Consider the following 105,659-nt stretch of genomic DNA (forward strand, 5'->3'; position numbering starts at 1 on the left):
TTGAATTACAAAGGGCTAGAATTCTAGAACAAAAAAGGGCAGAAAACTCTCTCTCAATTCTCTCTTGGCTTCTCTGTTGGAAGACAAGTGAAGAATACAAAGTATGGGTAGCAAATGGGGTGGACGTGGGTATAGGTGAAGGGCTAACATGGGGGGTGCTTGGATGGCCAAGTGATATGAAGGTAAGTTGTGAAAAAGGGAGGAGGAATGAGATGCAGAGTGCAGCTAATTTCCAACTGCAGTCTAGTCGAGTGGGTGAGGGCTAACGTGGGGTGGTTTGACTAGACATCAAGCCACTATTTGGGCTGATCTTGAGAAGTCATGATAGCCAAATCATAGCATTGAAAGTGGGAGAAATCTTGCTCAAGAAGCTTGGCCGAAAGAGATGGTTTCAATGGGACTAAGTGGGGTTAATTGAGTACTGGTGTCTAGTTTGAGACTTAGTTTAGGTTTTCAGTCATTGCTTGGTTCAAATCATTTTTTTTTATCAAATGAAATTACCATGATTTAAGGGAGTGGTTAAGGGTGTAAAAGTTTGTAATTGGACGCATCATCCAATTCCACACTCCTACACATAGCACTTCCAATAGTTTATGTATTTTATCTTTTAAAATATATCACTAAAATTTATTTTTTTTATTTTACATACTGATTTTTACAATATATCATACATCAATTTATCTATTTTTTTATATTATATTATTTAATGGTTTGTTGGAAAAAAAAGTACAAAGAGAGAAATTATTGTGAGAGATAAAGTACATAAAAAGAAAATAAATAAATAAAATATTTTTACATTTGTGAATAGTTCATGCTAAATGTAGCTGAATACTGTAGCAAAATGTAAAATAGATTTGAAAATAAATGATCCATTGGAGGCACTTTTGAGCTACTTTTTTAAAAATTTTACATAAAAATAGGTTTTACAAAAACCATTGGGGGTGGTCTAGTTTTTTATTTCTATCAACGTCTTCGAGCACATAAAGGTGTAGCTGAGTAGAAATGATATTTGCATTGTGGAGTGGACAAATATTGCATAATTTTTTTAAAAAAAATGAGTAAATATAAGATCCACATAAAAAAAATTAATTTTTTAATAATATATTCTACTCTTTTCCAAAATAATTGTGTAGTATTTATGCACTCCACGATTATATCTAACATTACTCGAAAGAATAGAAATCAATCTTATTTAAGTACTTAATCAAATTAAATATTGGTGAAGTTTTAAAAAGAAATAAATACATTATATGGATCACTTTACAATATTTAGTACTTCTTAGTGTGTATGGACTGCAATAGAAGATGAAAAACATGAATAGGAGGGTGCGAAAGAAAGAGAATTTTTTTTTTTTTTTTTATACTTTTCTCTTCGTTGAATAGGTTTTGGATCGAAGATGCAAAAAATAAAAAAAATAAAAAAATAAATCACGATATTATTATATCGTAAATAGGTTTTGAATAAGCCACGATTATATATATTTTTTTTTATATATGTTTTTTTACACTTTTAAATATATTTAAAAAAATAAAAAAAATCACGATATTATTAAAAAATAATTTAATAATAATTAAGTAAAAAAAAAAAAAAAAGAAAAAATTTTAACAGTAACACCGAGCTGTAAGAACTAATGATAAGAGTATCATTTTCTTTAAATTTAGGGTGGCATTACAGCTACGATTGATTTTCGTTAATTATTTTGATATTTTTTTTTCTTAATTTATATATATATTTTTTTAAAAAATTGATAACATTATTAAAAAATACTTCCATAATCTTAAAGTAAAAAAAAAAATGCAAACGGTAGCGAGAAGATTAGTATTATCTTTTTTCTAATATAAATTTCACATTTTTAACATACGATTGAGCATGTTTATTGGTATAAATTTTATATTTTTTTTTTCTTTTTTATTCATATTTTTAAAAAATAAAAAAATATATCATTATTCTAAATTTTATTTCCTTAATTATTAAATTAAAAAATTAAAAAATTAAAAATTAAAATTAAATAGATGAAAGGTGAAAATGAGAGAGTAAACTCGTGGGCTACCATTTTGCTTTGAATATTGATATAAACGAATTTTATATTTTTTTTGTCAGTAGTAGACCGGTAGTATAGCGTGGTAAGCGTATCACTACCCATATTATTTATCTCTCCCTCCAATTTAACCGTCAATTATGTCAAACAATCAGAAAGGGTTTAAACTTTATATGAAGTCTAGAGCATTAAATGCTATTAAGTATGTAAAATTGTTCTCTAACGACCAAATCTTACACTTTTTTTTTTTTTTTTTTTTTTAAGGAATGCTTGATAAAGTCCGGAATATATAAGCTAAGCGAATTTAAAAAAAATAAAATTTATTATTAAAAAATTATTTTTTATATTGATCTTAAATTTATCTATTTTTTAAAAAATAATATGTAAATATTATTTCTATTTAAAAAAAACGATAGTATGTAATTTTATTAAAACGTATTTCACTTATAAATATAACAAACTCGATAATTAATATCAGAATATTCCCACACGTCATCACTCGACAGTGATATGATATCACTAGGAAAAAAGGCACCATACAAGATAAGGTTTTAGTTAATGACTCGAGCCATCGGGAGACCCACTTGGCTCAAAAGATTTTTATTTTTATTTTTATTTTTTTTATTTTTTTTATTTTTTGGTTTAAGCAAGTTACATAATATTTATAAGAATAGAGTACATAACATTTTAGTAGCAGGAAATTAATAAGTTACATCATTGGGTGGGTCTTTTTCTATAGAATTACAGTAATGAAGGGGGAATTTGGATTAGAGGGATGTTATCAAAGGCTTACGTTGTCGCTGCCCATTAAGCTAAGTTATGCGCGCATCAATTTTTGGATCAATAAATTTTCCTCACCTTCCATTCCTTGAATGAGTTTAGATAATGTCTGATGTCATTGATGATCGGACTCATGATCCATTCTTGAACTGAAGAGATATTTAAAATTGCTTGGATAGTGACTTGTGAATATCCTTCGAAGATTATTCTTTCCAATTTTAACTTTTCAACTTCTTTAATAACCATTAATGTAGCTGATGCTTCTCCTACATTTGAACTTGGCTCAAAAGATTTGTTTGATGAAACACTAATACCTTGATCATCTACATCAAGAAATATACTTTCACCACCAAAGTGTCATGATTTAATTGGTTAATTTAGTTTTATTGGATTTTAGAAAAGAAAAAATATATTTGTAATCGTGAATTGTACTACCGTCGCATAATCGCTTTGAAAAAAATGAATAAAATATTAGAATTACATGAAAAAATTAATTTAATAGTAGACATTCACTATTTTTCAAAACAATTACGCGACATTTACGTACTCTTCACAATTATATGTAGAATTACTCAAAAAGAGAATAGGAGAGATAAAGTAGAATAAAAATATTATAAAATTAGAATATAATTTTTTAATATAATTTATGTTTCGAAATTTAAAAAATTAGTATTTTTTTTGTATTATAAAGTTAAAAAATTATAAAAAGTTTAAAATTAAAAAGTATTTATATTTAAATAATATTTTAAAAAAATTAAACAAATATTTAATATGGACGAGATTATCCTACTTTCCCAGCAAGCCCAAAAGAAACTTCGTAAGCATTATTAATGTATGGCTTTTCAACATCTTTATCGATTGGGAAAGGTCGTAGAAAGTGTGCGCGAAAACGTCTAAAGCCAAGACTACTTTAGACTAGCTATTCAGATTGGAGTTTTTCTACACAATTTTCATCATATTTTATATTTTTTTAAAATTTTTAAAATTTTTTTAGTTTATTTTTTTAAAATTATTTCAAAATTTCTATTTATTATTCATATAATAAATATTTGATAAAAAAATAATAATAAAAATTAAAAATAATATAAAGTGTACAATATTAAGAGATTGTTAAGATTTATTCTTCAGATTAAGTGTGAAATTTCATTCTTCTAGATAATTATACGGTTTCTTGAATTATTTTGTAAAGAGTACTACTAGGGTGCCATCAGTAATGATTGCTGGGCATGTCATAGATAAAATTTATATTTTAATTTTATTAATTTATATATTTTTAATATTTTAAAAAAATATAAAATAATATTAATATACTGATCACTTCAATAAGTAAAAAAAAAAATTAAAAAAGTAAATACATGAACAGGAGGAAGCAAAATAGAGGTACATAGTCACATAAATAGCCTTATTCTTCTCCAAAACGCGTAAATTTTACGTAACGAAAAGGCCATGACCTTTGAAATTAAAAGGGATCATTCAATAATTGACCTAACTTTTGTAGACAAGGACCGACCGACTTGAAAAAAGAAAATGAAATTATCTTGTAAATAAGGCATCAAAATTGAATTCCACTCATTACACATAAATTGTTTTATTATTTCACGACCATAGAGACGTGCATTGCATGATAAAAGTCTTCAATAATTGCAACGATGGAATTAAATGATTAATTCGGAAAAGAGAGACGTATCATGTGTATCTTACAATATTTAATATTATGTGTATATAAATTTTTGAACAAAATGAAACCCATATGAGCATTTGATGTTGTGTTTGTATATCTGTGTATTAGACCATTCAAGTTGGTCAAGAAGTTAGAGAAAAAGGTACTAACAATTGTTAGTTGTTAGTGAGAGTTGATAACAGTTTGGACAATTAAATGTTGAATTTATTAGCCTCAATATATACATATACATGGCATGTAATTTATACCATGTATGATGTCGAGTTGTTCTAAAGTTTCTAGGATCCTTCCTAAGGAGGTTAAAATAAAAAACAAATTAGAAAATCGATTAAACTAGACTGGACTAAATCGAATCAATGAGTTCGGTACGATTTTTAAGTGGTTTAATGCGGTACTAATTTTTAAAAAATGAAATGAATGATAAGCTGGTGCAGTACAGGTTTTTCTATTTTAAAAGTTTTTATATTTTTAAAATCGGTTCAAACCGAATCATACCAATATATATATATATATATTTATAATTTTTTATATTATATAAAAATTGTTATATTATATTATATAATATATATGCTAAATTATTAATTAATATAATATGAGATTTTAATCGTATTATTCAATTCTATTAATCTTATAACATCAAAATAATCTTATAACCTTTAATATAATATTTGATATAAACATATAAATTTTAATCTTATAATATAAAATTCATATAATAAAATTTTAATTTTAAACATAAACAGTAATATTAAGTTATTAATATAAATTTACGTTTGATAAATATATATATATCAAGGATACATTTTCAGTATAATAAATTATAATATATATTCTTTTTGTAAATATATTTTTACACATTTGATTATATATAATCATATAAAAATTATAAAACTTATATAGAATATAGTTAAATTCAATATTATACTAATATGTGCTAATTATTATAAAATAAAATATAAATAGACTAATAGATTTGTAAATAACATATTATTACTAATATAGATAATTTATAAAATCGAAAAAATTAGATTGAATCAAACCGAAATCGAAAAAATTAAAAATTTTAATTTTAATAATAAATCGGTTTGATATCAATTTTTTAAAATTTTAAAATCGATATATATCGATTTAATTTTAAAAAAATTGTATAAAACCGGATTGAACTGAATTACACCCTTCAGCTGAAGAAAAACCGCACATATTAAAGAAATCAATTATGCCTAAAAATAATTCGGCTGAAAGCGATGAACGTAGCACCGTATCACTCATAAATAGGGTGTCGGCCATCCATGATGAGAGTGATTCGAGTGGATCCCTCTTCCCTGAAAGGCTATTCGGCTACCGTTTGATTTTTTTTTTTTTTTGACATTTTAAGATTATTTTATGTAAATTATTAATAATTTATTTTTTAAAGATTGATGTGGAAACCAATGTTTTGAATACCGTACCGGATGGCGTACCGGTCAAGACACTGGAACGAAATATTTCGGTACCGGTACCGTTTCGTGTACCGTTTCGGGATAGTCGATATATGAATAAATTATATATATAAATATATATAACAATTATATTCTAAAATAATAGTTTATATATGAATAAATTATATATAAATACATACATACATATAAATTATAAATAGTCTAATCTAAAATTGGGGATCAAAAAATAAACTTGTAGTTTGAAAAAACGAAAAAAAAAAAAAAAAAACACAGGCCGAAATATCGGCCGGTACCGGCCGAAATATAGGCCGGTACAGGCCGGTACAGGCCGAAATTTAGGCCGAAACGGCCGGTACCGGCCGAAACGGCCGGTATTTTGGCTGGTACGGTATATATCTAGTACCTGTACCGGCCGGACGGCCGAAACGAAAAATTTCGGCCGTACCGGCCGGTACGATACGAAATTAAAAACAATGGTGGAAACACTACTTTTAATGTGGGACTATCACGTTTGATATTAAAAATGTTCCACTGAGGCTTTTTTTACCTGTCAAGATCTCAATTCCTATCTATGCTTGTCAACTTTTTTTTTCTTCTTTTTTTCTTTCTTTCTGAGCCTATGCATATTTGATTTGTATAAATAACTAAAGAATAATGTTAAATATAATTTTATAGTATTTAAATATTGCATATTTATTTTATTTTTTTTAAGTAGAATTTATTATCAAAAAAATAATTTTTTCATAAAAATTTTAAATTTATCCGATTTTTTTTAAAAAAAAGTACGGGAAACTTATATTTCTAGTAACTAAAAAAACATCTAAGGTTGGTAGGAATGTGAGGGCCATTTAAGGTAATTTGGAATTTAGTGGTTGTGTTTCGTTCCTCTCGTAATGGTAGGTGCAATTATTTTCGTGTAAAAGAGCGCAAAGATCTGTTCTGCAAAAAGAAATCGTACCGATAAGACCTCGTTTTGGATTAAAAGATAAAATGAGATGTTTTGGATAAGTTAAATAAAATATTATTTTTTAATATTATTATTATTTTAAAATTTAAAAAAATTAAATTATTTATTATATTTTGTATAAAAATTTAATAAAATTATAATGATGAGATTAGATTAGTTGAGATTACTTCTCAATCCAATCTAAACGGGCTTAAAGCCTTGTTTGTTTTTTAATATAAGATAAGATAGATTGAGATGAAAGTTGAAAATTAAAAATTAAATAAAATATTGTTAGAATATATTTTTCTAATATTATTTTTATTTTAAGATTTGAAAAAATAAAATTTTTTATTTTATTTTGTATAGAAATTTGAAAAAATTATAATAATTAGATAAAATGATATAAGTTGAAAATAATTATGAAAACAAAAGATATGCTACACCTATTGAAATCTATGGAATCATGGACATTGAAGAAAATTCATCGATCTCAAAATTGATGCTTGCATGATATAGTGCAATGGACAGCCTTCATCAACCTTTATGAAAGCATAATCTCAAAATTGATGCTTGCATGATATAGTGCAATGGACAGCCTTCATCAACCTTTATGAAAGCATACTGCTCTCCTCAATTCTCTTAGTTTACTTAATTTTCATATTGATAAGGACCCTCTTTAATTTGGTTTGTTGTAATTAATATTATATGAACCTTTATCTTTATTAATGCAGTAAATTTGTCGAAAAAAAAAAGTTGTGAAAATAAAAGAGGGCTAAATATAACAAAGATGGGAGTTGAATGTATTGATTTGAGTCAAGTTGACAGACACCTGTATGGGTAAATGATCTGAGATGGGCCTTTCTCGGTTTTGTAATAAAGTTCATTGTCTCCTGAACTTTGGGTCGATTCTTGATTTTTGGCCTTGTCGGCTTGTGTGCCACTAGGCTGTTCAGGTTGTTGAATTTCGGTTTTGACCCAACCTTATTAAGTATTTTTCTATTAATAAAATTGCATTTGTTTAGGGGGGAGAGAGAGAGAGAGTCATTAGATGATTTGGATTTTCATATATTAGTAAAAAATGAAAAATATCATATTATATTGCATACACAAGTACCATCTGTCTCTCTCTCTCTCTCTGCATACTGTCTTTGGTGCACAACCAAAGATTCCACAAACTCCAATGTATAGATCATGAGAATGAGGAAAAATAATCCCCAAATAAAACATCATTATTAGAACTACTACTGCTTCTGCAAAGTTCTATTGAAGATTTATATTGATTGCATATTGGTAAGAGAAGAAATGTCGGTTCATGATCAGCACTTTGAAAATTTGCCTGCACTATTTTGTGGATGCAGATTCAACTTATAAGGCAGTCCGAGCAACTTCTAGAGCCTCCTCAACTGAAGATGCATTCTGAAGCCTGGATTTGTCAACAAAAGGCTGCCTCCTTGCAAGTTCAGGAAGGAGTTGAAATTCCTTAAACAGCATAACAAGGCGTCAGTTTTATAGTCTACTAAGCCAAAGGCAGTATAATAGTTCAATAATCCAGAGTCTGCTTAATATAATAAAGTGGGAGGCAATTTACAGAACCAAAAAAAATCTATATTTAAATGTTAGATATCAGTTTCTTGTCCTCTCTCCAGGCTCCAATTGATTGCCCAGAATCTATGCAGGAATACGAGAGTTAAAAATCTTACCCCAACAATCGAGCTGTAAAATGACTTTGGTTTCAAATTCCGTTCCTACTTACGACTTTTGGTTTACTTGATTAATTAAATGGGTATGTCTAAAACATGTTATCAATTTTGGGTTGCACAGAGGTTGACTTACCCGATTTTGCTATACATCAGCCACTATTCACTCTCACACCCTACACCTAACATCTTTTTTTTTTTTTTTTTTTTCATAGGATGTAGGGTGTGGGGTGTGGGATAGTACATAGTGGCTGATGAGAAAAAAAATTTCATTTTCTCAATTGCTTATGCAATACTCTGGCATCAGAAATAATGTGCAGATATGTTCTAGTAGACACGTATATGCGTGAACCTAAGACTTGTGAGACCTATTAAAACAGACTCGTTGATCATGAATTTTCTCCCGTGATAAATACATCATATTGTTGTGTTATTCAGCTATCACAAATAACATCCCAAGTTTCACGAAAATCTTCCAAAAAAATTGCCACAAACTTTTCTCTTTTGTTGTATTGATGATAGAAAAAAATACCTCAGTACTTCCACTTTCAAGAAGAACTCCTTTCAGTTTACCTGTAAGACAAGAATAAACTATTCATCCTTTTTCAATAACAGAAAATTAAACATGCATACACGCATGAAGAGAGAGAGAGAGAGAGAGAGAGAGAGAGAATTTCAAATGAATTACAGTACCAGAATCTATCCAGAAAGTAGCTAACTTAGGATCGAAATTTCCGATTTCAATCGTCTCTCCAACTGTTCAGAAGGGAAAAAAAACTATGACAGAGTGCCCAGTATAAGGAAAAATATCTAGCATTCAATGCTACAGTACATGCATTACAGATTCTTACCATTATCCCCAAAAAATTGCCACCATATTTTTCTTGGGCTACCTTCATACTCAAATACCCTCGAATAAAAATATGGAAGATAATCATACCTGTAAATCAAAAAGTAAAGCAATTAGCGACGCAAATCAATGAATAGAATGATTCAGAAGGGAGAAAAAGACACTGACAACAATGTTATGTCCTGGACATTAAGTACGAGAAAAGAAACTGACATACGTGTGTGTTTGGGCACTCAGTAACGCTTTAATGCAATGTTGAGCTGACCGACGAGCATGATCCACATGTTCAACTCGAGCTATACGGTCATAAATCTATAAGGTGCAAACCACACGCATTTTTAGATTAAGGTTGTTACAGCAAAATTTGAGACAAACGTACCTTTAATGGGAAAGCTGCGACGTCTCCAACTGCAAAAATTCCAGGAATACTTGTCCTGAATTGACCATCAACCTGAGATTTGATATTATATATATCATGTCTACACAAACGTTGATTTATCTATTTTTTTCTCTGGCCCCTAATGTAAGCAAAGTTACAGTTGGAAACAAACTTATTATCATGATTATTGAATGAAAAGACACTTTATTTTAGTGGTGTTAGCTTGCAACAATTTATTATCAGCTTTATGATTGCACAAAGTATTTCAAGTCAAATTTGCATTAATTTTCGCTACCTAAGAATAATTTAAAATTAGACTTACCTGTATTCCACCAACAGTGGTGTTTAAGTGCACACTTTCAAAGGGACTGACGACAGGTTTTGCTCCAATACCAATAATTACCTGCAAAAAAAAAAAAAAAGCATTTTCCATTTCATCTACTTCTAAATCTTAACCTCGCATGTTCAAACAAGACAGATCAAATTTCATTCTCATGAAATTATAAAGCATGCAGTGAACGACGAGGATACTTGTCCCTAGATAAGAATAAATGTGTAAAATATAATTCACAAACATGGGCAGAAGATTACTGTGTCCGCCTCTATGGTAGATCCATCCCCCAGTTTGACAGCAGCTACACGTCCATCAGGACCAGCTTCTAAGTTTTTAATGGAGACACCCTGGTTGACAAGGAAACAAGCTAACATAGTCTCTTTGTAGGGAAATAATCAAATGGCAGCTGCTCACAACTTAAACACAACTATTTTACACAAATGATGCATGTGCATGTATGTGTGAGAGAGAGAGAGAGTACCTTCAAGAATTTGACACCATACTCTTGATAGAGTTCTTCATATCTTCGCGCTAGAGAAGGAGTAAATAGTCTTTGCAAAAGATGACTCTCTGGAAATATGATCTTTTTTTAAGGAAAAAAAAAAAGTGAGGTTATCACCATGTAAGAGTACACATTCTGTGCTTTATTCAACAAAAGGATGGAAGAAATTCAAATAACACTGAGATGGATTAAATTGCGGTTCTGCTGAAGTTTCATGCCATCAAGTTTTCCCATCATATAGAAGGAAAACTTTCACAAGCTGCCCATCATGTAAAAACTGCTTCATGACATATCTACTGAGCAATCCAAACCGATATTGGAACAAGAATAGCTTTAATTAAGGTATTGAGGATTTTCTGGGCAATAAGATAAAACTTTTAAAAGTGAACTTGAGAAACCAGTCAAATAAGATAAGAGTTGGCAGGGGTTATCAGAGCAGAGGCCCAGGTACATCAAACAACAATTATTAGCACTGTTCATAGTCTTGAGAAACCAGTCAAATAAGATAAGAGTTGGCAGGGGTTATCAGAGCAGAGGCCCAGGTACATCAAACAACAATTATTAGCACTGTTCATACGGGCCGGGTTTTTTCCCGGCCCGGTCCGAAACCCGGGAAACCGGATTCCGGTTCCGGGTTTCGGCCCGGATCATAACGGATCCGAAACCCGGATTATAAAACCCGGACCAACACGGTCCGGGTACGGGTTAACCCGGTACCGGTGGTCCTTTAAAAAAAAAACCAAAAAACCCCCCCCTCCGCTCTACTCACTTACTGTCTCCTCTCTCTCTCTCTCTCTCTCCTCTCGTTTGTTTCCTAGTCTCTTGCTGCTGCCATCGCGACGCCGTCGCCACATCTCTGTCGTCGTCGACCTTAGATCGTTATTCCGGTAAACCCCCCGACTCATATATATATATATATATATATATCTATCTCTCTCGTTGCGCTGCCGCAGAAGTAGAAACCCTAGGTCCCTAGCCGCCGCCATCGTAACCCCGTCGGGCGCATCTCCTTCGCCGTCGCTGCATCTATTTGCCGTTGAGATGGGTCGTGCAGTGGTGGATGGCTGCTTTGATTTGCTGGTGACCGTGTATTTTTGGAATGTTTGGAAACTTGTTTTTTGTTTTAATCTGTATTGGGTATCGACTTTCTGTATTTTATCTGTTTGGTTGTTGAGAAACTTGAAGGAAAAAAGCCCAAATTTATTTCCTTCGTCATTTTCACTCTCTGTTTGTATAAATAATGTACTCATCCATGCTTGTTTCAGTCCAAGAAAATTTCCATAAACACCACAGTTGAGTCCAGTGTATCTGGAAATTTTTTTTTTTGAAAGTGTATCTGGAATTTGAAGTCGATGAAAGGCTTCTTTCATCTTTGTCTAAAATCCGGATACGATCCGGAACCCGGATTTCCGGGTTTTAAAAACCCGGATTCACCCGGGTTTCGGCCCGGATCTAACCTGGATCAATCCGGTCCGGGTTTCGGTCTGGATTTGAGATCCGGGTTCCGGTCCGGGTATACCCGGGTTCCCGGGTTGGAACCCGGATGAACACGCCTAACAATTATGTTCCAAAAATGTGAATAGAAATGATTATGAGTTCTGTAAGTTCCAATATTCGCCACTTTCATTAACTAAATCCATCCCTACCTAAGCAGCTGATTGGACAGAAAACATACCGTCGTATCAAGATTCCAGCCAACAGCTGCAGCAGCAACCTCCATGCCAATATAACCACCTCCAACAATGACCACCTTCTGTGCCCTCTCCTAAAAATAAAATGGGAAGTCAATATAAAACCAGGAATAAGCAGCTTCCAGCTATGAAGCAATCATTGATGAACATGCAGATCACAAAATAGCCTCTGAAATCAATTTTAACAAAATTTTAGCGCGTCACAAATCTCAATGGGTACACATCTATCCATACAGAGAGTTGACATCTGAGAATTTCACCAGTTCCACATTATAGGATCCTCTCCATTTCACTTAACATGAACACTATCTATTTGGTGTAAAATATGAGATATTTTAGAAATACAATGTCCAAAAGTGATTATGTTCATAAGTGAAATAATTAGGCATCCTATATTTTTAACGAAATCAAGTTAAATGAAAAGGATCATTGTCCCTATCTCTACAGCTGGCTAATTCTCTCCACTACATCTAAGTGATTGTCATAGGAGGCTTTTGATATGATAAAACTAAAAAACAAATAAGTATATTTCATTCTGTATTAATAAAAGGATGACATTCTGTGGTAACATTTATAGAAGTTTCTGAATTTTCAATTTTCAAACTTCCACTTCAAGAATACTGAAGGAAAATGTAAATGAAAAGCTAGCTAAATTTGCTTAACACTTGATGTAGCATAGCTTCAAATGTTCTGGTTGAATATGATGACGTCTTTTAACAGCAAGCAGTTTTGTTTGACAAATAAACTTACTTATTAACAAGAAGGTAAATACCTATATAGATTATATGGATTTTGATAAGAATCTCATACGACACTTATACACTTGGTGCAACTGTTTAAAAATTATATGCGTATTCAGTAGCATAGCATACCAAAACAAGTCAAAAGAAGTCGATAAAAAGATGATAAAGAAACTACCAATGATGATATTAGTGAATCAGCATCTGCAACATCTCGGATATAGTGAACCCCAGGTAGGCTTCCTCCAATTTTCTCTGGAAACCTGAAAAATTAGTGAAAAAAAATTGAACCATTTAGATGCATAATCTGAAAGCACTCAAATTACTTAGTAATTCAAAATTTCAAGAGTACCTTGAGGTCGTGGATCCTGTAGCTATTATAAGTGATCCATATTTAAGCAGCTTGCCTGAATTTGTCATCAATGTTTGCTTTTTGATATCGACACTTGTTACAGGATCTTCATAAAACATCTAGGGAGGAGAAAAACAAAGATTTCAAACTTATGGATAGCAATTCACATAATAATTAAGACTGTTCCCTTCAGAATAAATTGGAAAAGTTCCATGAATTTGTACATTGCTCAGTGTAAGAATTCTGAAGAATACCTCTATCCCTTTCTCTTTATACCAGTCAGGGGATTGTCTTTCCCCACCAGATCCAACACAGGTATGGAACCCCTACATTAACATTCAAAATCAGAATACTTCCTGATCATTGCCAACAATAATTAAGAAAATGGCATTTTTATACAATATCGTATGTCTTTTCTTTTTGGTTTGCTTAACATATCCTATTTCAAATTCAAGGAATCAAAACTGCCACAAGGTAGGACATTGATGTGTCAAACTTTCATTAGAGGATACAAACTAAGTTTTACGACACGATCTAACAGCAGGTGCTCTCTTAACAAAAACTTCAGATCACAATTTCGAAGCATTGCGTACATAAACTAATGCAATGCGTAAAGAATGATAGTCCTTACAGGTAAGCGTGCTGGCTTCTTATCTAAAGGAAACAAGTAAGCTTTCGTTAAAGCCGGCCTTTCATAAGGCGCGTATGCCTGCGAAAAAAAAGAGCCAAGAGCTTTCAAATAATAAAAGAATTTGTGAGTTAAAATTTCAAATTATCATTCGAACTCAGTGGCTAATCAAATGAATCTAGAAATGAAGACAGGCTCACCTCTTTAGACACAATACAGAGTCGTCCATCAGCCATGCCATGTTCGACTAAAGTCCGAGCCGCGTAACCAGCCGCATTGCCACCTCCAACAATCACAAACCTAGCGAAATCGCATTTGAAAGATCCCTTCTCGTCAATAATATAATCACAGTAATTGAATCTAACTCCTTCCCTTGACTTAAATTTTTGGGAGAATAGTTGAATTTTACATAGTATCGTAACAAAGTTTTGAATTTAAATTCTGGTAAACTTAATCTATTTAATTAAATATTTCGTATGTCGGATTATTCCCTTGAAGGAAGATGAGTGTTAAGAATAAATTTTAGGAGAAACTGTAAGTTTCAGACTCAAAACCTTAACTTCAAACGGGAACCCAAAAAAGCAAAAACTGAAACGAAACAAAAAAACTCATAAACTGAACTCTCTGTTGTCGTTAGCGAATGCCGAAGAGGCGGCCACGTAGCTTCTCCGGAAGCCACTGAATCCGACCGAAGAAGGCTGGTGAGTTGGATGAAGAGAATCAGCACGAGGGCACCAGAGCGACAGCCCATGCTTGGTTGGCAACGAGTTTAAGATGGAGGCCATTAATCTACGAACTGTAGCTTGAAAAAAAGAAAAGCAATTAGAGCAATCGTTACGGAAGGAAGGAAGGAATTGAGCATTGAAGTTGAACCTGCAGACATAGAAATAGTAGGAGCTTTTCTGCACTGTGATCTAAGATGGGAACTCGTGAATAAACAAACCAAACGTCGGTGGCTCTACAGCGGGTCCAAGAGCCAGGACACCGTTATAGCTTTAGACCGACGGTCGTTGCCAGCGTTTTGGGAAATCATACCACGTGTCCCCGAAAATATCTCGACGGCGCGGATTACACGCTCGCAGACTATTGGTTTATTCCGTTGATTACATTTTTTTTTAATACCCGTTGATTACATTTTTAATTATCAATCTTTTATTAAATTTTAATATAGTGTTGACTAATTTAATGAGATATTCAGAAGTGATAATTAAAAAGTTATGAAGGATTTTTTTAATATTTTATTATTTTAACAAATTAATCCAATTACAACTAAACACCGTAATGTCGGCATAATTCAATGCAGCAACTCAGGCGTCTCCGATGTTTGGGTTCTTTTTTTTTCTAAGCAGTCTGATGTTTGGGTTCGATCATTGAAAGAGCATAAATGATAGCTCTTTAATGTAATGTAATTTGTGTACTTTCTTGAAAACTCCACTCTCATGACTACATCGACATAGAAGATAAGATCAAATGGGTTCTTCGTAACAATGGTAACTTTTCGGTCAATTCAGCCTATGCCAACCTAACAAACATACAAAACTCCATACTAGAAAATCAAAACTCTCAAATTTAGAAAAAGCTTTAAAAACTTAAAATGCCGGACAGGTTTAGGTTGCGTTTGGATATTGAAGTGAGTTGAGTTGAGTTGAGTTGATATGATAAAATATTGTTAGAATATTATTTTTTAATATTATTATTATTTTGAGATTTGAAAAAATTGAATTGTTTATTATATTTTATGTTGGGATTTAAAAAAGTTGTAATGATAAGTTGAGAGATGTTTAGTAACCAAACGAAGCCTTAAACTCTTTTTTTTAGAAAATAATGTACAGTATTCTATCCATCAAATCTCTCATCAAAAGAGTAATTTTCACCGTTCAAAGAGATCAAACCATTTGCCTTCTGCAAGACTGAAGAAGAAAATCTCACTCGCCTCTTCCTTAATTGTCCCTTCTCTATAATCTTACAAAGACAATTTCAATGGCCAATCAACATTTCCACCTTTGCCAATCAGCCAATCTCAAACTGGATCAAAATAATCATCAATCCTGCACCTCTCATAAAAATTCTTGAAGAGGAAATTCATCCATTCCAACTCTTTGCAACTCTTGCCATGGACAATCTTTGGTTTCTCATAAACCAAGTTCTTCATAATACCCAATGCCCAACAACTGAGTAGTTTGTTTCCAGAGTCACAAAGCTCCACAAAGAACATAGTAAAGCCTGGACCATAAAAAAACATCAATAGGAACTAAAGTGGCAAACTCCTCCAGAAGGCTACTATTCATTAACATTTGATGTAGTAGTAAGAGATCACGGCAGCATCATAGCATCAGTATACAAATCAGAAAGTAGAAACTCAATCTTTGTTCAGACAAATTACATCTACAACACCAACCCAAATTTGGGAGAAGCATCGGCAGCACTTATGGCCATCCAGGAAACAACAAACAAGGGCATTAAAAAGATTGTAATAGAAGGGGACTCAAAACAGGTAGTGCAAACTATTTCAAATCCAAAGGCAGCCTCAGACTGACAATGCAAGTCATAACAAGGTATATCCACTACAGTTTACACAAATTTGAAGATTGGAAGGTACAAAAAATCATCAATCTCAATCGATGCGCACATACCTTGACGCAATTGGCAACATCCAAACTGAAATTTAGAAGCATCCCCTCATTTTAATCCTATAATATCTCCTAGACTTTTATAGTGAAAAACATCCTCCTGTATAATTATTTGTATAATTATTTTCAGACTCAAGCTTCTACTTTATCGATGAAACTTGCCTAAAAAAAACTAATAAATTTGTGTACTTTCTTTGATTTGATTGATAGTAGATGTCAACGATAAAATCTCAACTAATTGCGAGTGCACATATTTTTTACACAACGGATAATTCAAAAAGAAATCCTTCACTTTCACTTCCCCTACATGTTATATGAAGTAGCCTGCTTAGGCACCCATGTTTACCCATGACTCTGCTTAACTCATCAAACCTAAAGGCTAAAATACCGTGTCTTTCTTTTGGGATAAACTCCTGGGAGAATCTTTTCAGAAACCATCACACTCGACACCTCCAAATGGCATTCCCATTGTCTTTTTACTACAATGGGATAAGCTCCCTTTGCTTTGCAACAAAATCAAAGTGTTAAGTTCCTTATCAGTTATCACTATTGTCACCAATTAACGCGCAAATAAGACAACCCTCCTAAGAGAAAGAACCTCAAAAATAACATTTAAGAACAAAATAACCTTAATTGGGTATGTACATTTCTCTTCAACCAAAGAAGTTTCAGTAAGATTTCGAACTAAGCAATGCATACTTCAGCGCAATCTCAGTGGCTGAAGCTACAATTCCAAAAAAGACTCCTGTACAGATCCAAATCAATGATCACAGGTTCAAACTTTCCTCTGTTCATAGGCCAAGAACACCATAGATGATAATCTGCCGTGACCAAGTTGAACCTGGGATCAACAAAATTACCTAAAAAGTTTCTAACTTCAGGAGCCTGGATCGATCAGTACCCCTCTCTATTGTGTGCCATATTTACATTGGGGATGCAGACACTTTCCCAACTTGGTCTAGCACATGGAGAATCTCTGTCCTGCTCCTCACAAGCGTATGAAACACCTCTCTGATTTGTTGCTGCAAAGGCACCAACCCCTCCTCCATCTTCTTGCAAGTTTCGGCTAATTCAGCCACCTGCGCCACCACCTCCTCCAAGCCCTCAGCCTCCGTCGGGAACTGAAATGACTCGGCGAATTCGATCAGAGACTGCCCCAACCTCTCCAATCTCTGCGTCTCTTCCAGTAGCCCGGCCAAGCGGGGTTTCTCCCTCTTCTTCTTCCACTCCTCCGAAATCTTCTCTTGCAGCGCCACCATAGATTGGGCCCAGCCCTGTTGCCGCGGCCAGGGGAAATAGGTTGGCAAGCCGTTCCTCTCCTGGCACGGTATCGCCGCTATCAAAGCCCACATCACAAACACCATGACCGTGCTCATTATGTAGACAGGCGAGGCCAGACCGGACGATTCCGCGCCACGCGGCATCACCAGATTCGCCGACATGGCCTGGATTTGCTTCGCGGCCGACCATCCATTCGCCATGTTCCACGACAAGGACTGAATTTGTCCGGGCAGGGCTCGGTCCTTGATGGTGGCACTTCTACGCCCGAAAGACCAGGTTCGCTCCGCAGACTTGTGGTTGCTACCCTCTTGCTCCTCGAGAGTCAGCATCAGAGAATTCAGGGCCTTCTTCGCACGGCGGACCTGTCCATCGAAGATGGGTCTCTGTTCGAACGCCGAAACCGCGATCTCCCCCAGCTTCTGGTAGTGTCTGACCGCTTCTACCCCGTGCGAGACTGCATTGCAAACATCAAGCGCCTTCACGACGCGGTCGAGGTACTCCGGGACGAGCCGGTCGAGTGGGGGCTTGGAAATCTGTGAAGGGTCTCGGCCCACTACCAGAACGGCCTTGAAATCAGCTTCGCAGCAAAGGAACACGTCGACGAGCTTGCGGAGCCAGGAGACGGAGAGGAGGGCATCGGCGCCGTCCTCGGAGCTGGATGAAAGGAGATCGGAGAAGCGGTCCGCCACCTGTTTCTGGAAGAGCTCGAGGTCCTGGAGCTCCTGCTCGTGATTTCCATCCATGGAAACCACCTGGTTCCGGCGGATACTGATTCGGTTCAGAAAAGAACCCTGGTTGTCCGTTGCACGCATTGTTGACTCTAAAGATTTCGATGTAGAACGATCCCGAGTACAAACTACAAAGATTTTATTTTACTGGGGGAAAAATCAGAGAGAAATAAAGAAGCAGAAGAGTAGGAAAATTGATGAAGAAGAAGAAGAAGTCAGAAAAATTGAGATGCAAGGATAAAGGTCTCGGTTTGGAATGTTATATATGAGCGAGATACCTGGTCATGGCTTCTGAGGACCAGACCGTTTCTCCTTCGTTTTTGTGGACGCTGACGGCTGACTTGGCTCGCTCTTCCAACGAAAATAAAATCAAACAAAACCATAAACACAACGTTGCATGTTGTGTTGAGTGCAAAGGCACAACTCTCCCCTAATTTAGATTTTTTTTTTTTTTTTAATTATTGTTGGAACTTTTCCCTTATATCAAGGTTTGAGCTTTTGATGTAGTTTTTCACGTAGTTGTTTCTACATTTTTTTTTTTTTTGAGAAAAGGATAAAAATTAGATCTTAGCTAACACACATTTTCTTTAGGAATTGAATTATTTATCATCCCAAACCTTAATTCAACAAATAATAATTCTATTTAATATATTTATATCATACACCATTCACGTGATATAATTTAATTTAAATAATAAATTTTAAAATTTCGATCATATCATATGCATAGTGTATAGAATAAATTTTTTTAAATAATACTACTCATAAATAAATGAATTTGATCTTGAAGACTGGTTATATTTAGATAGTGAGGTATTTTGAAGTATTTTGTAAATAGTAATAAAAAATATTAAAAAATAATAAATATAAAAATAAAATAATAAATAATAATGAGTAGTGATACACCTACAATACATTTTACAACACATTGTACAACAATGTGTTAAATGAGGGGCATTATTGTAAAATCATCTTATTTTTATAAGATGATTTTACAATAATGTCCCTCATTTAACACATTGTTGTACAATGTGTTGTAAAATGTATTGTAGATAAATCATTTTCCTTCTCCAAAATCCCATTAGGAAAGAAATGGGAAGAATATGGTGATAAAGAATGGAATTTTGGTGATTTATAAAGAATAGGAGCTTTTTCAGCAAGCCAGAAGAGCGAGTTGATCCCGTTGTTGTTCTAAGCCACACAAACACTCCCGGTGTCCATTCACCATTGTCCGAGTAGGAAAAATTCTTTAAATTAGTCATTATTTATCATTATACATTTTATGTTTTATAAAAAATACTTTTTTTTTATAATAACGGATCACATTCTATTTATAATAGAAGATATATAAATTTGACTTAAAAATAAGTCAATTATAAACGTTAATAATTTATTAACACACTTTTATGACTGACATAATCTAATCCAGACGACAGATCTCTAAAGACCTAAGTCTAAGAGATTTGTCGTGCACAACTCTGTCCACGATAGATTTAACAGTAATCGGGAAGTCACAAAACTCCATGCCACGACTAAGCAGAATAGGGTGCACCAACTCCACCATAAGTACCGCCTAAGTAAAGGGGGACCACTCTATTCGTACTAAGGTTCGAAAGCACAATTTTTTAGATTTTTATTTTTCTAAAAAGTAAAGACATGACACGAAATAAAATACAATGGGAAACCAATGCGAAAATCGAAAAAGTAGTGTTCCAAGAGGCTGTTGTGGTGTGTGTAGAACATGCGCCACTCTGGGAGGAAAACTGATAGTTGATTTTGGAAGTCTCGGACTCACAAACCCCAGAAGCGTCATGTGTGGCGTTGGCAAAGGGCTTCCCGGTAGCGCGTGAGAGCCACTCATCGAACATCTCCTAGAACTTTAAACCACGCGTGCGAGCTACTCGCGGCTCTGTTTGGTGCCGCATTCAGTGCTTGAAGATCTGCGGCTGGGCAACACCATAGAGGGGCTCGTGCTGGTCTATGGTAGCCGAAAAATTCCAGATTTGCAATTCTCCCTCATTTGGTTTGAAAAAAATACAAAAGCACAAAACTAAGCACTACACAAAGAAGGGGGGAGGGGGGAGAGAGGGTGGGAAGGGGAAGGGAGCCGAAGCTCCCAACCCCTCTAGCCGGATCTGTGGTGAAAGTTTAGAGAGAAGGGAGAGTGTTTTGGTCTAAAGAGAGGGGCACTACACAAAGGGGTTTTTTTTCTACCTTATAAAAAATACATCTATATTTTATAAAAAATACCATCATACCCTGTAAAAAAAATAACAAATTTTCACGTTATGTATAAAAGTATTATGTGAACAGTTATTGATTGGTAGCAAAACTTTAAAAACAGCGAAGTGATAGAAAAAGGATCCCTTTGACCAGTTCAACGGCGGGTCGACCCTCTTCTCAGTACATATGAAGCTGGAAAGTCAAACGAAGAGAATTTTATTTTCCGTTTTTTGTCACTCTTTAGTTAAAGCAGCAGGAAGGGGACCCATAATCTGAAGATATAGATTTCAGTCAATATTCTTATGGAAGCACCCAAAGCATATGAAAATCAGATTGAAAATTTGCCAAAAAGTCAGCACTAATATTTATTGCAGATCACAAGTACCCATCCCCAGCATGGACTTTTGAGTTCCTTTTTTCTTTTGTCAAAAACTAGACCCATTTTGGCAACTACGTATGGATCAAAGAGATTTTGCCGGCCTAGATTCGTATGGATAATTAAAAATTAAAGATATTTCTTAGAAAATTAGGTTAAAATAATGTTAAATGCACAAAATTGAGGTAAGAGTTAAAGAAGAAACAAGAGGGAGGTGGTTAGAACTTAAGACACAAGTCGTTCCTAATACAAGTTTAAGGTTTTTAATGAAATGATGCATGTGCTGACAAGTGGGTTCGATCCATTTTTACTTGACTATTATGTTTTTTTTTTTTTTTTAAAAAAAGCGATTGGGTTGACCCATCTTACATTATTAGTGCTGATCTGATCCTACCTTAATTGGGCTGTTTCAAGCTTAATGTAATGTAACTAGGGTTGATCCTAACTTTAATTGGGCTAAGTTAAGACTTAGAGGGGATATGGATGGGCAATTGCTTAACTAAAGTTGAATTGAAATCTTATTCGAAATGGTTTATGGTCTTCAATTCTCAATCTCGCTACAGATCGATCAAAATATTCAAGAAGAAAACGGGAATATTAGTTAAAGAAATTAAAATAAGAAAAAGGGAAAGATCACTTTCTTGGTTCGGTATTTTAACACATTTGTTGTCATGTCTAGAGTAGTTTACTTATTAAACTAGTTGCTTGAGTAGGGAAAGAGGGATATTCTATTAACCCTCTAGCTAATTATTTCCTAATGAGTAATGTTATATATAGTCGTGAAATACGCAAACGTCGTGCAATCGCTTTGAAAAAGAGTGAAGTCTACTATTAAAAAATTAATTTCTTTTCATGTGGGTCATGTATTTATTCATTTTTTTCAAAATGATTGCACAATACTTGCACAGTCACGACTACAACTATCATTTCTCTTATCTAATAGGGAACTATGTCTTTTTGAAGTCCAGCTATAGTTTTGATCTTTAAGTACAAATCTTTGTCAGTTCTCTATGATTCTAGATGATCGTATAATGTCAATAAACATGAAAAATTATTACTTATTCCAAAAGTTTAAATTAATAGAAAAATATAGATTTAATTATTTGTATTATTGTAGACCAGACTCCCCCTCAATAAATAGATCTATGTGAAATCACTACTTGTCTAAAAAATTTAAACTGATGAGGAGATGTAGATTTAATTATTTGTATTATATTATTAACAAAGCATACACCTAGGTGCCACTTTCACATGATCATCAACCATCAAAATAGAGATTGCTTAACAAAATTGGGTGCCTAAGTAAGTGCATATGCATCACGAACCTAGCTAGAGTAAGTGCAATTATTTTTCGAAACTATACATAAATATATATATATTTATATATTATCATAGAACTTGTATTTTCAACCTTATATACGAATGATCGAGTTACTTTCATCTCGAAGCCTAGTTTATAGTTAGTTGAATTGTGCTAGGTCGAGTTTAATCAAAGTTTGGAAAGGGACTTAGTTCATCATGTCTTCTTGAAAAGGGAGTTTGCAAGTAAAACCTTAAGTCTCGTTATCCATAATCAATTAAACCTTAAAAGTCTCTTGTACCACGTCAAACATTGCATTAGTACTAACACTTCAAATCAAAACCCGACAAGGATGATCAATTGATGACATGTTTGAATTTAGAAACTCCATTTTGAGGAGGAACAAGAAAATAAGAATAAAGTAAAAAATCATTGCATTAGGAACATTACTATTATATGTCATTAGTCTATTTATGTCATCATTGATTCATTAGGGTGAAACAACTATATGGAGTTTTTTCCCCATCTGTCTTAACGGGTCTGAGAATGGCAACTGAGGTTACGAAACATGACGTTATTAAAGAGATCATAAGTAGGAAGAACAGGTGATATAGGACCAAACCAAAAAATATAATAAAATTTAAAGATAGGCCTAATTGTGAAAATAAGCTTAATTTAGAGGCTAATTATTTGGTGCAAAACATGTACTTGATTTTTTAATTTTTTTTAAAAAGTATAAATCTTTTAAGAAGAAGGTGTCCCAAATTTTATTAATATAAAAAAGCTTCTAAACTAAGGAAGAAAATTATACACATACAACAATTTTCATAGCCCTTTACACAACCGGCCTGTTTTATATGAGAGGTATTTTTATAAAAGAACTTTTAAAAGTACAAATGTTTTACAAAAAAAAATATTCAAATTAAAATATAATTGTATAAAAAATTGTACGTATATCGTTTGCTCATTAAACCAACTCATGGCCTGACTGAACAAATTATATGAAAAATATTATCAACTAAGATTAATAAAACTATAATTAAGTCATAGTAGAATTGTAGTACTTGATCCATTACCTGCATCAGCAGGTCTATAAAACAAACTATTGAATCAAATTCATGGATTGCACTCTGACTGATCAGAATAATTTAAGTACCTATGAACAATCATCCCATCAGCCCTTAGTACCCTTAATTTCTTCTATTGATCTGATTATTAATTATTTAATTTGCTACCATGTCATATACCGCGATTTGGGCTTGGGCTTTCTTGGATAACTGTGATTTGGGCCTTAATGGAGCATGGCGCTTGGAAAATACCAACTAACACGTCATGTGTAATCAATCGAGTCCAAGATAATAATTATTATTAAATGGTTTATGTAAATGGTTTAAGACATTTATGATATATTATCTCACACGTGGGTTTATTAAATCAAGCGGCCCCCCGGCCTCCATCAGCCTGGCATTATCAACTTTACAGCTTTTATATTGAGTATTGACCAACCCTTGCTCCCCCCGACTCCTCCTCCTGATCTTCACCTTTTTTCTTTTTCTTTTTTTTTTTTTTAATTTTTTTTTAATTTTTTCCCAAAAATTGATTAGTCGTTCTAACTCACGACAATCTGATATAGGCATCAATTAAAGCATTATTTTTTGTTGAGATTTAAAGCAAATCTTAATTCCAAGATCAAATCATTATTTTATGCCTTCCATAGATTTGCAAATTTACCTATGATTTGTATCAAATCAAACCTACTTTCCTTTACTAATTATACCAAGTGAAGAGGACGATCGATAGACTTCCATTGACGGAAAAGAGGGTCCATGAAAATTGAAAGGTTTCATTATGGTGGTAATTAGAGTGGCCGCCAAAGAAGGAAAATGGTTCATAAGATCAAGATTCAAGGTAGGCCAAGTAAGAGAGAGAGAGAGAGAGAGAGAGAGATAGAGAGGTCGATGGCATTAGTCACTATTTATTTTCATATCCTACACTTATAATTTTTTTTTTCTATAAGATGTGGAGATATTTCATAAGGCGTGCAGTGTGGAGGTATTTTTTATAGGATGTGAGATATAAGATAGTGAATAGTGACTGATAAGAATAATTTTTTCATATATATGGTAGGGACATTTTATCAATGACTTAATAAGTTAACCAACCATGCTTTTAAAGGGAAAGTCCCATTATAATACTAATTATTATAATAATTTAATTTATTAATCTCAAATCAATACTAATTAAAACACCCATGGTAGGCCCGAAAGCCATTCCATTGCTCCTCCTTAAAGCTAAGTATAATCATGATTTCTCCTTTTCGTTTCATGATCCGAAAAGGTCTTTTTTAAAAATGATTTGTATATTAGTTTCAAAGTTTTAGCTTGCGATCCATCCAAGCAAAAATCACTTCCTATCTTCACATCCAATGTGGTATATGATTCCCATCAATCAACAGAGATCCCGTTCCTTTCACTTAATCACCACATTTCTCTTTCTACTTTTTTTTTTTTAAATAAAAAATTAATTAATTAATTCTATCTATATGTATTCAACTAATAAACGTGTTCGGCCGGATGCCATATAAATATATATATATATATATATTAAGATCTATTATATATCGTCATTTTTTTATTATTTTTTATGCATTTCACTGATTTAATTAGTCAAATGAGTTATTTTATATTAAAAAAAAGTGACATAGCCCATCACATTAGTGAAGTACACAAAAGTAACTGTAGATAGAGTTTTTATATATATATAAAAATCATTTATCAATAACTACATATACAAATTAATTAGTAATTAATAGCTGGTTAGTTCTGTGTTTTAATTGACTAACCCCTTGATTAGACGGGGACCTTGCTTGTGTCTTTAACTTGCTAATTAACTCCATATATTGATTAACTATTTATGAGAAACTAATTAATTAATTGCTTAATTTTTAAATTAACCAAACATGGTCATGCTAATTGATCAGACAACAGTTATATGTACTAATCATGGCACGAATAGTAATTAGAGGGATACTTAGGAAAACAATTATAGAATGACCAAGTAAATAAGAAATGAATTCTCAATTATAAATTATTAACTCATACATGAGGTACGTTAGTTATACGTATAGTCATATGATCATTTGTTTGTCGCCGGCCGGCTAATCTATGCATGCTCGCAGTGATGCAGCCAATGATCAAAACAAAATCCTAAAGATAATAGTTTATATTAGGACTGTTCATTTTTTTTCCGGTCCGGTCTAGTCTAAAATTAGGATAGGTTTGGGGGGTGAGATGAGAATTTTGTATTTTGTTTTGAAGTTTAAAATATTAAATTTTAATATTATTATTATTTTAAAATTTGAAAAAAGTGTATTGAAATTTAAAAAAGTTGAATTATTTATTATATTTTGTATGGAGATTTGAAAAAAATGTAATGATGAGATGAGATGAGATGAGAATTTTATATTTTATTTCATGCCCCAAACCTATCCTTAAAAAATCAAAATAAATTTCAGCCGGAATCCGGATTGCCAAATTCGGGTACATCCGGTCCCTAATTTTTTTTATTTTTTCAATTTGAATGTTTTGATATATTTTTTCTTGTCTCCAAATAGACTCCGGGTGAAGCCTTCCGTCCACTGACTAAAAACAGATTGGTAAGACGGTGCAAAATTGTTGTTTGGTAAGCAAAGTTGGGATTGTGTATTGTGACATCGTTGTTGTGTCATGTACAGAGAAATGATTATCTGCACACGTACAACATCTTAAACTCGTACATTGTCGTGAGAGGAGTGCTATGTTTAACCATGGTTGCGTGTTGTCAGTAAATATCAAATACTTTACTAATTACAAAAAAAAACAAAATTAGACCGTCCTACCTCAAATTCATCCAGAGAGAGAGAGAGAGAGAGAGAGAGAGAGAGAGGAGTGTGGTGTACGTGTGCAGTATTTGGTATTTACTGCACAAGCCCATTACTTTAACCGTGGTTGCATGTTGTCAGTGCATTCCATCTTGAGTGCTAGCCGCTAGGTCCAATTTCAATCGACGTTCTTTTTTGTGATGTTATTTATAAGTCTCACGTCATATATATTTATTTAAAAATAAATAAATATTTTATTTTTTTATCTTATTTTAATTATAAATATAGATAGAATCATTTTTATTACATAGTTAAAAATATAAAATAATATATTTTTAAATAGATGTATAGAATTGAGTCTTATATCTAAAATTTTTCTTTTATCTTGCATAGCGTAAAAGCAGACAAGTTCTCTGCTTCAAAAACTAATATTGCATGTCAATCAAAACATTAAAAAACAAAAAAAATCGAATTCAACCCGGTTCGATCAAGATATACTTAGATTTCGGATCAGAATTTGGAAGAACAATTCTAATTCACACTTGAATTAGTACATATGCAACACAAATGCCCAATTTGAATAGTGAGTTAAGATGAAATAAAAATTGAATAAAATATTATTTTTATTTTTAAATTAAAAAAAATTAAATTATTTATTATATTTTATTTAAAAGATTAAAAAAATCTAACGATTAAATAAAATGACTTCAATAATTTCACTATCAATACTAGGCCTAGCCCTTCCGGCCCTGATCAACTGAGTACTCAATACGACACTAATTCCCGGCCATTCTCCGATGAACCAAAATATAAGTGATAAATTTAGATCAGGCCGAGAGGTCAAGAGCTAAAATTATTACCGACGTGGGAAAAGGAGATATAATTATGATCTATATATAATTACTTTTTTATAAGGTAGACATGTACCCTAATATTCTAGCTATGTATATATATGGTCTATATATTATTGATCAGGAGTTCTCTTAGATTAAAAAACATGCAAAAAATTTGTTGGGTGACATGATTCACGTGCCATGCTAGCTAGTACGTATAATAGACGTTATTCCTACACAAAGAACATTTTTTCCTTGTAAATTAAGCGATAATACAATTAAGTCAAACTCATTAATCAGAGTATAATTTAAATCATATATATATATAGCAGCAAAGTAGTAGTAGTAGAACTATATTTCTTAGTCCTTGTCACGTCTTGAGGATTCTTTTGGAAGCCATGAGAAACTGAAATGACATGAACATAATCCGAATATGATTTGGGTTCGTGATTTACGTCATGAAATCGTCACCATTTCTACCAAATGATCATACATAAGTAAGATAGTGAATGAAGACATGTAATTATAAGTATTAAGATAAAATCAAAATGAAGTAATTTCATTTTCGTGTCTTCAAATATCTCCTAACTAAATCATGATAATATCTTGCATGATTAAATTAATAGATCGCTCTTGCGTTAGCTAAAGAACAATATCATGATCTAGTAGCTGGCTGGTACTACTGATGTATGCATGCGTCCTTGAAAGAAAGTTATGGCTTTTCTAGGCAGCCTAGCTAAGCTTGATTAATTTATGAGTAATGATGCATACAGTCGTAGAGTGCAGAAGTGATGTGCAGTCGTTTTGAAAAAGAGTGGAATCTACTATTAAAAAATTAATTTTTTTTATCATGTGAATCCTGTATTTTTTTTTTAAATGATTGTGCGACACTTGTACACTCACGAACGTAACTATTATTTCTCTTTATTTATATAGGTCGTACATACTACATACAAATTAAGAATTGTGGTGGTGGATATATATGGCCGGCGGGGTTAGGGTACGTTTTTCCTTTTATAGGAACTGACAAAAGTTTAATATAATAAGAGAAGAATTACAGTAACAAATAAATTACATAAAAATAAATCTATAAATTGATATGACTTTATATGATACATTAAATCTATTTTATAATAAAAATAGCTTTACAATCTAACGTATCATATCAAACTATATCAGTTTATAAGTTTACTTTTGTAAAATCTATTTGTGACTAAAATATTTATCTTATAATATTATATTATATGTAATTGAGTCTGAAAGGAATTTAACAAATTACGGCGATACATACAATAATATTCTTATTGGTACTTCAAATCAAGAAAGCACATATACATATTTCATGAGAAGTACTGATCTGAAAGGAATTGAGAAATTAACATGTTTTATATATAATATGGATCCTTAATTTCTTGCCTGGCTCATACGTACGGACGATGTGAATGGATCGATAAGCTGATATTCACTCGCCATAATCCAATCCCAGATCATGAAAATCGAAGAAAAAGTACACATGCACGATGACAAAAGATGCTGGTTCCTAAGTTTTACTATGGTGGCCATTAGTGTTGCAGCATAGATCAGGATCTAATTAGCTAGCCAAGCATGATCATGTCCAACCAAATCCAATGGATCGATCATATATATATATATATATAGGGCTTGTTTGGTGGCCTTCTAAATCTTTTATTTTTTGAATTAATAAGCATGTTTTGATTGAAGAAAATGCGGTGTGCCCTTGATCTGTTTCGAAGATGTTTGAATGTTTTACCGCATCATATTAGGAAATTTCATTACTTGCTAGTTTTGCTATCAACGAGACATGTCTCTGATAATTATAATGGCTATTGAAATGGTTGAAAACGCCATTTGATGTTTCCAGAGTACCATATATAAATATATATATATATATATTTGTGCTCCTAATTTTCAGAAAAATAGAGGATTTAGTTTATATAATTGAAACTTTATCAATCTTTCTGTAGTGTTCATAAGCAGAAAACTATTCCTAGCTAGTGATCTGCCACCTTATGTTTTCCAGGTTTTGGGGGCCATAGGCCAGCCCCCCGGCGCCGGCAGTTCTGCCATTAGGCCTTGGATTTAGGACTTAAAATAAACTTTCATATTTTTTTGGTGACCATGATCCCCAATCCCCTTGTATATAAACGCCAGATCCCCAATCCCCCAAGCACAGACTAAATTAATGTTAATTCATAGCCTACTATATAGTCTACATTTTCAATATTCATGAGAGGAACTACTCACCAAATCAATATCATGATCAGTAGTCGATCACAACATAACTCTAGCCAATCATGATCCCGAGGATCTACAGCAGGTTAATTTACAGAAATTTCAGCCATATATATATGTACAGTACTAGCTAGCTATATATATAAATATATATATATATATACGAGTTTGCCCAAAAATATATATATATATATATAATATAGAGAATTAAAGTACTACATGCATAAAGTTAGAATTTTATAAAAACTAACACACAAACTGACATGACTTCATGTATATGATATCTATTTTATAATAAAAGTAGATTTACAATCTAACGTACCACATCAAATCGCGTCAATTTGTGAATTTACTTTTATGAAATCTTTTTATAGTTAAAATACTTCTCTTAATACATGTACACTGAAAAGTGGAATGATGTAGCAACTATAACGCTAATTAGCAAAGATAAATCGGCAAACCACATGGTTGCAAAGAATTTCTAGTTTCTTGGAGTCTTGGACAAATTTAAAGATGATTATTTATTCCTTTTGCGTTTATAATTAATTAAACTGCATGCAGTCACTATATATAATGCACATCATGACTCTTTTTTTTTTTTTTTTAAATATAATTGAATACCTAGTATTCATGCGGGCAACCGTATAGGATTGGATTCATGATCAATATCATAACTCTGAAAACTCTTAATCATTTAAATGCCATTTAATTCACAGTCGTTGCCCGGCCTAACAAAAGTTTCCTCAGTTTTGGTGAAAAAAAAAGAGATGAGAAAAATGCACTGCATTGATCTCAAACAAATATGTACACCCCTTATAAAAAAAAAAAAAAAAACACATATGTACACTACTATAACGTGTCAAAAGTTCAGTACTGGAGGTGTTATATATTATATGATTGTAACTGGTTGCAGAAAGAGAGACAGAAAAGGAAGCAAGCGATCGATCGATCGAGAGAGAGAGAGATGAGGGGTGTGAGAAAACCACGGGCACAGTGAGAACTACGTGAGTTGGTTACGTAATACTACAAATGTACGTAGAAAACGGTGACGTTGGAATAAAGTTGATGGAATATCGCTTTAGGGTTAGATGGTGCTCGGGTCCCTGATACGGACCCCATCCGGTTGTAAATGTCGGCTGGGTTGTACTTCCTCCTACTTTTAAAGTGGGAGAGAGAGAGAGAGAGCCCCAACTCCTCTTGCGCACAGCCATTTCAACTGTGTCGATCGGCCAGCTTGCACGCAAACAGCACAGAAAATTTCAAAATTACTAGGAATTCTCAACAAGAAGCAGCAATCTATATTTGCAGCAGTCTCTGATAATGGGTCACCATTCTTGCTGTAACCAACAGAAGGTTAAGAGAGGACTTTGGTCCCCTGAGGAAGACGAAAAGCTCATCAGATACATAACCTCCCATGGCTATGGCTGTTGGAGTGAAGTCCCCGAGAAAGCAGGTCATCATCATCATCTCTATTCTCTCTTCTCTCTCTCTCATGTCTCACGCTTAAACACAGTCTCACAGCAGAGAGACACGCAAAGCCAACTGCTACCTTATAATAATTGAAGTTCTTATATATGTAATATAACATTAATTTTCAGGGCTCCAAAGGTGCGGTAAGAGCTGCCGATTGAGATGGATTAATTATTTGAGGCCCGATATCAGAAGAGGGCGATTCACTCCAGAGGAGGAGAAGTTAATCATCAGCCTTCATGGAGTTGTAGGAAACAGGTTTAACTGGCTCTATATCATACATTTCTCAAATTTCTTTTTACTTTATAATTATTTTCTCCATTTCATAGTTTTGCATTGAAACTGGTTATCATGCGTTCGTGAGTGCGAGAAACCTAAATGTTTTCCTCGTGGGCTTTGGCTTTGGCTTTGTTTTGTTGTGTTAATTTTTCAATGGCGTGGAGGAGGTATTATGGATATATACAACTTAACTGAAAGTGGAACTCGAATATAATTTTATATTAAAAACAGACTTGAACATGAAGTCTTAGCATAAGTTTTCAGAGTAAGTATTTAAATAATATCCTGAAGCAATCTCACTGTTTAAAAGTAGTTCCTATAGCAGCTATCACCTACATTTTGGGGAGTCGTTAAGACGGCAATTTCAGCGGTTGAAATAGTAGTTTTCAGTCAAAATTACGTGTTTATGCACAGTATTATTCTAATTTCTCACACGTCTCCACCTTCAAATTATTAATTAAATAGCTATAGGTTTCTTTTATTATCTTTCTCTCAACATGTTTCTTATCTTCAAAAAACAGTACATCTTGTTCTTGTCATTATTCCCTCAATTGTTTATCTCCTGTTTCGGCTCGAGAGTTATTGTTTTAACTAATGTTCTTATTTTTAGAATTTTGTTATTAATTCTCGTATTCTGAGATTTGCGTGCGGTGGAATTGCATATGCAGATGGGCTCATATAGCAAGCCACTTGCCTGGAAGAACAGACAATGAGATAAAGAACTACTGGAATTCATGGATAAAGAAAAAGATACGAAAGCCTTCAAGTACATCTCCAACCAGTACCACGAGTAGTGGTACTACAACAACCAATACCTCCGAGCATTCCCAAATGGGTTACAATTCGAACCAATTACTAGATTTTGTAAATCCAGATTTGGGGCCAAGGCCGCCCGTTCATGAAACCTTATTTTCTTCTTCTTCATCATGTCCCTTATTCATGCAGTTCGACAATATGACTACTAATTCACTTGATATTGGAACACCAGAAAATAGCGTACGTTCGGATCAGTATTTTCATGATGCGAATTATATGGGTTTCAACCCTGAAATATGGAGTGTGAATAGCCATCATCATCATCATCAAGTTCAATTAGCTCATCAAGCTAATTTTGATCCCCCTCCTCCTCCGACGGCTTTTACAACGTCCGGCATGGATACAAATATTTACTTGCCGGCGGCGCCGCGTCCTTTGATGGAGAACATGGAAAACATTGTGCCGCCAGGCCTGGAAGTACAATCCTGTAGCATAGATGAGGAAGGAGATTTAGGGTTGGAGTGCTTGCAGAGGCAGGAGTTAAACGAATGGGTGGAAGCCCAGCAACAATGTTCAAACTTTATTTTTTGGGATACTGTTGAAGGTCCACTCGGTGGGGAAGAAATTGCACCAGCTTCTTCAAATGTCGGAGCTGCTGATGCAATGCCTGCTTTTCCTTCGTCTCTATGAGATAGTGATCGTGATTGTGAACATTTCCCCAACCCCACCATTTTCTCTTATGTCCCTCTTTAGGAAGAGCTTTCAAGTTTCAAATGATTCAGGCTTTTGCTTCTGTTGGTGAGATTGTGAAAAGTAATATTGTGAGTAAAGGCAGCATAAGAATGCATGGCATGGCTGCCATTAATGTTTATTTGGTGTTCGGAAATGGAAAAGGAAAATAAGAAAGGCAATGCATGCAACAAGCTCCAATGTTTGATAATGATGACGAGATTCCCTTTGTTCCTTGGCTTTGTCATGGTGCCTGCCCGGCGCCCGCCCAATCAATCATTGACATTGTTTTGCCTCTTCCTTAATTTGCCCTTCTAACATTGTGTTAAATGTTGATTGATTCACCTTGTTTCCTTCACTGATCTCCAACATAAAATCAGTGGCAAGAAAAAAAATAAAAAGGCATGCAGCTAAATATATTTTCTAGATATATATGCATTTTAATTTGTTTGGGCGCAACAAAAAATTCCAAATTTAACGGCGTTTTTGGATTAAAGGCTACTGTTTGATCAGTTATCCCATGGCCATGAGGATCGGGTACTGTCGTGCGTATGTATACTTGGTACAAACTTATATATATATATATATATATATATATATATATATATACTAGTAAGATGTTACGTGCCTGAGGCACGTATGCGCAGTTCAAAGCACTAATATATTTTATTAAAATAAAAATAAAGTACATATATCTTATTATTTTATTACTAATATATATCTTAAAAGTTATTGAAAGATAGGCTATTTGTAAATTATTATAATGCTTTCCTATTATAATGAATACAAAAAGACAAATCTACATAAATCTGTTTTCCTATTATAACGTATTTTTAAATTGAAAATTGAATCCATGATTATTATTATAATAAATATGCTTTATTAGTATATTTAAATATATTAATAGTGGAATAGAAACCAACAGAAATCATAAAAGTAGCCATAAATAGAATGTAAATAAAAATACAATTGTATCCCTGTGTTCTGTAATTATTACAAACGGATGGAAAGTTAATGAAAACCAGCATATTCCGTTAAAATAAGAAATTTCTGTTAAAACAAGAAAATTCCGTTTTATAAGCTCTTTATATATATAGAGAGATATAGGTCTAAGGTTTCTACGTTAAAATCGTATCCTAGTATATAATTCCAATTCAAATATATATATATATATATATATGTTTTTGGAATTTCGAGATACTTTAGTAGTCTCTAACATATTTAATTTCATAGATGCTTCCGAAGGGAAAAAAAACAAACACCAAAACCAAAAACTACGCAGGGAAAAGGTATAAGAAGCTATTGTGTGGGATCAAGGAATATTTCTGTGTTTTCTTGGAGCTTTCTTATAAACTTTCTTGAAGAATAACCAATAATAATTAAGCAGCATGTCGTCTCATTGCTCACGGCTACCACTTTCTGTAACAGTAGTACTAGTACTACATGAACAGCGATGGCAATTTTAATATTATAAAAAGATTGATTGTTAAAATTATATGGTGCTTTAATTGAAAGAAATATTTTAAATACGGGGGAGGCAAGGAAAATATTAACAAGGCATTTAAGTCTGGTTTGGATAGTGAGATAAAATGAAATTAATAATCTGTGAATAGTAATGAAATAGTTTATAAATAGTAGTCAAATGGTTTGAGTCAATATATTTTATGAGATTTTGGAAAATGAAAGATAAAATGTTGAATGAAAATATTATAAAATTAAATATTATTAGAATATAACTTTTTAATATTATTTTTGGTTTGAGATTTGAAAAAATTGAATTATTTTTTGTATTTTGTTTGAAAGTTTAGGAAATTTATAATAATTAAGTAATAATTAGATGAAAATGCTGAAAATTTTAAATTAAAAAGTGCTTGTATTTGTGACTTTTAGATATTGAGATAAGATGAGAGAAATGACTTTGCTATCTAAACCAGGGCTTAATGTACGTATATATAAAAATTGACAATATAATATTATATATAGCTTCAAAATTATCATTATTAATGCTTGCGAATTAGTTCTTAAAAGAAAAACAGTACTACCTTTCCGACCATGTACGTTTGGATGTTCATGAGATAATCTCAGATGAACTAGGAATATAAGTGAAAACTTAATGAATAGTAATAAAATAATAATAAATAATTTATAAATAGTAATGAGGTAGTCTAATGTGATCTCAAATCACCTCACTAACCAAACATAGCCTAATATATCTACCTACCTAAGACCGTGGCTCCAGCATTATTTAGGAATGTACGTTGCATAAATGTAAAACAAAAACCAGCTTGCTTATACGTACGTACGTAGTTGTTCGTCAATTACGATGTTTTTGGATTCGATGGCCAGCATGTAGTTGGTAATTGGATGACCCATAGGCGGCACTAATGATGAGGAATGATATGGTAAGCGCGCATGCAATATATATGCATGATTTAATAAACTGAAGAACTTGCACAAAATATATACGACTAAAAGATTTAACGCAGTTACATAATGTTTTATCATGTCCACGGGATTTGAGAGAGAGATTTCACTGTAAATTATAGGTAATTAAGCTCTGATCAACTCCCATAATATTGGTCTTTTTACAATGAGAAAATTAGGAAGAAGGTGAGGCGTTTGGAAAAGAATAAGATGAAGCAGCTAGCCCTTTATTTTTTGAGTTTGTAACGGTCGAGTGCTCTAATTCTAATTTGCTCTGATCAGGTAGCTTTTCTTCATGCATTTATATATTCTTTTTCTTCGATCTCTAGTTTGTACTTAATTACCATACCTATATGTTTTGTCCCATCAATACTTCAACAAATCTTTTATTTAAAGAAATATTTTAGGCACAAAAAGTTTGTATTTAATTAATGTATCTTTGATGTGATACGTCGTATTATAAATTTATTTTTATTATAAAATAGTTCTAACGAATCTCAAGAAATCACGTCAATTTATAAATTTATTTTTATATAATCTCTTTGTTAACGTCATGTTTCGTACGTCTTTGGGTTATGTTCCAGCAACTCGGATCTTTAAAGTTGGGCCTGTGAAAACAAAGAATAAAGAAGTTGGGAGAGGTTGGCTTTTGGGCTTGGGAGTCTGATCCGATGCTAAAGTCAATAGAGTATTTTTGAAAGTTTGTAAATAATGAGTGAGTCTAGAGAGCTTTTTCGTACCTGAAAATTATTATTTATACCGGGAGTCTAGGGGATAGATCGTGTCTACTCCCGTGGAGCTCATGTCCTTTTTACTGTTCCTTTTGTCAGAGTCTTTTAATGCGGCGTGATTTCATAATATATCTTATTCTGCTGGTGTTTTTGGTGGTCTGTTAATGTCAACTTGTCAGAGGATCGAGGTCCCCCTTACTTCCCGCTCGTTCATATGGGTAGGTAGTAAAGGGCTGGATGACATTCGATGGATCTCCAGGACGGCGAGTCTCTTCCCCCTACAATCTGCTCCCATATAGGGGTTGCGTTCAGGGGAATCTACTAGCTGATGGGCCTATTTATTCTGGGTTGAGCTTTCTTTTCTTATTCTCTTAGTTATTCCTTACATGCCCACTAAAAAGGAAAAAAAAAACCTCTTACACTCTTTATATATGTAGTAGGTCTCTTTATTGATCATGTACCCATGGTATGTATAAAATCCAGCAGCTAGGCGAGTGACTGATTTAGATATTGAACAAGTTAGGTATCAATATATATATCTGAACCAGCTAGCCACTAGTACTGCCATATATAATCACATCTTAATCAATGAGTGGAGATGTTCCCACCTAATTGATCAACAGGATTAATTCGTAATAATCATTTAATTAATCTTTCAATGAAGGCTATCATCCTTGCATGTCAACGTTAATAAATCATGTTTCCAAACGAAGAAGTAGTATATATTAATTAACTCGCCTAGTTTGCTAGCTACTAACATATATATATTAATTTAAGCTTTTGGGCTAGCTAGCTATAATTAGTTATTTAAAATTGCATCAAAGCAGCTTGAATTCTAACTAAACTCTACTTCTTCTTCTTCTTGATCTTCTTCTTCTTCTTCTTCTTCTTTTTTTTTTTTTTATAGTTAATTGGTTATTATTAATTTATTTTTTTGTGAATTCTAACTTGAGTAATATAAATAGAAATTATATTTATAATATTAGGGTGTGCAAATATTACCGCACACTCATTTTAAAAAACGTGGGTAAATCTAGGACCAATATATATGAAAAATTATTTTTTTTAATGATAAACCATATATTTTTTTCAAAATGAATACATTGAGCTTACACACTCTAACACAATATAGAGCATTACTACTCTAATATAAATTCTCAAAACTGTCTATTGGAAAGAGAGGGAAAGTCTCTGTTATGCACTAAATTAATTAACTTTTCCCATGGTTTAAGCAATATGGTACAAAATTATCTGAATGCAATTAAAAAAGCGTGTTGGTCATGATATACCCAAAAACTTGCACTACAAAACTGACGTGAGTCACCCTGGCCAAGTAAATTAACTTTAAACATTGCAAGCTTCACTGAGGTAATAAATATTTTTTCATGCCCCAAAAATATGTAAAAAGAAAATAAAACTGTTAATAATGTTCATGATCTTTTTGGGCCCCATCTCTGTATTCTTCATGTGCACGTGTTGTGATAACTTTCCTTGCTATAGGTACAATAGCCAAATCAAATATGAGTAAGGAGGTTTTCTGCAATAATGGTTCATGACATAAAATGGCCTGGCTAGTCATTTGGATACAACTGAAAGTGACATGGACAAAAGTGTATATATATATATATATATTAGTGGAGGCTAGTGAAAATGGAAATATATAATAGAATTTGTTATGACAAAATAATGGGAAAAAAAAGGGATAGATTGTGTATTACTTAACCCACCCCCTCATTCATTTGGTTACGCAATTCAGATAAGATAAGATGAGATATTTTGTTGAAAGTTGAATAAAATATTGTTATAATTTAATTTTTTCATATTATTTTTGTTATGAGATTTGAAAAAATTAAATTGTTTATTATATTTTGTGTGAGAGTTTAGAAAAATTGTAATGATTATATGAGATTAGACAAGATGAAATAGTTTGATTTTTTATAATCAAATCAGCCTAATTACCTGTTAATTTTTATTAAAATTTATTACAGTGAATAAAAGTTTCTTAAAAAAAATCTAAGATAAAAATAGTAGAAAGTCGTGTGTAAATAAATTTTAATATTTGGGCCTATATAACTGCGGTTTTGGTCCATTGTAGGCCTATTATACTATGATTAAATTATCTTTGCATTTTGGGTCACAAGAGTGGCCTGCGATGACTATGATGTCCATAATGAAGCCCAAGCTCTGTTGCAATGGGCGCTATAAAACCAACGCCTACACAAATTTAGGGTTTATTCTTGCAAGCGATTGAAGAGTGCGTGAGACCTCTCGTAGGGTTCATTTGTTGCCGCCTCCTCCTCCTCCTCCTCCTCCACTAGCAGTCGCTTCCTCGGCCTCTTCGCAAACATGGTACGTCTCACTCTCACTCTCACTCTCACTCTCACTCCGAAAGAGCTAATTTTCTATGTGTTCTGCTATGTGTGTTTGCTGAGAAATGATAGGAAAAGAAGAGAAAATCATAGTGATACTCCTTTATTGGTTGGATAAGTTCAATTTAACTTAGGGCTTTACATATCTCGGGATCTATTCAGTGGATAATTTATATTTGTATCGAGAGGGCGGGAGGGAGGGAGAGAGAGAACCTTGGAGTTTTTTTCCTTTAATTTCCTTTAATTTTTTTCCTTGCAATCATTGCCTATCCAGATCATTCCAGAGAAGAACCGACGTGAAATCTCCAAGTACCTCTTCCAAGGTATCTCTCTCCGTTCCACCTATAAATACTTACCGACACACTCTTGCATGCATTTTTTTATTTAATTTACAAATTTTCTGGTAATATTTTTCGACAGAGGGAGTTTGCTTTGCTAAGAAGGACTATAATCTCGCAAAGCACCCGGAGATCGATGTGCCGAACCTTCAGGTGATAAAGCTGATGCAGAGCTTCAAATCCAAGGAGTACGTGCGTGAGACCTTCGCTTGGATGCACTACTACTGGTACCTCACCAACGATGGCATTGAGTTCCTCAGGACTTACCTTAATCTTCCTTCCGAAATTGTCCCTGCAACTTTGAAGAAACAGGCCAGGCCCGCTGGTAGGCCCTTTGGCGGCCCACCTGGCGACCGTCCCCGGTAAGTTCCTCTTCTCGTGGTTGAATAGTTACTGGCATTTTCTTATTCATTGTAGTTTGATATGGGCTTGTTATTAATCTTTTGTATGGGATTGTGTAATTAACCAAAATACTGTTTGTGTTTTCCTGTTGCTGATTCTGAATTAGTGGTCCTCCTCGTTTTGAGGGAGAAAGGAGATTTGGTGGTGACCGAGATGGGTACCGTGGAGGTCCCCGTGGTCCTGGTGGTGACTTTGGTGAAAAGAGTGGAGCACCAGCTGACTATAGGCCCAGTTTTGGGGTAATTTTACTGTTCCTTTCTTCAATGTATTCTTATTATCTGTTAGAATATCGTGTATGTCACCATTTATGTTTGAGTTTTGCTTATACCTTGGGTGGAAACATGAAAGAATAATGATAGTTACAGTCATGAGTGTGCAAGCGCCGCGTAATCACTTTGGAAAAAGTTAATAAATACGGGATCCACGTGAAAAAAATTAATTTTTTAATAGTAGACTCCACTCTTTTTTAAAGCAACTGCACGACGCTTGCATACTCCACGATTGTATATAGTATTACTCTTTCTTTTAAGGTGCCTTGGAATAGCATAGTTTGGATGAGGTTGATGAGTCTGCTGAGTGAGGGATTCTATATGTTTTTTTAGGTCAATGGAGTTGGTTTTGGCATCTGTGGTGGTTCAGAGTTTAGACAAGTTTTTGCTGCTGTTTCTCTCCACTAGGAGAAGGGGGAAGGGGGGGGGGGGGGGGCAGATTTGGTCCATTAGATGGGCAAGTCAATTTGAGGTTTAAAGAACCATGAAAGCCTAGAAACGTAGGCCTTGTTTGGTTATAAAGATGAGATGAGATAAAATTTGAACAAAGTATTTTAAGAATATAATTTTTTAATATATGTTTATTTTGGGATTTGAAAAAATTGATTGATTTATTGTATTTTGTGTAGGAGTTTGAGAAAGTTGTAATGATTAAATGAGATGAGAGAAGATGAAATGAGTTGAGATGATTTGTGTAGCTAAACGAGGCCTTATTCTCGGAACTTGATTCTTTGTAAATTTACAAAGCTTGAGTTAAAAGATAAGTATGCTGTATGTCACTTTGAGATCCCACATCCCCAACACATCCCTTCTTGCCCCTTAATGTGTCATTTGACCTCTTTATCTATAGCATGGATTGTGTCGGGGATCTAGTTGTTTGAACAAGTTGCCTGGATTAGCTGGTTGTTATGACCTTATTGTCTAATGTATATATGGAAGTACCGAGATTATTAGGGCAGTAATTTTAATTTGTAAACTGTAGTATATGTGATGTGAACTTTTTTTTCCATATAAGCTTGGTATTTATGGAAATACCAAGATTACTAGGGCAATGATTTTAATTTATAAGCTGTAGTGTGTGTGAATCAACTGTGGTATCTGTGACGTGAACCTTTTTTTTCCATATGTGCTATTGACCAACTTTGTTGCTCCAAACTTGCAGGGTCCTGGTGGAAGGCCTGGCTTTGGTCGTGGATCTGGTGGTTTTGGTGGGGGCGCAGCTAGCTCAAATGCTGTTTGAGAGTGATAATTCCTGCAATGCATGGTTTGGACAGTTCAGGTTTTAAGCTTGACGGTTATGAATTGCTGCGTATGGGAAGTTCCATAGAAGCTCTTGCTTTTGTTGCTCTGTTTGAGAATTCGAGTTTTGTTGGATCCGAAATAGTAATGATTTAGTTTTGCAGCTTGATTTAATTGTCTTTTAATAACTATTTTTTTCTCAAGCATTATCTATATATACTTCAAATGTGTACTTTTCTTAATGCCTTGGGCTTGCCTCAAGATTTGTCAAATAAGTCTTGATGTTAGCCATTGGAAAAAAAAAAAAAAATCTTGATGTTAGCCACTCAAAATACATTTCTAATGATTTAGTGAGGGGAGGATGATAGAAGGATTGATTTGGAGGAAAAGGGCCAAAAGGTTTTAAAATAAATCGTGAACCAATTTCTAGATGGAGCTAGCTACATAAATGTTACTTATTATTTCAATTCTCATTATTTTCTCATCATTTCATGATATGTTATTAGATGATAAATTCACAAGAAATATATTAACTTATCTAATTTCATATCATAGAATGATGAAAAAATAGATGATGAATAGATTTATTCTTTTAATATTTAACCTGTTGAGAAGTTTTGTCTCAAATAAATCCACATTCAAAACATGAGATTTTTCATAATTATTCGTTACATAATTATTAAGAAAAATTCTATTTCGAGATTGTGCTTGCTTCAAAGTCGAAGAACATCTACAATATATATACGTATGTATGTTTATATTATGAGTTTTGTTACATAATCTCTACCACACTTTACATTTTATATTTTTTTAAAATTTTTAAAATTTTTAATATGTTTTGTTAAATTTTTAGTTTATTTTTTTAAAATTATTTTGAAATTTTCTATTCATTATTTATATAATAAATATCTGATAAAAGAAAAAAAATAATAAAAAGTAAAAAAAATGTAGATTGAAGAGTGTGAGGAGGTTGTGAAGATTTATTGATATTATATATATATATGATTAATGCTAGAGAGAAGCCATTATAGCAATGTACACTTTGCACTCATTGCGTGGCTGCTTCTAGTTGATTGTTTCCAACACTCACTTGGAGTGATGTGTGGTCTAGATGATATCACATCATGTGTGTAAAATAGATATTCTTAATAGTGATTTCTATCTATATTTATTCTATATATATACACGTTGTTTTCGCGAAAAACATCTATCGTCTTACCAAATACGTCGTCGCCTTAGGTAATATATTGCCCTTCTCAACTTATTGTCTCTGAATCTGATTCTGATGGCAGGCCTTGAGAAAATCTCATGCACCTCTTAAAATTTCGGGTGTAGACACTTATATCATAAAAAAGGTTATGAAGTCTGGTGGCGGGTACCGAAAGGCTTCTCTCTCTAAGAACACGTGAGAGAAAGTTACCCAAAAGTCCCGTGACTGCAACCGCCATCTCCAGAAAAAGGGTCGGCCATGGATTGGATAAATCTCGTTTCCTTCTAGAGCACTGTATAGTGATGTGATGTTCTGAAAACTCTCTTTGTATCTGTGAATCTGTGATTATAAACGGTCTAGAAATTACAAAATTGTATTAGCTTGAGAGCCTACCCTAATGAAAAAAAAAAAAAAAAAGAGTTGCTCTTGCTCTCTCCTACTTCAGGACACAGCCCCAAAGTTCCAATAAAAACTAGAAGATATCAAAGAATGAAAGAGAATAAAAATATGGAAATAGTGTCCTTGAAGTGGAGAATATGTCATACTTGGTTGGGGGTTAAAAATTTAAAATATCATTGATCAAGTTATGGCCAACGTTTATATGACAAAGTCTGAGAGACACTGCTTATAATAATATTCCAAATTAAGGTTCATGAGGACTATGTAAAAGTTATATATATTTATATTTATATATATATATATAACCCATATGATATGGTCAAAAGGAAATGTGAACTTGAAGAACATAGACAGCATGATTCTTATTCTTCTTCTCCTAATTGAGATGGTTTTATTTATTTAGAAATGTCTATTTTTAAAAGCAAACCATGTTAGACCTAGTACATGCTCAACAAATGGTTTTATCTTGCTGGGTTTATGATGACTTGAACTTAAAATATATTAAGTATTGTACTTCTATTACTTACAAATTGAGTGAAGCCTATCACTTATTTTGAGATCCATTACAATTATTAAAATATATATATATATATATTAAAATACAAACATTTTTCTATGCTAATTGATGAGACTACTTTTGGCATTAGTAGTATGCGTGTGTTGTTAATAAGCGATTTAAAAATAAAATTTATTTGCATGAAAACTTGACTATAAAAATCTGATCAATATGGATTGATCCTTTGTTATAAAAAAATAATTAAAAAAAAAAAACTGCAGTTGATGAACTCAAGCCCTTGCCATAGGTGACAAGAAAAAGAGTTTGCAGAAAACCAGAGAAAATTGAGCAGATTAATATACATTACTTAAATTCATTGATCCCAAAACGTAGTATGCTTTGTCAAAGGAAACGCGGATAAGAATAGCCGTAGCGTCTCTATACTGCCAGTGGATGCATCATGCATGCATCTGCATTCTGTACATTATTTTATATCTATGAGAACGACATGTTTATTTAAAAATGTCTTTTTCAATTCACGGAATCACGGATTTTCAAACCATTTTCAGATGAAAAGCTTCGGTAAAGATGAGCTTTGCATTTATGCATTGCCTTCACGCTTAGCCAAATTTTGGCCACCAAGTCCCCACTTTTGGGATCTGTTTTTGCAGAATTAATTAAATAAAGGAAATATAGAGAAGCTAATTCATTTGTGGGTGCTGAGCTTTGAACATCGGCATGGCTAACAAGGAGTCGAGCTCTGGAGCTTCCTCTTCAACGGGCGGTACAATCAAAAGAGTGCTCACGCATAATGGTCGTTATGTGCAATACAACGTGTGCGGGAACTTGTTCGAGGTCTCCGCAAAGTACGTACCTCCCATTCGCCCAATCGGTAGAGGTGCTTGTGGTATTGTCTGGTAAGATTTTGTATTGAACTTTGATTCAAGTTTTTATCTTCTGGGCTGATGTTTTAATTTTCTATTTGTGGTCGATGCGGGTCAAGGTTGATTGATGTAATGTAATTTGATGTCCGTTAGAAGCTTCAAAAGAACATTTCTTTTTTCATTTACTTGGAAAGTTTAGTGTTTGATCAAAGGAGTGGCTGATAACACGATTTCTTTCTGTCCAGTGCTGCTGTGAATTCAGATACACATGAGGAGGTCGCCATAAAGAAGATTGGCAATGCATTTGACAATATAATAGATGCGAAGAGGACATTGAGAGAAATCAAGCTTCTTTCCCACATGGACCATGAAAATGTTAGTATGGTTTCCTAACTCCTAAAATTTTAACCTTTTAGGCTTCTTGTTTCATTTGTAAGTGATATTTATTCTTTCAATTCCCTTGGAATTTTGTACTTAGATGTAATACCTTAATACATAATATCTTTATTTTGATTTGACTTTTATTTGGGTGGATTTGGGGAGTGCTGGGGTTGAAGCTTAAAATGGGAAAGATGCCCATGTATGGAAATGACTTAAATAAATGCATCTATGCCAAATTTTTTTCTAGGCGAGGGGAAGGGGGATTTGAAGCCCTGGATCTCAAAGGCCACTGGCTCTTGGTATTTTACTCTTTAAATGATACAAACTTACAAACCGGTACTGCTCCTGCTCTTGGAAAAACCTGGGTTCTATTCGACTAGCAATCCGATACGATGTCTAGTGAAGGTCTATGCCATTAGTATTTGACCTATATTTAGCCTCTACAAAATCTTGCAGGGTTGAGAATGTCCTGATAGTAAATAATGCTAGATTGCTATGTTTCTGGACAACCGGATTTTCAATGCTCTTGTATCAGTTTACCTTGATATGCTTGGTTGGAAATGGCTCTGCATAATCACTATTTTACTTCAGTGTACGGGGAATTATTCTTCATTTTTTTCCTTTACCAGGTTATTTCCATCAAGGACATCATACGACCACCAAAAAAGGATGCATTCAATGATGTGTACATTGTATATGAACTAATGGATACTGATCTTCAACACGTAATTCAATCTGACCAACCACTTACAGATAATCATTGTCAGGTTTGGCATCAACAATATAGTTGGGAATTTATACCTTGCCATTTTAATTGTACAGTTCAACTTCTTGATTTCGGTACCTTGCTTTGCTTTGAAAAAATGTTCATCAAATTGATACATCATGAAAATTATGCAGTACTTCTTGTATCAACTGTTACGAGGACTGAAATATGTACACTCAGCAAATGTTCTGCATCGTGATCTTAAGCCCAGTAATCTGCTTCTCAATGGTAATGGTGACCTTAAAATTGGAGACTTTGGATTGGCAAGGACAACTTCTGAGACAGACTTTATGACTGAGTATGTTGTCACTCGTTGGTACCGAGCACCAGAATTGCTTCTTAATTGTTCAGAGTACACTGCTGCCATTGATGTATGGTCAGTTGGTTGCATACTCGGTGAAATTGTGACTAGAGAACCTTTGTTCCCAGGGAAAGACTATGTTCATCAGTTGAGGCTTATTACAGAGGTATAGTTTTTCGGTCTTCCAAGTGAGTTAATATCAGCTAAAAAAGTACTCCACCAGAGGGGGAGAGAAAGAGAAGTCCAATATCGTCCAGAAGTTGTCTAAACCCTTTACTTCTCTTCGAGTTATTCCTCTCTCTCTCTCTCTCTCTCTCTCTCGCTGTGTATGTGTGTGCGGGTGAGAGAGAGAGAGATTTTCACTGTAGTCATAGCTTAATCAAGGTTTCATCACCGCCCATATCTTTCTTCCTCCCTAAATAAACACCAGTGCACTTGATTTTGCTGGCTGGGATAACCACCCTAGTGAAGGGGCGGTGCCTAGTCATATCTGATTTACAAATTTCTTTATAATGATCTCGATGATACCATTATTCTTCCATACCAGAACCCGAGGACATCGGTCTCTGCTCATTCTTTGGTTCTTTTATTCTTATCACAGCTAGTATGATTATTACAAGGTGATTACCAGCAGAGGCAGTGCATCTTGGTGGTTGATGTGTCAACATGTTTATATGTTGACATATTGAACCTCACTACTTTAAGTTTGGGCTGTGTGGTCCAACTGTTAGCACCACTTCTATGACATTTTTGGCATCTTATTAGACCTTGCTCTGGTTTTGAAGGGTGTATGCATATCATCTTGCATACTGCCTGGAATAGGTTTAACCCTCGCCCTCATTCTTTGATAAGAGATTATAATATATTCTTGGATTATGCTTTTTCGGGTAAATAAATCTTATAATGACAATGGAGGAGAATACATCCTATTTAGATGCTTGTAAGATCGATGTAACATCATACATGTGCTGAATTCTTTTTCTTTTTCTCCTATAGTTAACAGGTTCACCTGATGATGCTAGCCTTGGATTTCTCCGTAGTGATAATGCTCGAAGATATGTTAGACAGCTTCCGCAATGCCGGAAGCAACAATTTTCAGCTAGATTCCCCAGTATGTGTCCTGGGGCTTTGGATCTGCTAGAGAAAATGCTCGTCTTTGATCCTAACAAACGCATTACTGGTATATTAAACAGAGTTCAAATTTTACCGCAGAACAACTCTACTTTGGCTATTGTTTTGCATCTTTTTCTTTTTTCTGAGTTTTTCTTACTATACTTTTGAATCTTTTTGCAGTTGAAGAGGCACTTTGTCACCCATACATGTCATCTCTTCACGACAACAATGATGAGCCTGTCTGCCCTAGGCCATTCAGTTTTGATTTTGAGCAACCATCTTGTACTGAAGAAGAGATCAAAGAGCTCATCTGGAGGGAATCAGTGAAATTCAACCCAGATCCTACCCATTAGGCGAAATGCTTGCTTTGCATATGCAGGAGATATGTAGTGTAATAGGCAAAACTTCGTCCCCCTCAAAATATTGTATAATTCGTCTCATTTACTAGAATTCATATAATTGCATTAGACTTCATACTTGAAGTCAACTAACAAGCAAGGTGCTGAAACATCTCTTCTCTTACCGATTTGGGGTTCTGCAGATATCAGCAAAAATCCCAAAGCGAAGTTGAAGCCAGCTTGGTACAAAAAATGGTGGTGATTTTTCTCATCAGTGTTAGGGTTAAAGATTTGAACAAACAATATGGATGTTATATTGCTTGAATCTAAATAAATGTTTACATATTGAATAAAACCCAAACATCAGAACGAAGATCTGTTTCTCGTGTCTGATCTGTTGCTTAAATCTTGCAATTGATAATTCATAGTTACATTGCTCAATAGTTGCAAGTGCTATCGTTGCTTCAAACTTCAGATTCTCTACTATTCTTGAAAAATTTTATAAAATTTGGTGCTTGATTCGTTTGTCATTGTTATCATCCTCATGGTTAAATCACGTCACGAGTTCAAGTTACGGAGGGGGCGACCTATAGGCTGGATTAAAAATGTTTTAGTATTATGTATGAGCATATATTAAGTTATTGAATACTGACTATCACCGGAACAGTCACGCATCTCATTGTTATCTGCATGCAGCATATAATAATCCCCTGACGTCCAAACGGTCCGTTTCATGGTTTTCGTGATGTCGTTTCCCCAGTTTAACGTTTAAGGATTACGTCAGAGTCAGTTTTGGTGCAAACTATCATTACCTAAGAAGCTTAGCCCACTTCATATACAGTAAGGAACTTGTTGCCCGTTGTCTCAAGTCCTTTGCTGCCCAACCCAGTGTTAGTCCGTGATCTTCTTCCTAGGGAAGGGTGGAGGCGGCTTCGGCTTCGGCTTCGGCTTCAGCTGTTGCGTTTGCGCAAAAAACATGATATATAAAAGCAGTATTCCTGATACTATGATCTCATCTTGGTGTTGCCGATTTCATTTTTTCTTAATTTATAATATATACCATTTGATCATCAACTACTTATCATCATGATCACTTGTTCTGGAATTGGTAGGCTTTTCGGTGGCCGATCGACTAAGGCTCCACAAAACCGATCAATCAACTGCGAAACTTGTACTTAATAACCACCTAGCTGCAACACCAATGGCGTCCTTAACCTAATTTCTCCCATGTTTAGCATCACCAGTAAATTAATAATGAAAACACGTACAGCTAGCTTCCCATGAACACATTCATCATGCATGTAGTCTTTAACAGAAGTAAGTTTCGCCAAGATCTAATCTGAGATAGATATTCATTATATCCACCAATAATGATACAAATTATTAGATCAGGTGTTTTTGGGTTCATGCTGAAGATTGTTGTGCATATATAATATTACATGATACTTGAATAGGCATCGAACCATGCATGCATGTAATATATTAGTACGCATATATTTCCCCTCCAAAATATCGGTAAAAATTAGAGTAATTTCTTAAAGATTGGGCTTACTTTTGCTATCAATTGAGTGTTCCTAACCTTCTTGTAGAAACAAATTTCTTCCTTGTGACGAATTGGTTTAACAACAATTCTCATCCTCTTGGAAATATGTTGATCTTTGAGATGATATTTTACATTTTAATAACTTTTTTTTCTTTTAGCATTACTCGCGTTTACAGAGAAGGGAACACTCTAGCGGATAGTACCCTTGCAAATCATAGAGCTATGGGCAGCATTGTAAGTTTTTCTTCCATTTTTGAACCTCTCAAGCATATGGTTGGTATTTTTGCTTTAGATTGTGCAAGTATTCCCAACTTCCGACATTAGTATTTCTTCACGGTTTTCCTTATATTTTCAGTATTGTATTTTTTCTATCAATGGTTTTTTTTTTTTTTTTTATAAGAGCCTGATTAATTTTGAGATTTTTATATGTTACCCCTTGCTCTTTTGTATATATAAGGTATTCCTCCGCTACAAGAGAGTCTAGAAATAAAATTGGAGTAGCACCGTCCTCTTGATCTATTTAAAAAAATGATTAATTTCTTAAAAATCTTAGAGATTGTAAAGTCTAAAGTACAAGTAATTTCTCTTCCATAATTGCTCTCTCTTTAACGTGGGAGTCCTCCAATGTTTTCAACATAAGTCGAAATCTCTCATGTTTTAACTACTAGCTAAAAAAGTACTGCCGGCTACTTAATTAATTTGGGACTATATACGTAATAAACACATCCACGCGCGTACTAATGGTAGTAGAATATATATATATATATATATATATATATATATAGATCAACAAGTTTGCATTTTTCTCGAACACAATAGAATATATTTACACACACACACGGGTACTGATTGTGAACTCAATGACAAGATATAGAGAACAGAAACTTAATTATAATTGAGCAAGCTTTGATTTTTATTTTTTATTTTTATTTGTTTGAAGACTGAAGAAGTTTTCTCCCTTTCCTTTTGATGTCTTCATCTGGAGTATATATTTTGCTAGCTAGCTAGCTAGCTAGCTTATATCTAGGAATAGGTCCTTTGAGTTAAGTACATTTCAAGCATTGGTTTTGTAATTGAGTTGCTACATAATTAATTACTTCCTTATAAATTTATGAGTTATTCTACTCAGCAACCCTACACCATATATACATGTAGAGAAAAAAAATAAAAGCATGGTGTGATGTAAGACTGCTGAATAGAATTTTTCAAACTTTACTCGAAAATATAGAATGTATCAAAGGCCATTGACATATATCATTGCCGGCCAATCCTCAGGCAGCCCGTGCCACCTTCAGGCATTAAAATTATGACTAGTATTTCATGTCAAAGTGATGAGTTTGATCTTTAGTAAGCAACAAAAAAACGATAAAAGAAAAAAATGATACGAAACACCCAAATTCAGTTTAACACAATTAGTTCTTATTGTTTGCCAAAGAAAAAGGTTAGGGTATGGTACCTTAAGACTCAAATAGAAGCTGTCCGAATCATGAATTGTTTATGCAGGTCATCATGTAACATATATTTTAATTTTTAGGGTTCATATATGTATGTGTGTGCATCATGTGTGTGTGTAAGTTCATGCTGAAGCAGGAACGACTTTTCCTTTCTTAATATCGAAAGTGATGTACGTGGGAGTCGAGACAGTAAATTACTCTGCATATATGGTACTCTCAACTACCTGGTTGGCATCATGAGACATATCTATAGTGATAGAAAATAAAATATAATAGAAAAGAAGATGGAGAATAGAGAAAAGGGAAAGAGACTTTGAGGGTTTCATTTTTGCCTTCTGAATTATTACTGAATACAAGATATGCATTTCTACTTATAGAGAAATTACATTGAGATAATAAATCATAGTGATTTGATAATTATGAAAATCAAATGAAGATAATATCAAATCAAGTTCAAAGTGATTATTGATTTGATATTATCTTTCACATTTGGATCATAGACCTTTGGGGAGATTACTTGAATCTCCAATCTTTGTACGTAATTGTGTCTCTCAGATAAACAATTATAATGTAAAGAAAAGAATAGAAAAATAATTAATATAAATCTGTATCTGGAAAGAGCTATATATATATTATATATATATATATATGAACCTAAAACTAAAATATTGGAAAGTTCGCTTTTTTCCAAAAATGGCTACGAAAATAATCAACACACATATATCATCATAGATTCATATATATATATATATATATGTATATATTGTTGTTCAAATATCTGAAAATGCACACCCTAATTATTAGGAATAACAACTTTCTTACAAACTATATATAGATCACAGCTGCTAGCAGGCGTAGTGGCGTACAACTTCCATGAACTATCTGCAGATATCATTACACACGTACAATCTATATATAAGAAAATCAAACACCATACACAAATTAGCTAGGACCTTTGTAAATCCAAACACTTCTGGGGACTGTCCCTTATTTTATAACATATATACTAATCGAAACCCAGATAAAAGCTACATCAAATCCCATATTAGAGCTGAAGTTTGGAGAAAGGGGTTAATATTACTTATCTCCAAACAAGTAACCAAGAGAGGAATCTCCACCTGGAACGGATTTGACTTTTGTTGAGGGACGATCCTGAAGTCATGTTAATATATGCAACATGTGAAAAATTTCATGTCAGATCAGACTTTAAAGGTCATGCATATGTATATATATATATACACATAAGCAACAAGAAATGAAAAGAACTTACAGTTATGAAGTTTCCTGAGTTTTGGCCTTGAGCTCGGTGATAATTGTTGTTTGACACTTTTTCTTTCTCTGTAGGAGAATGACCAGCGGGAGGCTTCTGATCGACAGCACTGGTATCGATACCATATGGAGGTGGGTTAACAGTTTGTGTACTGGGAGGACGGACAGTACTGGGTTTCTGATCAGAGCCAAAGAGGTAGCCCAAGGAACTTTGGCCGCCACCATAGCTCTCACCTCTACTCATGATGGCTGCGGCCTCTAAGATCTGTTAATCAAGTAATTAGAAATTAGCTAGGGTAACAAAGTGCAAAGAACCCTAATATATACAGTACTACTGCGTGCTCATCATGATCATTCAATTCGATCGTTTGTATGTATGTATCATGCTCAAGTATGTGTGTGTATATATATATATATATATATATATATATATATATATGCTGTCATGGTGATCGATGTCATTGCGCTTTTCATCTTTAAGTTGTCTTTGTATATGCATGCCCATCTGGCCATCCATCCTCGTGAAATAGTTGCCAGTTTTAAGCATGATGATGATGATGCACGTGCAAATTAATCATGCATGTATCTATGCCATAAATTACCTCGGACTAATTACTTGGGATTCATCATGTAGGCATTGATGCCAGGAAAATGATAAATCTACCATTAGTCTATAACTATTTTACAATAATTTTATTTAAAAGTAATTATGTAAAATTGGAATTAGTTTTTAATAAAGTGCCACAATTACATTAATTAATTTAAAATAAATTGTAAAATAAGTATAAAACAATTGTAGGTGTATTGTAATCCTATTATAGCATTAGCATTGGTCTATACATGAATATCCACTAAATCACCTCTTTTGAATATCTACTTTGTCATTCAAGCAAAATTCTCACATTGGCTTATGCATATTTGAGACAAAATAATAATAAAATATTATTATTAATTTTTTGCTAAAATCAATTTTTTATATATATTTTACAATTAGCATCCACTATATACATTTGACATTAATAATACAAATGCAATAATAAAAAATATATATATAATATGTTATAATAATAAAATGAATGTGCAAGTAAAGGTTTGTTGTGTTGTTAAAAGAAAGAGAAAATGAAAGGATTGTGAGAGAGAGAGTGGGAGGAGAGATAAATAATGATTAAAATATGATTTGTAGGGTGAATAGTGATTATCCAAATTTGGATAAGCACTGTTCCTAAGTAGCTAAATATTTGGATATGTATAAGCTAATGTGGAAGATTTTATAGTCATATTATACAAATATGACTTTACATATGTATATATATAGACCAATACTAATGTCCTTAAACCATGAAATTAATTAAATCAGTTGTCATCTTCTCATTTCACTGCAAGAAAATTATTTATATATTTGAGACCAATTATAAGTTTTAATGAAAATGATTATTTTCTATCAAAATAAATTTATTTTTATCACAAATAGTAGTTATCGTAGTAAATAATCTATCACAAAGGCTTGATGGATATAAAAGTTACTTATTTATGATAGTTTAGCTCTTTCAATAAAGCCAACTTTAGTATGCCCCTACCCCACAAACTGTAATTTCTAGTTTTGAATTCTTTGACAGCTATGTATAGTACTTCATGCATGGGTTCATTTTCTAAGATTTATAATAAGATTGTCATGAGTCCACAACAATCTTAATAAATAAAATAGACAGAACATCAGTTGGTTGAATGTCAAAATCAGGTGAGTGAACTCGATGATCAGCCTTAACACTCATGAGAAATTAACCATAATTTAGGATTAGTGATTTTTTATTCCGTACGTTATGTCCTAAGTATGCAGTCAACGCTAGCTAGCTATTAATTAACCCTTGTTTAGTAAAATTTTTTATCCATTAGAGTAATACTACATACAGTCGTAGAATGTATAAAAATCATATAGTCATTTTAAAAAAAAATAGTCTACTATTAAAAAATAAATTTCTTTTCATATGATCAGTTTCATATTTATTTACTTTTTTTTAAAATGAATGCATGATATTTACACACTTATAACTGTAAGTATCATTTATACCTAATAATTATACCTCACCATAAAATTAGGCGTACGATCAGAAACGGTATCATGATATCAAGTCATTTCGGTGTACCATAAAACACATAATTAATACACGCGACTGTCGTCAAATGACGACAGGGTCATGTGGATTGGGCCTGATCAGTCACATTATTCTAAGACCCAAATTAAAGCAATGTTTAAATGGGGTTAAATCAAAATAGTGGGTGGCAAATACAAAAAAAAAAAAAAAAAAAGCGCTAATAATAGCTAATAATTGGTTGGCTTGATGTTGCCATTGGACCCAATATTATTCCTGACTTGTATATATTTCCTCACAAAAAGTGGATAGAGGAGAGGAAATTACTGGAAGTTCCCTCCATCTACTTCATTTTCGATAGAAATTGTTTGGTTGTGAGAGCATTTTCAATGGGTTAAGTACTATTTTATTATTATTTATAAATGATCTAAAATAATATATACTCTTAATATGCAAACGGAACTTGAGAATATCTCATATTATTTATAAATAATAAGAAATAATTTTTTGAATATATATTTTTGTAGGAAGAGAGAGAGAGAGAGAGCAGGGTGGCCTAGACATTTGCCAATACATATATACAAGTCATTGATATGTCCTCAGGAGTCAGGACAATGCAAAAGATCATCATGTCGATAGCTGGGCCTAGACCTAATTCGATCCTCAGCTTTGAGATCGCAGAAAACAGTACCATATATATTCTTCCTGGAGTTGGCAGGAGACAACCTTACAAGTTTGAGATGCCAATTCCGGAATCAAAGGCTCTCCATAAACTGCTTGCCTTTTCAGAAAACCAATAATAATTAATGCCATTAGAAACGGCGCCCTGGGCCTAGCTGAAGACTTTTGTTATATCTCATCACACGTGGTTCTGTGACTTCAAAATATAGATCGATCGAAGATCATCACCGACGCTAGAGACCAATATATTGCCCGCCAGCAAGAAGATCAAAGACAACCACAAACTCAAACACCGATCGAGTAATGGAAGTCGTGATAATGACTCCTCTTCCATAGACGACACTGAATCCAGCATGCATTTTTCATATTTTTGGTTGAAAATATTAATGATCATCGTGCATTTGAGCATGCATATATATATATTGTTGTTGGTCATGCGTCCGTGTTATAAATTGATGGCAACAACCAGTAATCCCTACAAAATATAATGGCATTCGTACGTATAAACACCATTTAATAAATTAAAGACCTTCAGCATCACCTCTTTTTTGGGTTTCATTAGGGATCATATATAAGCAAACTGTTTTTTAAGCTTTTATACTGCTTCATTTCTGTTTTATTTTTTTGAGTATGATCTGTATTAATTGGCACAGGAAATCATGTACAAAAGAGGGGGAAAACCCAGGTTACAACCCAAAACCAGAAAACTAGCTAGTGTACATGACTAGATCATATATGAACATGATCCAGTAGTACTACTCATATTAATTAATTATCATGATTACACAGCAAAATACTCCAGCTAGCCATGCCAGTTAGTAACCAAAACCAGCAAACCAACATATAAACACAGAAAATATATAAATCACCATAAAACAGTTCTAGCTAGGAAGCTCCCATGAACACTTGTACGTACGTGCATCTAGATCTAAACGATTTAATTTCAAAATATCTAGCTAAATCCGTAAATTAAATTCATAGGATTCTCATTCTTTTGGTCATGCATGAGTTTTAATTCTTCTAAGCCATGAAGTAGTACTTGGATCAAATATAATGTTGCTTTAAAGCTCCTAGGATAACCCAAAATATGATCATCATGTTGAAACCTCGTTACAAAGATGTGAAATGAAATTTGATTGACATACTCATTGACCTAGCTAGGCGGGATAGAACTGAAAAAGGTTGTAAATATGATGATACGAATCACACTCAGAAACAACAAAGATTGTTTTGACATTTATATGTGCCCTCTTTGGCGGACATGGCCCATAAAAGTAGAAAGATTGGACCCAGATCTATCGACGCTAGGGCCGGCCGGGAAGCAGTAGCACGTACAACCAATATATATCTCTATGCAATTATTTTAGATTTAACAATTAATAATTAATAATTAATAAAATTAGAGGCTATATACTTAGATCAATTGGGCTACTATTGTTAATTAATGAAATAAAAAATAAAAAATAAAAGCAAGCTGCTTAGTGAGATTTTTTTTTTTGTGAAATAATGTGGGCTACTATTGTTCCTGTCAGTGATCAGTCGTGTATTTGATCTTAGGGTATTTCATTATAATATTATATAGAATTACTTATCTATAATTATTCTACTTATTGCATTCTTATTTTCTTTTTCCATTTTTATTCTACTTGTCTATCACTACTCATTGTTCATTTCCTTTACTTTTTTTTTTTTTTTTAAGAATTATTGATGAATAATATTACTTGAATATAATAACACAAAAGTAAAATTAAGGAAAAAAAAAATTCTTTTTCTTCCTTTTCTTTCCACGCACAGCCATAGAAAGGCAAGCAGTCGACTAAAACCAAATAAAAGTTGATCTCATGATTCTCTTCTACTTTGGGAGGTTTTTGCGTCATGTGTTCAGTCTGTTGTTTCATCTGATGGTCTTGCATGGGACTCATTTGGTTGAACATGCAGCACAAATAGTTTAGGTGCATGATCACTCTTTGAGTTTGAAAGAATTCTATTTGCAGGTCGGTGAAGATATATACATGATTTTCTATATTTTTTGTATGGCATTATTATTTGACTTGTAAGAATAATTTAAAATTTTGAATCTTTCAATTTAAAACTTGTTGAGTGAATGCATGGATGATGTGTCCTAATTACTCCTAGCTTGTAACTAAGGTCCCTTTTGAATGTTGATATAAGTTAAGTTCTTTATAAATAGTAATAAGTTGAGACACTAGAGTGAATTTTGTAGAGCCCACCTAATAGAGTTTAGATGCATTTATGAAAAGTTGAAAAATATGCGGGTCTCACGTGTAAAGAGATTTTGAGTTGAATGATGTTTAATTATTTAAAAATATTAACTCAATTTAAAATTAAATCTCAATATCTTCCAACATAAAAACGGTACCTAAAAGAGAGTATTTGTTCAATATGAGACTAATAACCGGCCTTTAATTTTTGTGATTATTCCTTTTGAGCAATTTTGGGCCGGGGGTACTTACTGATCATTGTGAATAACCAGAGGAGCAAAGCCCATTTGGAAATAAATATTGCAGGGATAGCTGCCCATGCATTCACTCGAGCATAAACATGAATTCATAGAATTGAGATTTGTCCAATGTTTATATTGAGAATTAATGTGGGTCTGCAGAAGAAAGCAGCAGTAGTGGTTTTCTTACTTGAACTTTACTGCCTAAGTTCAACAAAACATTGCTTTTCTTACATCAATATTATCACTTTCTTTTGTTAACAAGCAGCAGCATTATATCATATATATATATATATATATTCTTTTTGAATTTGGAAAAAGTCTGCGTTATAACATGAATGAGATCGTGAAAGATGACAGACACTTACTATATATACGTGGAAGACAACAAAAGAAGAAAAGCCCAATAAGCACGCGGCAAATGATTTAGGCTGTTTTTGGATGTTAAGATAAGTTGATACTGTTGAGTTGAGTTATGAATAATAATATTTTATGAATTTTATTAAAACAAATTTAACTTTTTAGAGTGAGATAAGTTTAATTGTTTAGATTAAAATGTATTAAATAAGTTGAGATGTGTTTAAATTTTTTATAAGATATTAATAAAAAAAAAGTCTCATTAATAATTAGTTTAAGATTAATTAAGTAGTTAAACACAGCTTTAGCCTTTTGGAGGCTCCACCTCAACTACTTCCCCACTCAAAAGCAACCATTACAAAAAGGCGCATAAAATGCGGCAAAAAGCGCCTCCTACTCATAGTGCTTTTTTGCTGGATGATCATTAGTCTATGTCAAACTTGGGTGATAGCAACCTGCTAATCTTTTTAATTAAAATTGTGCCCAAATTGTAAGGTGATCTATATTTTATCTTTTCAAATCTCTATTAAGATGCGTTTAGATGTTGAATTGAATTGAATTAAGTTGAGTTTAGATAATAAAATATTATTATAATATTATTTTTTAATATTATTATTATTTTTAGACTTAAAAAAATTGAATTGTTTATTATATTTTATATTAGAATTTAAAAAAATTGTAATGATGAATTGAGATGAGTTTAACAAACAAATGAAGAATATAAATGTTAACTTATCACGCATTGCGTCTATTTATAGTAATATCATATTGAATGCTATATTGATTTATAACAAGAATGTGGAGTGGATCGCACTGATTAAACCAAATCCTCGATCTTGTGAGAGAAGAAGAAATTATATGGTACTGGTGACAAAAGGGTTTACATTTGAAAGGAAGTTTGTCGGTGTTCGGGTAGAAGTAGTGGTGTCTATGGAGGTGGTGAGGCCAAGAAAAGAGCACAGAATGCTCTGTTAGCAAAAATGTTGCATCCGGTTCAAGTTGTATTAAGTCGAATAGAAGTCATATATAAGTCGATCGTTACCTAATCAATTTAATTAAATGAGTCAGATTCTTCAATCTAAACCCGTCAATTTTAGAAAACTCATTTGCATTTCTAATATAAAATAGAGGGTAGTGTATCATAAAATCAATTACTCCTTGAAGAATGGCGGGGAAATTACGAATAAAAAGGATGTGTGAGAAGCAATCAAAGATAGTAAGAACTAAAATTTTCATGTGCACAAAAACGAATGCAACAAAATAAGAAGCTCGACATGCAAATTGGTCGCATTGCCGTAGCATGCATGGTACACGAACCTACGCTTAGAAAAATACTTTTGCCTACCATTCATGTACGTTACGTAGATTAAGGCTTCGTTTGGATCACTAACTACTCTCAACTCCTCTCAACTCATCATTACAACTTTTTTAAATTCCAACATAAAATATAATAAACAATTCAACTTTTTCAAATCTTAAAATAATAATAATATTAAAAAATAATATTATAATAATATTTTATTATCTCAACTCAACTCACTTTAACATCTAAACTCAACCTAAATTAATCTATACAGGTATGAATTAAAATAAAAACAAAACAAGCTTTCAAACAAAAAATTAAATGAACAAATGAACAAATGTTGGGCTGATAATTCCGAGGCCAATGCTATAAATTAATGGTCTAATAAAAACGGCAGCCCAATTTCTAAGCATCCCTTATCGGCAATTTAGATCTCATTTGAATATAAAAACTGTTTTATCTCATCTTATTATTATAATTTTTTTAATTTTTTATATAAAATATAATAAATAATTTAATATTTTTAAATTTTTAAATAATAATAATATTAAAAAATAATATTTTATTCAATTTTTATATAAAATTATCTTATCTCACTGTTTAAATTAGACTTATTTATTTATAGTTTTTAATTTGTCTCTTGAAGTGTTTCTTTTCTGTCTCTGAGACTGTCTGTCCATCGTAGGCAAGATCGCCTGCCAGACAGCAAAACTCCAGTTTCAACAACATTCGAATGTTCCTCTTTGACTTGAGAATTGAAGAAAAACATGGAGCATTACTTTTGTGGGGAAAGTCCAGATTTTCATTCGGAATGATTAGCTGCCCCCGAGTGAAATGGCTTGCCATTGCTTCTTAATTTTCCTACCCTTCGTATAAAAAATCCCCAAATATCCGAACGCAGAGGATGAGCGACTGGTCATGGAAAATTCAAATATCAGAAAAAATACTCATACAAATCCACAAAGAAACAAGATTACGACTCATTCACACAGCATGAAATCGAGTAATATAATATAAACCCATACATCCAATGCCTAAAACAAGATTAAGTTTAAGATGGAAAAATAAAAAACTGAAATGGAAAGAAAAAAGTAAGCGTCTGAAGGAGATTGAGACAGAAATCATTACCACTTGAGAGTAAGAAGAAAATGGAAGGGACCCGATCGATTCAACTGAAGAATGCAGAGCCGCTGGCTGTTAAAAAAATACTGGCTAAAACGAAGAGCGGGTTTATAACTGGCGAAGCGAATTCAAAAGATATTGGCTGTTTGGAAACATGATTAGTGTGGCTGGTGTAGGGGGCTGAGTTCGGTCTCGATACCGTTTAAGATATCCAATGTTCGGAATAATTGCTTGTAATTTAACTGGTAGATGTTAATGAAAGACTGGATTAATTTTAAATTTGAAAAAAAAAAAAATTCTGTAATATATTGATGCTACTATTTCAAAATTTGTCGTTTAAGAGGATAAAGTGTAGTTTTTCTTACTATTTTTCTGACATCCCGTCTAAACGACTAGATATTTTAGTTGATTTTCTCTTAATTTTAGTTATTTTTATTACATTTTTAAAATTTTAGGCCTTGTTTATTTTGAAAAAACATCTCATCTCATCTAATCATTACAATTTTCCTAACGTTCAATACAAAATAAAATAAATAATTTAATTTTTTCAAATCTCAAAATAAAAATAATATTAAAAAATATATTTTAACAATATTTTATTCAACTTTTTAACTTTAATCTCATCTCATCTCATCTCCGAAAACAAACGAGCTCCTTTTGTTGTGATGAATAAGTGTCATATCAATATTTTGTCGTATAATTAGAAAAGACATATATATACCATATAAAAAATGTACCCTCATTTGAAATTGAGTAAAACTTAGATGAATTATCCTTAAATATATAAGTCATAAATAATACAATGTCAAATAAGTTCTTTTATAAGTAATTATAATACTGACAATGCCAAAGAGAGTGTTAAATAGAGTTCAAACTTCATAAATATATATACGAGAAGTGCTAGATTTATACAGAATTCTTAGCCAAGAAAGTTGGCGTATATTAATATGATATTTTAGGTTGTAAAGTTCTTTTTATTTTAAAATAAATTTTTCAATTTATAAATTTTTTTATATAATTTATTATTTACCTTTCATCTCTATCTCACTCTTTAAAATATTCATGTAATGTGACAGATATGGCATACTTCTATTAAAAAACTAAGACATATCTATCTTGGGATATGGACAAGGAACAATTTGAATTGATATTTACTTCTGTATTAATTTAGAATGCAAGTGGACTTTGATTTAGTCATAGTTATCATAAATTAAGGGGCTACAACTCAATGTGTTGTTCGTCTTAAAAAATTAACACCCTTGTGTACAAATCTTCAAGCAGGCACTTGATGATCTAATGGAATTGTGGAACCGACTGAAGAAAGAAGATTTTATCAGTTTGATGGGCAATGATTAGTGTACTTCACAGTTCACAGCAGGATCCAAATATTTTCATGCATAGGAGGATATTTAGAGAATGATATGGGATAAGAAATATCCGGATAATAATAAAATAATTTGTGAGTAGTAGTGAAATGATTTGAGTTATGATATTTTATAGAATTTTGAAAAATGAGAGAGGAAAAATTGAATACAAATATTATAAAATTAAAATATCGTTCGAATATAAATTTGTAATTTTTTTTTTGGATTTGAAAAAATTAAATTATTTTTAATCTTTTATTTAAAAATTTTAAAAAATTGTAATGATTAAATAATTATTAGATCAAAAATTTAAAGATTTGAAATTAAAAAATATACGTTTGAGTTGTGTTTAAATTTTATAGTGTGATGAAATGAGATGAAACCATATCAGTATCCAAACAACTCCTGACACTCAAGACATATACAGGTTAGTGTCACGCTACTGTGCTGCCTAGTGTTGAGTTTGATCGATAGTTTATGTTGCCTTTTTTTCAAAAATATTTTTTAAATATTTAAAAAAAAATACAAATTGAATAACGATAACTTTTTAAAATATTTTAAAAAATAAAATAAAATGTTCTCTCGTCAAAACCAGATAGCATTTTCACATATTAACAATAAGAAGATGATGACGCCGTTAAGCCGCTAATTTATTTAATGCAAGCTGACTTTGGTTAGGATTGTTGGTTCATTGCAATAAATTGAAGAACTTTTATCGATTCCGTTGGCATTATTTTATACAATGTAAATTGTAACGTGTTTATTTAATGAGAATGTGATGTCTCGAATGAGTAAATGAGAAAGTGGCCACTTAGAAAAAAAAATTATTTATTATTATCATTTATTGAACTTAATTATTTTCATCTAATTCTCTAAAAAAACCCACTGCCATCATGTTGGGTTTTTTTTATTGAGCCTCATTGTAATTTATGATGGTCCGATTTGATGACCCGATGTAATAAAAATTTATTGTAGTTTTTGGTGGAATTCTAATGAGGTTTTGGCCCTCATTCCGACCCAACACACTAATTAAGATTTATTATATATTGTATTAAATTTTTATATGGCTGCCAATTAGGGTTTGCAATATATATATACTAGCAGTTATATATCGTGCAAAGCACATTTGTCTATTTATCTAATTGAAAATAATGTGTTCAAAAAAAAAAATGATGTATAAAAATAATATATTTTTTTAAAGAAAATTAATTAGTTAATAATTTAATGTACAGGAGCAAGAAAATAAATTTTAACAAACATCATAATGATAACAAAATGTTACAGTAATATGAGTAATATGAAAATTAAAAGATTTTGAATATTTTAACAATAGTTTTCTTAGCAAAATATATGAATTATGTAGAATTTAACCACAATACTCAATGACCCAGGGAGTACTGAAAAAATACAGAATCTTTTATTTTTATATTACTCTCATATTTTTTATCATTAAAGTAAGTCTTTTCTATTTTAGAAACTCTAAAAATATTATAATTATAGAAAATCATTTTATCTAAATAATTTTAATTAAGAATATTATGAGATTTAAATTATATTAAAAACTCTAATTATTTATATGATTTTACTGTCTTAAAAATATTTAACAAAACTCTATTATTTATTTTACTGTTTAGCACTATTTATTACTATTCACAAACACTATTTATTACTGTAGCACTGTTCAAAATTGTTGATTATGTAGTAGTTCATACTGTTTGTACTGTTTATTACTGTAGTACTGTGCACTGTTTATTACTATTCACGTTGTTTATAGCCACTTTTAAGTTAGATCATTCTTATTGGATTAGCTAAAAGTTAAATTCAGTGAGAATTTAGCTATTGAATCATAAAATGTATTATATTGGAATAGCTACATTGGAATATAGCTATAGTAACTTCTAAAGTTATTTCCAAATTTGAAAGACACTGTTTATTCATCAAATCTATTTTATATCATTTATTTCTCTCTCCCGAGGTCTCCATCAACGTATTTCTAGTTTTTATTTTTACTCCATAATTTAATTAGAATATGATTACTAATTAATATATAATATTATAAATAGTAAAATATGATAAAATAAAATAATTTCATAATTAAAAATTTAAAATATTTTTAAAATTGATATATTAATTTGAGTTAGTAATATATTAATTTAATAAGAATATGATTATTAATTAATATATAATAGGTAAAATAGTAAAATATGATAAAATTAAATAAAATAATAATTAAAAAAATAAATATTTTTAAAATTATTAGTTATTCATTATTATATAATAAATAAATGTCTAATCTAATGTGAATATTTGATGTGTATAATTAAAATCAAATTCATCTTATATTATTTTATTATTATATAATGAAAAAATAGTTATTCCAATGTGGATATTTATATGAATGTAATAGTTAAAAGTCAAATTTTTTTTACATTCATAAAAAAATATCCTTTAAATTTTAACTAATCCAATAAAAGTGTTCTAAGGAGGATATGTACAATTTCCATACGACCGCATTGTATCTACGTTGAGCTACGTAAATATGTCTTGTGTGATTTATTTATTTCTTTTACTTTTTTTTTTTCTCTTATCATTTCCAACATTTGCTACATTGTTGTTAGAAGCTTAAAATGATAAGAAATGATATTTACAGTCGTGAAATATGTAAGTGCAGAGTAATCTTTTTAAAAATTGAGTAAATACGAGACTTATTTAAAAATATATTAATTTTTTAATAATAAATCTCACATTTTTTTCAAAATGATTATTTAATGTTTAAACATTCCACAACTGATAATAACATTACTCAAACAATTATTTGGTGCCATGTTGGGACAGGCATATTTGAATTGTAATTTAAAAATTGTACCATGTTGAAAAATAATTATGGAAAACCATAAATAATTATCTGCCGAAGTAATGCTTCCTGAAAGGATTTATCATTAAATTTTTTTTTATAAGTGAGAAAGTATCATTAAAAAAAAGATTTGTCCAGGTATCCTTTTTGTGAAGTAACAACGTGTCATATGAAGAAAAAATTAAAAAAAAAGAAAGACATTTTTAGCAGCATAAACTAAAGTAAGATGTCATAATGCTACCTATAAAATAAATGGATTTTATTAAATGGATTTTCTGAGTTATCACCCACACCAGAAGAGAAGTACAGTTCCGTTCTATCAAAGATAGATTCTTCTGTCGACACGTAAACGTGGAGATTAGACTGCTTCAGGCCGTTGGGTACGTGGAAAATTTTTTCTTTTGGGGCCCATAATTTTGCCTTAATATCATATTCTAAACAAAATCTCGTGGACTTCTTCCCGCGTGGGACCCAAAACCAAACACAGAAACCAGACAGGGATCATTCACACATCTCCCAATCACACCCAACGTACACCTTCCTTGAGCAAACGCAAGGGCCCGAAACAACAGAGAAACAAAACAAATAAAAATTAGAATAGTAAACCTTAAAACTGAATGTTTATTTTTTATTTTTTTTTAAGTACATAAAAAGGAAGTAATTGCATGTATGGCACTATTCTCCGGGAGAGTGTGCAATCTGGTACATCTGCATGCTCTCTCACCTTTACCCTACCCTCCCTCAGTGCACTTCAACTTCTTTCCCACTTCCATCCCCATTTTCTCCTCCTGGGAATTTCTTGTTCTCCACTGGTTTCCATTTTTCAGAAAGTAATAGAGTTCGAGCTCCGTTGTAAAACTAATTCAAAGAGATCTTGTGATCGCTACAAAATGTAACACTTTTTTTTTTTGGTTAAAGCTGTGATTTATTGTATGCATTCAGATTTATAAACCCCAGAAAGTTGAGAATAGAGAGGTTTCGAGGATGAAAGGGGCGCAGAAGGATTCAGAGAAGCTGATTTGGGAACCGATGAGAAGCCCCTCCGGGGGAAACCCCATTGTCGGGTCGGGTCAACAATCCAGAGCCTTGCACAAATTCCTGGTCTGGCTCATCCTCTTCGTTTCTGCCACCTACATCGTGTACACGCTGAAGCTCGTTTCCACCTCACGCACCTGCGACGACGAGCCTTTCCCCAATCCTCGCACCCGTATCTCATCCTCATCTTCTTCTATAAAGAATGTCACGGCCACCTCGTTGTTATCACAGTCGATTCAGGATCACGCGGTGGTCGAGACTCTCCTACCCGAGTCCCCAGAAACGCACCGGACTGAGATCCGGAACATAGTGTTCGGCATCGCGGCCTCGGCTAAGCTCTGGGAGAGAAGGAAGAACTACATCAAGCTCTGGTTCAGGCCCAAGGAAATGCGAGGCGTTGTGTGGCTAGACCACACCCTGAAGACTCGCGAGGCCGACGAGGAAGACCTCCCTCCAGTGAAGATCTCCGGAGACACGTCGCGGTTCGCCTACAAGAACAAGCAGGGCCACCGGTCCGCGATTAGGATCTCGCGGATCGTTTCCGAGACGCTCCGGCTGGGCCTGGAGGATGTGCATTGGTTCGTGATGGGCGACGACGATACCGTCTTCGTGACCGAGAATCTGGTCCGAGTATTGAGGAAATACGACCACAACCAGTTCTACTACATCGGGAGCTTGTCGGAGAGCCACTTGCAGAACATATACTTCTCATACGGGATGGCCTACGGCGGTGGAGGCTTCGCGATCAGCTACCCATTAGCCAAGTCGCTCGCCAAAATGCAAGATCGATGTATACAGAGATACCCGGGGCTGTACGGCTCCGATGACCGAATGCAGGCTTGCATGACAGAACTCGGTGTCCCACTCACGAAAGAACTCGGTTTTCACCAGGTCCGTCGCTTTCCTAGTCGGACTTTTTTTAATAAACCTGTTCGGTGGTTTTTGTTTTCTAGTGCTTTAATTGATTTTTGTTTGCTTCCTATGGTTGTTGTTTGCCGCCTTGTATATTTTTTGACCTTTTTTTCCCCGGCTAAGAAACGGTGATCCTTTTCCAGCTATAGAAGCTAGAATCTTCCTTTTTATCTCCGATATTCCGGCCGATATTACCTATAACACGGCTTTGGACTCGGTGATCTTTTCCAGGAATTTCCGATATGTCGGTATCGGCAAAATCCATGCTAGGCGTTGATTGGCTTGGGATCGGTCCACCATTTGCGTTTTCTAGTTCATAAGATTGGTGTATAGGAGACCGGGGGGTCTAACATCAAGCAGGTCATTAATTAGCTGTGTTTTCCACAGTCCAACGTTAGGATAATTGGTGAAGGGTTAAGACCCACGAGTCAAAGAGGCATCGGGCCAGGTTTTGTCCACCCTGTTGAGGTGCTTCACCCACGGTCATTTTGTTGGATCGCTTGAGTTCATGTTCCTCTTTGAACGCTAGGACAAGAGTGAAACCTCCACAACATATTCACAGATGCTGACAAAATACTAACTTCCTAAGAGAGAGTTCTATTGTGCTTAATTTAATTTAAGTGCTCATTAATGAAAGACACCATATTGACTTGGTGATAAAAGTATGTCTTTTGGCCTTAGTTTTTAGCAAAGTACAAGAATGTTTATCTGTAGTTAGTTGGCAAAGTAAAAAATGAGATAGAACAAGAACAGTTAATTTCAATCACTTCTTCAAATACCTTACACTCTGCCCCTTGGCTGACGAATTATGAAAATCTACAGTTTTTGTGTTTTAAGGGGTAGCTTTGTAACCCTGGAAACAGATGTTGATGGTGTTTACACAAACCTCATTTGTGGAATATGGTTCCAATTTTAGTAATATATTAATGCGTAAGATCAACAGCATTAATTCTAACCCTGTCTGTTCTTGTTCCTGGTCAATGACAATCAGTATGATGTATATGGGAACTTGTTCGGGCTTCTAGCCGCACATCCGGTGACACCTTTGGTGTCGTTGCATCACCTAGATGTGGTTGAGCCCATCTTCCCCAATGTGACTCGGGTTCAAGCCCTCCAGCGGCTTACCCTACCTATGAAGTTGGATTCAGCTGGGCTCATGCAACAATCAATTTGTTATGACAAATCTAAGAGGTGGACCATTTCAATTTCATGGGGATTTGCTGTTCAAATATTCCGTGGAGTCTTTTCACCCCGTGAGGTTGAAATGCCTTCAAGGACATTTTTGAATTGGTACAGAAAGGCAGATTATACCGCATATGCATTCAACACACGACCAGTTAGCCGAAACCCCTGCCAAAAGCCTTTTGTATTTTACCTGTCAAAGGCAAGCTTGAATTCAACAATGAACCAGACAGTGAGCGAATATGTTCGGAATCGTGTATCTCATCCTGTGTGCAAGTGGAAGATGGCTGATCCTGCCAATCTCGAGAGAGTGGAGGTTTATAAGAAGCCCGACCCACATCTATGGGATAGAGTAAGTGCCATTTTTTTTTTCAGTTTCTATTTGATTTCTTTGTTTAAAGACTGCCATCCTCGAAGGGTTAATTTCCTATACAACCTTTATGTTTCACTTAGTTTTGAAATAAGGTGTTGGATTTTCATTTTAGCAATAAAATGTCAAATTTATGTTTTTCAATTATACTTCAATCCTGTTGCTATTTTGGCAGTCCCCACGGAGAAACTGTTGCAGAGTCATGAACCCGACGAAGAAAGGAACCACGGTGATAGAAGTGGGTGTGTGTGGGGAAGGTGAGATCAGTGAAATGTAGCCATATTTATTCAATTAATTGATGCGAGCTTCTTCTCTGTTCCTCTTCTTCTCATTGCCTCTTACCGTTGTCTATTTCTTTAATTTGTTGATTGTTCTCCACCTCCCAATTTTTTGCTAGTTTCCTCCCTGATGTCGTTGACAATCTTAGAGAAAAAAGAAACTGGTATTGTAAAAAGGCTGTAATTTATGCATTTTGTAGATGCCGAGCAGTTCAAATTTTGAAGCTTATTTGATTCCAATTTGAGAAAGTATTTATGCTCTTTGTCAATACCAATTTGAGTAGATTTTAGCTTTCGAGGATTCACTGCTATTAATGATTGCAGCAGAATAAAGCTCAAGTTTTTTCTTTTATTATTTCCAGTTTGAAGTTCTCTAATTTTAGGCCGTTTAAAATGTGAAGTCAAAATCGAGTAACAGGTCACAACTTTAATCTGCTGGAATGGGATAAAGAAGAGAACAGAATTCCAAGGGGTCGGGGATTCTTGGTTTGGTTCTTCTGGGTTAATCCGATGAGGGCTAAGATATTTCTACTTCTGGTCCCTTTGGTCACTTTTGTGATGGCCTTTGACTAACCATAACTAAAAGGGTCGGAAAAGTGTTAAATCCTAGATTAAAGTTGGGACTTTAGGAAGATGACGTTGGTGTTAGTCAAGAGTAGACACCAGAGGTGACCTTAGTCACTGTATTTTTTTATTCCGGGCGTGACCAACTACTATTCATTGTTTTTTGTGGGTTCCAAAGGATGCCTTTTGAACAAGTGCTCTCTTGTTGGATTGTGCTGGGATTTTTTCGATTCAAATTGATACCCAGCATTGTCGGTAGCATCAACACGAAATCTCTATTATTCTATTATGTTCATCACTTAATATAATTGAAGAGTGAATGCAATACACACTACGTACGACCATCTAATAGCTTTAAATTCCTTTGACCCTGAGCCAGCTCTCTCTCTCTGTCTCTCTCTCTCCGTTTTGTTTTTGTTTTTTTGTTTTGGGGATATTTTTTTATTGTTGTAATAAAACAGAGCAAAGTTCATGCCTTAATGAATGATAGCTTCCATTGTCCAGACTCCAAACGCCATAGAAACATATATGAGAATGTGATGGATTTGAAGGTATGCAGCTGATGGTTTTCTGATGACTTGAAGTTCTAAAAGATGAATGCTTGAACACATAAAGGGAAGTAAGTGGAAATTCCATAAACCTCAAGAGATTGACAATCAAAGTCTGACCATAAATGACACTCTTTTAGGGAGAAAAAACAAAAACAAAACCCATCACAGTGTTGTTACCTTAATTAATTACTCCAAAAACAATAATAGAAGACAGAGAAAAGTGTCGGTGAAGATACAGCTGTGGTTATGGAAGAGACAGTCAAGGCAGTACTAACGAAGGAAGTGGGTGCAACTTGCTGTCATATATCGAGCTGCTGCCCCAGCGTGTTTTTTGCTTGCTCTATTCCCATAAAAATCTTGCAAATATTATAGGTGAACGGGAGAAATCACCGGATTTAAAAAATCGACCACTCAGCGCTCACATCATCTTTATGACTGTTCATCTCTTTTATCGAGGTAGCTCTAGCCTCTGAAGTTGGCCCCCCCCGGATGATCCGTCATTGCTTCATACAAAACATTAGTTTGTCACGTTTTAACAGTAAAATATTTAATTTTATCAACATTACTCCAGATTCCAAACGGGCTCTTACTCTCCAATTCAATTTCTAATTTTCTTTTTAAATATTAAACATTAATAATAATGTGAATGTGTTACCCAAATTTAAAGTTTTACTGGATAAAAAATACTGACGTGTTGTATTTTTTAAAAAAATAAAATGGAAAATTTATTAATAATTTCCTAAAAAGTGAACGATAAATTTGAAGGCGTTAATATTATAAGTAGGGGAAGCCCGATACAAGGACAGAATGTCATAGATAAACACGTATTCACATGCATCCGGTGGATACATTACAACATTATTTACCTTTCACCTCTTCTGCTCTCTCTTTCATCTCCTCGAGAGACTGTTGGAATTTTGAATTTCTGCAATCAATAGAATGACAAGTACTGTAATCTCCCATACTAAATAGTTATACAAGAAAAAAAAAAAATAAAACTAATTTTCTTCAGCTTCAAAATAGGGGGATGGGGACTGCTCTCATCCAAAAACTGAAAATATCAATATATCTCAATTTTAAAACTTCCACAAAAAAAAAATAAAATAAAATTTGACAAAAGTTCAAAAAGGGTAACATCCTAATCATATAACACCATTATCTAACTTCAGGCTCCAAATTTAGAAATAAAATTTTTTATAATTAAGTTCTTTTAAAAAAATTAAATTATTTATTATATTTTATAAAAAAAATTTTAAAAAAATTATAATAATGAAATGAAATAATTTCTAAACAAAAAGAAGCGAGACCAATTAAAGATGACAGTTGGAGTCAAGTTTATGGCTTAATAACTCTTTTTTTCTTTTTTTTCAGTGTTTTTTTTATTATATTTGAAATGATTATTGAGCACTTATATTTTACTGAATTTTGCATCTTTATAACTGTTTAGTTTACTTATACATTGCTTAACTCGCAGAGGAAAAAAAAAAAAACCTGGTTACAGTCCTCATCTTCTTGTTACTCTTGAAACAAACGAAAAATAAATATAAAAAAAATAAAAATCTTAATAGAAAACCCGCCCCGACCGAGTTCGAGCATAAGCAACAACAGAAGGAAACAATCAAACCCCCAAAAATTAAGAAACCGCGCTCAGAAATTACTTGAACTGGACCATCGCAAAGCCTCACGTTATTGAGAAAATAAGAGACATAATGGAACTGAGCTAAGAGGCATTATAGACTGAGGAAGAAGGAAACATTTCTGCACATGAAGCAGTGCAACTGAGCGAAGAGGCAGGGCTTGTGAAATCGTATCACTTCCTTTGATACGACAAGTTCTTGAACTTCCATTGGCCAATTCGCATCTACTTGAAGATTTCATATTGTTGCATTGTACACCGTTGACAATGATTCAGAGAAATAAGATACGGGCTTGTTTGGATTCGCAAGTCATCTCAGCTCATCTCAACTCATCTCAACTCATCTCACTACTATTCATTACTATTCAGTAACTTTAACTCATAAATCTCACTACTATTCACAACTCATTTCATTACTATTCACAATCCATCTCAGCTCATCTCAAGTCATCTCAAGTCATCTTCGAATCCAAACATCTAGTTTCTGAAAAGCCCTAATCGACCGCCATGGAAGAGATCGGAAACCAAGGGATTCCGAGGAAATTGGGCTTTACCTGGCCCAATTAAATATTAATGGACCGGAGAGTGGCCGATTCTTAAACATTCTATTGGGTTTATATCGGGCCTGGCCCATTCTCCGATGAAGTTTGCGTTGGTTAATTATTATGTATGCGATGGTATTCCCGCGAAATATATCATATTATTAAGAATTATGATTATAAAAATAATTTATAAAAATGATATCCTATGATAAGGTAGAAGTATTCTCTCATCCACTAATTAAAAATTACACATCTACATACGAAGTCTCGATATAATGCTAATTAGAGCCCTTCCCTCGTCATCCATAATTAATTTGTGGTTCTCATGAATTAGTTTAGTCAATAAAATGTGAGTTCGGTTATTTATAATTATTTTTGCGTATTCTTTTTATATTTTATTGATGTGATTAATTAAAATAATTATTTTATATTAAAAAAATGATGCAACTAATTATATTAATAGAGTACACAAATGTAACTACACATAAAATTTTTGATAAAATGTATGGTCGTGAGTTGATTTGTTGTTCAAATATGCTCTTCCTTTCAAGATAGCTTAGAGCATTGGTAGTGGTTTATGCATCTTCATATGCAAAATCATCATTTTTGAAGAATGATTTTGCATATGAAAAAAAAAATTCCACATTGGTTTATGCATCTTTGAACTAAATAATAATAAAATATTATTATTTTTTTATTTTTTATTTGTTTCCTAAAATTATTTTTTTATATATATTTTACAATTAACATCCACTTTGTATTATCAACTTAATACAAATTTTATGTATCAAAATCATCTTAATATAAATTCTACAAAGTTGATTTTAAGGGTAGGAGAGAGAAAAAAATAGTAAACTAATGTTTGAAGAATGAATAGTGCCTCTTCAAATTTGAAGAAGCACTATTTATAGCTATGCAAAAATTTAGAGATGCATAAGCCAATGTAGATGAATTTAAAGACATATTCTTTAAATTTGAAGATGAAGATGAAGATAGATCTAGAAGCCACTACCAATGCTCAGTAATAAAGATGAGGGGTGAGGTCGTAGGTTCTAACGATATTAAAAAAAAATCTGAAATCTAATCATCACGGAATATAAAGTGGTGGATATATTCGAGAGTAATGTTACTATGACCATAATTTATACCATTCACTTTGTTCTCTTAACACATTACCATTGTGGTACCACGTGGCTTATTTAAAAAAATTTAAAAAAATATATTCAAAATAAAATGAAACTTGAGAATACTAAAAGATGAAGACTATAACTTTAGATTCTATTTACCATTTTATATTTGAATTTTATTTGTTTTAATAAGCCAAGTGTTGTCAAGTCAATGAGACAAATTTATATCACTTACTTTGTCTCTATAACAGCGTTACTCTATATTCAAAGCTTAGTACTAACTAATTTTTCATTTTGATAAAAATGTACGCTGATGTGTTTTTTTAAGATAATAATAAGCTTATTATTTCCTACCACCCATTCACTATTTTTTTTATTTTTTTAAATTATTAAAATTATTATTTTTACTTAATTAATAGTTAAGGAAAAGACTATAAGTGAAATATTATATTTTTTTAATGATTAAAGATGTTAAAAAAATATTTAAAAAATTCAAATATATTATAAAATAATAAACGAATGGTAGGTGATAATAAGCATATCATTATTTTCTTTTTTTACGTTAAGCAAATACAAAGCTGGAATTGTGGCATAAGACAATAATGATAAGGAGGCCGTAATACAAAGTTGAGGTGGTAATCAAAAGGTCGGCTACGAAATGCGACGTCCTGTCCAGTGAAATCGAGTTTCTTTGGAGTTCCAGTATAAAGTTAACGTATAAATGCATGCAGAAATCGTTTCAGAGAGGGAACTCATGAATATCTATTCTATTATCTATATATATATATATATATATATATATATATATACGAACTGATGAGGCACGTTCGTACGTACAAAGTTAATGCTCTACATGCAAGAGTACTAGTACTGGATGCCTGCCGTGTACGTGCTGGTATATATATGACAATAATTAATTGTCCATTCCCTTACCAACGTCAAAAGAGGGTCTCTCCCCAATAAATAATACATTTTTCTTGTAAAGAAGTGCTATATATAAGTTTATAAAAATAAATTGACATATTTTTATATATAAAATACGTTAAATTTAATCTATAATATTAAATTTATTTTTATAATATAAGGTATTATATTAAATTTTATAAATTTATTTTTATAAAATTTATTTGTAAATAAAATATTTATCTTTTCTAAAAACTTTCACGTCATACCAAATCCTATTTGAGTTATGCTATGGCCCCCGCTAGGAGTGTAATATTATTTTACATGTGTTTTGTTTAAGTTATTTTTTATATAAATCTTTTAAATATTTTTAAAAAATAAAATAAATTTAAAACATCATTAAGAAAACACTTTCTTAATCAAAAAGTAAAATATATATATATATATATTAAAAAATACTTTCTTAATCACAAAGTAAAATAAAAAATTATAAAAAAATATTTTTTATAGTTTTTTATTTTATTTCATGATTAAGAAAGTATTTTTAAATAATATTATAATTTTTTCATTTTTTTAAAATATTTAAAATTATTAAAAAAATTATATTAAAAAAAAACTTGAAAAAAATACATAAAAATAAAATGCTAGACCCCAGCGGGAATAGGATGCCGACCTAGATGATCTGCATGAATAGGATGTAGAGGCGCACCATTTATCACGTGACTCGTGCTACACTCATTGAAGAAAAAATCTACACAATTTTTTACTATTCACATAATCTCTACACATCACACTTTTTTTAATTTTTAATTTTTTTGTTTTATCAAATATTTAATATATGAATAATAAATAGAAGAATTGAATTAGTTTAAAAAGAATATACTCAAAAAAAAAATAAAAAAATTTAAAAAAAATATGGTGTGTGGAGGTTGGGGAGGTTGTGTAGTATTGCTCCCCACCGAATGCGTAGATCCGACAAATGGGAGAGGCTTGTTTGAAATTAAATCTTATTCAAATTTTTATCCAGTCTCATTTTTAAACATAATTTATATATAAAATTTTTAAACTAATCATTATAATTTTTTTTAATTACAAATTTTTTAAATTTAAAAAATAAAAAATAATTCAACTTTTTTAAATCCTCAACAAAAATAATATTATAAAACTATACTCTAACAATATTTTAATTTTATAATAGTTTTTATTCAACTTTTTATCTCTCATTTCTCAAAAGTCAAAAAATATACAACTCAAATTATCTCACTACTATTCACAAACTATCTTACTATTATTCACAAAATTTTCATTTTATCTTACTCCCTAAATGAGCCTTAAGTGTATTTATTTTTCATATATTTTTTTTTTATATCCTTGATGTTTTAAAAAAAAAAATTATATATCATTAAAAAAGACTTAATTAATCATGAAGTAAAAAAAAATAGTATCGGTAGACTCTCGTAACCCAGTCTCAGTGAGTTTAGCATTATTGTTATCACATTATTATGCGAAATCAGCTATTATATCCATATAAATTGCAGTCGTATCTATATATGTACTCGATATCCATGGATATATCCACTTTTTCTCCCTAGCCATCGAACTCCTTCTCTTGGCTTTACTAATTTCCCTTGAAGACTTTAAAATTCATATGACGGCCATGATCATGTTTAATATTAATGCTTCTGCACGAGAAATCTCTAATATCCTTCTATGGTACTTAAGTAAAATGTAGTGTACGTGGACCCTTCTTTAATTGTTTGATAAAAAATAGGAGATGTCTGAAAATGGGTCAGTAACCATTTGCGCGCGCGCGCGCACACACACATATATATATATAAGCTTGAGGCACATACAGCATAAGATCATATAATAAACTTCTAGATTTCTGGGTCGGTCTAGCTAGTAGTACTGTAATCGACAAGTCTTCTAAATTTGTATTACTTGCCCTTAATTTGGTGCGCATCTCTTCGACTTTAACAAGTTTGCAAGTTGAAGGAACAAATAGTCCATGAAAACCCTAATATTGCCTTTCACACTGACCAAAAAGACAGTTAATAATGAAAGGGCACCTTTTTTTATTGGCAAAAGCAGCTAGCTAGCAAGCATAAACTACTTTAATGTTGACAAATATCATAAAGCAGGCCGCAAAACGTATTGGCATGAAATATCATCTTCATGCATGCGGTCGAATTAGGGACCACCACAATCGAATGATCATCAACCTGATATTTTGTAATATCTTTAGGCATTTTCTTAATCTCCAAAACTACGGAGGTCTCAACGAAATTGTGCTGCTATATATATATATATATATATATATATATATACACACAAAAAAAAAAATCTACTTGAGCCCCCACGATAATTGAGATTTCGGATTAAGCAAGAGCCGCAGATCATGATGATCCCATCACCTAGATATATAGTCCAGGAATTCGAAAAGGAGAGAGAATTGCCAAACTATATATATACTTGTACATGGAGCATGTTGAATTGATCGATCTTTGAGAAAGATCGAGAAACTGAAGAAAACTGGAAAGGAATTTCAACTACATGCAATATTCTTTGCATGATCAATCACCACCAAACTCAAATTAGCCTAATGGAAAAAGGTCATGTTGATCTTAGTTCTTACAGCCAAGAAAAATTTCCAGCAAAATTGCCAGCCATGCATAGAGGTGATCATCATATTCATATATATACTATTATCTGACCAAGTATATATAGCTTAACTCATGTATGTATTAAGTATTTATATGTACCTAAAACAATTCAACTACCATCACCAATTCACCGTCCGTTGATAAGAACGTCTTTCTCCAAACCCTCCAACCATCGGATTTTCAGCATGCATGCATGATTTTGATTCTATCCAGCCAAGTCGTGAAGCAGCTGCGCTCCCATCAAGTTTCTGTATGGAAGATTCTGTCCCTCGCTGTCAAGAAGCGAGTACTGAACTGTTTGGCATTGATCTTGATCAATGGGATCTCTAGCATAAAACATAGAACTCTGAGAGGCGGGCGAGAAGGCTAAGCTCACCCCACTAGCAGTACCATGCTGTTGCATTAACCCTAATGTCAAAGACACTCCACCACCGTTGAAACTCTGATTAGCATTGTTATTAGCATAAGAAACTGCTCCAGCCGAGGGGTGATTATTATAAGATGAAAAGTCCAGCTCCATAATCCCATACGTCTCGGCTGTGACCCGCCCGAAATCATGTTGTTGGTACATCTGGTGATGATCATTTTGCAGGGTTATGGTACTGGTTTTAGATTCATTTTTGTCTTGGTTGGTATTGATGATGGAAGAGAGGCACTCAGAGTCTATTCGAACAAGTTGGTCCTGCGTAGGTTTTTGATCCTGATCAAGTCGCGTTTGATTTTTCCGGCCAATATTGTCGTCAAGATCTGTAACACCATCTGAGGAAGTCAAGTTGTTGTCTTGCTCTTTTGTCTCTTCCACGTACATTTCTTCCACCATGGGCTTCCACAGCCTCACCCTTGCATTGATGAACCAATTGGATACCTGTGGAAGCATACGTATATAACAACAAAAAGGAATTAGATTAATGCATATTACGTAATATTTTGTCATTTTGTACAATTATGTGTTTGTTTATATTGATGTTTGGATCCCAAGAATTGATTATAAAAAAAAAGTATGGATCCTATGAAGATATGCCGTGTTGATAACATAACTAATTCGTGAGAAAATTAAATTAATGTTAGAAAGATGTGGACTTGCCTGGCTCCTTGAGAGACCTGTTTGGCGGGCTAAGATATGTTTATCAACATCGCTTGGGTACCTGCAAAAGTTCCACGAGAACACAGTGTTATGTTTCTACTTGAGTGTCTTGCGATTGAGAGAGAGAGAGATGGGTCCTATGGAATAGCACTAGATCCACACATAAGTAACACAGAAAAAGGCTAGCAAGATATCCATAAAGAAGTTAAAATCATTGACAGTAATTTGACAAGAATTAAATTGGAATCTGAATGTTGGTGGGGAGAAACTACCAAAACATCCATTGTTTTTGCAAGCAAGAATCACGGGGACGTTACGAAATTAGAAACCCACACAACTAAAACAACTACAATTTTGAATCATTTCTTTGGTGAAAACATTGATTCTATGTGAAATCATTTCGTAATTAACTCAAAGATTCCAAAGTTAGGGAAAAGAGATTTACGGATGGAGAAAATGCTCAAAAAGCCACGCTCGTAGAACAGAAACGGATCGCTCAGGAAGGCCGCGTTGAGGTCTCCATGGATGGCTCTCCATCATGTTCATTTGCTGAAACGCCCTCTCTTGCCTTAGTGTTTGGTCAAGAATCCTAAGTCTCGGAGTTTCGCCTCTGGTTGTCCCGGGTGCAACAGTATCCTTTTCACCCATGGCTATCTTGGTTGCCTGAATCTCACCCACAATTCCATCTTTCAAACATCTAAAATGCCTCGACATGGCTTTTGAAGCCAACGCGGAGTAGACAGTCGCCGCCCCTGGGCCAGCTACGGCTTCGAAAGACGACACTACTGCCTTCATTTGATTACAGTAGTGCCTGTACCTCCTGTCCACCTTAAGAAGAAGAAAGAGAGGGAAGTCAAGGAATGCCCAAGTTTCTGAAAGTAGATGATGAAAACCCCAAATTGTCACGAGCTGGGCATCAATGAAAAGGCCCGCGTCGCTTAATTAGTACAAGAATTAAATCCAAGAGACCCCAGTCCAACAACGACTGGGTAAAACTTGGAACTTTTTTTAATACTAATAAACTTAATTTTAAGAAAACATATTTTTTACTTTTATTTACATATTTTGAGGAATAGGAAGCAAGGTTTGAGGAAAGTGGCGAAAAGAAAGGACCTTTACTTGAGTAAAATAAGATTTGATATATGCATGCATACCTCTTCCAGCATCGAAAGTAGTTTTGTTTTTCTTTTCTGCAACTCCATGTATTCGAGGGAGTAAAGAGCCTGCTTTTTGGAAGAACTACTGCCAGTATCCTCATTCCACTGCTTGGCCTTGTGGGCCTTTTGCTGCAGAGGATCAGTTTGCTTTGTCCCAAGGCTACAGAACTCGTTCAGAAGTTCCTGTGCAGGGGTCAAGTACTTTGAGTTCCTGAGCTGGAACTGACCTTGATGAAGATTTGAAGCTTTTACTAAAGATCCATCTTGCATTATTTGTTCCTGTTGGATAGTTGATGATTTTCCATAAAACCCATCTCTAGAGCTCGAAGCAATGAACCTTAAATCATCATGTTGGTCTTGATGGCGATGATTGGTGTGCCTTAGCTCAAAGGGCTGTACCCCAATAGAGGAAGGATTGCTTGAACAAAGAGAGAGTGAAAGGCCTTGACTTGGCCTTTCATTTCCTTCACAAGGAAACACGCACCTTAAAGAAGAATCATCAACGAGCAGTCTGTTCTCTTGCCAAGCTCCAGAGTCATGTGCTCCTACTACAAGTTTCCCACTACTTGTTTCAGAAATACCAGTTGTGAAATCAGGCTTATTGTACTCGTGCTGATAAAAATCACTTGTGGATTCGTTGATCGTATTTGAAGAGGATGGACCGGGGCGGCTTTGACACTTGCCAAAGAACTCTTTCCACATGGCTGAGTTACTGTGATCACTTTGTTGCTGTAGATTCTTTGAAAACCCTATCATGTCCATGCCCGTGGTCAAGTTGAAGATCTCTGGGTTGGACTCAAAGCCCTGGATCTGGTTCGCCAGATGAGCCTGAATGGCCGGGTTACTTGATGAAACACCTGAGTAACAAAAGCCAGCTGAAGAAACCATGTTCCCAGATTTATCTTCACACTGTTCTCGTGCCATGGAATAAAATTCTTCTTTCGATGTTTATATTACAGTTGCATGTGGGCTCTGATATTGAAATGAATGTTTATTTATAATTACGATCCTATAAAAAGTCACTGTACCAGGAAAAGAAAAAACAAAAGGAAAGGAATCCAGATCAAACCCGTATTAACGCAGAGCTGAAGACCATCGATTAATTCCAACAATCTAGTTAATTTAAGAGGTAAAAAGGGTACCCTTTTGTTTGATCAGATAAAGATGATCGGGGAAAAGTATTTGTTTTGGATTTTTATGTTTTGGAAACCACGGACTGAGAGAGAAAGGGAGAGACTTTACCGGTAATGGAAGAGTGGACTGTGTGGTTGGAGAGCAGAAGTGGACGTACGTATTTGTACTTGGTGGTGGTGGTGGACGGAAGTGGCTTGGTGATGGGGGAAGGAGGGAAGGAGGGGCTTCTTCTCAGAATTCTTCTCTTAATAAGCCAACATGGTATGCCATGAAAGCCAACCTCGAAAGAAATATCAGATACATCTCATCAAAAATAGAGGTTCAGATGAGAGTGATGATAACCTCCAAGCCTTGTTCATCATTTGATTTGTGCCTCTCTCTCTCTCTCTCTCTCGTGACGATGAGCTCCAAGCCATGGTTCATATATGCATCTCTCTCTCTCTCTCTCTCTCACACACACACAAGTGGGTCAATGCAACATGATACCAATACATCCAAAATAGACTTCCTTGCTATAGAAAATTAAATAATCACTTCAATTATTTGGTAACCAACAATTTAAAAAATCTGGTTATTATAATCTCGAAAAGAAAAGGCAACACACTTCAATATCAAATTTGTAAAACTACTTAGTAAACTTCCTTGCTTTTTACAAAAGTACTGAAGGAGGGAGGAGGACCATGGAACAACAGAAAGTAATGATCGTCCCTTTCCTGTACATAAAGTCACACACTAAAACAAGCCGCCACATGACTTGTTCTATCTTACTTTAATGATTTTTCTAGTCCATAGTCATGAGCTTTGCTACAAAACCTCCATCACATTCCACATTTCATATTTTTTTAAATTTTTTAAATTTTTAATATTGTTTTTAAATTTTTTTTTGAGTTTGTTCTTTTTAAATTATTTCAAATTTTTTATTCATTATTCATATAATAAATATTTAATAAAAAAAAAATAAAAATTAAAAATAATGTGAAGTGTGGAAGTTATATAAATAGTAAAAAATTGAGTAGATTTTTTATAGTAATAATACATCTTACGAAAAGCCCACGAGAACTCCCAAAATAATTTCTTTAAAAAAAAAAAAAATGTTGGAGATCTTCGTAGGGAACGAATCCCAAGAAATCATTTCCTAAGTAGGAGTTGTTCCAGGCCTTTTCAGGTTGGTTTCAGTGAGGCTTCTGGGTGGGCCTGCCTTTATATATATATATATATATTTATATAATGTGTGTGTACGATCCCTTCTTAACCAAAAATTCAAGGCTCCCTCTTCAGTCTCGGAAAGTCTTGTTTATTTTTTAAAAATATTTCATCTCATCTCATCTTATCATTATAATTTTTTTAAATTTTTATATAAAATAAAATAAATAATTCAATTTTTTTAAATCCCAAAACAATAATAATATTAAAAAATATATTTTAACAATATTTTATTCAACTTTTTAACTTTAATCTCAACTCATCTCATCTCATCTCATCTCATCTCATCTTATCTCTGAAAAGAAACGGGCACTAATGGTTTGTTGTTTCACAGAGAGCAGGAGAAAGAGATGCCGAGTGAAAGAGTAGATGCGCTTGCGCTTGCGCTTGCGCATGGGGTTGTGGAAAATGTTCCCAAAATAAGGAACTGTGCGTAGGATGAGATGAGGTGGTCCAACGCTTCCCTTCCGTCTAATTCTCATTAACTGGTCACTGGTGTATTAAAGGACTCCTCCACCCATCACCTTCTCTCTTCCTCTCTTCACATTGCATGGGACCGCATCTATTCTTTTGAGTTATGATCAAAATATGCCATCTCCACGCGCTGAATGAGAATATTAATTTGTCACTGATCCATCCTAAGCCTACCTAACCTAACACCGAATGAGATTTCCTTTCATCTTCTAAGTATTTTCTATGATTTGAGGAGATATTAATACGAAAGGTAGATAATTTTAATGTTAGAGTATAAATGTTAAGTTATATATCTCTCTCTAAAAGTATATATTTATAAGACAAAAAGTTAGAGAGTATCTTTTTTAAATGGACAATATTGCTAGAGTGACTACCAAATATGCCCACTAAATGTGCATGCTAATACAAATGAATTTGTTTTTCTTTAATCATTTTTTAAACATTTTTAACTATTAAGAAAAAAATAAAAAATATATAAATTCACTAATAATCACTTCTTTAACCATTAATAAAAATCAATAAATAAAAAAAATATGAGTGAGCTTATTTGATGGACATATTTGATAGTCATACTATCTTTTTTCATTTTAAATTGATGAAATTTGCTAAAGAGTAGAATAAGAAAAGAAACTGGATGGAAGTAGAAAAACATAAGACCAAGTGTAACGTGTCAATGAAAGCCCAAGGCACATCAGGGTGCATACTTAAAAATGAGTAATCAATGATACAATTGGAGTCTTATTTTAACCATTAAAAGAATAAAATATTCTCATTTTCAAATAAATCTCATACATCACTTATCCTTATCAATAAAATATCACACAAATGACGACTTAGGCACACAGTACTCATTTGAGTGCTTTCAGATTTTCATTGATTTGGTGTTGGGTAAGCTTTTATTTTCATTATTTGCCAACTTTTACCCCTAATTTTTTAGGTGGATTTATATGTAAAGTATTTAGGAATTAATCTTTTTTACTAAAACCTCCCAATGTTTTGACATGCGTGCTTTGTTAATCCATGGATAGTTTTTATAGAAATAATCTTGCGTGCTAAAGATAGTTGTGAAATACGTACTCCCTCTATTACTTTTTTGGCTTCAATTTCATTTTTTTTATTATATAATTTTAAATAGAATAAAGCACGCGTGTCAAATTAACCAACACCAACTAATTAACCTCTTCCAACGTCGAAACAACAACGTCGTTCGTTATCCATTCCACACGCTCCAAAACATGAGAGTGTGGCTTTTCAATTTTTTATTTTTATTTTATTTTTAAATCCCACAATAAATTTTGTCCCCAGAAAAAGTAGGTGGTCCAATTTCATGAGCTTTCTCCGCCGCTTGCGCCATTTGGTCCCTTCTCTTACCCTATGCCCTACACCACGCTGACGTCATTTTCCTCTTTGGCTTTCTCTGCTAGCTAGCAGCTCGTTTCTACTTGCTTTCTGGGGTTGTTGGACACTATGCACTCGGCACTCCCATGCGCATCTAAGGCAAACTTAATTTCTGCCAAACAGAGTACCTGTGTTTCTTTCTTTCAAGCTTCAACGTCCAGCTCCTTATTTGCCCTTGTCCACGCCTTTCAGAGGCAGGGTGCCGGGCCACCCCCTCAAAAGACGGGGGGAGTGAAAGAGAAAGGCACTTTTTCTCTTATTAATTTGCTCTCGCCTTAAAATTAACAGAACTACTGTACATTTCTCTTGAATGAGTTGAAACTTGTAGTCATACATATATATATATATACTAGTTAGGGCAATGTGCGCTGCACGTGTGCCCAATTGTCTACTATTAAATATTGTGAGATGTATAATAAATAATAAAATATGACTACTTTCAGATAGAATTATCGTATAAAGCAAATCATCATATTATCACAAACAGCATATGAGTAAGGATTTTTGACTAATTTTCCTTTTTATTTCATATTATAAACCCTAATATCGATGATTATATCCAATAGTGAGAATCTTAGATCTTGTTAGGCAGCAAACTCAAGAATTGAATGCACTTAAATGAAATGTAACATTCATAAGCAAATTAAGATTATTTTTTTTAATAAAAATAAAATATTGTTTGGTTAAGTTTACCAAAATCTCTTGTTTAAAAGGTTAATATTTCTATAATATTAAAAAATAATATTTTAACAATATTTTATTTAACTTTTCATTTTCAATTCAACTAATCTCATCTTAATTAGGATCTAACCTATAAAAAAAAACCTCAGTATCCAAACTCACATAATCGGCAAAAGAGCAAAAACATAAGAGAACCGAATTTGATAAGAAAAACAGGAAAAAAGTGAGAAAGAAATTGATAAGAACACTGTTCATCCCTTACTAATTTTCAAATAAAAGTCTATTTGAAAATAGATTTTATTCCAAAATTTTCATATCATATCCCATCTCTTTTTTAAACATAACTGAAATACAAAACCTTTAAAATAATCATTACAACTTTCTCAAAATTTCAAATTTCAAATAAAATATAATTTATCTTTTTAAATTTCAAAACAAAAATAATATTATAAAATTATAATCTAAGTGTCTTATAATATTTTAATTTTATAATATTTTTTATTTAACTCTTTCTCTCTTTCAATTATTTTTTATAAAATTTCATCTCATCTAACTCCCTCCAACATTATATAAATTTTCAAAGAAGGAAAAAAATTAAAAATGTTCTAATATATATTAACATATTCTAGACCATATTATTTAACACTACAAATAATGTTAAATTATTACGTTAGTTCAAAGGCAGTTTAGCTCTTAATTTAAGAATGCAAATCAGATCATCTTAATTTACTTCAAAAGTTTTCATAACTCTTTTTAATATTATTAAAACAGAAACACTATAAGAAATAATAATAATGAAAAACATTAATTTATTTAACATTTTCACACTTGGCTAAATAAAATAGTAATAATGACATATTATATTTTTAAATTATTAAAAAGTTATAATTTATTTCCTTATGAAAAATTGTAATTATACTAACCAACCTACTATTATTACTCTTAATAATTATAGTTGGATGCGCATGTTGTATATTTGTTATTTCCAAAATAAATATATAATGTGTCAGTTTTAAAATTGAAAATGACAGTGGTAAGTATTAAATAATTTAATCATATATTTTATAAAGTCTCATCCTTTACATTTAAAAAAAGATAATGATAGGGTTACTTCCCTATTACTATCCAATTACTATTTATAGTTAATTTCAAGTTTTTTATTTTTTTATCATTTTCTTTGAAGTATTTTTTTAACATCTTTAATCGAAAAAATAAAAAAATATATATAATGTTATTAATAATCAATTCCTTAATCATTAAATAAAATAAAAAATTTAAAAAAAAATCAAATATAAAAAGAGTAGTAAATGAGTAGTAGGAGAGTAGTAACCCTATCATTTTCCTTTAAAAGAAATTAAATAAACTATAATACATTAGAAATTATATATTTTAATTAATTTCAAGTTAATTAATAAACTATTCAATTTATCTAGAAATAAAAAATATATATATTTAAGTTTATTTTTTAATAAATCATTAAACAAAAATTATTAATAAAAGGAAAAAAATAGTTTATACTGAAATGTAACAATTGAATTCAATATTTACATAATTTAAAATTAAAGGAAATAAAACACAATAAAACACAACACAGCCGCCTCTATAAAAACAAATAAATTAAATTAAGAAAAAAAAAACGAGAGCCGCGGCTTGGATTCGTCGTGGCGGTTAACGGCGGCACGATAGGAGCTGATATTGGAAGGGGAGGAACGCCGGACGGAGGGGAAGAGAATGGATGGGGCGGTGTTAGCCACGCCAGCGTGCGGTGGCGCACTGGAGGCGACGAAGAATCGGACGGGCCGCGGCTTGGATTCGCTCGTGGCGGTCAACGGCTGCACGAGAGGGGTTGAGATTGGAAGGGAATGGACGCCAGTCGGAGGGGAAGAGAATGAGACCGGCGGTGTCGAGTACGACGGCGTGAGACGGCGCACCGTAGCAGATGAAGAAACGGACGAGGGAGAGGGGAGGAGGGGCTCGCGCGCGGTGGGAAAAATGTCAGTGGCAAAATCGAGATTTTGGAATAAAAGTAGGGATAAAATTAGAAAAAAAAATATTAGACGAAAATATTGTAGAAACTTTTTCGCGCTTTATATATAAGTAGATATATATATATATATATATGTGTGGTTCGTTCTAGGGCATCAGTATAGGGTGGTCCATTTCCATAGTCTTTTTGCAAGCACCATTCTAATTAGGCCAGCTAGCTATTGGAGGAGTATTACTCCGAGCTATATATATATATATATATATATATCAGTTGTACTGGGACTATGTAGCTAGGGTTTTCTCTGCAGCGTTTTCTTCGTTAGGATCCAAGAGGTTTTGGACCTAGCTAGCTAAGATATGAAGAGGGAGGAGATCAGGTCTTTGGAAATCGAAGTGCGTGGATTGCGGGTCTGATATGATCAAATTATTGTCTGGAGTCTGGACCTAAGGATTGGTGAGTATGGTATATGCTATTAAGGCTGTAGGGGTCCACTGAAAAATGGTGTACTTTTGGAGTGTACGGAACTAAAGTATGCGCGCCAGGTCTATTTATTTATGTCTGTACTGCATTTCCCAACTACTCTATTATATCTTGCTCGCTGTTTCACGTTTGCCGAGCTAGCTTTATCAAAGCTTGATCATCATCAGTTTTCAATTCATAAACAGCTGAAGCTTTACTATAACTTTGGCATTGCAAAACTAGAGCTTTCTGCTCTGAAGATCAATTGATCTCGCCCGCCGGCCTTTAATTACTTGTCCCAGATGATCAGATCAGCTAGCTATATATTCACGTGACCAAGTCAAGTGGCATCATCTATAGCCTATTTTTAACTTTTTCAAGGGATTCTTTCAAGGACCAGTACTACTACTTGAAGGTTATATATGCAAGTTATGTTCATCTTCTTGTTTGAAGTACTGTCACAATAGTGAAACACAAAGATCTGGAAGAGCCGGTACAAATTGTGCCCTATATACGAGGGCTCTGCTTAGGACCCTTTTCACATATATTTTTACATGCATTGGCAGCGACTGATCGATACATATATAGGACTTGAATCATGAAAGGTCGACGCAAGCCAATACTTCAACCTCAAAAGGTGACTTATATATGAAAGAGGGAAACTTTTGATGAGGGACCTCAAAATATATCATGATCATCATGTGCATGTCATCTTTGATCGTTACGTTTAAGACTTTTTTAACCATGCATTGAAATATATATATATATATATATATATATATATGTATATGCATGCCAAGAAAAGTATGGCATTAGAATAAGGGTTTCGTGGAATAATAAAAAGGCTGCCCCATAAACAAAGACTATACTATCAGCGCTAGCAGTATTAGATTGAATAATAATTAAGTTTAATTTATTATTTTATTTGACCTCAATGCCAATTTGGCATATATCCTATCATTGGGGTTACATATATAATTTCTCGTTGTCCCTATCTAATTTCCCTAGCTAGTTAGTTATTATATATTCCTTTTGGTTGAACGGCGACTGCATGCATGAAAGACCATATGCATGCATGCATGCATGCTTCCCTCTTCATTAGCAAGCCCTAGCTAAAAGAAGGACAATGGCAAAAAATAATGCTATTTATAATCAGCATTAATATTGTCACTATAATTAATAGACCTATTTCGAATTTATATATCTTACGTACTAATTCAGTCGCACAAATGGTACGTACGTTGTCCATGCGGTCAGCTAGCTAGCTTATATATATATATCACATTAATTAATAAAGTATATGTTTTTGTGATCATTGATCGTTGTATATATGTATTAAATTAAAAACAATTAAGAATACAAGAGGCCATCAGTATTGGTCATGAGCTCCTAACAAAAACGAAATTACAAAAGATGCAAATTAATGTTCTAAGAAATAGAATAAAAGAGGAAAATGATGCAATTATAACTTAATTGAAGTACTATTAATTATTTCTCATCCTTTGGGAGAATGGCCGCCAGATATTAATAATCTTGCTTATAATACAACATAAATTAGACGGCCCACATGCATGCATATTATATGCATGTATTTCCTGTTCGATCTGGCGGGCCACCACACGATATGAATTACATATATATATATATATAGTCCAAAGTATGAGTTAAAAAAAAAAAAACCACTTTTTGTTTCCAAGGCCGTAATTAAAATTAGTTTATTTTTTGGGGCAGCATCAAAATCTTCACCCATTTTTGTTCTTGAATGGACTCATGTCATGATATGATTGATGATGCTTTCCGATTCTGCAACTAATCCCGGAAGTCATTCATAAGATCAACGGTCTTGATCATCAAAGTGTTAAGCATCTAATTAATAATGTATATAAATTATCTGCAGTTCTTGAGGGCAGGTAAGAGACAACAAATCTTGAAGCTAGCTAGTGCAGCCCCTTCACAAGAAACCAATATATAGTTTGATATATATCCATGAGAAAAATTCTCCCATCAGTCATTATCCATTGTCTAATAACTCACATCTTATAAAAAATACTCCACGGTATCTTATAAAAAAAAAATTATAAGTATGGAGTGTGAGAGTGAATAGTGACTGATGAATAGAATATTTCATCATCTCACAAATATTAATATAATAATTAAACACAAATAAATTAATACAATAATATTATTTATGTTTTATATACATGCATCGATTTTTTGGAACTAGTTCCATCTGCTTGCATATTATAGTATATTAATGCTTAATTACAAAATGCTATTTTCTACTCATTAATGTTAAAATATATGATTATAATGTACGTCAGGTTTTTATCTAGATCGAATTGATCTTATCACGACCATGTAGAGCAAGGTATTAAAAAAATATAGAAAATTCTTGCTCGATCGGTCCCCAATCTTTGATGAATTTAATCTTGACAATGCATGAGCTTATAAACCACGGTCTTCATGAGCTTCATTACATTAATTATGTGCGCGGTCGTTATTTATTTATTTATTTTTGAGGAATTACGTAGAAATTCATGTAGAGATTAACATGATATATAATATGCTTGAAATTTCAACGGTAGTAACGTACACCCTACAATCGATCCGGATCGCGAGTTACACGTACGGGGGTACGCAAGCATGACTACTTCAAGCTAGAAATTAATGGAATTTCTAGAGTCAACATTAATATTCTCATATATATATATATATATATATATATATATAATATAGGCGATCCCTCTTAATTAACCCTACTTATATATAATTTATCACAATTATTAGTAGCTAGGCAATTAAATTGCATGATCAGATATATATATATTTATATATATATATATTTATATATATATATATATATATATATATATATCATGACCAACATTTTTTAATTACGCGCGTACAGCCAACATTGGCGCAACAACGTCGTCCGTAAGATGTGATACAATGGCATCAAGAGTAGCCCGGCCATTTTGTATTATTGTACAGCACCATTTTCGGGAAAAATGGCATCATGTATACTGTCAGCTTTCATAGATGACCTTGTTCTCGTCGTACTAATATATATATATATATATATATATATATATATATATATATCCAAGATATATAAAAGTTAGGTTCTTCCACAACCTTCATGAATTTGAGATGTTGAACATAAAAGTGCGAAAAGATATATACATTCATATTCATCCTCGTCAAGTTATTCCTGATATGGAAAGTCAACTCAGGTTCCATATTTTTTGAAAACTGAATCGTATTCATTTCATTAATAGATCACATTACAACTTTTGTCTTTTACAATCAAAGGATAAATGTTCTCGAGGACCTCTCATATCCAACACTACTCTCCTTCCATCTGTAAAGCCATCTTTGCAAGTTGGTGTGCAACTTCATTTCCTTCCATATGGTTGAAAACCAAAGTCCATTGCCTTCTATTTTGCCATAGCTTCTTAATATCCTTTGTAATTTGCCATCTCCAAGATTCATCTTCATCTTTAGATTTGACAGCATCAGTAACTTCATTTGCATCCCCTTCAAATATCACATCCTGTAGTCCTAATTTTGAGCACAACACCATAGCCCTCCATAAAGCATTGCACTCTGCCAGAAAATGAGGGTTTAGATATCTTCTTGCAGTAGACATCGATGCTAGGACATCACCCTTACAATCTCTTATCACAATTCCTAATCTCATCTTTTGCTTCCCCACATCTAGGGCCTCACCAAAATTAACTTTGTACCTATTACCTTCAGGTTTCTCCCAACGACCCCTTCTCACACCCCTTCATCTTGTTTCATACTTCCCACCCTTTCCATATTTGCATTATGGTAATCTTCAAGCCCTGAAACAGCTATATGTACAATCCTACTTGGACCAGTACATTTGTTTTAAAAAACATATTTATTCCTTTTGTGCCATATACTTTTCATAATGACCACTACTTCTAGTTTTCTTTTTGTATCTTTATACACATTTCTATCCACAGTTGTACAAAATCTCTACCACATGTTACCCACTTGTTAACATGGCTCTTTTTTTCACCCCATATCAGTTGCTGTTGGTTAGTTCCACAAGGCATGAATCAGAGATTCTTCTTCAATTCGACATATATAACAGTTTAGATCTTCAATAATTCTTCTCTGCCACAGATTCACACTCGTAGGCAAAATGTTGTTTGTAGTTTTCCATAAAAAAAAATGCTTGATAGCACCAAGAACATCAATGTTCCACATCTCTTTCCACATTTCACTACCCTCCCCCCATCATGGGAAGGACCACATTCCACTGTCTTATTCTTCTGTTGCACCATGTGGTAAGCACTCTTGACCAAGAACTTACCATTTTTTTATGGACCCCAGATCTACTTGTCTGCAGATCCAAGACGACTAATAGGAATAATGCAGATTACATTAGCCTCATCCTCATTAAACACTGCAAATACTATGTTTTCCTTCCAAGCCCCTTCATGTTCGTCAATTAGATCACATACTCTAGAGTCAGCATGTAAAATTCTTTCGGGTGACATCGGGTGACAAGACACAGTGAGTGGTAGGTGTGGGTAGCCACATTTGACCCCAAATATGTATATCCTTCTCATTCCCAACCTTCCACAATAGGCCCTCCCTAACCACCTCCAGACTTGATTAAATGCTTCTCCATATTAAGAAAGATGATTTTCCAAATGAAGCCTTAAGAATCTGAGAATTCTTATGGTATTTCTCCTTGAACACTTTGGCAACTAAAGACTGGAGTTTCTTTAATAGTCTCCATCCTTGTTTTGCTAACATAGTTACATTCAAAAGTTCCAAATCTCTGAACCTCATTCCCCCCCTTAGCCTCTGTCATTCCCAAACAACTCTACTTCTTCCAATGGATCTCTTTTCATTCTTGTTGTGATTTCACCAGAATCTGGATATCAGAGCCTCAATTTCTCTACTCAGCTTCTTTGGCAACTGAATGACACTCATTGTATAAGTAGGGATAGTTTAGAGTACAACCTTTATGAGTACTTCCTTCCCAGCTCTTGAAAGAAAACTATTATTCTAGTTTTGCATCTTCAACCATGCATTCTCCTTAATGCTTCAGAAAACATTATATTTTGACTTCCAAACTACAGCTAGCAGGCCCAAAAATTTCTCATAGCTATCACAGACCACTACCCCAACATCAAGGAATATCCTCCTCCTCACTTTATTTGTCATGTTGGAGCTAAAAAAATATTGAAGTCTTATGTTTATTTAAGGCCTACCCTGAGGCTTTCTCATAGACACCAAGAATTGAATAGATATTTCTCCATTCTTCCTCCTTAGCTTGGCAAAATAACACAGAATCATTAGCAAATAGGAGATGGTTCACTCTCAAGCCACCTCTATTAACAACATTTCCCCCTTTTTCACCCTTCATTTATGAATCCAACAACAACTGACTGAGTCCCTCAGCACATAGAATAAACAGGTAAGGGGATAAGAGGTCCCCTTGCCTTATACCTTTTAAGGGTAAAAAATTCTTTCCAACTTTGCCATTTACCATAACTGACCAATAGCTTACTGAATGAACGTATTTCATAAAAAAGTTACTTATTTTCTCTCCAAACCCAAGCCTTCTCAACACAGCTTCAAGGAAAGGCCACTCCACCCTGTCATAGGCCTTTGACATATCCAACTTGATTATCATGCTCCCAACTCTATCCTTTTGTTTTGTCTTCATATAGTTCAACATCTCATAGGCAATCATTATGTTATTAGTTATTAGCCTACCTGAGATAAAAACACTTTAATTTGAGGAGATAATCTAGGGTAACACCTTCTTGATTCTGTTAGCCAGCACTTTTGAAATTAGTTTATACAAGACATTGCACAAACTAATTGATCTATAATCCTTCACTGTTGTAGGAAACTTCACCGTTGGTATAAGAGCAATAAATGTGTGATTTAGACCCTGGCTCATATTACCACCATTTAGAAATTCCAGCACAGCTCGACATGTTTCCTCTCTTACTATGTTCCAATGGTTTTGATAGAATCATGTCCAAAACCCATCGAGCCCAGGTGACTTTAAAGCAGGCATCTGTTTTAGGGCCACCACTACTTCCTCTACTGTAAGAGAGAGAGAGAGAGAGAGAGCGAGAGAGAGATGAGCAATTGGATGCAAGTCCACTTTGAATTTCTTAGACGTTATAGAGTCATAGACACGTGATGTTATACTTAAAACAAACAAATAAACAAAAACTCAACTAATGAAGCATTTTCGTAAATATTTCTTCATTTTTATTTCGTATCAACTTGCATACAGGTGCAACCTTATTAAATCTTGCATGCACTGGCGGCCTATATATGTCAATCTTGGCGTGTTTTTACAACATTATATTGTGTTTTAAATTTTCGCCCCCCCTCCCCCCCGCGTTAGCCAGCACTTTTGAAATTAGTTTATACAGGACATTGTACAAGCTAATTGGTCTATAATCCTTCATTGTTGTAGGGAACTTCACCGTTGGTATAAGAGCAATAAATGTGTGATTTAAACCCTGGCTCATATTACCACCATTTAGAAATTCCAGCACAGCTCGACATGTTTCCTCTCCTACTATGTTCCAATGGTTTTGATAGAATCCTGTCCAAAACCCATTGAGCCCAGGTGACTTTAGAGCAGGCATCTGTTTTAGGGCCACCATTGCTTCCTCTACTGTAAGAGAGAGAGAGAGATGAGCAATTGGATGCAGGTCTACTTTGAATTTCTTAGACGTTATAGAGTCATAGACACGTGATGTTATACTTAAAACAAACAAATAAACAAAAGCTCAACTAATGAAGCATTTTCGTAAATATTTCTTCATTTTTATTTCGTATCAGCTTGCATACAGGTGCAACCTTATTAAATCTTACATGCACTGGCGGCCTATATATGTCAATCTTGGTGTGTTTTTACAACATTATATCGTGTTTTAAATTTTTACCCCCCCCCCCCCCGTTAGCCAGTACTTTTGAAATTAGTTTATACAAGACATTGTACAAGCTAATTGGTCTATAATCTTTCACTGTTGTAGGGAACTTCACCGTTGGTATAAGAGTAATAAATGTGTGATTTAGACCCTGGCTCATATTACCACCATTTAGAAATTCCAGCACAGCTCGACATGTTTCCTCTCCTATTATGTTCCAATAGTTTTGATAGAATCCTGTCCAAACCCATCAAGCCAAGGTGACTTTAGAGCAGACATCTGTTTTAAGGCCACCACTGCTTCCTCTACTGTAAGAGAGAGAGAGAGAGAGAGAGAGAGAGAGATGAGCAATTGGATGCAGGTCCACTTTGAATTTCTTAGACGTTATAGAGTCATAGACACGTGATGTTATACTTAAAACAAACAAATAAACGAAAGCTCAACTAATGAAGTATTTTCGTAAATATTTCTTCATTTTTATTTCGTATCAGCTTGCATACAGGTGCAACCTTATTAAATCTTGCATGCACTGGCGGCCTATATATGTCAATCTTGATGTATTTTTACAACATTATATCGTGTTTTAAATTTTCGCCCCCTCCTAACTATCACGTACCGCCCCTGATTATAGGTAGATATAGATAAAAAATGTTATTTTTTATCTTGAATTTTTATAAGCTTCAACTGCACCCGGCCGACTGATACGTCATATTTTAAATAATTTTCTATTTATATAGTTTACTTATAAAAATCCATAAAATCTAAAACGATGTATAGAAATATGTATATCAGATCATCCCCTACTTCTGGTCAAACTAATTTGGACTGTAAAGCAGCAAGAAAGGTACGGCGGTCACTCTAATTAATTACAAAGGGCTCATATATATGGTCCTATTTGATGTAATCAGTCCATTACGAATCCGACCGCTGGGTTCTACAACAATTAGAGAGAAAAGATACGTAAATGTAAGACTTATTAAAAAATAATAATAATAAATTTTACTCTTTTTTAAGATAATTACACATTATATGATTATATATAAGATTGATCTTAAAAGTTAAGGTCAGCATGCAGCAAAAGGCATGGTTGGACTACTCATGAAAGGCATGGTTGGACTACTCATAAGCACCAAACTTCCCAATGTTGTCCCACCATTTGGGAATAAATTTATTACTTCATTTTTCTGCATCATTCCAAAAGATATTTTGCATTTTTTTTTTTTTTTGTGTGTCGTCTCAAGTATGAACAGTAAACAATTCTTTTGGGCCATTAGTCAGTCAAGGCCTTATGCAACTTGATTTTACAATATTATAAATTTAATTTAAAATCACAAAATTGGTAAAAAAAAATTGAATTAAAATTTCAAATAAAACGAATTAAAGTCAATTCCACATCTTGGTTATAGATATAAATTTAGTAATAATTTTCAATGTTTGAATTGGGCATCCCTGGCCCATATCCAATTAATTTATTCAGACAATTCAAAGTAGAAGGTTTAAATAATTAATATTTGCGGCAACATAATATACATTACCCCTATTAAATTCTCTTTTGCTACTCTGCTTGCATGAAAGATAGGTCACCGATCGACAAGACTAAAGTCAATGGTAACAACAAAAACAAAGAGATATGTGTGTGCCTATATATATATATATATATATATATAAGCCCTAAGTTGGGCTCGTCATATATGAATTTATTTTTCTTGAAAAATGATATTTATAATTATGGAATGTGCAAATGTCACGCAATCTTTTGAAAAAAAATAAATAAAGATGAGAATCACATGAAAAAATTAATTTCTTAATAATGAATTCTATTATTCTTCTAAAGGAGTGTATGGTGCTTATACAATTTATGACTGTATCTAACATTATTATCTCTTCAGTCCCGCATCATAGCAGACAAACTTCTTGAATTGATTTAATTTTTGAAGAAATAAAAAGAAAGAAAGGTAATGATCAAGCTTGCTGCCCGTATGCTTGTTAGAATAATCTTTCGTGTTTTGTCAATCGCAAGAAGTTTCTTGGAGACTTTGTTTGCATTCCCGGTCCATTGGATGATTAAGAAAACTCATTTCCACAAATTAAGACAAGTCTAATTATGAGAGCTACTGATCTTTCGTGGGTATGTAATTTATCTAACACATGTTCTACTAAGTAGGGCTTGCTTGACCTGCGTGCGCGCATGGGGTCTTGGTTTCACATATATAAGAGGAAAATTGTACTTTGGGAAAGATGATCCATATATAGGGGGAGATAAAACAAATTAAGATCCTTTAGTTTTCAACTTTCATTGTGTTTTATTCCATGGAAAAGGTAGCAAGTTCCACCAATTCCTCCTAATGGCACAGCAACCTCGAAATTATTATCTAAATTTGAAAGTCTCAAGTGATACTTAGATAATTCAATAATATTTTTTTTTATTTCTATTAAAAAAGTTTATACGGATAATAATAAATATTGTATGATAAATTCTAATTCTATTCATATGTTCATATTTTTTTTTTATAAATGATAAATTAATCACCAACAAAACACCATTTTTAATTGGCTAGATATTCAAGATCAACAAAAAAAAACCATTGACAGATTAAACATAATGCTCAAACTACTTTATATTATTATGAAATGCTAATGCATCTTAATTTATGTACAGAATACATGGCACTAGGAAGGGTACGTACTAAAAACACAATGAGAAATACTCTAGCTCAAAAGAATTATATAAAAGTAATTACACAAATTGATGTGGCTTCACGTGGTTCGTCATATTATAAAATTATTTTTATTGTAAAGTAGATTTAACAAATTATAAAAAATCACATCAATTTATAACATTATTTTTATATAATCTCTTTATAGATATAATACTCCAATAAGTGTGGGCTGGGATTACCCAAAATCTTGCAAATCTCAAAGTCGAAGCCCCAATCTGGGTCATTGGATAGGCAAACAAGAATGAGAGGCCCAATTAACTTTTGGAACAGACTAGTAGGACCATGAACTTTAAGCACAGCCACACATTCAAGTATCAGATGATCATCAATCGCAGTCGTGCTTGAGATTTCTCATCCTAAAGGACAGTTTAATTGGGACATTGGTCCCCCTATTCCTCCATAACCTATCAAGCCCAAGGAGCTGAGCTGAAACTGTCCTAGCAAAGGACTAGAACACCAAGGGTCTTAAGGTCACGCATATGAAGATGACTCAAACTGGACCCTTTTCGCTTCTGCTGCTAATTTTTGTTATCTTTTTTGTCTGGTTCTCAAGGTATGGCTGCCACTCTTTCTCCCACTCTATCGGCAGTCTCTGTTTTGCACCCAAAAAGATTTACTTCCAAGTACTTCATCCAATGCTGTGAGAACCCAATTAGCGAATCTGTTAAGCTGACTGATAGTAATGGGTTGGCTACTTTTCCTGAAAAGAATGCTCTTAGATGGTCTGCTGCTAAAGTTCCACCTCCTAGGCCTCGCAGAATAATCCTGGTTAGACATGGACAGAGTGAAGGAAATCTTGATGAGAGCGTTTACACAAGAGTTGCTGATCCAAAGATTGCACTGACGGAGAAAGGAAGGGCTGAAGCTGAGGAATGCGGGAAAATGATTAAGGAGTTGATTGAGCAGGACAAGGTTGATAATTGGAAGGTCTACTTTTACGTTTCTCCCTACAGAAGGACACTTGAAACACTAAAGAATTTAGCTCGGCCATTTGAGCGCTCAAGAATTGCTGGCTTGAGGGAAGAGCCTCGCCTAAGAGAACAAGATTTTGGTACGTTTTTCATTTGGTCGACTTTGTTAACATACGAAGAAAGAGATTTACAATAACAGTAAAGAAGTTCCACAGTGGGGAATGCTTATAACCCACCAAAGGTATCGTTTGGATTTAGAGATAAGATTGAGATAATTTTAAATAAATTGAATAAAATATTATTAGAATATTATTTTTAATATTATTATTATTTTAAAATTTAAAAAAATTAATTTATTTAGTATATTTTGTGTAAAAATTTAAAATAATGAATTTCGTTGACCAGGTGGCTGAAATCGTCCAACATCAATATCTGATCTCAGTGTAAAAATTATAGTAATGAATTGAGTTGAGACGAGCGAGTTTCGACTTTATGTCCCTAAACCAATCATAACATCTACTTTGCTGCGATTGTTTGATTCTAAATAAAAGTTTCTTTAATTGGGTTAACTTTGCAATTCTCCATAAAAGGGAATTTTCAGGATAGAGAGAAGATGAGACTAGAGAAATCCATTCGCATGCTTTATGGTCGTTTCTTTTACCGCTTTCCAAACGGGGAATCTGCAGCCGATGTTTATGATAGAATCACAGGTAGCTTTACTGTTTGACAATCATTCTACCTCAAATGAAATGAGAAACAGAAGAGTTCAATGCTATTATGTATATATGGATGCATCAGGATTCAGAGAAACGCTGAGATCAGATATTGATGTTGGACGATTTCAGCCACCTGGCCAACGAAATCCAAACATGAACTTGGTGATAGTCTCGCACGGCCTAACACTCCGAGTGTTTCTAATGAGATGGTACAAATGGACAGTGGGGCAGTTCGAGGGGCTTAATAACTTGTGCAATGGAAAAGCCCTTGTTATGGAGAAAGGTTATGGCGGGAGGTATTTTTTTTTTCTTTTTTTCTCGCTATTTCCACAGGAACCTGAACTATATTTACATTCTGCAAATTCAATATTCTCTACAGGTACAGCTTATTAGTGCATCACACTGAAGAAGAGCTAAGAGAGTTTGGATTGACAGATGACATGCTGATAGATCAGGAATGGTAAAAACTAGTTACATTCTCGAATTTCTGCCTGGTGGTAAAGCTCTAGATGTTGCATTGTTATATCCATTTTAGGCTAACCTTTGTGTTTTGTCGGTTTTTGAATAGGCAAAAATTTGCAAGACCAGGTGAACTAAACTATGATTGCCCAACGATGAATTCCTTCTTCACTCACTTCGATGATGAATGTAGCACAGATCCGAGTTAAGGGTATTATTCAGGGCCATTGTTTGTATTTAGTAAAAAATGTTCATAAACTCTTTAATTACTTGCACCTTCTCGTTGTCCTCTCTGGTTTGAACAGCAGCCTATCTTTTGCAACCATGCAAAAGGGAAAATAAATATACCGTTTTCGTTATTTGAATTTGGAGTATATACGAGAGAGAGAGACACAACATATAGACCCTTAATCAGAGGCGTTTTAGGGAAGAAATCTCACGAAAGAGCAGCAACTGTTTACCTGAAGATGGCATCCAGATTGTTTTTGTTCTGTAAAGCGTAGACCCACTAAACTTTTTGTTGCATTTTAGATCCAAAAAGTTGTTTTAGATCCATCATCTTTACTGTTTTGAACAATCATATTATCTATAGGTACAGCTTATTAGTGCATCATAGTCATCTTACCATGCAACATGTTGGAAGAATCTTGTTAAAATTAGCAGATCATGGATGTTAGCTTATCAAAGGACAACATCTTCCAAAAATTTATATACCCTGAACCACCCTTTGGACAGTACACCCGAGGTTGCAAAGCCTGTTGTTTATCTGTCAAACTGCAAAAGATAATCAATCACAGGTAAAATTGCAGCCTCAAGTTTCCCCAAATCTCAATATATATCAGATAAATCAGATTTTTTAAAATGAGACATAAGTCCCCAGGAATATGAATACTACATAAATATGGCAAGGGCCATGGGCAAAAAGATAAACGAAGTGCTTGTTGGGAGCAAGATGTTTGGAAACCACTTGTCACTGAAAAATGTAAATGAACTACAAGGAGAACAAAGATCAATGTCACTTTGATATAAAAGACTTCTTTGAGAAAGATCGAAAACTCAAGAATAATGAACTTTCTAAATGAAGCAAATGAAACAAAAGCCCTTGGATGCTGAATTAAGATATATCATGAATAAATTAGACATCCATAGCTATTGTCACGTTTTGTGTTAATAGATGCAGTTTGTGTAAGGTAAAGTTCATAATACTACATCGGTTAGGCAGTAAAAATTCCATCGCATTACGTTGTCGCTAGTGACTCTTCTCAACACACTGATCATTTTGCCTACACAGAATTTTTTTAACTGAGATTGAATGGCTCAGTCGATCATATCAAACTATAAGTATTCATATAATATAGTCAATCTACTAAATCCAAACTACCTTTCGTGCTGAAAGAAAGAGAACTGGTTACTTGAACCTGGAAATACTAGGCAAGAACTAAGCCCAATTACCATGCCTAGCCAATCATACTGTGAAAATAAGTTAGTTACCAAGCAAAGAACAGCCAGTCCACACATCTGTCATTTAACAATTGATTCCGCTTTGACTATTACAATTCTTCTTTTCTTTAAGAGAGTTAATCCGCCAATTAGACAATCATCAACTACAAATAAGATCCTGTAAGATCACAACTACTGGACTAAGGAGAGAACCATAAAAAAAAAAAATGGGGTATAGTAGACAAACAGAATCAATTAAGGTATCAAACTAAACAGAAAAACCAACAACCATTTCTTTTTGTTAGTCCAACAACCAATTATACTCAGTCTACTTCTCAGCAAGACACGGGCTTTGCGCCTCCAAAGATCTCTATCTTCTTCCAGGCTAAACCTGGGTTCTTCCAAGTCAAGGAAAATACACATCCCCATGAAAAATTTACTCCTCGATGACGAAGAACTGCTTGTCCCGGTTTAGAAGGAAGAAGTCCAGGTTTAGAGAGGAAGATGACAGATAAAATATAACCAATGATGAAGGATCGTGACCAAAGCGAGACCAAGTAAAGGTAATGGGAGACTAAAAGATCCATTAGAGCACCAACCTTTCCGGCTGTAATGACTTTTAGTTCTCAACAGTTGCAGTTGTAATTCGCAATGGTCGTTGCCTTTCCTGCTCACCATTTCGTCTCACAAAAGCCCTCCTCCACCAAACTTCAAAACCTCTTTGTATGTTTGGACAATCTTCACTCGAGTTCAAGAAACGGTTAAACCAAGCAAGCAAAATATCCTGTTGCCAAGATAGAGGCAGGGTAAGAATCGTGTTACAAAGCCCATCTTCAATTAAGTGACGATCGAGGCCTTTTGATGCTCTCCTCATCCACCCGAAATCATCATAAAACGGCTCTAGCCATGTTCTTAATAGCAAGCACCTAGCATCTTTAGAAGCCAACAGCTGCCCCTTCCCAATCCCAACAAATAGCCGTGCCGTGACTCTGCTAACCTCAAACCTATGAATTGCAGGCACTTTAGCATGCGCATCGGACAATTCAGATTCTGATGCCCATGTTCTCAAAAAATCATCAGCAATCTGTCTATCGATCAGAATATCCAAAATCCAATGCAAATTATCTGCTTGTCGCGCAATCTGAACAACATCCTGTAAGTCTGACGCCGCTGCCAACAAAAAATGGTGGCGAAGCAACTGCAAACACGCGTCACAAGCCAAGTACAACGACTCTTTCCGAAGGTCATTCTGCGACGAATTCTCACGAAGCATCTTCGACACCAATCCCTTCATTTCTCGCCTCGCCTTCTCATCTTTACCTTCAAGAACCACATGTATAAGTTTAAGCAGCACTTCCTCGTTGTCAGCAACCTCGACTGAAACCCTTTTCAAAACTTCCCCGGCACCGACACCGTCAAGTTGGAGCTCTGACAATAACGAAGCCACCTTCTCTTCTTCATCCTCAGCCCATGGGGCAGCTTCTAAGTACTCTAAGCATGACAAAACCCCAGCATCAAACCCAATTGCAGCCGATACCTATACAAGAACAGAAACAGTTTGGGTCCCATTTCAATATACCCCCAAAAGCATAAAATTAAGCACAAAAGTTAATAGCTTTCTCAAGTCCCAATCAGCACTTCGCAAAACCCACAAATTCTTATAATATACCGTCCATTCCTACAGTCTGTCTGCAACGAAACAGAGGCCAAAGACCTTAAAATAGAAAAAAGAAACATTACCCTTAAGATGCCAAGAGCTCTGGAAACATCCTCTTTCATCAGCTTCTTCCTCAGATCCTTACAGTACATCAACCTCAAGGTCTCAATGTAAACCTCGACGTCGTCGCAGTCCGCGATCTCCACGATGTACGGCGACCCCGCGGGTCTCTGCGGCATCGTCCACCGCTCAGACAACTTGACCGAAAAGAACCTGCTGTGGGCCACGAGAATCTGACGATGGAGATTCACGGAGACACTGATGCCGTCCTTGGAGCTCAATGTAAGCTTAATGTCACTCGAGGTCGTGTCGTTGAACTGGTTCCCGGGGCTGCGGCTAGACAAGATCTCGGAGATTCGCTGCATTGATAGGGCATGTTTGTCATAGGGTGAGATTTGAGGGAGTTGAGGTTTCGGAACTGGTACGGCGGTGTTTTGACGTGGTATCTGGGTTCTGGAGTGGTGGAGATCGGGCTCATTGGCCATCATTTCGAAAAGGGTCGGACTGGATCGGATCGTTTTGTCGGACGGGGGAGGTGGCGACATTGGGTTTAGGAGCCCGGCGGTGAGGGCAGAGTTGAACTTGGTGAAGCTGGAAGGGAACGAGTCGTTCCCGTTCATCGTGGTGGATGAAAAGTCCATGACAGGCGATAGACTGCCAGGAGAGAATCGGATCCTAAATGTTGACGGCGAAACGGAAGGCGAAGATGAGGAAAATGCGGACAGGTTATTGGCTTCCTGGTTCGAGTTCGTAGCGCGGCGGGTATGTGGAGGCGGAAGCGGAGGAGATGGCGGAGGGGGAGGAGGGGTTGATACGTGTTTCGAAGCGGGGCAGCACCAGGGGTGGTGGTCGGGGGAGACAATGGTGGGCGGGTCGAGCTTCCGATTCGAGTGACCAGGAGAGTAAGTGGTGGCGGAGGCGGAAGACGAGATGGTGGTCTCGCGGTACTTGCGGCGTCTGGGCTTAGTGGGTTGGGTTTGAGCTTTGAGGTGAGTTGTAGTTGTTGTTGCTGCCATGAAATGTGTGTATAATTTGCAAGTAGGGGTGGTGGGTTGTCCTTTTTTCGTTTATGGCATTCGCATCAGAGAGCGTCGTTACACACAAACACAGAGAAATAATTAAAAATGGCGGTGGAAACGAGACGTGGGAGTCAAGTAAAAAACACTAGAACGGCAGAGAAAAGACTGAGCTTCTGAGGAAGCATTTAATGTGGGGGTTGGAAGGGCCTGGTAGTTGAGTCCCAAATATCACTGCTCTGTTTGTGTCAGATCAGGATGGCCGTGGATATATATATCTGTGGATTGGCTAGGTGAGGCGTTGGACTTGACTTTATAGGTAAGGTGCGCGAGAATGAGAGAGAACCGAAAGTGACCCACGGGCACAGATGGGAGACCCACAATTGCATGGTGTTTGTTTGTCTGGTTTCCTTCGTTTTATGTTCTTATGCATGCAGAACAGAATGAGCAAAATATGATCATGATCTTAAGTGGGATCGTTGCTTCAACCTATGGGAATGAGATTGTATATCTGTATTGATTTTAGATCTTATCTTTATAACAACATTCTTATTGACTTAGTTAAAGTTAAAAAATATTAAAATTTATATAATTTATATAAAAAAATGTTACATTAGATTGGATATCTCTAAAATAATTTAAATTTTAGTTACAGTACTTCACTAAATATAATTAACTACAATTGTTTCATCAAATATTAAAATATTAATTTTTCACTTCAAATAAATAAATTCTCACTCTAAATAAATAAATTAAATTAATTAGAATATAATTAATTTAACATTATAGAATTATAAAATATGATAAAAGTAAATTAAATTAATAAATTATTAAAATAATAATATTTTATTATTATATAAAAAGTAAATAAATAATATAAGATGAAGATTAAATTTAAATAAAATAAATAAATATAAATTTATATAATATTAATTAAAATTTAAAGATGTATTTACTCAATCCAATAAAAACGCTCTAAAAGAAGGGTGCGGCTACTCTGCCGCCTCCATTTTGACCGCTGGGCGGTAGTTTTTTTTTTTTTTTTCCTTTTCATATTTTTTAATATATTTAAATATATTTAAAAAATAAAAAAAAAATACATAAATACATTTAAAATTACTTTCTTAATCACTAAGTAAAATAATAATAATAATAAAAAAATAAAAAAAGACAAGTAGTCAAATAGAGGTGTCAAATAAAAGAGCATTGCTATTCATAAGCCCATACACCACACACCTTAATTTTTTTTATTTATTTTTATTTTTTTAAAGTTTTTTTTGGTTTTATTATTCTTAAAACAATTGAATTATTCTATTCATAATTCATATACCACATATTTGATAAGAGAATAAAATTAAAAAAATTATAAAAAGAATGGTGTGTGGTGTATGAAGCTTAGGAATAGAATTTTTCTTAATAAAATGGACATATTAGTATTTTCCTTAAAAGAAAATGGAGTTGAAAAAAATGTGTCTATCTGTCATGATTCAAATCTAGTGCAGATGAGACATGCGTTTTTCATCTCCTGGGAGAGTCATAATCAGCCCATGGTCAATCATGTCCATTGATTAGACTTGCTGATTTCTGTTGTAAGCTTGTAAACTATGATTATTCCTTATCAAGCACTGTGATTGATTGACCCCTACCAAGAATGGTAATAACGAGTTTTCAAGCGTACACTCCGTGCCCCACCCTGGCAAAGGTTACGGCTTTTCACACTAAAATTTAGAATTTATAATTAGGACTATATTTACGTGAGATGGTTTTAAATAAATTAAATAAAATATTATTTTTTAATATTAATATTATTTTAAAAATTAAAAAAAAAATTATTTCTTATATTTAAAAAAAATTAAAAAAAATTTAAAATAAATAAGATTATTTCTCTATTCAAACAAATCCTTAAATATTAAAATTTTTTAGCATTTTGGTCGAGTTATGACTCAATCTAAATATGATACAGCGAGTGATGACCTTTAATAGTCACGCCGAGAAAGAGAAGCTACACAGACAGTCCCTCCCACTATTTTGAAGAAAAAAAAAGTGTGCACTCAAAGCAAGTTTGCGGGGAAAAAAAAACAGTCTACACTCAATAGTATGAACTAAAATAATACGAGTACACTTTTTTTATAATTTTGTAAATTATGCTGCTTTAAGTAGGAGATATTTTTATAAAATAATTTATAATAATAATAATAATTTATAAAAATATTTTCAATTTTAAATATAATTATGTAAAAGATCAAAAAAAATGATTACAATCTTTTTTTTTCTTGGTCACTTAGGTAGTTCAATATATTTCAGTTTCATTTTTTACAACAACAAACTTATGTGCTCACTTGATTGTTTAGACAATTTAACATTGATTTGGTTACACAAAATTATATTATCTCATTTCATTTCATATAATTATTATAATTTTTTTCAAACTTCTTTATAAAATATAATAAATAATTTAACTTTTTAAAATTTTAAAATAAAAATTATATTAGAAAATTATTTTATAATAATATTTTATTTTAATAAAATATTTCATCTCATCTTGTCTCATCTAAATTGAATAACCAAAGGAGGAGAATATTACTAATATCACCTGATCACAATTTTGTATGATTGGAATGTATTGGCAGTTGAGATAAGGATATATTCATTGTATTTTTCGTTTCTAAGAGCATTAGCATTGGATTGGTCATTCTATTCTTTAAATTTTGACTAATATATAATTTTTTCACCTTTAACTAATCATTCAAAACTTAAAGTTTATATTGAATTAGTCATCACACTTTCTATAATAATAAAATTTTATTATTTTTTATTATTTATATTTTTTTAATTAATTTTTATTTTATTTTCATAATCTTCAATAACCTCCAACAAATCATATTCATTTTTATTTTCACAATTCAATAATCTATAATATAATAATCTCATATGTATATAGATGGTAAAATCTCATATGAATAAAAATCTCATATCTATAATATAATAATCTCAAAAAATACTTTTAGACTTGCTATAGTGCTTTTCATATTTAAAAAGAAGAATGGATTTACTGTAGCTTATAGTTTGGATGAAAACAATTTAGCTAATTCAATATAGAGTAAATATAGATGATATTTGCTAAATTTGAAGATAAAAATGTATTTGGCTAATCCAATGACAATGCTCTAAGCCTATGAGTAAGCATTGACTCACTACTGTTGTGTTCCAAGACGTATCAGAGAATGCATCAGGTAAAAATAAACAGAAATATTATACATACAAAAAGATTATATAAAAATAAATTTATAAAATAACGTTATTTAATGTATTATGTTAGATATACTTTATCATAAAATGTTACTCATGACTTTATGACTACGATATTTATAAAAAAAAAAAAAAATTGATAGCAAGAGGCACAAAAATCATATTGTAGGCTTGTTTGAATAGTAAGATGAGATTAAATGATTTAAAATAAATTGAATAAAATATTATTAGAATATTATTTTTTAATATTAATTATTATTATTTTAAAATTTAAAAAATTTAAAAAATTATAATAATGAATTAAAAATGTTTATATCCAAACGAGGCGTAAATCATTTTGCTGAGCTTAACGAGCACTAATGGTGGAGTTGGGCCAAGTGGGTCTTTATTTTTATAAGCTTTTTGTCATTACAGGATGTTTATTTTTGCTTCCCTTGCACTTCACTTTGATTCATCGACATTTTTTCACGTCTCGTGCTCTTCTCTCTCACACACACGAATACTTTTCTTAAATTTGCGAAAAAAGAAAGAAAAAAATCTGGATAAAGTAAAGGTTCTAACATGGTGGACAAGTGGCTTATCCGATTCCAGAACAAATTAGAAAGACAAATTGTCTGGGATTTTTATTTCCTTTGGCAGGAGACTTGAACGTAGCTTGGTGGCCAACTGTTTCCTGCCACCCAAATAAACAAAAAATGATGGGGCTCTTAAGGTGGTGGCTTCTGGCCCACAATTTGGAATTAGTGTCACCCCAATCATTTAGTTCTTGTTTGGTTACATAACTTACACAGATAAAAATAAAATAAAAATAAAAAATTATTAAAATATAATTTTTATTTAAAAAATTTTAAAAAATTAAATTATTTATTATATTTCATATAAAAATTTAAAATAATTATAATAATTATGTAAAATGGATAAGATTGTTGTTTGGTAAACCAACCACAATTGCTGACCTTCTCCCATAACTATTAAAAACCTTAAAAGCTGAGTGCGTTGCATTATAGACGGCTGCTAACCTTTTATTATTATTATTATTATTTACATGGGCTTATAAGCAGTAGTGGACAAACTACTATTTATATTGTTGACATGAAAAAAATTTAATTTATAAAAAAATTTAAATTTAAGTTTTTTTTTTTTACAGATCAAGTTTCTATCATGTCAAAAAAAAAAATATTAATAAAATGAAATTAATATATTGCCATTCATTATAATACAATTACTGACAGTTAGCCTTACATCACTTATCATGAGATTCATGGTAATTATAAAAGAATAAAAATTAATATTTTGTATGCTAATTGATATGGTAAAATTTATATATGAAAAATGTGATTTATATGTTTGACGTGTCAATGAGCAAACTTGTAAAAATACTTAATTTCCTTATGTTTATAGAGAGAACAATCATGGAAGTTAGTTTAGTAGGATGTATGGCAGTAATGTCTACATGACGACAATATTGAGAGGGGGGGTTTATAAATCCACAGCTGAAAGGAAAGTGGCTTGGGACACACTGCTCGTAGATGTGAGTGAATAGTGACTGATGAATATAATTATTCTTTCGTTAAATGTGCTTTTATAGATCCAGAATTTCACTTCCAAATTGTGGGGTTCTTTACTCTCACCAACGACATCGTTTTTATATTTACCCTTCACCTCCGCTTTGAAACACACCACCATAAATTATTTAAAAAAAAAAAAAAAAAAACCATTGACAAATTTAGAGAAAAAGTTGCTACTCACCCTTAGGATATGTCAACTATCTCTGAGTTATCAAGTAAGAGAGGAAGAGAAAAGTTATTCTTTATTTGAAATATTATTATTTTGAATTATATTTGTTAATGCAATACATTTTAATTAGTTGTCCATTTAAATGGTTGATATATGAAACTATTTAAAAAAAACATATAGTAGGAAAACACACTTTGAAGTTATTGCTCGGGTATTTTATTTTATTTATTTTTTAATGGTTAAGAAAGTGAATATCAGAAATAATTTTTTTTTCCTTAATAATTAAGAATGCTTAAAAAATATTTTAAAAAAAAATATAATTTACACTTGTAACTTTAAAGAGGCAAAAACATGGAGCTAAATAGCAGACTCAATATCTTATCAGCACATATGATCACTCATTACAGATGGACAAAATGTAACATAAATAAAGCCCAATTAAATGTTTTTAGCCTATGGGCTGGTTCATGTGTATAA

General features: G+C 33.2%; 10 protein-coding genes across 15 annotated transcripts; 5 read left to right on the forward strand and 5 right to left on the reverse strand.

Moving 5' to 3' along the window:
- Positions 1-7,936: 7,936 nt before the first annotated feature.
- LOC108997427 (monodehydroascorbate reductase, chloroplastic/mitochondrial) lies at positions 7,937-15,076 on the reverse strand. The gene is made up of 17 exons (XM_018973703.2): positions 14,932-15,076; positions 14,680-14,854; positions 14,259-14,358; positions 14,062-14,139; positions 13,685-13,756; positions 13,431-13,549; positions 13,257-13,341; positions 12,323-12,412; positions 10,627-10,728; positions 10,403-10,492; positions 10,134-10,214; positions 9,812-9,883; positions 9,650-9,744; positions 9,434-9,522; positions 9,276-9,338; positions 9,115-9,155; positions 7,937-8,364 (listed from the first exon to the last, which is right to left on the reverse strand). Exons 1-17 carry the CDS (start codon positions 14,939-14,941, stop codon positions 8,251-8,253), a joined length of 1,476 nt encoding a protein of 491 aa, XP_018829248.1. The 5' UTR covers positions 14,942-15,076; the 3' UTR covers positions 7,937-8,250.
- Positions 15,077-17,299: 2,223 nt separating this feature from the next.
- On the reverse strand, positions 17,300-19,047 carry LOC108997482. Its single transcript, XM_035694007.1, has one exon. It carries the CDS (start codon positions 18,779-18,781, stop codon positions 17,612-17,614), a length of 1,170 nt encoding a protein of 389 aa, XP_035549900.1. The 5' UTR covers positions 18,782-19,047; the 3' UTR covers positions 17,300-17,611.
- An 11,691-nt stretch (positions 19,048-30,738) lies between these two features.
- LOC118349454 (transcription factor MYB26-like) lies at positions 30,739-32,951 on the forward strand. Its single transcript, XM_035694009.1, has 3 exons — positions 30,739-30,994; positions 31,140-31,269; positions 31,959-32,951. The coding sequence occupies exons 1-3, from the start codon at positions 30,862-30,864 to the stop codon at positions 32,734-32,736; spliced, it is 1,041 nt and encodes a 346-aa protein (XP_035549902.1). The 5' UTR covers positions 30,739-30,861; the 3' UTR covers positions 32,737-32,951.
- A 5,200-nt stretch (positions 32,952-38,151) lies between these two features.
- LOC108997311 (40S ribosomal protein S10-1-like) lies at positions 38,152-40,789 on the forward strand. The gene is made up of 5 exons (XM_035694027.1): positions 38,152-38,279; positions 38,574-38,622; positions 38,720-38,999; positions 39,146-39,278; positions 40,471-40,789. Exons 1-5 carry the CDS (start codon positions 38,277-38,279, stop codon positions 40,546-40,548), a joined length of 543 nt encoding a protein of 180 aa, XP_035549920.1. The 5' UTR covers positions 38,152-38,276; the 3' UTR covers positions 40,549-40,789.
- Positions 40,790-43,213: 2,424 nt separating this feature from the next.
- LOC108997286 (mitogen-activated protein kinase homolog MMK2-like) lies at positions 43,214-46,836 on the forward strand. Its single transcript, XM_018973485.2, has 6 exons — positions 43,214-43,569; positions 43,782-43,911; positions 44,547-44,684; positions 44,818-45,150; positions 45,981-46,164; positions 46,278-46,836. The coding sequence occupies exons 1-6, from the start codon at positions 43,391-43,393 to the stop codon at positions 46,448-46,450; spliced, it is 1,137 nt and encodes a 378-aa protein (XP_018829030.1). The 5' UTR covers positions 43,214-43,390; the 3' UTR covers positions 46,451-46,836.
- Positions 46,837-50,209: 3,373 nt separating this feature from the next.
- Positions 50,210-51,088, reverse strand: LOC108997332 (protein SPIRAL1-like 5). The gene is made up of 2 exons (XM_018973540.2): positions 50,703-51,088; positions 50,210-50,584 (listed from the first exon to the last, which is right to left on the reverse strand). The coding sequence occupies exons 1-2, from the start codon at positions 50,943-50,945 to the stop codon at positions 50,510-50,512; spliced, it is 318 nt and encodes a 105-aa protein (XP_018829085.1). The 5' UTR covers positions 50,946-51,088; the 3' UTR covers positions 50,210-50,509.
- A 12,520-nt stretch (positions 51,089-63,608) lies between these two features.
- Positions 63,609-66,746, forward strand: LOC108997475. Its single transcript, XM_035693998.1, has 3 exons — positions 63,609-64,859; positions 65,872-66,414; positions 66,608-66,746. The coding sequence occupies exons 1-3, from the start codon at positions 63,918-63,920 to the stop codon at positions 66,707-66,709; spliced, it is 1,587 nt and encodes a 528-aa protein (XP_035549891.1). The 5' UTR covers positions 63,609-63,917; the 3' UTR covers positions 66,710-66,746.
- A 7,827-nt stretch (positions 66,747-74,573) lies between these two features.
- On the reverse strand, positions 74,574-78,531 carry LOC108997442 (homeobox protein BEL1 homolog). Of its 5 annotated transcripts, none has more exons than XM_018973734.2 (5): positions 78,180-78,531; positions 76,935-77,909; positions 76,226-76,608; positions 75,781-75,841; positions 74,574-75,561 (listed from the first exon to the last, which is right to left on the reverse strand). In XM_018973734.2, the coding sequence occupies exons 2-5, from the start codon at positions 77,859-77,861 to the stop codon at positions 74,902-74,904; spliced, it is 2,031 nt and encodes a 676-aa protein (XP_018829279.1). In that variant the 5' UTR covers positions 77,862-77,909; positions 78,180-78,531; the 3' UTR covers positions 74,574-74,901. The 5 variants fall into 5 exon arrangements, with proteins under 5 accessions (XP_018829279.1, XP_018829277.1, XP_018829278.1 ...); XM_018973732.2 differs by having other exon boundaries at positions 76,935-77,959; XM_018973733.2 differs by having other exon boundaries at positions 78,007-78,531.
- Positions 78,532-94,343: 15,812 nt separating this feature from the next.
- Positions 94,344-96,388, forward strand: LOC108997451 (phosphoglycerate mutase-like protein AT74H). Its single transcript, XM_018973755.2, has 5 exons — positions 94,344-94,988; positions 95,439-95,558; positions 95,647-95,860; positions 95,944-96,024; positions 96,133-96,388. Exons 1-5 carry the CDS (start codon positions 94,493-94,495, stop codon positions 96,230-96,232), a joined length of 1,011 nt encoding a protein of 336 aa, XP_018829300.2. The 5' UTR covers positions 94,344-94,492; the 3' UTR covers positions 96,233-96,388.
- Positions 96,389-96,501: 113 nt separating this feature from the next.
- LOC108997450 (BTB/POZ domain-containing protein At1g63850) lies at positions 96,502-100,682 on the reverse strand. 2 transcript variants are annotated; one of them, XM_018973754.2, is made up of 3 exons: positions 99,204-100,682; positions 98,063-99,000; positions 96,502-96,797 (listed from the first exon to the last, which is right to left on the reverse strand). In XM_018973754.2, the coding sequence occupies exons 1-2, from the start codon at positions 100,194-100,196 to the stop codon at positions 98,083-98,085; spliced, it is 1,911 nt and encodes a 636-aa protein (XP_018829299.2). In that variant the 5' UTR covers positions 100,197-100,682; the 3' UTR covers positions 96,502-96,797; positions 98,063-98,082. The 2 variants fall into 2 exon arrangements, with proteins under 2 accessions (XP_018829299.2, XP_018829298.2); XM_018973753.2 differs by lacking the exon at positions 96,502-96,797 and having other exon boundaries at positions 97,566-99,000.
- Positions 100,683-105,659: the final 4,977 nt, after the last annotated feature.

Source organism: Juglans regia, chromosome 9, assembly GCF_001411555.2.
Source record: "Juglans regia cultivar Chandler chromosome 9, Walnut 2.0, whole genome shotgun sequence".
NCBI classification, from domain to species: Eukaryota; Viridiplantae; Streptophyta; class Magnoliopsida; order Fagales; family Juglandaceae; genus Juglans; species Juglans regia.

What these genes read in the sequence shown, in the direction of transcription:
- LOC108997427 (XM_018973703.2), bottom strand. An exon ending in CTACCATAGAGGCGGACACA is followed by an intron (nt 10,215 to 10,402) that starts GTAATCTTCTGC and finishes TTTTTTTTGCAG; the next exon opens with GTAATTATTGGTATTGGAGC. An exon ending in TTGAAAGTGGAAGTACTGAG is followed by an intron (nt 8,365 to 9,114) that starts GTATTTTTTTCT and finishes ATGCTGTTTAAG; the next exon opens with GAATTTCAACTCCTTCCTGA.
- LOC108997482 (XM_035694007.1), bottom strand. Translation starts at nt 18,781, where the DNA reads ATGCGTGCAACGGACAACCAGGGTTCTTTTCTGAACCGAATCAGTATC.
- LOC118349454 (XM_035694009.1), top strand. Translation starts at nt 30,862, where the DNA reads ATGGGTCACCATTCTTGCTGTAACCAACAGAAGGTTAAGAGAGGACTT. An exon ending in TGAAGTCCCCGAGAAAGCAG is followed by an intron (nt 30,995 to 31,139) that starts GTCATCATCATC and finishes ATTAATTTTCAG; the next exon opens with GGCTCCAAAGGTGCGGTAAG. An exon ending in CATGGAGTTGTAGGAAACAG is followed by an intron (nt 31,270 to 31,958) that starts GTTTAACTGGCT and finishes TTGCATATGCAG; the next exon opens with ATGGGCTCATATAGCAAGCC.
- LOC108997311 (XM_035694027.1), top strand. An exon ending in CTCCAAGTACCTCTTCCAAG is followed by an intron (nt 38,623 to 38,719) that starts GTATCTCTCTCC and finishes ATTTTTCGACAG; the next exon opens with AGGGAGTTTGCTTTGCTAAG. An exon ending in CCACCTGGCGACCGTCCCCG is followed by an intron (nt 39,000 to 39,145) that starts GTAAGTTCCTCT and finishes ATTCTGAATTAG; the next exon opens with TGGTCCTCCTCGTTTTGAGG.
- LOC108997286 (XM_018973485.2), top strand. Translation starts at nt 43,391, where the DNA reads ATGGCTAACAAGGAGTCGAGCTCTGGAGCTTCCTCTTCAACGGGCGGT. An exon ending in GGTGCTTGTGGTATTGTCTG is followed by an intron (nt 43,570 to 43,781) that starts GTAAGATTTTGT and finishes CTTTCTGTCCAG; the next exon opens with TGCTGCTGTGAATTCAGATA. An exon ending in AGTTGAGGCTTATTACAGAG is followed by an intron (nt 45,151 to 45,980) that starts GTATAGTTTTTC and finishes TTTCTCCTATAG; the next exon opens with TTAACAGGTTCACCTGATGA.
- LOC108997332 (XM_018973540.2), bottom strand. Translation starts at nt 50,945, where the DNA reads ATGAGTAGAGGTGAGAGCTATGGTGGCGGCCAAAGTTCCTTGGGCTAC. An exon ending in ACTCAGGAAACTTCATAACT is followed by an intron (nt 50,585 to 50,702) that starts GTAAGTTCTTTT and finishes ACATGACTTCAG; the next exon opens with GATCGTCCCTCAACAAAAGT.
- LOC108997475 (XM_035693998.1), top strand. Translation starts at nt 63,918, where the DNA reads ATGAAAGGGGCGCAGAAGGATTCAGAGAAGCTGATTTGGGAACCGATG. An exon ending in AAGAACTCGGTTTTCACCAG is followed by an intron (nt 64,860 to 65,871) that starts GTCCGTCGCTTT and finishes AATGACAATCAG; the next exon opens with TATGATGTATATGGGAACTT. An exon ending in ACCCACATCTATGGGATAGA is followed by an intron (nt 66,415 to 66,607) that starts GTAAGTGCCATT and finishes CTATTTTGGCAG; the next exon opens with TCCCCACGGAGAAACTGTTG.
- LOC108997442 (XM_018973734.2), bottom strand. Translation starts at nt 77,861, where the DNA reads ATGGCACGAGAACAGTGTGAAGATAAATCTGGGAACATGGTTTCTTCA. An exon ending in TACTTTCGATGCTGGAAGAG is followed by an intron (nt 76,609 to 76,934) that starts GTATGCATGCAT and finishes CTTCTTCTTAAG; the next exon opens with GTGGACAGGAGGTACAGGCA. An exon ending in CAGGTCTCTCAAGGAGCCAG is followed by an intron (nt 75,562 to 75,780) that starts GCAAGTCCACAT and finishes ATGCTTCCACAG; the next exon opens with GTATCCAATTGGTTCATCAA.
- LOC108997451 (XM_018973755.2), top strand. Translation starts at nt 94,493, where the DNA reads ATGGCTGCCACTCTTTCTCCCACTCTATCGGCAGTCTCTGTTTTGCAC. An exon ending in GAGAAAGGTTATGGCGGGAG is followed by an intron (nt 95,861 to 95,943) that starts GTATTTTTTTTT and finishes TATTCTCTACAG; the next exon opens with GTACAGCTTATTAGTGCATC. An exon ending in ATGCTGATAGATCAGGAATG is followed by an intron (nt 96,025 to 96,132) that starts GTAAAAACTAGT and finishes GTTTTTGAATAG; the next exon opens with GCAAAAATTTGCAAGACCAG.
- LOC108997450 (XM_018973754.2), bottom strand. Translation starts at nt 100,196, where the DNA reads ATGGCAGCAACAACAACTACAACTCACCTCAAAGCTCAAACCCAACCC. An exon ending in GAGCTCTTGGCATCTTAAGG is followed by an intron (nt 99,001 to 99,203) that starts GTAATGTTTCTT and finishes GTTCTTGTATAG; the next exon opens with GTATCGGCTGCAATTGGGTT.